The 121,896-nt window shown below is 47.2% G+C and overlaps 1 protein-coding gene across 2 annotated transcripts; it reads left to right on the top strand.

Annotated features, from left to right (window-relative positions):
• Nucleotides 5,690-89,401, top strand: MAP3K9 (mitogen-activated protein kinase kinase kinase 9). Of its 2 annotated transcripts, XM_021099417.1 has the most exons (12): nucleotides 5,690-6,089; nucleotides 13,544-13,957; nucleotides 55,950-56,130; nucleotides 63,745-63,893; nucleotides 65,057-65,232; nucleotides 70,574-70,814; nucleotides 72,517-72,639; nucleotides 74,205-74,358; nucleotides 77,079-77,147; nucleotides 78,570-78,682; nucleotides 79,612-80,415; nucleotides 81,486-89,401. In XM_021099417.1, the coding sequence occupies exons 1-12, from the start codon at nucleotides 5,690-5,692 to the stop codon at nucleotides 81,968-81,970; spliced, it is 3,309 nt and encodes a 1,102-aa protein (XP_020955076.1). In that variant the 3' UTR covers nucleotides 81,971-89,401. The 2 variants fall into 2 exon arrangements, with proteins under 2 accessions (XP_020955076.1, XP_020955077.1); XM_021099418.1 differs by lacking the exon at nucleotides 77,079-77,147 and having other exon boundaries at nucleotides 81,486-87,171.

Here is a 121,896-nt window from a genome sequence, read left to right as displayed (position 1 = left end):
AATTACAACAGATAGTTTTCTATCTTTTTTCTTTTTACTTTATGTGATCATTTTCCCATTCATTGCATGCTCTTCGAAAATCCCAATTGCATGGATAATTTTCCCTTTAATTCTCTTTTGATTGGACCTATTTGGGGTCTCTGACTAAAAGACTTAAATGAAGTCCTTGCAGACCCAGCATGGTCAAAAGAGGTGTAATTTCAAAGACAGCCATCTCAAGGGGCTAGCTCCACAAAGAAGCGAAATTCTGTTTGACCTTTATTTCTTGATTAAAAGGCTCTGATCATTGCTAAAATGATGCAATTTGGTCTCCAGAGATAAGACATTCTAAAAAGCTGCCATAATACAGTTATTTTCTAAACTGAGGTTTTCATAGGGGAAAGGAGGGAGAAGAAGGGAGGGAAGATTTCTTATCATTTTTGATGTTTCAAGCCCCATTAACTCTCAGAAGACAGGAATCAAAATACTATTGATTGCGATAAGAACATTTACAATTTATGGAGCATGGATTATGTATTAGATACTGCAAGGAGTATTTCCGACTTTATCTAATCTCACAACAACCTCATTTTGCAATGAAGGAAATGGAAGTTCAAAAGAATGAAGTGCCTTGTCCACAGTGACAATGACAGTGACTGTGACAATGATTTGGCCCTAACTTCTGCTCAATCTGCCCCACCTCACACAGTTCCCAAACATTTACCAAACGTCATGTTACTGCAAATGGAGTTTATGAATCAGAAACTAGGGCTCCTCTCCTGAACAGGGGTAACATGAGAGGTGAGAGGGGTGGACTGACCCTTGGAAAAGCTTACCATCTTCCTGAGGGATTTTAGCACCAAAGTACTCATTTAAAATACTTCCCAGAAGACTTGAGGAGAGGGATTATGTATTAGGCTCAAATAACAACAGCAACTACTACTACTACTACTACTACTTGACAGACTCTGTGCTAAGCACATAATATACATCTTGTCATTTAACCATTCCAGTAGCCTAGTGAGAGAGGTATTACCCCCAATTTCCAGATGTGGGATCTGAGGCACTGGGGGTTAACGTGCATAATGGCAAACAATGAGTACGGATTCCCATTCAGACAAAATCCAGGGCCCCAAACTTTAATCATCAGTCTGTGACATCTGTTTGGTTTTTGCTCCCTCCCTCCCTCCTTCTTTCTCCCCTTTATTTTTTTTTCCCCTTCCTTTTTCTGTTTTAAGGGAAAAACCCTGGTTCAACTCCCAATCAAGAAGCTTCTGCAGGAGTTCCTGTCATGGCACAGTGGAAACGAATCCGATTAGGAACCATCAGGTTGCAGGTTTGATCCCTGGCCTTGCTCAGTTGGTTAAGGATCTGGCATTGCCGTGAGCTGTGGTGTAGGTCACAGATGAGGCTTGGATCTGGCACTGCTGTGGCTGTGGCATAGGACGGCAGCTATAGCTCTGATTCGACCCCTAGCCTGGGAACCTCCATATGCTGTGGGTGTGGCCCTAAAAAAAAAATCAAAAAACAAAAAACAAAAACCACTAAAAAACCCTGTGCAGTTTCCTAGGGTGCAATTAATTAATCAGTCCCTCGAGTGCTTCTGAGGGTGATGGGCACAGGAAAAAAGGAAATAAATACATTGAATATCTAGTGGGTACTAAGTGGCATGCTAAGAGTTTTTGTATGACTTTTTCATTTAATCCTATAATCCTCTATAAAAATCAGGTCTGGAATTCCCCAGTGGCTCCGGGGGTTAAGGATCTAGCGTTGTCACTGTTGTGACTTGGGATGCTGCTGTGGCATGGGTTGATACCTGGCCTGGGAACCACTTCTGCATACCTTGGGCATGGCCAAAAAATTTTTTTAAAAATCAGGTTCTATTTTTACAACTCTTTAAAAATAAGGACACTGAGGTTCAAACAGGTACGCTGCCCAAAGTCAAAAGGAGCTCAAAGGACAGAGCCAGGAGAAATCATCATGATCTTCTGACCTAAGTCCACTGCCATGATGCATCATTGGTTGCTATTATTTTCTCCCTGTCTCATGTTATACCTTCCAGTGTGGTACAGAAAATGGTTCTATTAGGGGTGACATTTGTCACCCCCTGCTTAATAATGGTGGAATCTCAGTAATTCCACTTGACTTTCAAAGTTTTCTGCAATCTGCTCTTTTTTTATTTAGTAAATTTTATTTTTTTAACCACTCCCTTTTTGCTTTCTTACCCCTTCTCAGGATAGTATTTCCATTATTTCCATCTGTTGCATTAAGTTCCATTTCCATACTTCCTATTCTCCACTAATCAAGCCACATACATCCTTTGATGTCCAAGTTAAGTGCCTCGTCATCCATTCCTCCCTCATCTGTTCTCCTCCTCAGAGATGGTAACATCTGATCACCTCCCAGCCCTGCTTAAAAGATTTCAGGGCAAACCTTATATCTACTAAACCAAGCCCAGGCTTTTTTCTCAACCTGGTATGCAAGTCAGCCATTCAGTCACAAACATGTACTGGGAACCAATTATGTGCCAGGCACTCTCTAGGTGCTGGGAAAACTGTGGAGAACCGGACAGATGGTTGCTGCCCTCATGGTGAACAAGCTAGGCATTAAATAATTACAAATAGCCAATTAAGTACTTACTCGTCTGAATCAAGTAATTACAAGGCCCTCAACAATCTGGTCTCATCCTATCTTTTCAGAGTTCTTTCTCATCCTTTTACTCCATCTATGGGCTCACTCAGGCTTCCCCAACTCTGTGGCTGTGTCCATGCTCAATCTCCATTCCTGAAAGCAGGTGCCTCTCCTCTCCAGGATGGGCTTTGGTTCTGCCTCTTCCATGAAACCCAGCCAGACAACTCCTGCTAGACAGCTTTAGCCTGAAGGATTTTCCCTCATTTGAATTCCTAGCACTTATCCATTCAACAAATATTTACTGAATGACTTCTTGAAATATTTGATGAATGACTCTTCATGAGGCCCTGAACACATGCTATGGTATTAAAGATTTAGTTACGTGGGGTGTTAGTCTTTTCCTACTGAGAAGGATCAAGAAATTTTTTCCCTCTTCTGGGTGGGGAAGGAATGGAGACCAATGGAGTAAAACAAAACTGTGCAGTAAAACAAACAAAATCATCCATAAGCAAAATAAAATACAAATTTCCCAGTTACTCTTAATCCTACCATTTGAAAGAGAGCCACCACTTACAATTATTTTCTTTCTTTTTTTTTTAGTTTTTTTCTTTTGCATGTTTTTCTCTGTGTATCTACACCATTTTGTAAAATTCCTTTTTCCTCCAAATTAAATTTTTATCAAGAAAATATTTTTTCTTATGGTATTTTTATATTTATTTGTTTATTTATTTATTTTTTTTAGGGCCACACCTGAGACATATGGAAGTTCCCAGGCTAGGGGTTGAATTGGAGCTGCAGCTGCTGGCCTGTGCCACAGCCACAGCCACAGAGGATCGGAACCACATCTGCAACCTACACCACAGCTCACAGCAATGCTGGATCCTTAATTCACTGAGCGAGGCCAGGGGTTGACCCTGCATCCTCATGGATACCAGTTGGGTTCTTAACCTACTGAGCCACAAGGGGAACTCCTCTTATGGTCTTTTTAAAAATGCGAGATACCTCTACCCCCTCCCTACTAGCTCTCTTCTATTTGGGAGTGGAACAGTTTTATGTTGAACAAAATTCAGAGATTTTATTCGAAGACATTCATATTTTTTCCAGTTCACTGATCCTATATATAGTAAGAATCTGAACACTGTTTCAGGGCATTTACTCAGAAGTCCTTTCTCAAGACCTACTCCAGATGCTCTTCAATACCACAATCCATCCTCCCTTCTTCAAGACATGGAACGGATGGGATACCTAGGTATACAGTGTAGCCATATTTGTATGCAAACCACAGAATGTTGGGCCTACAAAATCATAGGTGATCTTCCAGTCCACCCCTGGGGATAAGCAAACTCTTAGGTACCTGCAGCTGATGAGCAGGAGATGCCAGCCCTGGTTATCTTTCCAAATTGCCCCACTGTCTTCAGTTTGTCTAAAAATTAACCCCAAAATAAAATTAAAAAATACTCAGTGAGGCACTAACTCTTGCCAAATAAATTGCATCTATTCCTACCATGGAAGGGTAAAAAGGCAACACACTTTGGTAGGGATCAGGCTAAATCTTTCCGCACAGACTTGTCTTTGTCGGAGAATCTTTTCATGGGAAATCTATAATGCTATAAACAGATTAAAGCACAGAAGAAATACTAGACATCACCTCTTTCTTAATGTTTGAGAAGTGGAAGCTAACAAAAGGATGTAGGAAAAGGGCAGCTTTGCTCATAAACTGCAGTATTGTTTTGTATGTATATTCAGCTTTGGTTTTTAATTTGATTTCCATAGAGGTCACCATGATCCAAGGTGAAATTCCCCCAGATGAAAGAAATCCAAGATTTGCAGAAAAATTTAATCTCTTCAGAGAGACAAAGTCCACTTCACCGACAGCTTACCCAGACTGTTTGAGCCCCAGGAAAGTGGTCTTTGGTCTGAATTCTAAAAAATTGACGGTATTGGAATTTCTTCTAACAGGAACCCTGGAAAGGGGGAGTTTTATGCAGTTTCATAAAGGCGAGAACTATAGAGTTTTAAGAGTTCTTTTAAAGAACACAGCAGTGGGTCTGAAGGCCTTAATAGACAGGGGTGGAAGTTAATCCACCTGATAGGATGCACAGACCCAAGAGAAGGAAGAATCCAATTGTAAAGGGGAGCTGGAGAAGAAAGAGCTCTCCCAGGGCGCAACCTAGCTCAATTCCCCTCTGCTAACTCTCAGTAGCTCACTTTAGGATTTAGAACACAGGTGCTAGCCCTCCGCGTCAGACAAAGGGAGCGGTCTCCTACAGCCTCTTAGGGATGAATGAGGGTTCAGCTTACCTTTTAGGGTCCACCCATCCTTCCTCAGGCGCCCAATGAAGCCGCAGTCTCTTCCTGACGGGCGGTGTCGAACTCTCTCCGGAAACGGACAGGTACCTTGGACCAATGGTTGGAGCTGAGGCGGGCCAATGGGAGCGAGAAATGGGTCAACCTGGGGTTTGAGAATGAGAGAGCCCGCACAGGGGCGGGGGCGGGGGGCGGGCGACGTAGGCGCAGTGGGTGGAGCGGGGCGAGCGGGGCGACTGGCGGGACAGCCTCAACCGCGGCGGGAGGAACCTGCGGACGGGTTGGCGGCGGCCAATGGGAAGGCGGGTTGGCGCAGGGGCGGGCCTGGGCTCCGGGAAGCCCCGCCTCTTCGGGTCCGCAGGGCTGGGGCGGAGCCAGGTCCGCGTCAGGTGGTCCTGGGCGTGCGGGCGGAGCTGGGGGCGGCGCGCGGCGCGGAGCTGGGAGAGGCGGCCGGCTGGAGGCGGCGGGCACCGGCTGCTTGAGCAGGTACCCGTGGTGGAGGTGGTGAGGCCGCCCCAGCGGTCGAACGCGAAGGCGGGGGCTCCGGCCCGCCGCGCCCCCATGCTGCGCTGAGCACTCGCACTCCGCTCACTTGTCGCGGCGCCGCGCCAGCCACAGCGAGCCGGCTCTCCCCGCCCTGCCAGCCCCGGCCCTACCTGCGGCCGCCGTCGGGGGAGGGGGGTTCCCCCAGCTCTGCGGAGCCGCATGAACAATAGGCAGCGGCGGCTCCTGCGGGCGGCGGCAGCCCCGCACCCTATGGATCGGCCGCTCCATGGAGCCCTCCAGAGCGCTTCTCGGCTCCCTGGCGAGCGCCGCCGCTGCCGCCCAGCCGGGGGAGGATGGAGCGGGGGCCGGGGCCGAGGAGGAAGAGGAAGAGGAGGAGGAGGCGGCAGCGGCCCCCGGGGATCTGGGCTCCGACACGCCGATGCCCTACTGGACGGCGGTGTTCGAGTACGAGGCGGCGGGCGAGGACGAGCTGACCCTGCGGCTGGGCGACGTGGTGGAGGTGTTGTCCAAGGACTCGCAGGTGTCCGGCGATGAGGGCTGGTGGACCGGGCAGCTGAACCAGCGTGTGGGCATCTTCCCCAGCAACTACGTGACCCCGCGCAGCGCTTTTTCCAGCCGTTGCCAGCCTGGCGGCGAGGACCCCAGTTGCTACTCGCCCATTCAGTGTAAGGAGAAGGCGGGGCGCGGGAGCCTGGCGGGGGCTGTGGGGGGGGGGGGATGATGGAGCTTGGGGTGGTCGAGGAGGGAGAGGAGCCCTCCTTGAAGGTTAGGTTAAGGTGGTCAGTGATTGACCTGATGTGTGCAAGCGTCCTCGGGCTGCAGGGGCTTTGGCCGGTGCAATTGGTTAGACAGACTTGCCGCAGGCCGCGCCTGGAACCTCAGGCTCTTGGGCTTCTTCACCTTCGCCTGACCACCTCAGCAGCAGCTCCTGATTGTACATCCTGAAGCCCTAGCAAGAGAATCTCCCTCGCACTCCCCACCCCGCAAATCTGGAAGGATTTTAGGCCGGCTGGTGGTTTCTATTATAACCTTAGTCCCCCAGTCTGGGACCTTCCCGACCTTTTCTAGCGCCTTCCCCGCCCCTTATAGGTATTTGCTTTGAAGGAGACGGGGCGGGGGGGGGGGTGTTTCCCGCGGGGCTGGACTGGCGCACCGGTCCCGGAAGTCTGTGTGAACTTACGGCTGAAGTATCTTTCTTGGGTTGCTTTCTTGGATCCTAATCTTGTATCTTAAAAGTTGTACCTTTAGGAGTCTCAGTGAAGAATGTGCTAAGAAGGGTGTGTATTTGTGTGGGGGGGGGGCAGAAATGATTAGGGAGGGAAAAGTATGCCATTCCCCCCACGAGAGATCAGGAGCCCAGGCACAATGGCTAAATCCCAGTCCCTTGACACCTATACAGTGTATTTTCTCCTTTATTCTCACCCTAGATCCTTGCCTATATTTGGTCTTTGCCAAATCTCAGGGGGCCCATGCGCAGGGGTCCCTCCCAGGTCTTCCAGTGTCCTGGTTTTCACCAATTTCCCAGGAGCCCCCTGCTCCACACCCTGTAATGAAATTTTCTTTGTTTTTTCAAAGAAGTTGCCATTAGAATCCTTTAATCAGTGATGCTAGGTGGTTTTAGAAGAAAGATGTAAATATCTCCTGGGGCACTTTACACTATTTTGTATTTGAGGTTTTCCGTAATTTCTTTGCTGTTAAAAAAGTATTGTTAATACACGTGTATCATTATTTAGTCCATATGTTAATATACTTTGCATCTTAGTTGATTTTAAAAAATCATTACCAAGGGCCAACTTTCAACATTTAGTTTTAAAGTTTTATTTGTAATAGTTATCTTTATGGTCCTGTAACTTAATTTTCACCTTAACAATTGTATGATACCTTAAGATTTTTATTAAATGCCATTCATTAATATCAAAATCATAACTTCTTTCCTCGTTTTTCTACTTTTTTTTTTTTTAAGTTAATGTTTGGCCAATTGATGTTTAAATCTTTAGTTTGCTTTGTTTCTCTCTCCCTCTCATTCATTTAAAAACCTCCTGCCTCTACATTTTGATCTTTATAATTCCAGAGGTGACAAATTACTTTAGATTGTTTCTAGGTGTGCTACCTTTTTAGCACTAGTACTGAAAAAGATGAAGCTGTATAGTGTCTCAAGGAGTGTTGAAGATGAACTTGGTCACATGTGGGAAGAAATGTTGGCCTGCAATGTTAGAAAACAGTGTAGTTTTAAACATGTCAGGTTTTGAGGTTCTTTGTGGGTGAAGTTTTGTGATTTTTTTTCTTTTTTCTTTTTCTTTCTTTCTTTTTTTTTTTTTCCAGGGACAGCTAATGTCAGAGTAGAAGAGCTCTGTAAGTTTCCTGAGCAGGAACTGGATTTCTTTAATATGTTGCGCTCCCTGCTGTCAGAGCAGTCAGGAGCGAATGTGCCTTAGGCTGCAAGAACCCATGCACAGAAAGCCACACAGGTCCACTGTACCACATTAGAAGCTCCTTCTGCAGTGGGTGCCTGGGACTTCACCTTTTCTGTGACAAAAGTTACCTTGGATAGAGTAGATTCCTAGATCTAAAACTCAGATGATGAGAAAGTAGGAAGTACCTTGTACTTATTCAAAGAACTGACTTGAACAACAGAGCATTTGAAGGTCTCGGTAAGTTGTTTTATTTAGAGACTCTGGGAATTCTGATCTTGACTGGAATTAATTCTTGCTAGTTCAGAAAATTTCATTCTGGTCAAAAACTAGAGTGCCTAGTGAAAGAGAGATACTGTGTTAAATACCCAGGGAAAAAGAAATGATAAGAGGAAGAGGCACTTAGAATTCACACATGAAGGAAATTGGTGATGTAAATATGTAAGTTCAGTGCCGTGCTTTGCTGAAGAGGAGCACAGGGAGTTGCTGATGGTTGTGCCTCTGATTCGTATGCTGTGTCCTCCAGCCAGTTAGTGCCACTCAGAAAATAAAGGTGATTGACGACCTTGTCTTCAAAGACTTAGCATGAAATAGAGCAACTGTTGACTTTTACCAATTACTCTTGAACCTTCTCTCTGGGGCAGGAATTTTGACATTAGATTGTGAATAGAAGACACAGAGGGAAGTAAAAATATTGGGTTTTACTTTCAAGTATTGTTTTTCGAAGTGAAACTTTTGTTTCCAACTTTAATCAAACTAGAAGAGGGGGAACTTATTAAATCTTGTGACAAAGAAAGCATATAAGGGGGATATTATAAATCATCTAACATTTACAGAGTGTTTTTATCCCTCCCCTCCAGTGTAGGTACTAGAGTTTAGTTCTCCATGGGGCTGACAAATAATGAATAACCCAGGAGTTTGCTCATCTTCTTTATTTTAGTGAAAAATGGAAAATGTACAGTTCTAAACTGATCTTCAGAAATATGTAACCCTAGGTATTAAAAAAAAAGTTTCTGTTATAGGAGAGTTGTGTCTGTTTTTAAAGGGGGCATAAAATAAAGTTATTATGAATTTACATTTCTTTTTCTTGCATTTTATCTGCATAGAAATATAAGGATGTGTGTTCAGATGTACTTAAAATTTTTAAATGAGAAAGATACATACCATTTACTTGCCCCAAATGCACCAGCGTGTGCCTATATATTTAGTTTCCAAGGATGCAGTTAAGAGGGAATAATAATAATGTCTTGACTCCAAAAATGAAAGAAATAAGGTTTTGTTGCTGATATTCCTGGAAGTATTCTGCCGCAGAAACTGAAAAATGTGCTGTACAAGGCTTGACCTGATTCTTACTTAAAACCAGGTCTTGATGGGAGCAGGGAAGGGAAGGAGAGCCCCACATCCTCTCAGCCGTAGCTGAAGGTCTGGTTTCTATCCAAAGGGACTTCTTAGCAGGAAAGGGAAACCAAAGGACCCTCTCGCCTCCCCACATCCCCCACTGTTCTGTCTTCTGTCTGCTTGTAAGCTGTGTTCTGTACTTTTTTTGAAAGTCAGTCATGTTTCCTTGACTAAATAGCAAGACTGAGAGTTTGTGTTCAACCCAGAGAGAGATTATTACTTTGCCTTCCTTCCTTTCTGTCTTCTGTGAAATGCCATCAGAGGAGCTGTCCTTTCAGCACTCTAGTTCAGACTCATATCTTTTGAAGTCCTTGTATGTTTAAATAAATATCTAACACTTCCTGTGTGTTCACAATTATACTTCAGACCAGAGGAAAGAAGGGGGTTGGGTACAAGAGAAAATATAACAGTTAATTCCCTTCAGGAGAATTCAGATACTCAGTCAAGGAATTGAGGTGTATAAATGCACACATTAAATAGGCACATATCTTTTCCTCAGTGAAAAATCTGGTGGAAAAAAGAATGTTCCTTCCCTCTATGACCAAGGGCACTCCTAACATAACTTACATTTTTCTCCAAGACGGTTTCTAATCCCTCTTTGACGTGGGCATGTTTTTCTCGTTCATATAGAGGCGATAAGGCAAGAACTAGTAAAATCAGTCAGGATTCATTTTAGGACCCAGAAACACTCACACTACTTTAAGCAGAAAATGGTTTAGTGCAAGAAACTAGGTGCTTATAGATTGTTGGAAGGGCAGGGAGAAGGGGCGCTCAACTGGACTTAGGGGACCAACTCCCAGAACATTGCAGACCCGACCCACCAGGCAAGCTGCTGCTTCTTTAACTGAGAAGATTCAGGGTCAGGAGTTGCTATTGAAGCTGTTGACTTTGAGAACACCCTGTCGTAGTTGCTGTCTAGTTACTGGGTGACCACTTGCCCTTGCAACATTCCTTCCACAGCCACAGAGCTAATGACTGGACACTGACATGCTGTTGCAGAAAACTCCAACTTCTCCATAGCCATGCTTGCCTGGAGAAGCAAGGTCTGTCTTCCAAATCTTGGGCATCTCACTGGCTGAACCAGAATTCTCTCAGGGAGTCTGGGAAACATAATTTTTAGCCTTCTGGAAAGGTATGCTGGAGGATTGTAGAGTGGACTTTTTTTTTTTTTTTTAAATGACCACACCAGCATATGGAAGTTTTCAGGCTAGGAGTTGAATCCAAGCTACAGTTGAGGCCTTCGCCACAGCCACAGCCACAGCAGCGCCAGATCCGAGCCACATCTGCGACCTACACCATGGCTTGTGGCAGTGCTGGATCCTTAACCCACAGAGTGAGCCCAGGAATTGAACCCGCATCCTCACAGACACTATGTTGGGTTCTTAACCCACTGAGCCACAACAGGAACTCCTATAGAATGGGATGTTGATTGCTAGTTTTCAGGACCTGTCACACCATTTACTCTTCAAAAATAGTGCTAGATGAGGTGATAATCTTGAACAGTTGGAACTGTTAAGGTGAAGACGGGCTATGTATTTTGTATACCTTAAGGTAATCCTGCTAATTTTTCTTAAGAGTTTTCTTTGTGCAGACTGCCAGGTGCTTTACAAAATACAAAGGAATATTAGCTCTAGATAGGATAGAAATGTTACAACTAGGCAGGAGCAGCGTTTTGAGCACCACCAGCATCTGCATGGAGAATGGATGTGTCGTGACGCCGGCCGAGAAAGGAAGGAAATAGTCAGCAGTGAGCAGTTCCTCTCTGGTCTTGCCAAGAGTTTGGAAATATATCTTTGTGTTCTTAGTTTTTTTAGCAGAGTGTGATAGTTCTCTGTATGTGTTTCGGGAGGAACAATTCAATTTTTCCCCCCCAGATCTGAGTCTGGTTTGTTTCATACTGAGGTAGATTTTTTCCCCCTTATTTTACTTTACATTCTGTTGGTCACCAACTAAATATTTGGTGCGATGTGGACAGTGGTGAGTAAGGCAAACAGAATCCACTCATGTGCTTCTTACAGTCCAGCAGGATCATAGGTGCTGGACACATGATGATAAGCTTGTTGAGTCATGCAATAGAGACTGCAGTGGAAGTGCTTGATGGGGTCCTGACCGCATTTAGTTAGGGCTTAGGAAAAGTTCCTCTAGGAAATTGATAGTTAAGGTGAGACCTGAGAGTGAATATGTGTCAGCCAGTTAAAAGACGAGAGAGACTCAGAAGACAGAGAACAGAAAACATGAAAGAAACATGAAATAGCACCTTGCTTGTGTAGTAACACCATATCTGGCCCAAGATATATCATCACGGGTGGCTGTTATCACCTATCCAAGGAAACCTTTCCAGACAGAGCCAAAAATAGAATCAAGTATTGTCAGTTCAAACTCTGCCTTTGGGAAGGAGAATGAGTGGTTGGGTGTGATACTGGGAATCTCAGGGATGAAGCTGTGGCCCCGGTGACTGCTGGAGTAAGAGGTCGCCCAGGAGACTCCTTTCTTGCACATCTCTGTCACCAGGTCCTGGTAGAACTGAATTTTGAAGGCCTCCCAATTTCCTCTGTACTCTGGTCTTCACGGCTGGTAAGGTTCAGGCCCTTGGGCTCCTGTGCCTGGGTTACTGCGGTGGCCTCCGTAGTGGTTCCTATTGCTGTTATAGTCCACGTGGTTGCCAGAGTTGGTTTCCTTTCTTTCTTTCTTTCCTTTTTTTTTTTTTTTTTTTTTGTCTTTTTGCTTTTTCTAGGGCCACTCCTACGGCAAATGGAGGTTCCCAGGCTAGGGGTCTAATCGGAGCTGTAGCCGCTGGCCTACACCACAGCCACAGCAGTGCAGGATCCGAGCCGTGTCTGCGACCTACACCACAGCTCGCAGCAACACCGGATCGTTAACCCACTGAGCAAGGCAGGGATGGAACCCGCAACCTCATGGTTCCTAGTTGGATTCGTTAACCATTGCGCCACAATGGGAACTCCGAGTTGGTTTCCTTTCTTAGTTACAAGTCTGACAACACCACCTTTCTTAAAGATGCACGACTCCTATATCATCTGCAGTGTGACATTTCAGCTCCTCAGACTGGTTTTAAAAACATTTCCCGACCTGGCTGACCCCAGCAAGGCTTTGAGCCTCATCTACCCTAATGCAGATAATTCAGCTGCCCCAGCCTCCCTGAAGTTCCTGATAGGCCATCTACTCTCATGCCCCAGGTTCTTGCTCTTGACCTTCCTTCCCTCTGCCTGGACTCTCCTCCTCCACCCTGAGCTGCATTGCCTGATGAGACCCCTCCCCCTCATTTTTCAGGACCCATTTTAAATGTTGCCTTCCCTGAGAATCCTTTCCCCGCTCAACTTCTGAATCCCTGTCCTGCAGTTAGAGTTAGTGATTTTCCTCATCTTTGAATCGTATTGCTGCAAAAGCTCTTTTACACTACAGTTTGGTGGGGTGTGTATTTGCCTTGGCACTAGATTGTGTATTTCTCACTCCGTGGTATGTACACAGTAAAATCTGAATAAGTCCGTAGAAATGATCTCCCTCAGGAGTTCCTGTTATGGCTCAGTGGGTTACGAGCCCAACTGGTATCCGTGGGGACTCAGGTTTGATCCCTGGCGCTGCTCAGTGGGTTAAGGATCCAACGTTTTTATGATCAGACAAGGCTCAGATCTGGTGTTGGTGTGGCTGTGGCTCAGGTCAGCAGCTACAGCTCTGATTTGACCCTGGGAACTTCCATATATCGTGGGTGCGGCCCTAAAAAAAAAAAAAACTCCCTCAATTTCCATTTTAGATAAAATGGTTGATCTTGGTACAAGATCTGAAAGTGGAAGTTTTTGTTTTTGTTTTTGTTTTTATCTTTTTGCCTTTTCTAGGGCTGCTCCCACGGCATATGGAGGTTCCCAGGCTAGGGGTCTAATCAGAGCTGTAGCCACCCGCCTACGCCAGAGCCACAGCAATGCTGGATCTGAGCCGCATCTGCGACTTACACCACAGCTCACGGCAACGCGGGATCGTTAACCCACTGAGCAAGGCCAGGGATCGAACCGGCAACCTCATGGTTCCTAGTCAGATTCGTTAACCACTGCACCACGATGGGAACTCCTGAAAGGGGATGTTTTTCTCTATTTATTGAATGCCTACTATGTGCAGGTCACTAAGGATAATGCAACAGAAAACAAGGTTAATCACATTTCCTGTCCTCGGGGAATTTATAGCAGGGAGAGAGAAAAGCAAAGCGAATAGGCACCTTGCTGTGTTTACAAGTAAGTGGGTGATTAAACAGTGTTTTCATAATGTTATTGACTTACTTGTTTTTTTCTTTTCTTTCCCAGTGTTAGAGATTGATTTTGCGGAGCTAACCCTGGAAGAGATTATTGGCATCGGAGGCTTTGGGAAGGTCTATCGTGCTTTCTGGATAGGGGATGAGGTCGCCGTGAAAGCAGCCCGCCATGACCCCGATGAGGACATCAGCCAGACAATAGAGAACGTTCGCCAGGAGGCCAAGCTCTTTGCCATGCTGAGGCACCCCAACATCATTGCCCTTAGAGGGGTGTGTCTGAAGGAACCCAACCTCTGCCTGGTCATGGAGTTTGCTCGTGGAGGGCCTTTGAATAGAGTGTTATCTGGGAAAAGGATTCCTCCAGACATCCTGGTGAACTGGGCCGTGCAAATTGCCAGAGGGATGAACTACTTACACGATGAGGCAATTGTCCCCATCATCCACCGCGACCTTAAATCCAGCAACAGTGAGTACGGAGAGATGGGGCCAGAGGGCTTAAGAGCACTTGCAGACTCAGTCCAAGGCTTTGGTTGGAGGGGATTCCTAAGGGATCTTAATAGGAGCGAAACTCCTGGCTTAAAAACAGTCTGTCCTTGAGCTGCGATGTAGAGGGTGAAATGAGTGCCAGGAAATAAATGTTTTCGGAAGAGAAGAATGAGGCACCTGAGGAATTGGGGATAATTTTGAGCTGTTGTTAGTAGGCAGGGTTGGCGGTGTGTACCGTGCAAACAAAACATAAAGATTTATTTTACCACTTGAGGAAAGGGTGCCTGTGGTCCTAAAAGGGATTTTTCTCTTTGGTGGAACAACGGGTAAAGTTGCTACCTAAACACCCCCACCTGTGGTCCCCACCAAGGAAGAGGGTATGAGGAAGAGGCCCATTTGGGTGATGCTGTCACCTTGGAGAGCATGACCTGTCAGGTAGGACTAGAGCCCTTCTGCCAGCCTTAGGGTGGTATCAATTATTTTTCATAACTACCTAGTGTTTAATAGAAGGGAACTGAGAAGTAACTGTGTGTTAAATATCTAGAACCCATAAACTGGATTGTAAAGCAAATGTTAGACGTAATTAAACGGTGAGTTGGTAGAAACTTCAGTCTCTCTCCTTGGCTGAATCAGCAGGCGCTGGAAGTGTGCTTCTCTTGTGGTAATTGGACTTTCCCTTGCCTAAACTGCACGCTAGAGAGCATACACTTTGCTCAGTGGTATATGCTTACAGTCACTCTAAGCATCCTGTCCAGAGAGGAGGGCGTTAGGACTTTGGGGCCTCAGGAACTTTACTCTCTGCATCCTTCAGCTTTGAGCCCAGAAATCCTTCAGACTTTGTTTTGCTCCAGGCTGTTCCAAATGTGGCTTATATTTTGTTGATGCTGTTGTGAATTTTTTAGCTTTTAAAAGTGTGAGGTTTTTGTTTTTGTTTTTTGCTTTTTGCTTTTTAGGGCCACACGTGCAGCATATGGAGGTTCCCAGGCTAGGGGTTGAATCCAAGCTGCAGCTGCAGGCCTACACCGCAGCCACAGCAACTAGGGATCCAAGCCACGTCTGTGACCTACACCACAGTTCGTGGCAACGCTGGATCCTTGAACCACTGAGTGAGGCCAGGGATGGAATGCACATCCTCATGGATACTAGTCGGGTTCATTTCCGCTGTGCCACAATGGGAACTCCTAAAAAGTATGTTTTAAAATTACTTAGTAAGTTTTTTTTTTGGTACAAAAATTGGGAAGTGTAGGTAAACGAAAAAATAGATCACTCATCATGTCTTCCTTCAGGGAATAGGAGTTTGGCATTTCACATGTTTTTCCAGACATTTTATTTTTGGCTTTTTGGGGGGTTTTTTTGGTATTGTTTTGTTTTGTTTTTGGTCTTTTTTTAGGGCTGTACCCATGGCATATGGAAATTCACAGGCTAGGAGTCCAACTGGAGCTGTAGCCGCCAGCCTACACCACAGCCACAGCAACACCAGATCCAAGCCGAGTCTTCGACTTACACCATAGCTCACGGCAGCGCTGGATCCTTAACCCACTGAGTGAGGCCAGGGATCAAACCCGCATCCTCATGGTTATTAGTCAGATTCCATTCTGCTGAGCCACAACAGGAACTCCTCCAGACATTTTAAAAGCATATGTGGCCGTTTACTTTAAAATAGCCTATATTGCCCTTCCCTCTTCTATCTGGATCATCTTCCCCCTTAATAAAAGCAGAATTCATCCTTGTGAGAATATGGAACATTAGCTATACGTATTTTAGATTTAAGTTCCATACAATAAAATATGATTTCTCAATTATTCTCATCCTCCTCCAAAATTGTTAACTATATTAAATAAGTGAAAACAATCTGGTGACCCCCTTTTCAAAATAATTTCTACCTAGAGCTTGCTTTGGATGAGGGGGTAAGAGTAGCAGATGTGTTGGTAGAAAATGCCGTATAGAAACTGAATTAAAAATTGTTTTTTTTATATCCTTACGCTGGGAAAACTTGGCAAAATGCACTCACCTTACATAACTGAGCCCATTTAGAAAGTTGGGTAGGGTGATGGAATTGTAAAAGTTAATAATTTCCTCTGAAGCTTTAAATCTGGGTATAATTTCAAGCTGTAAATACAAAGTTTTGTCTTTATGATTTGTGTTTGGACATCTAGGCTCTTGGGAAGGAAACCTTAATTTGCCAAGGCTCTGCTGTTTGCAGGAGATGGCAGAGGACCTGAATGTCATTCTCTCCCCGAGAAGACAAAGCCCTGGTTCCTCTTTGACCTTAAATGGGTTTTAAGATGGCTGAGAGGGAGGAGTTCCCCTCATGGCTCAGTGGTAATGAACCTGACTAGTTCCCACAAGAACGCAGGTTTGATCCCTGGCCTTACTCAGTGGGTTAAGGATCTGGCGTTGCTGTGAGCTGTGGTGTAGGTCATAGACAAGTCTAGATCCTGCATTGCTGTCGTGTAGGCTAGCAGCTGTAGCTGTAATTCGACCCACAACCTGGGAACTAGATTGCCGAGAGGGGCCTTCAGGGACAGTGCATGGTGGCAGGAGCTGAACTTACATATCGGACAGTATTTTAAAGGACCTCATCAAGACAGTTGATGCCTTGAAATGTGCATGGTCTGTTGGGCAGCTTGGTTGGTGCTAACATTGATGCCTGCTATAAATCTCACATGTGGGTTGGGGTAGCTCCTTGCCATCTGTCTGTGGGTAACTGTTTGCCTGGGACTGAATTTATCCCATATAGCCTGGATGGCACTGTTGTTCTTATTCCATTGCCAAGTGTGCATGACCTGAAAGTCATTTTAGAAATGTTATGCCACTTCTTTGCCTCCAGTTGGAAAGTCATCACTTCTTTGTGTTTTGCAGACCTGGGGATACTGGCCTATTTTTCTTAGTTTTTATTAGAGGTTCCAGAGAGTTGGATTTTGGTCACAGAAACATGAGGGCAGAATTCTATAAATTATATGTGTTAGTTGACTTTGAGCCACTAGAGAAGAAAGTATATACGGGGGGTGTCTTTGTGGAAAAAGGGAAGTAGTTGGTGGTAAACATCTAGGTGTTGCAAAAGGTTCAATTAAAAAAAAAAAGGATTTATTAAAATGTTTTATTATCCTGATCACCCACTTTAAAAAGTCAGTGCTGTTTACTGAGATGTGTACAGCTTATAACATCCTACGTACGTTCATATTATCATTTACAATAAGGTTTTTTTTTTTTTTTTTTTTTTTTTTGTCTTTTCTTTTCAGGGTTGCACCTGCAGCATATGGAGGTTCCCAGGCTAGGTGTCTAATCGGCGCTGTAGCTGCCAGCCACAGCCACACCAGATCTGAGCCGCATCTGTGACCTATACCACTGAGCGAGGCCAGGGATTGAACCCGCAACCTCATGGTTCCTAGTCGGATTCGTTTCCGCTGCACTGCGACAGGAGCTCCTACAATAAGTTTTAAGTTTGACACATGTAACCTAAACAAACAAAAGAAAATAGCAGTGACTGAGACAAGTATACATTCCATTGTATTTGAAATGGAATACATTTCAATTGAAATGGAGGATTTTAGGGTGTTTCTATATATCATCAATTATAGGCTCCTGTTTTTCACCCCAACATCCCAGTAAATGGCTTGCATCTGTCCAAGATAGCTGCAGAAATGTCAGTTATTTGGTCCAAGTGACAAGTCTGAAGGAGCAGGAAAAGCAGAAGAAAAGTCTGCTCCTGTGGCTGAGTTGACTCCCATTAACTTCCCAGGAGTCTAGCGCATCACACCTGCATGTATGCAGTGGCCAGGATGGAGTCACTTAGTTATGACGAGTGCAGGGGAGGCTGGAAGATGGAGGATTTTATTCTGGGGGCGTTGAGCCTGGCTAATAATGTCTCCTAACCAAGAAAGAGAGAACATGGCTGGTGGGGGAAGCAGCTGGTGGTCGTACCACAGAATCTTGGGAGATGCATTGGGAAGAACTACTAGCTACTTAGCATCATACAGCCCAAGAAGCAAGGTTATCCAGGCCCTGGGACATGTGCTCAGGCTTAACTGATGGTTTCTACGGCTTTACTACAGTGCATCAATAACTTAAACATCTCTTAAAACTACTTGCTAAAGGCCCTGGCTATAAAAGTGGATTTATGTGTCTCTGCTCCTCAGATTGGGGAAATCCAGTTCCTGGATCGTTAGCAAAGGTGTTAGTGAAAGATGGACTTTTAGGAAAAAATTGTCCTTTTGGTGGCAGGAAAGGATATTTCAGGATTTGGGTTTAAAGGCGTTTGGCAGAATAGCAGTTTAATAGGAGCCATTAAAGGTTAAGCTAGGGTTGGAATTCCCGTCGTGGCTCAGTGGTTAACGAATACAACTAGGAACCATGAGGTTGCGGGTTCCATCCCTGGCCTTACTCAGTGGGTTAAGGATCTAGTGTTGCTGTGAGCTGTGGTGTAGGTTACAGACGCGGCTTGGATCCCGCATCGCTGTGGCTCTGGCGTAGGCCAGTGGCTACAGCTCCAATTAGACCCCTAGCCTGGGAACCTCCATATGCCGCAGGAGCCTCCCAAGAAATGGCAAAAAGACCAAAAAAAAAAAAAAGGTTAAACTAGGGTAAAAATGAGATCATGTAAAAAAGCCTTGGAAAATGAAAAGCCTTATTCAAAGTGAAGGTTGTGTTACTACTTTTATTTTATTATTAAATAACATCTTCCTCTCCTTAGAAAACATAGAAGAAAATAGAGCTAAAACGCAGTGTGTTTTTCCACTGTTTTGCATTTATGCATATTTGTTTTCAGCCCTGAATTGTACACAGGAAATCCTTAGTAGCTTGCTTGTGTCATGCTTTCCTCCCCCCAACTTGACCATGTACTGTGACCACTTTCTTATTAAGTAAGTGTTCTTCTACCATAAGATATTAAAAGGTACTACAGTATTCCACTGTTTATAGTATATTAACTAAAACAAACCTCTACATCATCATCATCATCACCAAACCCCTACATATGATAATAATAATCAAATCCCTATATAAGTAATAACAACAACAACAAACTAATGTTTATTTAGTGCTCTCTTCGGGTCAGGCACTGTCTAAGCATTTTATGTGGCTTCTCATCTAATTCTCACAGCAGCCTGCAGAGTAAAGGCTGTGATTTTCTTTATTTTGTTTTTTAGGATTTTATTGGGATGTAATTGACTTAGAGTGTTATATTAATTTCAGGCATAGAGCAAAGTGAATCAGTTATACATATATCCATTCCTCTTCAGATTCTTTTCCCATACAGGTTGTTACACAGTATTGAGTAGAGTTCCCTGTACTATACAGTAGATCCTTGTAACGTATCTGTTTTATTTTACTTTTATCTTAACTTATCTATATTGTGTATAGTAGTGTGTACATGTCAATCCCAACTTCCTAATTTATCCCTTCCCCCAACGTGTTTATAACCGACGGTAAGTGTTTGGTTTCGAAATCTTTGGGTCTGTCTCTGTTTTGTGAATAAGTTCCTTTGTATTGAATGTCTTTATTTTACAAACGAGGAAGCTGAGGCTCAGCCGGGCAGCCATTTCTCTAGGGTCTCACTGCCCAGCCTAAGACCAGACTCTTGGCGTGGGTCTCACTCCTCAGCTTGTGATCCTAAGCGCTGCTCCACCTTTGCCAGTGGGGCGGCTGGGCTCTTTCACGGCCCACTGTTTATTTCCTGTGACCCTGTGGTGCTTTAGTTTTCTATAATTAGGAATAATGTTCCTCTGCTCACAGACCCTCAGCGTCCACGTTTCATTAATGTTTGATGATGTCTTCCTTGATTTCATAGCTGAAAGAGCAGAGGGGAGCCGTGAACAGTGTTTGGTTTGGGACTAGCCACTGTCTGCCTTCCTCTTTTCAGATGTCAGCTTAAACGTCTCATGAGGTCTGTGCTGCCTTATCTCCGTCTTCTTCTTCTGAGGCCATTTCCCCCTCATGCCGAGCTGATTTCCTCTTCTGCTAGAATACACCATGTACTTCTCAGTCCTGGGCCCTCATCACACTCACCCTTGCTATGGGAATAACCTTGCTTTCTGGGTATCCTGGCCTCACCTCTCCAAACCCTGCTCATTTTCCCGTGCCCAACCCAAACCTGGCCACTTCTCCCCTCCGGCCTGTCACTGGAGTGGGTGGGTGCCAAACACAGATGACCTGATAGCATGTAGAAGAGTATTAGGGTGACAAGGCACCAGAGCTGCTGGTCCAGGGGTGGCAGGCCCAGACACTGTGCAGCTGGTGTAAAGCCATAGGGCTTAATAGGCACAATGGTGAGGTGACTGCAGGGTCCGCCCAGCACAGACCATTGAAGGACAGAAGGAAACACTGCTGGCCTGCAGGCTGCTGCCCTGTCTCATCCCTGGGCTGCCCCTCTCTCCTGGCTCTGATTTCAGGAGCATCCACTGCATCTCCAAATAGATGTTGTGTCTTTAGCTTCCAAATGAATGAATGAATGAATGAATGAGTGGCGAAAGTATCACTGGGACTGGTCTACCTGGAGGATCTCGAAATGTAAAAAAAAAATCTCCTTCTGTCAGAGGACGTCCCTCATGCTTCGCTTGCGCGGAAGTGGCTCGTCATCCTCGTAATCTCCAGGTCCTCGATCCTTCCTAATGTCAGGCTGTTTTGGGTGCCGAGTGTGGCATTTTTTACAGTGCATTCGTTTCCAGCCTCCAAGGCCTCTGCCCTCAGCTTTCCTGGATGCCAGGGCCTCAATTACCCTCACTGGCCAATGACTCCCTTGCAGCCTGCAGGCTGTCAGGTGCTGCTAGAGCAGCAACCCCCCAACCCCCGCTACCCCTCAACCTCGGCGCTCCTTATGTTCCCAGCTGTGAACTCCCCGTTGTGCTCTTCCCCAGGTCCAGTCCAGTTTTGTCGACTTGTTCAATTTGGCTGCTCCTCCTGAAGGCCCAGGAAGCACCCCCCAGCCCCACACCCGACAATCCTGTGCTCACATGTTTTTCTCCAGCCTTCTCTCATGCTTCAGAAGGTTAGGAAGTGGAAGACCTGCTTTCCTGAAGACGGACACCAGGAGGAGAGCGTGTCCCTTTCGCCCTTGGCCTCAGGCTAGCTGTCACACACGTAGCCCCAGAGTGTGCTCTGACTGCGTTTCCCATGCAGGATTGCCCCGGGCTGGGAGCTTGCCTGCTGAGAGGCATGGAGCTCCGGGACCCATCATTCCGGCCCTAGTGTCCTCGTTCCTGGACGCTGAGGTGGAGACCACCCCACCCTGGGGATTAAGCCACCAGCGCACGGGCGTCCTGGCCAGGAGCAATATGACTTGGCTAGAAGAGGGTGAGGAGTGGCCATTATTTTCCTATGGGAGACTAGATAAACTCTAAAACATTCCCACGGTGGGTCTGGCAGGCAGTGAAATATCGGCCAGAGCACCCAATTCCCCATCCATTCTGAGAGGTGCCTTTTCTCTGCCTCATAAGTACGTCACCCAGTGAGACACTCCCAGCAGTACTCAGCTCAGGTACTGCTGGGTCTCTCTCCCCATTATTCTCCCCATTTCTGCTCTTGGTGGCTCTTTGCTCCAAGTTCCCTCTCGCAGAGAGTTGGGGGATGTCAGATGTGTTTTGAGGGTTTTTCCCGGCAAAAGCGCCTAAGTACTCGACAAATTGGATTTATCCCTTGGTTGCAGGTGGCTATACCTAAGGTTAGCCAGCAGCCACCAGGCGTATCCCAGAGTATCATGTTCAATTGATGCATAGCATTTTCCATGAATACTGAGACAAGTTCTGCATGTCAGAATAAATATGGAAGTGAGTAGAGCTGAAACGAGGCAGGTACCAGCCAGGTGAACGTGCCTCAGCAGGAGAACCTACGAGGCCAGGGAGGCTGACCTATGCCTCTCACCTCTTTGACTTAGCCCAGGAGCCTTGCTTTTCCTCTTTCGCCTGGGCGTGGCCATCTCCTGCACAAAGAGTGTTCTCATTTGTGTGTCATTTTGAGCGCTCGGTGTTGGGACTGTAACAGGAAGCAAAACCAGACACAGGCCCTGTCCTCAAGGAGCTCCCTGTGGGGTCACAGAGAAGGACCTAAAGCCAGCACATAAATGCCCAGTGCAGGCGTGGTCCCCCGGGAGGCAGTGGTGCCCTTGAAATTCCCCATGGGTTCTCTTGCCTCAACCCTTTCCTGAAGTTGGAGTGTCTGAGGGCCTCTTGTAAGGATGCATGAGGGTTCATGCCCTCTTCTTGGGACATTTGCCCTCATTCCCCCAGTTTGCTCAGGGGAGCTGCCTTCTTTTTCTTCTTCTGATGACTCTGGGGACTTCTTTGCCCATTATTCAGGGGCAGGGAGAAACTTGGGGCCCTGGGCAACATTTAGGCCCCTATAAAGCCTGTGTGGGACTTGGAGCAGCAGATTGTGTTGTGGAGTTCCTGCTGTGGTGCAGCAGGTTAAGGATCTGGCATTGTACCTGCAGTGGCGCGGGTTCAGTCCCCAGCCTGGTGCAGTGGGTTAAGGATCCTGTGTTGCTGAAGTTGTGGCTGAGACTCAGTTCCTGGCCTAACAACTTGCGTATGCTGCAGGTTCGGCCAAAAGAGAAGATTGCGCCGTGTGAAGGATCTTGATAGGTATTTCTGGACAGTGATTGAGCCCTGAGCTTGGAGAAGTAGCTACCACAAGGGCAGTAAGAGTTTTGCAAGGTGTGACGGCTCTGATTTCCACATGATTCTTTCATCTCTTCCCCTTTGCCTCTGTTTCCTCTGATTCAAGCCACTGTTGCCTTGCGAGTCAAGTAAATTATTATGTCTTCTCTTTCTTCCCCATCCCAAGCCTATGTGGTAACAGTTAAGTAGTGATCTCCCCTTTTCTCTTTTTCTTTCTTTTCTTTTTCTTTTGCTTTTTAGGGCTGCACTTGTGGCATACAGAAGTTCCCAGACTAGGGGTCTAATTGGAGCTACAGCTGCTGGCCTACGCCACAGACACAGCAACTCGGGATCCAGGCCGCATCTGTGACCTACACCACAGCTCACGGCATTGCCGGCTCCTTAACCCACTGAGTGAGGCCAGGGATTGAACCAGCATCCTCATGAATACTAGTTGGGTTCATTACCGCTGAGCCACAGTGGGAACTCCCATGATCTCCCCTTTTCAGAGGTGGCACTGTTACTCCTCAGGGTGAAGATTTGAGCTTCAGGATCTTGAAGGAAACAAGACAGGAGCCTGCCTGTGTCTCTCTTCCTCCACGTCTCTTGGAAAATTTTCCATTCCTGACTTGTGGCTTTCCTTCATTCCCACGAGGTAGCTCAGGGTCACCTACAGATGGGGAAACTGGGACACAAAGTGCTGACAGTGGTTTGGTTGAGGAGAGACAAAAATGTAGCTTCTTGCCCAGGTCACCCATCTCTTTACCTTAGAGTCCCTGTCAGGACCTGCCTCGGCTTCCTGTAGAACCTCACTTGCTCTTGCTCAGGAAGGATTGTTAACAAGAGCACTCATATAAAATTTGGTTGTGATGATCATTGCACAACTGTAAGTGTAATAAAATTCATTGAAAAAAAAAAAAACTTAGAATCATACAGTCAAAAAAAAAGAAAAAAAACATTCCAGAGGGAGGGTAGAAAAACCAGATCTGAGAAACCTGAGAGTCCTGAATGACTGTAGAGGAGGGTAGTCTTCCTACCTGCCCTGGATTGTTACCTGAGATAGAAATAAACCTACCGTTTAAGTCAAAAAAAAAAAAAAAAAAAGGCTCTCAGACCCCTTGGAATCTATGCAGAATGTGTGTAGGGGAGAGGATTATAGCTTTTAACTAATCTGAGACTCAGGACGGTTATGAATCAACACTGCTGGGGAGAACAGGTTTTTTTTTGTGGGGGGGCCGTGCCCGCACCACAGCCACGACAAGGCTGAGTCGTTAACCACCAGGCCACCAGGGAACTCCAAGAACTTATTAATTGGGCATCTGGGTAAGAGGAGGACTGGGGCAGAGGAAGGAACACTGGCGGGGTGGCCCTGGGCACATCTCAAGATCTCTCCAGGCCTCAGAGTCCTTTTCTATGAAACGAGCATTTTGGACGAGATGGTCCCTGAGGTCCCTCCCAGGACTGACCTTCTGTGACTTGAAGCGTGAATGTGTGTTTGGGGGGGCGGGGGGGCTGAGTCTGTGTGTTGGGCTACAGCACACCCCAGCTTCCTGTTCCCAGCTTCACTGAGGGGGTCAAAGCTCCTGCTCAGGAGTCTTCGCCAAGGGGTTCAGTGGGAAAACAGCTGATAGGAGCCCACAGGTGCTCCCTTCCCCCTCTGCTGCCCGGGGCATGACAGATGGCCTTGCCGAGACAAGATGCTCTGGTCACGTGAGTCACGACGGGGACTCACAGTACACCAAGGGCAGCCTTCATCCTGGAAGCAGGACACAGTCGTCAGATGCCACTTCTGTCCTTGGAGCTGAGCGAGGGGCAACCTGGTGTCTCAGAGCTTTGCTGGCCGCTGCCCACTCACTTCTCGAATCACCACAAGGCTTTTTCAGACAGGGCTCAAGACCCCTTAGGGAGTTTTAATTGTGTGCCTCTGTGCCCACTCCGCAGCAGAACTGTGGGAGACTGTGCCTGGGCCATGCACCAGACTTGACCATGAGATGTTGAGGCTATGGCTCACGCAGCCCTTTCCCTCCTAACGTCCCTGGGATTTTTGCTCTCCGTAGGAAACTCGGAGGTTTGGATTTGAGAAGAAAGCATTTACCCCTTTAGCTTGGCATTGGGAGCCTGGTGATTCAATGGGGGGGACACTGGCTTGGGACTCAGAGAGATTTGGATTTAAGCTACTTCTTGAGCCCCTGAGGTTGGGCACACCTCTTGGAGTGCCAGGACTGTCATCTGTAAAATGTGGACAGGGCAGGAGAGAGCGGTGCTGTTTTAGGATGGCATGAAATGATGCATGTGAGGTGTTACAGGGGAACCACATTCAGTAAAGGGGCTGCCCCTTTCCCCCTCTTTGCAAGAGTGGAGACACATCTCTGTATCCCTGTTATTTTAGGTGTATGCAGGGTATGGTCGGTTTCCCTTTTTAAAGTGGTATGGGGATTTTAGGCAGCCCCAAGCTGCCTTCTCTGAGTCACCAGGGGTAGTTTCATCGCGCCCACTAACATGGGCAGATTTGTTTCAGCTAAAGCTGCAGAAGGGTGTGGATCCCCACCAGCTCCTTCCTGCTGCGTGTGGGCCTCTTATGGGAAAGGCCCATGCCTCTCGCTCTCTCTGGATGCAGCCTTAACTTGCAGCACTTGGCCCCCTGAGAATTGCTGCCTTGTCTCGTTATGGCCTTTGGCTTGATTGAATGGGACAGCTGGCCAGTTTTATGGCTCTGATGGCCTCTCAGCTGATAATTAAAATGCTTTTGCCCCAGGAGGAAGGCAGTATATTTCTCTTGCTCCCTTGCCTGCTGCCAAGGTCAAAGGGAATGCCCTTTCTCACATCCCCTCCTGACTTCCCCAAATCAACTTAGCCTTCTTTTTTTTTGCCTTTTTTTTTTTTTAATTTTAAGGGCCGCACCCTCGGCATATGGAGGTTCCCAGGCTAGGGGTCGAATTGGAGCTATAGCTGCCAGCCTACACCACAGCCACAGCAACACCAGATCTGAGCCATGTCTGCGACCTGCACCACAGCTCATGGCAACGCCAGATCCTTAACCCGCTGAGTGAGGCCAGGGATCAAACCCTCAACCTCATGGTTCCTAGTCTGATTCATGTCCGCTACACCATGATGGGAATTCCCAATTTAGCAATCTTGTTGCACAGTCTTTTGTAAGACTCTGGAATAGTTGGGGTGGGCTAAAGACATTTTAAGTATTGTAGTCTTTTGGAAGGAGAATGGAGTGTGACTCCACATATTAAGTGAGATCATACGGTATTTATCTCTCTCTGACTTATTTCATGTAGTGTAATGCCCTCTCGGTTCATCCATGTTGTCACAAATGGCAGAATTTCCTTTCATTTTATTGCTCAATAATAATCTATAGTGTATATATGCGTTTGTACACCCTATCTTCTTTATCCATCCATCCAGAGGCAGGACTCTTAGGGTTTTGCATACCTTGGCTATTGTCAATCATGCTGCAGTGATCATGGGGGTGCAGATAGCTCTTAGCGATTTCATTTCCTTTGAATATATACCCGGAAGCGGGACTGCTGGATTGTATGGTGGTTCTACTTTTTAATGTGTTGAGGAACTTCCATAGTGTATTCCACAGTGGGTGCACCAATTTACGTTCTAACAGTGCCCAAGGGTTCCCTTTTCCGCACAGCCTCTCCAACACTTGTTGTTTCTGGTCTTTTTGTGTGTAACCATTCTAACAGCTTGAGGTGATATCATTATGGTTTTAATTTGCATTTTCCTGACAGTAGTGGTGTTGAACACCTTTTCATGTGCCTGTATATTTTAGGGAAAATTTCTGTTCATGTCCTCTGCCCATTTTAAAGTCAGAATGAAAAGCATTTTTATATCTTAGGCAGTCAACTCCTGGCTACTTGAGCTTCGGGATAGGAATCCTGGGGTGGGGGTTGTCAGTAACAGTCCACCACTGGGAGTTCTCCCCCACCCCCAGGAAACCTCCTCTTTCTAATTATTTGGGTTAAATTATTTGTCCCAAGTGCATGTTAGCTAGTGACAGGGTAGGATGCCCCATCAAGTCCCATGGATGGTAATGGAAAATAAACTTTGATTTGTCCCATTAAAGCTTCTCTTGGGTGATTTAAGATTATTAGTGTAGTGTGCCATTATCTGATTTTTTTCTCTTAGCGTATTATTCATGGTGAAGCAATAAATGGCCCTTTACTCTTCCCTGCCCCTCCCCCCTGTATTGCTAGAGATGGGATGAAGAATAACCACATTTCGTATTTTGTGCTGTAGAATTTTATTTGGAATGTTATCTAAAGTGCTCTGGGCAGAGATGGAGAGAATTCCCATTTTACAGGAGAGGAAACTGAGGCTCAGAGAAGTTAAATGCCTTCCTTACCCAAGAATAGAGCTAGAGAATGTGGTGCCTTTGCTCGATCTCAGGCCCTTGTGGGGCAGATCTTCCCCACAACTGGGACTGCAGGGAGGGCATCCTTCACTGCACCTGCCCAGGGGCCTCTGAAACCTCTAGACCCGAGGTCCTAGAACTCACAGGAACTGAGAGCTAGTTTCTCATCTCCCCTTTCTCCAGGGCCCCTTCAGAAGCACAGCATGAACCTTAGTCGTCATTCTGAGGCCTCAGCTTAGCTTCTTGTTAGTGTTGATCCTGAACCAAAATTACGCTTACATACAGCTGTCCAAAGTTGGGCCATAACAGAGTTTCCACTTTACTGACTCTTGTGTTTGCCTGTGTTTGTGTTGTAGTTTTGTTTTTGGTTAAACAAGAGACACATAGACTTTAGATAAATTCAGATGCTTGTTTACAGAATTAAATTTCTAATCAGAAGGATAATGTAAACATTCAGAAGGGGTTTGGATACACGGGTTAATGGCAGGGCCCCATATTGTTGTTCAGGTGCCATGGTGCTCACCTCCGTGGCATCTGGGAGGTGAGCAGGCCTTCTTGGGGTGTTGCTTTTGCAGCTGAGTTTGTAACCAGATGGACCATGTCGGACCACGGCGGCTATTCTTGGAGGACAGACAGCTAGGCGTGATACGCCTTTATATTTTTTGATTAATACTATGAAAGAGAAATTTGACTTTTCACTATTCGTTCACTAGTGCTCTGACTTGATGGATTGATTGCTGGGGGGAATAGCACCCAAACCATTATGGGTGAAGCTCCCCAGCTGTGCCCGTCTCCTGCTTCACCAAGAGAATTTTGACTTTGTTGCTACTAGTACTTTTGAGCTTTTGTGATGGAAGGAAAGGAAAGGGGATGAGGACTAGAGAAATAGCCCAACAGAAACACTTTTTTTTTTTTTTTTTTTTTGGTCTTTTTTAGGGCCGTACCTGTGGCATATGGAGGTTCCCAGGCTAGGGGTCGAATCAGAGTTGTAGCTGCTGGTCTATACCACAGCCACAGCAACATGGGATCCAAGCCACATCTGCAACCTGTCCCACAGATCACGGCAGCACTGGATCCTTAACCCACTGAGCAAGGCAGGAATCGAACTTGCAACCTCATGGTTCCTGGTCAGATTCGTTAACCACTGAGCCACGACGGGAACTCCCAGAAATACTTTTTTAAAAGGAACTTTAAGCGGGAAATGTGTGAGCTTTGTGTCAGGGCAATGAGAGGGAGCAAAGAAGATTTAAGAAGTGCTGATGTGGACCATATGAGCCCTCTGATGCCTGACAAAATAAGGCAAGTCTACCTGATTTTATTTTACAATCCTTTCCCCTCTCCTCCCATTAAACACATCTCCACCCTGTGATTCTAACATGTGAGTCTGACTTTATCTGTATGGCTCTAAGTTGGATGGACCATGAATCTGGCCACTTTTAGGCCCCTCATTAGCTGTTTGGTCCTTGATTTGATATATAATTTATAGGAGGAGAGGGGGAATGGGAAGGTCACCAATAATGACCTTCCAGGAAGAGTGAGAATGTCCCTGCTGAGGAAAAAGGAAGGAGGTTCCATGAGGACAGGAAATAAGGCATTTGAGCAGTTTCCCAGCAGTTTCTGGCTGTGCCCAATATACTCGCCTCCCCAAGTAGCAGGGAAGGAAGGAACAGACTGGCTTTTTCCTGGAAACCGAGCTGTACCACCTTGAAAATCTGTGTGGTCTTGAGTTTTCCCAGCCAGAGTAAGAGCCTCAGCTCTGTCACACAGGGAGTAGGGCTAGCAGGCTAAGGAAGGCACCTGTAGCAGAGACAGGAAGACCATGAGTCAGAACAAAGGTAGTCTTACCTGAGGGGGTCTGGAGCTTGTTCCCTCCTTACTCCTGGGCAGAGAGGTTGAAGAATGACTCACAGGAAACTTTAATCTGTGTTTCTTAGCTTTCCAGGACAGTCGAGGATTTGTACCTCAAAATGGCAACTCCCATTGTTTTGCACTTTTGTGGTTGGGCTTCCTTGCTTGCAAAGTGGTGGTGACGGGTCTCTGTGGTGGGTCGGGCTGTTTCCTCCTCCACCCTCAAATCCTTTTCCCCCTTTGATGCCCTGGTGAAGCACAGGTCACAGAGCCAGGAGGGTTGTACCTGGGTTATGATTCTCAACCCAGCAGGTCCTAGTGAGAAACCGATGTGCCTGCTATTGTGAAGATGCTATAGGCAATATGACAGGTCACTTTATCGTACACCTGGCCTAGATGTCCCTTCTGCCACATTCTCCCCATCCTCAGGAGCCAAACAACCAGGACAGTGTGAAGCAGTATGGAATAGCATGCCAAGGGGACATGAGATGATGTCTGGAGAAGGCAGAATTCTCTGCAAGGCCTCGATGGGGGACTTAGGCCTTAAAGAAGGGGTAGGATCCAGGGGGAGTTGGTAACAGGGCAGTGGGCCATAGCCATGGCTTTCCAGGGAAGGAGGCCTGGCCCGCTCAGAAAAGGCCACGTATTGATGCTGTGCCCCTGTTGCCTGAAGTCTTCAGGAAATTCCCAGACCTGGGCTATGACCAGGAAAGCAAGCTCCCAAGGAGTTGTGTCTGCCCTGTAGAAACAGCTCCTCTCTCTACATGGCTGGAGAGCAGAGTGTAGGACAGTATCCGGGCCTTTGAGTCAGGCAGATCTGGCTTTGGGCAAGGTCCTCAACAACCGAGCCCATTTCCTCTTCTGTGAAATGGGGATAATCGCAGTATTTAGTCATAGCCCTGTAATGAGCATTAAATGAACTCAGGCATATAAGCCCTTAAGCACCATGCCTGGTACAGAGTAAATGCTCAGTAAAAAGGAGCTTTTCCTTTTCTTAAAATACTGTTTCTAAGAGCATCTCCTTCTTTGGTAGCAGCAGATATGCGAATAGATTGACAAGTGTGTCACCAACTGTTTGCATTCACACTGCTTGGGAACAGATCACCGCAAAAAAAAAAAAAAAAAAAAAAAAAAGCCATTTCATTGTGCTCTTGGAGATTTGGGGTCAGGAATGTGGAAAGGGGCTCAACAGGAAAGGTTGTGTCTGCTTCTCACTGTCTGAAGCTCAGCTGGGAAGATTGGAAGGCCCTGGGTGAGGCTGCAGATGGAGGCAGGACTCCTCTGAAGGCTTGTCCATGTACCCGTCTGGTGCCTGGGAGGACTTGAAGGCTAGGAAGGCTGGTGGGGTTACCCCTGTGTCACTCCTCCACGGGCGTGGCTGTCTCAGGGCTCCTGGCCTTCTTACGTGGTGGCTTAAGACTTCAAGCTGCCTCATCTTCTCTGGTCTGGCCAGGAAGTCATGCATGCAGCATCACTTCCCCTGCATCCGCAGTTAAAGTGAATCTCAGCCCCTCCCCCGAAAAAGCACACAAGAGGGGTTGCCGACCCACCTTTCAGTGGGAGGAGTGTCAGGATCCCACTGGAGGAAGCACATAGGGCGGGAGATGTTGCATTATTTTGAAAATGCAGCCTGCCATGCCAGCCCTGGAAACTGGTGACAGAGCTGGGGAGACGAGGTTCTAGGGAGCGTGTGGTGCAGTGGCACCCCACACCCACTGCCGAGAAGGAAGAATGACTGTTAACAAAATCATCAACGTTCCAATGCGCTGGTTCTTTTGGGGTTTTTTTGGTTTTCTTAGAGCCACACCGTGGCATATGGAAGTTCCCAGGCCAGGGGTCCAATCAGAGCTCTAGCTGCCAGCCTACACCACAGCAACACGGGATCCGAGCCATGTCTTCCACCTACACCACAGCTCATGGAAGCACTGGATCCTTAACCTACTGAGCAAGGCCAGGGATTGAACCTGTGTCCTCATGGATACCAGTCAAGTTCGTTACTGCGGGAACTCCTGATTTGCTGACTCTTTTTTGATTATTTTTATCTAGTTTGTAGCTGAGTGCTTCTGAGACATGACAGAGATCTGGTAGCTGTTCTCAGTTGCTTTTTTTTTTTTAATTTAATTTAATTTTTGATTTACAACATCATGTTTCAGGTGCACAACGATTCAATTATGCATACATACATACATTCGTACATACATATGTATGTGTATATACATATATATACATATTTATAATTCTCTTCTCTTATAGGTTATTTAAAAAAAAATTTTTTTAAATGGCTGCAAACAGAGCATATGGAAGTTCCTGGGCCAGGGATTGAATCCAAGTCACAGCTTCAACCTACGCCACGGCTGTGGCAATGCTGGATCCTTTAACCCACTGTACCAGGCTGGGGATTGAACTCATGGCTACACAGTGACCTGAACTACTGCAGTCATATTCTTAACCCACTGTGGTGCCACAGCAAAAACTCCACCAAATATTGAATAGAATATCCTGTGCTATACAGTAGGGCCTTGTTGGTTATCTGTTTTATATATAGTATTGTGTATATTAACCCCAAACTCCTAATTTTTCTCACCAACTCCCCACTATCCCCTTTGGTAACCATAAATTGGTTTTCTATGTCCGTGAGTCTATTTCTGTCCTATAAGTAAGTTCATTTGTATCTTTTTTTAGATTCTACATATAATTAATTATATAGTATTTGTCTTTCTTTGTCTGACTGACTTCATTTAGTATGATAATCTAAGTCCATCCATGTTGCTGCATATGGCATTATTTCATCCTTTTTTATGGCTGGGTTTTGTGTGTGTGTACACACACATATACATATGGCATCTTCTCAGTCATTCATCTGTCATGGACACTTAGGTAGCTTCCATATCTTGACTATTGTAAATAGTGCTGCAGTGAACATTGGGGTGCATGTATCTTTTTGAATTATAGTTTTGTTCAGATATATGCCCAGGAGTGGGATTGCAGAATCATATGGTAATTCTATTTTTCTTTTTTTAAGGAACCTCCATACTGTTCTCCATAGTAGTTGTACCAATTTACATTCCCACCAGCAGTGTAGGAAGGTTCCTTTTTCTCCACACTCCCTCCAGCATTATTGTTTGTAGACTTTTCTTTTTGTGGCCGCATGCATAGCATGTAGAAGTTCCCAGGCCAGGGATTAAACTTGCACCGTAGCAGTGACCAGAGCCGCTGTGGTGACAATGCCAGATCTGTAACCCGCTGCATGACAAGAGAACTTCTCTTTGTAGACTTTTTGATGAGGGCCATTTTGACTTGTGTGAGGTAATACCTCACTATAGTTTTGATTTTCATTGCTTTAATAATTGGCGATGTTGAGCATCTTTTCATGAGTCTTTTGTTCATCTGTATGTCTTTGGAGAAATGTCTATTTAGATCATCTGCCCTTTTTTTTTTTTTTTTTTTTTTTTTTAACAGTTTTTTTTTTTTTTTTTTTTTTTTTTTTTTTTTTTTTTTTTTTTTTTTTTTTTTTTGTTTTTTGTTTTTTTTTTTTTTTTTTTTTTTTTTGTTGTTGTTGCTATTTCTTGGGCCGCTCCCGCGGCATATGGAGGTTCCCAGGCTAGGGGTTGATTCGGAGCTGTAGCCACTGGCCTACGCCAGAGCCACAGCAACGCGGGATCCGAGCCGCATCTGCAACCTACACCGCAGCTCACGGCAACGCCGGATCGTTAACCCACTGAGCAAGGGCAGGGACCGAACCCGCAACCTCATGGTTCCTAGTTGGATTCGTTAACCACTGCGCCACGACGGGAACTCCAATCTGCCCTTTTTTTATTGGTTTTTTTTTTTATATAGAGCTACATGAACTATCTATATATTTTGGAGATTAATCCCTTCTCAGTCACATCATTTGCAAATATTTTCTCCCATTCTGTGGGGTGTCTTTTCATTTTGTTGATGGTTTCCTTTACTGTGCAGAGATTTTTAAGTTTAATGGAGTCCCATTTATTTATTTTCGCTTTTATTTCTTTTGCCGTAGGAGACAGATCCAAAAGAATAGTGCTACAATTTATCTCAAAGAGTGTCCTGCCTCTGTTTTCCTCTAGGAGTTTTATAGTATCCAGTCTTACATTTAGGTCCTTAATCCATCTTGAGTTTATTTTGGTGTATGCTGTTAGAGAATTTTCTGATTTCATTCTTTTACATGTATCTGCCCTGTATTCCCAGCACCTCAGCCGCTCTGAGCCAGGATGGTGGGACTATTCAAGGCAGGTGGGTGATGGAGGAGGTGTTCTTTAATAAGGAAAGTGGCTCGCAAGAGCTCTGCTGCTGGCTGGCTGTCTCCTGCTGCTGCCATCTGTGTCCGGACAAGCTCCGGGATGGAGGCCCAGCTGTGTTATCTGGGCTTAATTTACCCAAGGTGGCAATGGCTGTAGGTGCATGAGTGGAGGATGTCTTTTGAAGTAGTCATATTTTAGGATGTTGGTGAGAGCACGGGATCCTGCAAACACATGCTGAGGTGGGGGTTGGCCAGAGAGGTTTTTCTGTTTCAATCACAGGAACCTTGGCTGTAAGAAAACTCAACAGCATGAGAGGGGTTGGAGGGGATACAGCATCCAAAGGAGAGATGAAAGGGAAGCTCCTGTGGAAAGCTGGGACTGGTCAAGGGGTCATTGAAAAATAGCTTGAAACCGGCTGGTGAATTGCTGTGCCTCCTTGAGACCAGCCATTGTTAGTCTCTAAATAGAGTAGTTCCCAACCATGTCCCCTTCCCTCCTCCAGCCCCAAAGGCAGCAGAAGTCCACCCCCTTGCTGCTGAATCGAGCAGCAAGCACAGACATGGGCACATTATGAAGAAGGCTGGTGCTTGGAGCGGCTTCTCAAGTGCTGGTCCACACATGTGCATGTGATGTCCCGTCCTTCCTGGAGCATAGAGTCATGACCCGGACAGCCAGAGTGGTCCACAACCCGGGACCCTTCTGGGGTTGGAACCAAGGCCTCCGTGTCGCAGTCCTGTCAGCTCTCCAGCCTGTCTGAAATTTGCTTAAGGCTCAGGTCTGAGGACTGGCTCCCCAGAGCAACACAGTAGCCAGCCCTGGGGAGCTCATCTACCAAATCCATCCCCCCGGGGCTGATTCTTAACCCAGGCTGCATTGTGTGCCCTTGGCTGACACCAGGAAACAAGGGACCCTGGCGTCTGGGGCTTGCCCATTGTGCCACATTAGTGCAGGACGGAGTGGCTCTGGGAGATCACATCTGGTCCCAGCATGTCAGGACTCTGGAGCTGCATGTGGTCCAGACAGTGGCGGTTAGTAACGTGTGAGCTGGTGGCTACAACTAGAAACAAAGGAACCATGTGGTTGTGGAGAGGCTTGTGGGAAGGGAAGAGTGGGTGGGTGGATGTTGGCGCACAGGTCGGGGGAATGGACCTCTGGAAGCCGCCCCCCCGTCCTCCCTGAATGCATGTACGTTCCCGTGAGACTGATGGCAGGCAGGTTCCCAGCCAGACAAGCTACTGATGAGAAGCCAGGGGGTTTTCCTAGAACTCACGGGCCACTCCGTCTCCCTGTGTGTGTAACTAACGGCTCCATCTGTGCCCCACCATCTCTGGTGTCTAGTTCATTCTTCACCGCCTTCCTCTGGACAGTTATAACAGCTTACTTACTGTGTCCTTGCTGCCAGCCTGCTGCTTTTTCAGTTCCGTTGTCTCACCACAACTTTGGTTGTTTCGCAAAAATGCAGATCTGATCACACCACTTCCCTGCTGAAGAACTGCCTGTGACCCCAGGGCAGGCTCCAAGCTCCTCCGCCTTCCCATCCTGCCCCAGCCCAGTGCTCCAGCTCCATCTTTCCTTTTTCCCCTCATGAAGGATCTGCTCCAGCTGCAAGGAACTATTTCATACTCTTTCTTAGATGCCACAAGGTTCTTTTCCGCTTTGGGCCTGGAATCACCTTACTCCACCTACTGAGAGTGGCCTTCTGATCCTCTCCCTCAGACTAAGCCTTCTTTCCAGCTCTGAGAGCAGATGTCTATTTTTGATCTTCTCTCGAGGAGTTTCTTCCTTTCTCTACCTGTTATTTCCAGAGTCCGTAGCAGGTGCTCCGGTAAGATGGGGTAGAATCAGATCACACTGAAGCCAGTGATCCCGGCTCTGCCACTTCCTGGCTGTGTACGTTGGAGGCAGGTCCTCACATGGTTTGGCCATAACTGCTTTGTCTGGACGTAGAGATGAAAACGCTACCCTTCTCCTGAGGGTTTTAATGAGATAGTGCGAGTAAAATGCTTCACAGAGTGCCTGGCATGTGGGACGTGCTCTATAAATCCTAGTGATGAGGGGGGTGGTTACAGGGGTAGAGCCCTGTGGCCAGAATAGATGGGCATAGAGATGTGAGAATGAGGGAAATGCCATCCTCTTTTCCTCTCTAGGATCATCTCTCCATCCTTCTCGCTTCCTCTCCCCTTTATCTAAGTGTCTGCTGACTTTTTCCAACAACCAAAGCGGTTGATGTCTTTCACTGGCCACGTGCACTGGATTCTCAGGCAGGAACATTAGTGAGAACAGGTCCTGATCTCTTGGAGTAGCAACCTGGATGCTCTCTTGGTTCCATTTGTGATCCTGGATGTGAGAGGCTTTATCTAACCCCAAGTCCCTTCCCACCCATGGTGGTGGTGCCCCCTGACTAGAGAGGAGGGTGGAAGCTGCAGTTAGTCAGGGTGGGGCCCTGCGGTCTCTGGACAAATCCCAACATCTCAAGAGTTGACTTGCTAGAGCAGGTGACTCTCTGGTGAGGGGCTGCTCCTTGTGCTTCACAACTCCACCCAGTGTGCCCTGACCACTTTTTCTTCCCCTCCTTTTCTTTTTATGGATGCACCTGTGCCATATAGAAGTTCCCGGGCTAGGGGTCAAATCGGAGCTGCAGATCAGGCCTGTGTGACAGCCACAGCACTGCTAGATCCTTAAGCCACTGAGTGAGGCCAGGGAACAAACCCTCATCCTCCCAGACACTATGTTGGGTTCCTAACCTGCTGAGTCGCAATAGGAACTCCCTGACCACTTTTAATGGCACCAGGCTGGTCTTACAGGGGAGGCTTTCTGACCCCTGGGCTGTGATGGAGCAAGAGAATGTTCCTTTCTAAAATAACCTTTCCCTCCATTTCTGAATGTGAATCCCTGGGGTGAATGAGCAGTGAGTAGTGTTTCTCTCTTGGTGGACACTGATTCGCGGACAGTGGAGCTCAGGTTCAGAGTTTCGGGGTTGACAACTTATTCTTTGCCTTTCTTTTTTTTTTTTTGTCTTTTTGCTATTTCTTGGGCCGCTCTCGCGGCATATGGAGGTTCCCAGGCTAGGGGTCGAATCGGAGCCGTAGCTACCGGCCTACGCCAGAGCCACAGCAACGTGGGATCCGAGCCGTGTCTGCAACCTACACCACAGCTCACGGCAACGCCGGATCATTAACCCACTGAGCAAGGGCAGGGACCGAACCCTCAACCTCATGGTTCCTAGTCGGATTCGCTAACCACTGCGCCACGACGGGAACTCCCTTCTTTGCCTTTCTGATATAAGAGCCTCAGCCTTTCTTCCCACTCTCTGGAGGGTCTTTCTGCTGGTCCAGGGATGAGTCATGGGTAGGGTGCTCATTTTTAGAAGAGGAAAAAGAGCCATGGATGGTGACATGGTGTGGGTGGGGATGGGAACTAAAGATTCCCTGTGCAAAGGGACAGTGAGATAGGCTCTGGGCCAGGCAACAGGGCGCTAGAGACAAGTGGAAAGTAGGAGATGGGTTGGCCAGGGTGTTTCATAGTTCCTACAGCCTAGGGACTGAAGTGCCGGTGGGAGAGGATTTTGTGATTGAAGTGGAGATCCTGGATTGAGAACATTTGTTTGGGGCTCCTCTGAAAGCTGTATTGGCCTACCTGCTGCTGCTCAGCCCTAGGTGCATACCTGTCTTGGGAATGAAAAGCCAGAGATCTTAGCAGAACTTGAGGATCCTAGGATTTCTCTGCCTTGTTAGTTTTTATCCTCATACTTTTCAACACCTGATTTTTCTCTCCCCAGCTCCCCCACTGACCTTACTCCTGGTTTGCCTAGGGGTACGATCTAGAGGGCGGTGGCCGAAAGATGGTCAGTGGTATTGTGTTTGCAACCCAAAGTCAAGCTCACAGCTTCTAAAATGGTATAAGACCTGGTGCAGGAGGGTTACTTGTCCTGCCTCTCGAAACCTTCCCCCCAACCCTCAAGCTAAGGGACTGTCTTGGCCGTGGTGCCCCTAGTGCACATCTGTCCTGAGTTAGGGTGTGAGAAGCTGCCCACTGGCAAGCTTTTGCCACCACACCTCGCCAAAACTGTCCTAGTTTGAGTGTTTTCTAGCTTCTCAAATATTTGCCGTCTTCCCTTCTAAAGCACTCCCTTTTAAATATGGAAGAGCTGCTTCCCTACCCTAGAAGGATCTAAAGCAATACTCACATGGTTTGGTCAGAGACCCCCAGAGTTCTAGTGGGAGGGACAGTGGACTTAGAGGGAGAATTAGGATTGACTTCCTGGCTTCCATGACTTCTCTCCCGGTTCTCTTCTGCTCTAAACAGTCCCTCCTTGTCCCTGCCAGTGGGAAGTGGCCACCAGCTTGGCAGAGAAAACCACACTTAACAGTGGCTCTGTCCATAGGACATAAAATTAGGTGAGGGCCCTTCCCAAGTAATTTATGATATGAGCCTACCCCAAGACACATCAGGTATAGATGCGGGTTGTGCACTGGGGTACAGGAGCACCCCGCAGGTAGAGATGCAGGGTGTTGTAGAGGTGTAACTATTAGACATTGGACCCCAAGTGACAGGGCAATGTGGTGCAGGGGAGGGAGCACGAGCACAGAAGCCAGAGCGGAATTCAAATCCTGCCTCTCTCTCTCTGCCTACATGTCAGAAGGTTACTTAACCTTCAAGCCCAGCTTTCTCATCTATAAAAATGAAGATGCCACCTGCCTTGCAGGGTTGCATGAGGACTGAATAAGGTGGCACATGCGAAGGTCACAGTACTGTACCTGGGACATAGCAGGCATGAAATGGTCGCCTCTACTATTTTTAAATGACTTTTTTTATTTTTACAAAAAAGTACATGTTTATTTTTAGACGATTTCAACAATATATAGATGAACATAAAAACTTGTCACCCCAAATCCCAGTACCCAGAGATAACTACTGATAGAATTTGGATGTGTCTTCTTCAGGTGTTTTCCTTTTTTCTTTCTTTCTTTTTTTTTTTTTTTTCCGGGCTGCATCTTTGGCATAGGAAGGTTTGCAGGCTAGGGGTCGAATTGGAGCTGCAGATGCCAGTCTACACCACAGCCACAGCAATGCCAGATCTGAGCTGCGTCTGTGACCTACACCATAGCTCATGGCACCGCCGGATCCTTAACCCACTGAGCGAGGCCAGGGATCAGACTCGCATCTGCATGGATACCAGTCAGGTTCATTACCACAGAACCACAACAGGAACTCCCTTCAGTGTTTTTCTATGTGACAGACAGATAGCCAACATATCCTTAACAAAAAGAAGTTTGATCAAACTATGTATTTTTGTCTACTAATACTATATTAAATATAGTTTCATGTATTGTTAAATGGCCTGCTACATCTTTTTGATATGTGTTTTTCAGGTAACGCATGTACAGTATCTAGTTTTAAGAAGCAAGAAGGCTTATGCTAAAAAAAACAAAGATCTCCTGCTCTATCTTTTCTTACTCCCTGAATCTTCCTGCTGGCTAGTGATCTTCTTGAGGGGAGGTACTGGTTTAATTTATATTTGAACACCCTGTACTTAGCGCAATACATATGGGTCCTCTATCCATGTGGGCTTTTTTGGGGGAATGATTTAAGTCAACACTTATTATAGAACATGACATTCTACTTTAAAAAAAATATGCAGCTGAAACACGTTTCAAGTTGATTCATTTTGTAGCAGCTTGGAGAGGCTGTCTAAATCTTGGCTATATCATATGGAGATTCTATTGCCTGGAATGTGGCTTTTGGTTTAGATTTTCAATTTGCATATGCCTCTTTCTATTTGCTATAGAGAGATTTTGTAGGAGTGGGATTGAACTTTGTGTTAGATTAGGTCGGCTCTGAGAAGCAGACACCCAGAGAAATAGTGGCTGAAATACGTCCGTCTGTCTTGTATGTAGAAACATGACAGGAGATAGTCCATGGTTGGCATGGCATCTCTGTTCCACGAGCCCTAGACTCTGCCCACAGCTCTGCCAGCTTTGAGGCATGATCTTCTCCTTATGGCCCAAGATGGTAGCTCGATCTCCAGCTATCACACCCATGGTCCAGCACAGTGCAGGAAGGATGAAGAAGAAAGGCCAAAGCTCCTGAGCTGATGTCTCTTAAGACAGGGTGCAGGAGGCATCCATGTGATACTTTTTAGTTACCTGGCTATACCTTGGGAAAAGGAGCCTAGGCAATGTTAGTTAATGTTATCCGTGGCCAGGTGCCCATCTTGAAACGGAGACTCAGTTACGATGGGAGGAGGGAGGGTAACCCCAGAAGGGCGACCAGCAGTCTGGGTCACAGATTTAGCCTCTCTTCCTATCATTAATCCCTTCTTAGTCCTTTCATGATATGTTGCCAGGATGGCTACTGTAGCAGTTCGTTTCTGCTGTGTGTTCAGTTTGTTTTCTCTTTCTCACAAATGCTGTTGACTGTGTCCTTATTTTTTAACCCTTCCTTGGAGATGTTTGTCCATCCGTTCCTCTGGAGTCAGAGGCTTTGGGACACCTGCCTAGATGCAAGGTGATGGCAGGCAGGTAGACCCCTTCCTCTCGGGCAGTAACTGGCTGCTTTCTGCATAGCAGGCTTGCAGTGGCAGTGTTGAGGTCAGCACTTCCCAATGGTGGGCTGCAGACCCCTGGGAAGGGGGCTGCTGCTAGGTATCTTTGAATCTAAATGCATGTAGAAAGTGTAAATGTTAATAGTTCTGTTTTCAAAGGTGTGTAGGTGTTGTTGTATTGATAGAATACAAATTCATTTAAAAGCATTTTTCTTTTTATGACCATACCTGCAGCATATGGAAGTTCCCAGGCAAGGGGTCAAATTGGAGCTGTAGCTACCAGCCTACGCCATAGCCACAGTAACACCAGATCTAAGCCATGTATATGACCTACACCACAGCTCACCGTAAAGCCAGATCCTTAACCCACTGAGCAAGGCCAGGGATTGAACCAACATCTTCTTGGACACCATATCGGGTTTTAACCCGCTGAGCCACAATGGCAACTCCTCAGAGCATTTTCTATTGGGGTGTTTGATATGGCAGGGTAGTCTGGGGCCCTCATTGCAATTTCACACAGAACTGGGTTATGTTCTGATTCTGCACTTACCACCCATGGACCAGCCTCTCTGAATGTCACTCTCCACCTGTGAAGTGCCTTCCAGAATTGCTGGGAGAATTGAATAAGATTATGGATATAAATCACTTAGCTCAGTACACAGCACACACCAGGGCCCCTGTGAACATTAGCTCTGGTTATTGTTTTCTCTTAATACACACTAAAAAGTACGTCTACATCATAAGAATATTTTTTTCGAAGCTGAAAGGAGATATTTTAAAAGACTAAGAATCATTGCTGAAGATTCTTTGGTGAATCCAATGTAGCCAGCCCTTAGATGGGTATTTGGGGACCATTATCTTTTTTTTTTTTTAATAAGTGTTTATTTATTCATTTATTTTGTCTTTTTAGGGCTGCACCAAGACATATGGAGGTTCCCAGGCTAGTGGTTGAATGGCAGCTGTAGCTGCTGGTCTATGCCACAGCCACAGCAACGCCAGATCTGAGCCAAGCTGCGTCTGCTACCTATACCACAGCTCATGGCAATGCTGGATCCTTAGCCCACTGAGTGAGGCCAGGGATCAAACCTCCATCCTTATGGATCCTAGTCAGATTCATTTCTGCTGAGCCACAACAGGAACTCCTTGGGACCATTATCTTGACTGACTTCATTAGAAACCTTTGGGATGGTTTGCATTCATTCAGTCATTCATTCATTCAAGACAAATGCTTACTGAGCACCTATTAGGCCTCTTCATTTACATGTGTCAAGGGGAGGCCACTATAGTTCCTGCTTTGCTCAAGCCCTGGGTCACAGGAAAAGGTCACTCATCATACTGAATGTTCTCTGGCTTTGCCAGGAGTGCATTGCACCCATCCATTCAGTTTGGTTTCCTGTTCTGTCACAAGAGGGTGGATCCTAAAAATCCCCAAGGACTCCTTTCTCTCCCCTTTTCGGTCATTCTTCTATGGCGATTTCTGGCTGCCTGTGACTGTCCCTGAATGGTGGGAAGCCCAATTTCCTGTGCTGGTCGTGCCAGTGGAGCTTGGTACAGCTCTGCTGACAGTGCTGAACCCGGCGGCCGCCTCGGCTGCTGCTGGCATCTCCTACCATCTCCAAGCAGCACCACACCTCTGCTGAGGCGGAGAGTCGAGAAGTCTAGGTGGTGAATCATTTGTCTTGATAAGCAAGTCTGTCTGGCCTCTCTTGCCTTCACCTGGAGGGACAGAGTGGGCCAGGGGACAGAAGAGGTGGTACTTAGATGCCAGCAGTGCCCTCACTGCATGCTGGTGGCCCTGAGTGAAGCTCTTCCACATGCTCTTGCTGATGCAGCACCGCAGGGAGCCTGCTGTGACATCACTGCTGGCCTGTGGGTACCCTAGGCTGCTGGGTGTGTCTGGACCTGAGTTCTGCTTCCTTCCTCCCCTGGAGACACTGGGCTGCAAGAAGCAAACATCTCCAGTGCTGACTCAGGCGCCCTAAGCCTGGCTGTGTCTGGTAAATGGAGCTTTTCTCCTGGCTGGAATCATCTGGCCTGACTCCTCTTTGCCCTTGAGTGTAGCTGTTCTTCAGCTCAGATGGGTGGGGGAGCTTGGCTGGACCCAGGAGAGACCAGCACTGCTTTCTGGAAATTATAGGCTCTGAGCATGTCAGGGGTGGGTACAAGGGGGTCTGGTGAAGATTATTACACAGTGGTGAGACCAGAAGCCTGGCATGCTGGGTCTTCATCTGCTTTCTTTCTGTCTCGGACAGCTCTGAGATTGTTCTGGTTAAGAAGGGAGAGGATGCTCTGACACATCTGGTGGTTGAACTCAACTTTGGAAGCAACAGGCAGGAGGACAGACTTTGCATTTGGGAGAGATGGAAGAACCAAGCCAAGGAAAGCTGGAAGCCCCTGCAGGATCCCTTTGGATACAGACTAGACCAGTTTCCTTCTCTCGGCCCCAAGAAACAAACAAAACCAAAGGCAGAATCTGGGCTGAGGGGGTGGCAAGATTGAACACATACGAATACATCTGCTTGTGCTTTCTGTTAAAACCCAGCTGAAACTACAGGAACTCACAAGGCCTATGTGAGAGGAGATAACCACAGCAAAGTTTTGAAAGCTGGAAAACAGGTGGATAAGTGATAACTGGCTTAGAAAGATGATTTAAGCTGACGGTGGGGAAAGCGAAGAATGAATCGATTTATATCACTGAATCCTTAAAAGTCTAGGAACTGCAGCACGAGGTACCTTTGGTACTGGAGTGAGGAGGTGCTGAAGTAAAACAGGTCAGATGTGGAGTTCCCATCGTGGCGCAGTGGAAACGAATCTGACTAGCATCCACGGGACTCGGGTTTGATCCCTGGCCTCATTCAGGGGGTTAAGGATTCAGTGTTGCCATGAGCTGTGCTGTGGCTGTGCAGACATGGCTGCTGTGGCTGTGGTGTAGGCTGGCGGCTACATCTCTCATTCAACTCCTAGCCTGGGAACCTCCATATGCCTTGGGTGCGGCCCTAAAAAGAAAAAAAAAAAAAGGTCAGATGTAATTATATGAAATGCACTGGTCCCACTGATGTCCTCTTCCTCCGCTCCATGCAGTCACATGACTGCCTTTCCTTTTGAAAGGGGGACACAGTTTCTGGACTGGGGACACTAAGCACAGGGTGTGGCTCTGGGGATTTTGTTTAAAAAATGGAGACATTCCTTGGAGGCTCAGTGGGTTAAGAATCCAGTGTTCTCACTGCTGTGGCTTGGGTCGATGCTGTGGCTCGGGTTCAGTCCCAGGCCTGGGAAACTTCGCATGCTGCAGGCACAACCAAAAAACTGAAGAGATGAAATAACACACGGAAGCGTGCACTCCGAGGCCACTGTGGCCTGCCCCCGACTTGATTCCCAGCACACTGGCAGCCAGACCTTAATTTTCCTGCAGTTTGGAAGAGTATGGCTCCCTGGGAGCTGACCAGCTCAAGAAAATGACCTCAGATATTCTTGGCTGGGCTTACTTGTCTCTCTCTACTGGGAAGCTCAAAGTCAACAGATTCCTCCTGTGTGCCTTGAGGTTCTAGTCAGCTTTTGATCCCTCACTCCTTACTGCCTCCGGCTTATTAGTATGGAAGCATACACACAAGGAAGGAGAAATGATATCATGAACTCACATGTACTCGTCCAGTTTCAACAGTGACCAACTCGTGGGTGATCATGTTTCTTCTGTCACCCCCACTCATTTCCCATCCTTGGTTATTTTGAAGGAAATCAGCAACATTATATTTCTTGGTAAATATTTCAGTATGCACCTTAAAACATAAGGACTTCCTTTTTAAAACGTAAGTACAATTTGTTCTTAGTCATGAACAGACAGTCAAGGATTGCTATAACTCTGGGCAAAAGTGCACCAGAAACCAAAGCACAAATAGAAAAGCAGCTGAGACCAACTACCCTAGGAGAAACAAACAAATAAAAAGTAAAAACCATTGGTAGTATGGTCCAGTAAAGGAAAGGATATGCTGCCCATATTGCAAAAACAGGTGTTATAGAGCTATATGTATGCTTGCTACTCAGTTTTTTGTTTTGTTTGTGTTTTTAAATTCAGAGAACAGAAAAGAGCTCCCAGAGTTCCTGTTGTGGCTCAGTGGGTTAAGGACCTGGTATTGTCTCTGTGAAGATTCGAGTTCTGTCCCTGGCCTCACTCAGTAGGTTAAGGATCCAGAGTTGCTGCAAGCATAGGTTGCTGATGCAGCTTGGATCCGGTGTTGCCATGGCTCTGGCCACAGCTGAAGTTCCGATTTGACCCTGGCCCAGGAACTTCCATATGCTGCAGGTGCAGCCATAAATAGAAAGAAAGGAAAAAAAAAAAAAAAAGGGAAGAAGAAGAAAAAGTACTCTCTAAAAATTAAAACCATGACAGGGAAATGAGAAACATTAGAAGATAAAGTAATGACATCTCAGAAAGAAAATTAAGAAGAAATAGAAGTTGGAAGAGTAGAGGAGAAAAGTTAAGACTATCACGGGACCAGTAAAGAAAGCCTAATACCTGAATAATAGAGGTTCTAGAGAGAGAAAACAGAAATAAAGGAAAGGACATTACCCGTCAAATACTTGAAGAAATTCTCTGTAACTGAAGAACATGAGAGTTCAGATTTGAAAGTACTTGCTAGGTTCCCACTGAAGGCACATTCCCCTGATGTTTCAGAACCCTGGGGAGTAAGAGGAGGCTAAAAATTTTCCCAAAAGAAAAAGACACATCACATACAGAGCATCGGGAAGCAGAGTGGTTCAAGGCTTCTTAACAGCAGTGCTCAAAGCAGGAAAGTCATGCACGATGCTCCAAGATGATGAAGGAAAATCTGTATAATCATTTTTCTGTCAGGAGCGTAGACCTGCTCTAACATCAACAGCAACAAAAATTTCACTTCCATGCATTCTTTCTAAGAGCTCTTGGAGAATGTCTATCACCAAAGTAAGTGAAGGAAGCATCGAAGAGAGAAGGTAGGGTACAGGATAGAGGAGGGATGAAGGAACCTCCTGAGGACTGTGAAAGGAGATCCCAGACGGCAGCTGCGTATCGGACAGAGAGGTGGGCAGTTACCGGCAGAGTAACGCGGGGCCGTCATCATCATCAGCTCACCTGCTGCCAGGGTCCGTCAGTTTAACCTGGGGAGCCTGGCCAGGATTCCTCTCTGTCCTCGGCTGTCTTGCTTATGTGCTAATGGAGCTCCTTGTCCTGTTGACCTCATAGGCAGGAGTGTTTTCTTTGCCCAGCCCTGAGAACCAGAGGTGGGCCTCAGTGAACTTAGAAAAGTTGGGCACCCACCCCAGCCATACTCCTGATGGATGTCCAGTAACTCTACCTCTCCCCCCAGTTCCCTGCTGCCAGATGTCCTCGCTGTGGTCACCTATCCAGTTTTTCTAGCACTCATGTCTTGCGTACAGGCTTTCCTAGAAAGGGCTCCTGTCTGTTCTCTAGGACGAACACCAGGCACCGTGTCTAGTTTATTTCCTGGAGAGCCTTCGTCTAGCAAAGGCAGTGTTTTTACTCTTTTGCAATATCGTGGGTAGAACTGTGTCCCCTAAAAGAGACATGTTGAAGTTGAAGTTGAAGTTCTAACCTGTGGCGGTGACCTTCTTTGGATATAGGGTGACCTTCTTTGGATATAGGGTGACCTTCTTTGGATATAGGGTGACCTTCTTTGGATATAGGGTGACCTTCTTTGGATATAGGGTGACCTTCTTTGGATATAGGTCTTTGTAATCAAGTGACAATGAGGTCCTGCAGTACGAGGACTGGCTCTCATCCGGTGACTGGTGTCTTTATGGAAGAGGGAAGTTTGGATACAGACACACAGGGATGGAAATGCCACGTGAAGCTCAGAGACAGAGCCTGAGGGCAGGAAGCTGAGGAGGAGATTGGAGTTATGCTGCCCGAGGCTGGGGAAGCCCAAGCAATGCCAGTGGCCACCAAGAGCTGGGAGAGGCAGGAAGGATGCATCCCTCTGGCCTGGAGAGCTAGCACGGCTGTGGTGGACCCCTTGCTTTGGCGCTAGAATCCTTGCCTTCAGATCTGAGAGACAGTAAATGTCTGGTGTTTTAAGCCACCCCAGTTAGGTGAATCTGCTAGGCAGCCCTGGGGAATGAGGACACAAACAGCTACACTTGTGCTTGTCACTCACTTGTTCAAAACTAAACAGTATACTTCAGTTTGGGGTGAATACACAGGTTGTAGATGATAGAGCCAAGTAAAGGGGTGAATAACAGAAGTCAAGTTGTGAGATGTCGGGAGAGGGAAGGGGTGTGATGGGGAGGAATGCGGAGCTCCTAAAGGACTGGATGGAGTCAGATGGGGATTCATCCGATTTTCTTTCAGTCATACATACGTGTTTTATACACCCTGTGTGTATACATTTGACAGTAAACCTTTTAGGAGTTTCCATTGTGGCTCAGTTGTAACGAACCTGACAAGTATCCATGAGGACATGGGTTTGATCCCTGACCTCACTCAGTGGGTTAAGGATCTGGTGTTGCTGTGAGCTGTGGTGTAGATCACAGCTAGAGATGCGGCTTGTGGCTGTGTCTGTGGGGAAGGCCAGCAGCTGCAGCTCCGATTTGGACTCCTAGCCTGGGAACTTCCATATGCCGTGGGTACAGCCCTAAAAAAGCAAAAAAAAAAAAGACAATAAACTTTAAAAAAAAGACTAAATCAAGCAAATCACAGTCCTCAAAACAGACCAATTGCTTAACCTGGGAGAGGTGAATCACTTGGGCCAAATGAAGGTCTGGGGATCTGGGAGCCTTGGCGCCAAGGTAAGCATTTAGCAAATCAGAGCCCCCTGTGCTAATGGAGATGAATAATTAATAAGAAATCCCAAAGTGATAAGTCATCAACCCAAGCTAAATTTACTGTTAGGACATACGGAAAGAGTCTCCTCAGTTATGCCAAGTTTTGAGAGCCTGGGATCCAGCTAATGACATTATGTCAGACTTACAAAGTCCTTTGAGCCCCACTCCCCTCCCTCACCCCCGCCTGACTCATGTCTCCCTCCATTGTCCTAGTACGGCATGACCTTGAGATCTTTCTAGGTGATCTCTATGTTTTATTATTTTTTTTCTTTTTTGGCCACCCCTGTTGCAAATGAAAGTTTCCGGGCCAGGGATCGAATCTGAGCTGTAGCTGCAACATGCCCCACAGCTGCAGCAATGGGATTCCCAACCCACTGCACTAGGCTGGGAATCGAACTGGTGCCTATGCAGAGACAAGCTGGATCATTAACCCGCTTTGCCAGAGTGGGAACTCCAAGGTGATCCATATTAAATAACATCAAATGCTATAGAAAGTCATTCTGCCTCTATATCCAAGGGTCAAGAGTCATTTTGGTGCTGGTTTGCCTTTATTTCTCTCTAACCCTGTACTCTTCTTTCTAACAAAGGCAGATGGCCATAGACTCAGAACTTTGACCAGAAACAGGATCTATTGAAATAATAACCTTTATTTACTTCATGATTTAAAAAGAAAACTGAAGTATACTGGAGTTCCTGTCATGGCTCAGCAGAAACAATTCCAACTAGGAACCATGAGGTTGCCGGTTCGAGCCCTGGCCTCGCTCAGTGGGTTAAAAATGTGGTGTTGCTGTGAGCTGTGGTATAGGTCGCAAATGCAACTCTGATCTGGCATTGCTGTGGCTCTGGCGTAGCAATTAGACCAATTGCACAGCTCCAATTAGACCCCTAGCCTGGAAATCTCCATATGCTGCAGGTGCGGCCCTCAAAAGACAAAAGCCAAAAAAAAGAAGTATACTGATTGCAATATTATGTCAATTTCTGCTCTACAGTGAAGTTACACATACATACGCATTCTTCTTTATGTTGTTTTCCATTATGGTTTATCTGAGATATTGAACATAGTTCCTGTGCTATACAGTAAGACCTTGTTATTTATCCATTCTATATATACTAGTTTGTATCTTCGAACCCCAAACTCCCAGCGCATCCCTCCCTATCACCTCTCTTCCTTGGCAACCACAAGTCTGTTCTCTATGTCCGTGAATTTGGTTCTGTTCATAATTAGTGATATATATGGTATTTGTCTTTTTTTTCCTGACTTCACGTAGTATGATAATCTCTAATTCCATCCATATTGCTGCAGATGTCATTATTTCTTTCTTATGGCTGAGTAGTATTTCATCGTGTGTATATACCACATCTTATTTAGCCATTTATCTGGCAGTGGACATTAGGTTGTTTCCATGTCTTGGCTTTTGTGAATAATGCTGCTGTAAATATAGGAGTGGGTGTGTCTTTTTGAATTATAGTTTTGTCCAGATATATGCCCAGGAGTGGAATTGCAGGATCACATGGTAATTCTATTTTTAACTTTTCGAGGAACCTCCATGCTATTTTCCATAGCGTCTGCAGGCAACTTACATTCCCATCAACAGTATAGGAGGGTTCTCTTCTCTCCACACCCTCTCCAGTATTTTAATTTGTAGACTTTTTAATGATGGCCATTTTGATCAGTGTGAGGTGATACCTCATTGTAGTTTGGATTTGAATTTTTTTTTTTTTTTTCTTTTTAGGGCTGCACCTGTTTCCCAAGCTAGGGGTTGAATCAGAGCTGTAGCTGCTGGCCTACACACAGCCACAGCTACGAGGGATCTGAGTCACATCTGTGGCCTCCACTGCAGCTCACGGTACACCAGATCCTTAACCCACAGAGCAAGGCCAGGGATCAAACCTGCATCCTCATGAATACAAATCAGATTTGTTTCTGCTGAGCCATAACAGGAACTCCTGAATTTTTAATAATTAGCAATGTTGAGCACCTTTTCATGTGTTTATTGGCCATCTGTATGTCTTCTTTGGAGACTTTTTTTTTTTTTTTTTTAAGTCTTCTGCCCATTTTTTCAATGGGGTTATTGTGTTTTTGTTGTTGAGTTGTATGAGCTCTTTGTATATTTGGAAATTAAGCCCTTGTCAGTCACATTGTTTGAAAATATTTTCTCCCATTCCATAGGGTTTTTTTTTTCATTTGTTTATGGTTTCCAGTGTTTATTTTATTTTCATTTTATTTATTTGTACAGGTTACTTGATATTAGCAGAGTATTTGTTTTTCCATTTATTTTATTTTATTTTTGCTTTGCCTTTTTTTTTTTTTTTTTTTTTAAGGCTGCACCTGTGGCATATGGATGTTCCCAGGCTAGGGGTCAAATATGAGCTGCAGCTGCCAGGCTATGCCCGGAGCCACAGCAACGCAGGATCTGAGATGTGTCTGAGACCTACACCACAGCTCATGGCAATGCTGGATCCTAACCCACTGAGCGAGGCCAGGGATCAAACCTGTGTCCTCATGGATACTAGTTGGATTTGCTTCTGCTGCACCACAATGGGAACTTCCTTTAATAATTCTTAAGGGCCTAGGATTTTTGTAAATGAACATTGGCTTCAACTTGTAGTCAACCAGCTTCACTAAGCCCCAAAAGAGAATCAGCCTGTCCTTGGAAGCTTTGAGGCTGGACGTGACTTCTCCTCTCCAGCTATGAAAATCCTAAATGGCATCTTCTTCCACATGAAGCTGTTTTGTCTACATTGAAATCTGTGGGTTAGTGTAGTCGCCTTTGTTAATGGTTTTAGCTAGATCCTCGGATAACTTACTGCAGCTCCTGCATCAGCACCTGCTGCTCCACCTGCACTTTGATGATGATGTCATCCCTTAAACCTCTTGAACCAACCTCTGCCAGCTTCTAGCCTTTCTTCTACAGCTTCCTCACATCTCCCAGCCTTCATAAATTTGAAACAGAGTCAGAACCTTGCTCTGGATTAGGCTTTGGCTTGAGGGAATGTTGTGACTGGTCTGATCTATCCAGACCCCTGGAACTTTCTCCATATCAGCAGTAAGGCTGTTTCGCCTTCTTATCATTTGTGTGTTCACCAGAGCAGCACTTTAAATTTCCTTCAAGAGCTTTTCATTTGCATTCAGAACTTGACTAACTGGTACAAGGGACCTAGCTTTTGGCCTTTCTTGGCTTTTGACATGCCTTCCTCATTAAGCGTCATCATTTCTAGCTTTTCATTTAAAGTGAGAGTTTCACCTTAAAGGTCGTTTAGGGTTATTAAATGGCCTCATTTCCATATTGTTGTGTCTCCAGGTATAGCAGGGCCCCAGGAGAATCTGAGAGGTGGGAGAACAGCTGATCTGTGGAACGGTGACAACACACACAACATTTACTAAGTTTACCATCTCATGGTTCCTGGTGCCCCCAAACAATTACAGCAGGAACAGCAGAGATCACAGATCACCATAACAAGCATAATAATAATAATAATAATAATAATAATGAAACATAAGTTTGAAATATTGCGAGAATTACCAAACGTGACACAGGGACATGAGGTGAGCAAACACAGCAGAGAAATGGCACCAGTAGACTTGCTCAGAGCAGGGTTACCGCAAACCTTCAATTTGTTAAAAAAAAAAAAAAAAAGCAGGAGTTCCATTGTGGCTCAGTGGAAACGAATCTGATTAGTATCCATGAGGCCTCAGGTTTGATCCCTGGCCTCGCTCAGTGGGTTAAGGTATCTGAAGTGGCTGGGGCTGGGGCATAGGCCAGCAGCTCTAGCTTGGCTTCTACTCCTAGCCTGGGAACTATCTGTGCCTCAGGTGTGGCTCTGGAAAGAAAAAAGCAGAGTTCCCACTGTGGCCCAGCGGTAATGAACCCAACCAGTATCCATGAGGACACAGGTTCCATCCCTGGCTTTGCTTAGTGGTTTAAGGATCTGGTGTTGCTGTGAGCTGTGGTGTAGGCCAGCAGCTATAGCTCCAATTTGACCCCATATGCCGAAGGTGTGGCCCTAAAAAGAACAAAGGGAAAAAAAAAAAAAACAGTATCTGCGAAGCACAGTAAGGTGAAGTTCAGTAACGAGGTATGCCTGTACATACTCAGTGATCAATAATGCATGGCTATTGTTGCTATTTAATCAACTGTTTCATTTATCTATACTTTCATTTATTTATACAGTAAACATTTATTGCGTAGCTATTGTCTATCAGGGCTTACCAGGCAAACCACTAGGGGTCTTAATACCTTGAACTCAGAGTCCCATGGTTTTCTGCGTGCATATGAGACACTTAGAGTAGTGATGACAGCTGTAATGTCCTGAGTGCCTAATTATGTGTCAGGCACTCTGCCAGGTGCTACATTACTGTGTTACCTTTCATCTCTGTCCCCATTTTATAGAAGTCGGAACAGAGATGCAGAATTTTGAAATTTCACATGAAAAATGTCAAGACTGGGATTGAGATTGTCTGCCTTTTTTTTTTTTTTTCCTTGTTCCATCCTGACTTGTTACTGTCACCCTAAACCCATTATATCCCACACTGAACTTGGTTTCCTCAAATGGCTCTGTCTCTCAACTGCTCAGTCGGGGACACCACTGTTTCTACTTGTCATCCGTATCTAAAAGGTGGGATATGTCTCCCTTCTCCATCAAGCCTCTATATCTAGTTAATCACTTGGATTTTAGTTTAAATACATATTTTCCTCTCTATTCTTGTCCTGGCCAGGCTCCCCCAGCCCTGCCACCTTGACTTGGATTTGTTGGTTTTCAGCATTTGTTCCACCCCCCCTCCCCCGCCACACACATGAGAGGGGAGGTTGACATAAAACACTTTCATGGACTCAGTCAGATTTTGATAAAACGTCCTTAAGTTTTCCAAGAAGTGAAGCACCTGTTTGTCACTGCTAGAAGCTTAGAATAGGCTCAGGGCAATGGTAGAGATAAGTAAGCTGCTGTGAATATAACCTTTCTCTCCTACCTGGGAAAACGTGTTTGGAGAGAACTATGATGTTTTCAGTTGTAAAAAATAGAGATTTCCCCTTTAACAAACAGTACTGGGAAAATTGGATATCCACATGGAAAAGAATGGCGTTGGACCCCTCTCTCTTATGATATTCAAAAATTAACTAAGAATGGATCAATGACCTAAGTGTATGAGCTGAAACCATGAAACTCTTAGAAGAAAACACAGAGGCAAATCTTCATGAACTTGGATTCGGCAGTTCTTTAGTATGACATCAAAAGCATGAGCATCAGAAGGAAAAATAAAGTGAACTTCGTCTAAATTAACAACTTTTGTACACCAGGGGACACTATCAGGTAAGTGAAAAGACAGGCTATAGAAAGAGATAAATATTGCCAATCACATATTTGATAACGGATTAGTATCCAGAGTATACAAAGAACTCATAACTCAACAACAAAACAACAGACATTTCTCCAAAGAAGACATGCAAATGGCCAGCAAGCACATGAAAGGATGCTCTGTATCATTAGTCATTAGAGAAATGCGAATCAAAACCACAGTGAGTCGGAAACCACAAAACCACTAGAATGGCTAGACTAAGAAGGAAGAAAAGAAAAAGGAAAATAGCCAGTATAAGGCAGATATGGAGAAATTGGAACCCTCATACATTGCTAATGGGAATGGAAAATGCTTCAGCTACTGTGGAAAATAGTTTGGTGATTCTTCGAAACGTTCACCGTGGAATTACTATGTAACCTAGTAATTCCACTCCTTGATACACACCCCAAAGAAGTGGAAACAAGTACTCCAACAATTATATGTGCACACGTGTTCACAGCAGCTGATTCATAATAATCAACAGGTGCAAACAATCCAGATGTCTTGTCTTCTTTGCATTCTTTTTTCTTTTCTTTTTTTTTTTGTCTTTTTGCCATTTCTTGGGCCGCTCCTGCGGCATATGGAGGTTTCCAGGCTAGGGGTCCAATTGGAGCTGTAGCACTGGCCTATGCCAGAGCCACAGCAACGTGGGATCTGAGCCATGTCTGCGACCTACACCACAGCTCACGGTAACTCCGGATCATTAACCCACTGAGCAAGGGCAGGGATCGAACCCGCAACCTCATGGTTCCTAATCGGATTCGTTAGCCACTGAGCCACGACGGGAACTCCTTCTTTGCATTCTTAAGGCCACTTGCTACATATGGAGATTCCTGGGCTAGGGGGTTTAATCGGAGCTACAGCTGCTGGCCTACGCCACAGCCACAGCAACACAGGATCCACCCTGCATCTGTGACCTACACCACAGCTCACGGCAATGCCAGATCCTTAACACACTGAGTGAGGCCAGGGATCGAACCCAAAACCTCACGGTTAATAGTCAGATTTGTTTCTGTTGTGCCACAACGGGAACTCCCAATCCAGATGTCTTATCAGCAGACAGGAGAAACAAATTGTGGAATATAATACAATGGAATATTATTGAGTCACAAAGAGGAGTAAAGTACTGGTATGAACTACTGTGTGGATGAACCTTGAAAATATTGTGCTGAGTGGCATAACCAGATGTGTCACATGGTATGATTCCATTTATATGAAAATTTTCAGAATAGGTAAATCAATAAAGAGCAGGCTGTTGGTTGCTAGAGGCTGGGAAGAGGGGGAGAATAGGGAATAATTGCTTAATGTGCGTGAGATTTCCTTTTGGGGGTGGTGAAAATGTTTTGGCGCTAGATAAAGGTGGTGTTTGTGCAGCATTGTAAATGCAGTAATGCTACTGAATTGTTCACTTTAAAATAGCTAATTTTGGAGTTCCTGTCATGGCTCAGTGGAAACGAATCTGACTAGCATCCATGAGGAGTCAGGTTCAATCCCTGACCTCACTCGGTGGGTTAAGGAGCCAGCGTTGCCATCACAGAGGTGGCTTGGATCCCGGGTTGCTGTGGCTGTAGCGTAGGCCAGCACCTGCAGCAGCTCTGATTCAACCCCTAGCCTGGGAATCTCCATATGCTGCAGGTACGGCCCTTTAAAACAAACAGAAAAAAAAAAGCAAAGCTTTCACAAACTCTGTTGCTTTCATTGTTACTAGTAATACATGGGAGATCCTAGTGTTTTAGGACACTGGTTCTTGAGAATCATTGGCTGAAACCATCCGTGGGATAAATTTGCCTCTCCCCTTTGCTGAGGGCAGAACCCTAGGCCAGGGGTTTCTAACTCAGATGGCTTCCGAGGCCCAGCCTGTTGGGATGAGTTATTTGAGGTCAGCTGGGTGTAAGGCAGCAGGGAGGAGAGGAGATTAGGAGGAGCTGGGCTGGACCTGTACCATCTAAAGGCATTCCGCTTTAGACAGACTGCCCTGGGCTGGTTCTTGCCTCATCTCCATCTTTCTGCCATCCCTCTTAAGCCGTCTGACACACTAAGATATTTTTAAAAATCATCTTTCATATGCCAGTCTGCTTCTAAAAATCAACTACCTGTAACGGAATATCAACTTCTTCCCTTTCTGGGATAGACCCTGAGAAGGCTCAGCTGGATCCAAACAGCATCATGAATCTGTTATCCTCCTCCCCCTGTACCCTGTCCCACGCCACCTGGAGGTCTGGGATGACAGGGCTGAACCCCATTGGATGTGGCAGGGGAAGGGGCTCTCTGAATCTTGGGCGTAAGGGGGGCTCAGAGAAATGTTCGGCAGCTGGGTGCCACCACTGCACAAGGAATGATAGGTTTCTGTGCTGCCACTTCCCAGCAGGCTGAGTGCTTATTGGTCTGTATCTCTGCCTGCAGAGAAGGGGAGAGAGGCACAGAAGAATCTGGAAAGGTTTTTGTGATTAGGTAAGATGTAGAAAGTTGGTTTTTTGTTTGCTTGCTTGCTTGTTTGTTTTAATCTGCCCAAGCATTCAGGGGCTTGGACCCAGTCAGGATGCTGGAAGCTTGGAGTGGGCAGGTGAGGGAAGGGGCCTTACACCATTAGACCCAAGGAGTGGCGTATTGTTTTCTTTTGTTTCCAGACCTGTGCTTCTGGTAATCCCTCTTTACTGCTGATTTTCTAAAAGTACGTTGGACATAAAGAGCTTTGGCCCATGTCCTTTCATTATGTAACAATTCAGTGGACATTTGGGGGGGGACAGGTAAAGAGAAGTCAGTCGCGGGACTTGAGGGACCTGCCTGAGGCTCTTGCCCTAAAATCAGCCCCCCTTCTCCACTCTCCCTGTTGAGACTTGAACGGCAAGACTTTGTGGTTCAGGTTCTGACCCACAGAGGCTGTGCCCACCCAGGGCCTTTGGAACCATCCCACTTGCGAGAATGGAGGCCAGGCTTCTGCATATCCCGGAGCTTACTAGCCGCCCACTCAGACGGCGTTCCTTGGCTTTGCTTACTTTAGGCAGTGAGCATTTTTGTTCTCCTGAGAGAGATTGGCTCCCACAGGGGCACACTTGCTGCTGGAACCATCACTGGGTCAGGGGCTGCCTTAGCTACTGTCCTAGGAGAGCCACAGTGCAGTGGCTTTGGCATTAGAACCCAGGACACAGGGCCCAGGGTGTGATTGGGTCACTGCCCTAGTTCCTCCTTTCGGCGCCGTGTTCACAGAAAACATTATGACTGTCGGCATGTGTGCCATCTGACCTTCCGGCCATCGGCCACTTGACAGTGGGTGGAGGTGTGTTCCTAGATGAAAAGGAAACCTCTGTGCCCAAAAGACATGTTTCTTTCTTTCTTTTTTTTTTTTTTTTTTTTTTTTTTTTTTTGCTTTTTAGGGCCGCACCCGTGGCATATGGAGGTTCCCAGGCTAGGGATTGAATCAGAGCTACAGCTACTGGCCTACACCACAGCCACAGCAACACCAGATCGATCCGAGCCACGTCTGTGACCTACAGCACATCTCACAGCAACGGCAGATCCCTAACCCACTGAGCAAGGCCAGGGATCGAACCTGCGTCCTCATGGATACTAGTCGGGTTCCTTTCCGCTGCCCCATGAGAGGAACTCCAAGACATGCTTTCTTAAGACGTGAAGTAAAGTAACTTGGAGAGGCTCATGGATACTGTCCTGACACTGTCAAAGCTGGCAAGTCCAACATGCATCTCTGTTCTTTGTGATCTGAGGGTGGTTGAAACCCAGGGAGGCCCCTGGAATACAGGAAGCCTAAGTAGCAGCTCCTAGAAGGGTCAGCTGTGACCTCACCGCTCCTCTTTCCCAGGGTGTGAAGGGGCCATATGGTGCAATGTTAACTCAGAAAGCTCTTGAGGCAAGCTGCCTGGATTTCAGCCCTGGCTCATTGGTTGAATGGCCTTGGAAATTTTATTCAGTGGTGCTGTGTCTCCATTTCCTCATCTGTAGAGCAGAGATGGCAGTAGCATCTACTTCATAAGGTTGGTGTGAGGGTTAAACTAGTGCCTGTAAACTACTTGACGCAAAAGTGGATGCATCATAGGTGTTAAAGGGTGGTGGCTCCCCTCGCCCACCTGTGGCAGCCACAGCCACATGATGGAGCCCACAGGAGAGGACAAAAGGATGGCAGGAGGGCTGTGTACTCGGTGTCTAATGCAGACTCTCTGGTTTCTCCTGTATTCCTTTCCTTGCCCAGTATTGATCCTCCAGAAGGTGGAGAACGGAGACCTGAGCAACAAGATTCTGAAGATCACTGATTTTGGCCTGGCTCGGGAATGGCACCGAACCACCAAGATGAGCGCAGCAGGGACGTATGCCTGGATGGCACCCGAAGTCATTCGTGCCTCCATGTTTTCCAAAGGCAGCGACGTGTGGAGGTAAGGTCCAGAGGTGCAGGGCCAGCGTCTCCTGGGTCTCTTTCGGCTGCACAAATGCCACAGGACTTGGAGAACTGAGCTTGCATAGAATCCCGGGTGCACTGTGCCCAAGTAGGTCTATGTTATCCCTTGCAAGCAGTCTATCCCAATTCCCTCATTGCCAAAGGGCACTTTCTAATGCCTTCATCTTTTAAGAAGTTCCTCCAGTGCTGTGGCAAGGACCACCTCTATGTCGGCCTCTTTGTGTTGGTGGCTGCTCCCTAGGAAAGACTAGCAGATTCTCGGGGGCAGTGTGTACTGAGCTGTAGGGTGGAGTGCACCCAGTCCCTCGTGGAGACCTTCCCTAGGGTCTCCTGGCTTGCTTTTTTTTTTTTCTTAGGGTCGCACCTGTGGCATAGGGAGGTTCCCAGGCTAGGGGTCGAATCGGAGCTACAGCTGCCATCCTACGCCACAGCCACAGCAACTTGGGGATCTAAGCTGTGTCTGCAACCTACACCACAGCTCATAGCAATGCTGGATCCTTAACACACTGAATGAGGCCAGGGATCAAACCCGAGTCTTCATAGACACCAGTCAGTTTCGTTTCTGCTGTGCCACAATGGGAAGTCCCATGTGTATGTATTTTAAATGGCAGCTTTACTGAAATATTATTCACATACTATAAAGCTCACCTTTTAAAATATATAAGCCAATGGTTTTAAATTGACAATGTTTTACACTAATCATTATTGTTATTTTCATAGAGCTGCTGTAAAAAAATTATCACATACCAGGTGGCTTAAAACAATAGAAATTTATAGTCTAGAGGCCAAAAGTCTGAAATCAGTGTCAGCAGGACCATACTTTCTCCAGAAATCCTAGGGCAACTTCTGTTCTAAATAAAGATTCTGAGTATTAGAAAATGAAGTTATTTTTGCAGGGCCACCATTTAACCCATGACAACCACTAACTATTTCCAGAATATTTTTTATCGCTCAGAAAAAAAAACCCAGTACCTATTAACAGTCATTCCTCAAGACCCACTATCTGCTCCCTGGCAGCCACTAATTTACTCTATGTCTCTATGGATTTGCCTATTCTGGACGTTTCATGTAAATGGAATCCTACAGTATATTTTTGGTAACTGGCTACTTTCATTTGCATAATGTTTTCAGGATTCATGTGTGTTGTAGCATGCGTCAGAACTTCCTTTTTTTAAATAGCTCGGTAATACTCCATTGTATGGGTATACCAGTTTGTTCAGCCATTCATTAGTTGATGGATGTTGGGTTGTTTCACTTTTTCACTAATGTGAAAATAATGCTGCTGTGGGCATTTGGTACAAGCTTTTATGAGAGCATATTTTTTCAGTTCTCTGGGACATATACCTAGGAGTGAAATTTTTGAGTCATGTGGTAATTGTATGTTCAGCTCTCTGAAGAACTGCCAAACAGTTTTCACCAGGGCTCTGCCGTTTCGCATTACTGTTAGTGGTGCATGAGGTTCCTGTTTCTCCACAGCCTCTCAACATTTATTGTTTCTGATTATTAGCCATCCTAGTATGAGGGGGTATCTCGTGGTTTTGATTTGTATTTCCCTAATGACTAATGATGTTGAGCATCTTTTCATGTGCTTATTGTCCATTTGTTGATCCTCTCTGAATAAATGTCTGTTCAAATCTGTTGCCATTTTAAAAATTAGGTTATATGTCCCTCCCTTTTCATGTTGAAAGAGTTCTTTCTGTATTCTGGATACAAGCCCTTTATCCGATGTATGCTTTTCAAATATTTTCATTCATTCTGTGGGTTTTCTTTTTACTTTCTTGATGGTGTCCTTTTTTTTTTTTTTTTTTTTAAATTTTTTTTTTTTTTTTGTTTTTAGAGCCGCATCTTCAGCGTATGGAAGTTCCTGGGCTGGGGGTCAAATCAGTGCTGCAGGCCTACCCCACAGCCACAGCAACACAGAATCCAAGCCGAGACTACAACCTACACCACAGCTCATGGCAACGTCAGACCCTTAACCCACTGAGCAAGGCCAGGGATTGAACCTGCATCCTCATGGATACCAGTCAGTTTCATTTCTGCTGAGCCATGATGGGAACTCCAGTGGTATCCTTAGAAACACAAGCATCTTTAATTTTGATAAAAGTCTGATTTATCAATTTTTTCTTTCATTGCCTGTGCTTTTGGTGTCATATCTAAGAAACCAAGGCTTGGTAATCCTTTGAAACACAAGAATCTTTAATTTTGATAAAGTCCAGTTTATCATTTTTTTTTTCCTTTGATTGCCTCTGCTTGTGGTATCATATCTAAGAAACCCAAGTCATGACGTTTTTTTTGTTTTGTTTTGTTTTCTTTTTTCCTTTTTACGGTTACACCCACGGCATATGGAATTTCCCAGGCTAGGGCTTGAATTGGAGCTGCAGCTGCCAGCTTATGCCACAGCCATGGCAACATCAGATCCGAGGTACATCTGCAACCTGTGCCACAGCTTGCAATGATACTGGATCCTTTAACCCCCTGATCGAGGCCAGGGATTGAACCTTTACCCTCATGGAGATATGTGGGGTCCTTAACTTGCTGAGCCACATAGGGAACTCCAAGTCATGAAGTTTCAAATCTATGTCTTCTAAGAGTTTGTAATTTTATCTCTTACATATATAGGTCTCTGTTTCATTTTGACTTAATTTTTCTATGCAGTGTGAGGTAGAAATCTCACTTCATTCTTTTACATGTGGCTCTCGAGTTATTCCAGTGCTATTTGTTTAAAAGGTTGTTTTTTTTTCTTGTTCATTTGTATAGGCACCCTTGTCAAAAAGCAGTTAACCACAAACCTAAGAGTTTATTTCTGGACTCTCAGTTCTACCCCATTGATCTATGTGTCTACTCTTATGCCAGCCCCACCTATTTTAACTACTGATGCTTTGAAGTAAGTTTTGAAATTAGGAAGTGTGAGTCTTCCAATTTTCTTCTTTTTCAAGATTATTTTAGCTGTTCCAAGTCTCTTCAATTTCCATTTGAATTTTAGGATCATTTTGTCAATTTCTGAAAAATAGGCAGCGGGGCTTTTAAGAGGGATTGTGTTAAGTCTGTAGATCACTTTGGGGAGTCTGGCCATCTAAATAATACTGTTTTCTAATCCATGAAACGGGATATCTTTCTGTGTAGTTAGACCTCCTTTAATTTCTTTCAGTGATGCTTTATAGCTTCTGTCTATTGATGTTAGCTATGGTGTATCAGACCTGAGTTCATTAAGTAGTGGACTAATCAAAAGGAAAAAAAAAAAAACAAGGTCCCTCAGTGTATTGTTCTTGTCTGAATAGTTACATCTGAGTGACAGTTAGTTCTGCAAAGGTACTGTAATTATATTCTGGGCCTCCTCCATGCTGCGATGGAGGGTAGGGTGAGAATGGCCCGGATCCTCAACAACCAACTACACAGCTGCCCAGTCCATTTGGACTCCAACTTCCCTTCAAGAAGAGCAGTTCTTTCCCTTTGGTTGTGCTGTGCTAAGTTTTTTTGAATCACAGAAGTAAAACATGTTCACTCTAGGGAAAAAAATAGAAAATACAGATAAACAAAAGAAAAAGAAAATCACCCGCTTCTAAAGATAATCTGTGTTGGCATTTGGTGTGCTTACTCATGTTCACACCATTACCCACTCATCCGTTAAAATGGGATCTTTCTCTTTTATAAGCTGCTTTTTGAATGTAATATGTAGCATGAGCATATTCCTGTGTTACTAAGTATGTATTGTATCGATAAATATAGTAATGTATATATTTATAGATAAATTAATACACATCATCGTCTTGCATGAGGATCTGGGTAACAGGAATGATGGTTACCCAACAGTTTACAAAGTGCTTTCACGTATGGAAGTTCAGCTGTCTTTGCCAAAGATTATTAAACAGTCAGTGTAGTTCCTGGAACATGGGGTCAGAGCTGAAGAGCAAGTAGAGGAGCCCATTCAAGGGATACCCTCTTTTTGGGGTGAGTTGACCATCTTAAAGACCAAGCAGGTTAATAAGAAACAGTCCTGGTGCAGCACAGGTGCAGAATTGCTGTGCCTTGGGTTGGGAAGGGTTGCTATTCGCTCTCTTGCTTTTCTTCACTTTGAACAAACATAAAGCATCCCTCCCCCACGTGTGACATTACCAAAGGGTGGAAAGGATTAGGGCACTGCTGGAGGGGGTTAATTATGGACAACAGGGTGCATTCCCCAGGGTGGGCGGTTAGGCTGAGAAGACGGGAAATTGCAGGCAGCAGTGTGGGAGCTGGCCGTTCTCTGGGGGCAGGGAACTCCCAGGCAGGGTTCTGGCTGAGCTGGTACTTTCAGGCCACTTGTAAATGGTCTTGCATAGACCTCCTGACCTTCTTTCAACCCCAGAGGACAAGAAAGCAGGCTAACCCTGAGGTAAATCACTCAGACGTCTCTGGTCCGCCTCTCGCTGGGGCTCACATCCCACCAACGTGTACTCTCCCCTCCCCTTTTTGGACTCTCTTCCTGCCAAAGGAACACCAAGCCTTCATGTATATCACCCACCTTCTGTCACAAAAGTGCGGAGGAACATTGGCAGAGGAGGTCTCTGGTTTTGTCACCCCCTGGAAGGCTTCTTCCCGGAATGGCGGTGTCCCTGGGCAGGTCCCTCTCTAGAGACTTTCTCATTCAGGCTCTTCCCGAGGGCAAGTGCAGTGTTTACCAGCTACTGATGGTGATTTCAGCCTGAGGAGTAGTTACTTTTATTCACCTCTTGCACCTGTTATGTGTCGCATAGAGGAGGAAACTTAACCTTGGAGCAACGTGCTTACTGCCTCCAGGTCAAGGGCTCTGGTGGTAAAGCAGTCATCTGACTCCAGTCTGCCTCAGTCTTTCCCACCTCTTAGTTGTTGAGCCCTTCAGACGGAATGGAGTGCCCTGAACAAAGGACCAAGCTGCCCTCCCTGAAGCTGGGAGGGGAGGGTCCCTGGTCCCTCCCGCTTCCAGGTGGCCTGAAACATCTGAGTAGAGCTCAGGGTGAAACCATCACAGAGGGTAAATGGGGACACAAATAGGACATGTTTTTCGATCTTTGAAAACACCCAGGTAGTTAGGGTTGGGACACCGGTTGTCTTTGCCTGGTTGGAAGAAAGGAGTTTAGGGGACCTCAGGTTTTTCTTCCTCTGGGTGGAGGTGGGCAGTAATGCCGAGAGCAGGCCACTAAAGGTGAGAGTGGTGCTAACCTGGAATCTAGTTAGCATTCCAGCACTGGGGGCTCTTTGAGGTCACTTGGTGGGAGCTACCCAGCATTACCACTGTCTGGATGCTCACATGAAAGTTTTAGCCGAAAGTCCCAGTGCAGTTCCTGATGATATTTGGGACTTCTTCTGGGCCACCCAGTGCACCTGCAGGACCATCTGACCGTGCAGGGACACCTACACTCACCCACTGACTCATTCACGCATGAGGACCAAAGCATACCAGAGCCTGGGCAAGGCCCTGAGAATGCAAAGATTAGAAGCTACTCTTCCTGCCTTTAGGATTCCATAGGCTGGTAAACAAATAATTAAAATACTCAGCAGACAAATGAGGGCTGAGTAACTCTTGGGGGTGCTAGGGAAGGCCTCCTAAAGTGTCCAGTTGTCCCCATCAGCCTCAGACTAAAATCCAGCTTCTTGTCAGGACAAGACAAGACCTGCAGCTACCAGTCTACCAGTTGTTGTTGTTTTTTTTTTCTTTTCTTTTTTTTTTTTCTGTCAAAAAGCTTAAAGAAAATAATAGTATTTTGAGCTCACTGGGAGAATGCCATTGTCCAAGGAGACTGGCCAGTCCACTCTGAGGGCCCATCTGTAGAGACCCCTAGAGGCACACGTGTGGGCACATTGCTCCTCTTTGGCCACTTGGGATCCTTTGAGGGCAGGTCCACACCTTTGTGCACCCTGATCCCTGTGTCTGGAGCCCTGGCTCTTCCCTCACTTAGCAAAGTTTTGCTCAGGGTTTCCCGCCTTCTCTCACCTTGGTCTGGTGTAGGTGACCCTCCTCTGTCCCCTCTCAATACCTCTCTTGTGACTCCTCTCTCCGTATTCTATTGATGCTTTTTTTATTCTTCTCACTAATCTCTTGGGGATAAGATCTGTTTTTATGATCCTGTATCCCAGTACTTGGTATTGAGTTGGCATAAATATATAGTAGATGTTTAAAAAATGAATGAATAAATAGTGATGCATTTGAATCAGATCTTGAAAGATGATTAGTAGAGTTTACCGAGGAGAGAAATTGTAGAAGGGCATTCTAGGGGGAAAGAATTGAAAACGGGTCCAGGTCCACCACGACTTACTCTGTACATGCCCTTCATATGTGCTGCTAAACCTGTCTAAAACTTGCCTTCCTCGTCTGCAAATGATGATAATTCTTACCTTGCAGGTTGGTTGTAGGGATTCAAGCTGATGAGTATAAATATCTTAGCATGCTGCTTGTACAAGGGAGGGACCATGATAAAATAGTTACTGGGTTTATTATTATTTTTTAAATTAACACGTCTCCTTTTGGTTGTCAGAGAACCCCTCTTCCAACTGTTTCTGGTCCTGACTTATTCCTGAAAGGATTAAAGGCTCCGTGAGTTTGCCTGGTTCTCATTGCGAATTCATAGAATAATGATGCCGCGAAGCTTTGTACTCCCTATTCTCTAAGCTCACAGGACCTGTGGAAAGAAACTTCTCCTGTGGATTTGAAAGGCAGGGAGGGAGCTGGGAGGCCTCACAGATGATGTGCTGCTCTGCTCCACCCATGGGGTCCACCTTTGTGAAAATTTCCCCTTTGAATTAGATGGAGGTCACCCTTAAGGACACATTCACACTGATGAGGGGCAGGAATCTATCCACCCTAGTGGGCATTGAAAAAAATCTTTCACAGGAGCAAAACCTGTGTGTTTTGTGTGGTCATCGCTCTGCTTTTCTAATGCTTAAAAAAAAAATGTGTCTGTGACTAAAGCTGAAGTTTTCTTTTTTTGTTTTTTTAAGGGCCACAGGTGTGGCATATGGAAGCTCCCAGGCTAGGGGTCAAATCGGAGCTGTAGCTGCCGGCCTATGCCATGGCCACAGCAATGCGGGATCCAAGCTGCATCTGCGACCTACACCACAGCTCACAGCCATCCTGGATCCTTAACCCACTGAGTGAGGCCAGGGATTGAACATGCATCCTCATGGATACCAGTTGGGTTCATTTCCACTGAGCTACAGCAGAAACTCCACTGAAGTTTTCTTAAAGCAGAAAAAAAATGTATTCCTGGGAGGCTGTTTCTTCTCCCAGTTTATCATATTCGAAGTAGCAGGGACCAGATAGCTGTGCCCATTGAGCACTGATTTAGCACTAGAGTAGCACATTTCATTTCATGACAGCCTTGTGGGACTATTATTTGCACTTTCTAGGTGGGAAACTTGAGCAACGAGACTTTGAAACCAAGTGTGCTTGACTCCAGAGTTTTTGTTGATAACCAGTAGGCGTTATGGTCTCCCTTTGTATTATGTCACTGTGTCCGTTCGTTAGTCCCCCTGTGTGTTGGAGAGGATGAGGGATGCTCGTCAAAGCCGCACGAGCTGTTCCGGTGAAGGTGCACCTGGGGCTCATGGGTGGCTGCTGTCTCTGTCCTTTCTTCAGCTACGGGGTGCTGCTCTGGGAGCTGCTGACCGGTGAGGTCCCCTTCCGAGGAATCGATGGCTTAGCAGTCGCTTATGGAGTGGCCATGAACAAGCTTGCCCTTCCCATTCCTTCCACGTGCCCAGAACCCTTTGCCAAACTCATGGAAGGTGAGTGACCCCTGACTAGAACAAACCTGGAGGCCATTTACCTGTTCATCAGCACTCGATGGATTGTGGCCAATTCTACAGGATTAATCCCTGACAGAGGAGGTGAAGTGTTAGTCCCCCAAGGAGGACTCCAGTGGGTGGTTGGAAGAGTTACTTCAAGATGATGGCAGGACCCGGCTACGCTGGTGTCCCCGATGTCCTTCTGTCCATCTACAGGGACTGTAGAACTGAACTTAGTAACGAAAGCCTGCTCTCCAGTACTCCGGATGTCAATATTTAATGCAAAGTGAGAAGGTATAGCAGCTTTTATTTCAGGACCTCTGAGTGTCTTCCATGTGGAAACAAAAACATCTGAGAAGAAAGGAATTCTAAAAGTCAGTCAAGCCCTGTCATTTTGAAAGTGAGAAATACTAAGCTGAGAAAGGTTAAATGGATAGGTGGTCCCTCCAGTGGGTAGTGGCTGAGCGGAGAGTAGATAGAGCTCACCTTTCCTGACTCCCACACCAGGGCTTTTCATCCTTTGCCTCCTCATCTGTGCACTGAGGCAGAGAAGGGTGGCTCATTTATGGCAAGTTGAGGCCCATTTATGGCAAGTTGAGGCCCATTCTCAGGACTGGAATCAGGTAGTAACCTGATAACTGTGGTAGTTGTACTCTAGCCAAGAAAACTCTTTGGACTTGCCTTTCTTATACTAAATCAGAGGAATGGAATGGATGTGGTACAGCGTCATTCTTTTTTTTTTGGTCTTTTAAGGGCCCGCAGCACATGGAGGTTCCCAGGCTAGGGGGTCCAATTGGAACCATAGCCACCGGCCCACGCCACAGCCACAGCAACTCGGGATCCTAGCCGCGTCTGCAACCTACACCACAGCTGACGGAAACGCCAGATCCTTAACCCACTGAGCAAGGCCAGGGATCAAACCCGCATCCTCATGGATGCTAGTTGGGTTTGCTAACCGCTGAGCCACAACAGGAACTTCCAGAGTCATTCTTGATGGTTGAGATGTTGGTCAGCTTGCTTTACTTCCTGTCTGGGATTCGCTAAACCCCAGTCTCTGTTTCTGGAAGGAGAGATGAGAGGTCAAATGAGGTCACGTGATATCCTAAGTCTTGCATTTGCCTTTGTCCATTCCTGCTCTCTCTTGACTCCCGTGTTCCATGCAGATTGCTGGAATCCCGACCCCCATTCGCGTCCATCTTTCACAAATATCCTGGACCAGCTGACCACCATAGAGGAGTCTGGTTTCTTTGAAATGCCCAAGGACTCCTTCCACTGCCTGCAGGATGACTGGAAACATGAGATTCAGGAGATGTTTGACCAACTCAGGGCCAAAGAAAAGGTAAGAAAGAGAAGCAGAAGGCATGCATTGAATCAGTGGACCTTCCTCACTGGGGTCTCTGCACAGACTCTGACACAACCATCTTCCTGCTTGGTTTGTAATAATAGAGAAGCTTTTTCCTTCCTGGCTTTACGTGAAGAGAGTTCTTCAGGCCTCAGGTGTGCCCTGAAGTGATACAGAATTGCTTTCTTTTTGGGCTATGGCCGGAGTAAGTAGGGAGAGTCAGGAGTCCACAGCTCTCCTTGCAGAATATCTACTTCATTGTCTTCACTGGAGGAAGAGAACCACTGGGCAAGTGCCAGCAGAATGGCTCATCCTGCCAGCTAAAAGCAGGAGAAGGTTCTAGGACAGTTTCTTGGTTCTGCAATGGACTGATAAAAGGCCGTTAACTGGGTATAGGGATAGGTTAGCATGGAGAAAAGTTATCAGAACATCCTGCCGGTGTCATTTGGGATCAGAAACAGCATATGGGTTAAAAATACCATGAGTCTGAAATTGTTTGGCATTTTTCAGAGTTTTAGGAAAAGAGCTCAAAGGCTAAAAACTGAGGAGTTCAGAGACTCCTAGCTCATTGGAGATCCACCTTTTTGTTTTGGTGACCTTTCCCTAAATGGCCCCTCTCTATGCCTGGGGCGTCCAGCTCGCAGTCAGTGTCCACAAAGATGAAGCTAATCAAAGCACTTCTGTTGCTCACACTGCAGAGCCCTCGCCCAGAGGCACGAGGGATGTCCATAGATAGACTGGGTTGATTTCTTCTTTCCCTTCTCACTGCCCATTGTGGGAATTTGGGAAGCAGTATAATAATAGCAGCATCTAAACTTGCCTTTATGGCTTCCCAGCCCTTTCACTTGAAAGGTCTGATGAGACTTTTCATACATTTTATCCAGGAGTCTCATGGCCCCTAGAAATGTTACTATTGCCGGAACTCGGCCTCTGCTCACGGGTGCCAAATAGAAAAGTGGAGACAGGGTTTTGGGTGGATAAAAAAAATAGCTCTATTGCTTTGCCAGGCAAAGGAGGGTCACAGCAGGCTAATGCCCGCCTTAGGAGAGATTGGTAGGTGGTTTTAAAGTATTGGGAGTGAAGAATAGGGCCGCAGAGAAGGGTCAGGGTAGAGGCAAGCTTGCATCGTTTTCAAAGCTGGTGTTCGGTGGTCTGGTGGTCGTCTTTCCAGAATAAAGAATGCTTCATTAACATCTTACATTTATTGGGGGGTTTTAGTTCTGCAGAAGAACTCAAAGACAATGCTATCCATATTCCTTAGGGAAGACCAGGACCCTACCCCCAAAGCTGCACTATTGTTTCTTGATCGCTCCTGTCTGATCTCTGCATCCGCTCCCTTCCCTGATTAGCCACCTGCCCTTTGGGACCCAGGGAAGGTCATGGAGGCTGAAGTTTATTCCCTAAAAATAAGAATTGGGAGACACAGACAGCTTGTGTTCCCAGGAGCCCACAGGGCCCTGCTTGGTTTCGGTCCTAACTTCTTCATCTCAGAACTGATGTCAGTGACTTGCCTAAGTCAAGAGGCAGACTAATTTTTTTTTTTATTACAGTATAGTTGATTTACAATGTCATGCCAATTTCCGCTGTACAGCAAAGTGACCCAGTTTATATATATATATATATATATATATATATATATATATACACATTTTTTTCTCTCATTATCTTCTCTCATGTTCTAGCACAAGAGATTGAACATAGTTCCCTGTGCTGTACAGTAGGACCTCATTGCTTATTCATTCTAAATGTAATAATTTGCATCTACTAACCTGAAATTCTCAGTCCACTCCTCTCCCTCCCCCCTCCCAAGAGGTAGAATCTTGAACCAGTGTCTTCTGATTTCAGGGTCTTCTGAAAACCATCTTCTCTCCCATATCATTGTGGTTTCCCTAAACAAATGACTTAAGAATCATTTCTGGAGCTAATTTGAAGATATAACTTTTTTTTTTTTTTTTTTTTGTCTTTTTGCCTTGTCTAGGGCTGCTCCTGCAGCATATGGAGGTTCCCATGCTAGGGGTCCAATCGGAACTGTAGCCACTGGCCTACGCCAGAGCCACAGCAACGCAGGATCCGAGCCGTGTCTGCAACCTACCCCACAGCTCACAGCAACGCCAGATCCTTAACCCACTGAGCAAGGCCAGGGATCAAACCCTCAGCCTCATGGTTCCTAGTTGGATTCGTAACCACTGCGCCACGACGGCAACTCCAAGATATAACTTTTTTTTTGGCCACGCCTATGGAGGGTGGAAGTTCCCAGATCAGGGATTGAACCCTTGCCACAGCTTCGACCTACACGACAGCTAAGGCAATGCCAGGTCCTTAACCTGTGGCACAGCAGGGAAACTTCCAAGATACAACTTTTTTGATGCAACATAGCAATCGTAAACCTGGTACTGTTTGGGAAGTCAAGGAGCATTCTTCAGGGGAATGGAATGAGCTTATAATAATTCTCTAGGAACCCAGGGAAGGGGGGGGGAGGTGAATCTGCACTGATCATTGAGCAGAATGATTAAAAGAGACTTCCTATTACAAATTTCTATTCCAACTAGAAGAACTAATTCTATTCCTGACCTTTTTTTTAAGATTGCTGAATCGTTGACTCTCGGTTACTTCTTTTGATCAATGAAATTATAAGGGTACCAGCCAGTAAGAAAAATGAAAGTTGGATTTTGTCAGTTAAGTATTTACTAGGAAAGGTCAAACCGGTTCTCATAGTAGCTAACATTAGTAGAGCATGTACTATGTGCCATGCTCTAAATAATTTGTATGAAATCTTGCATAATAAGAAAATTGTCTTATGTCCTAGAACCCTGTGATGTTGGTGCTATTAACTCCATATTACGGTGATGCCCATTTTAACTTGCCCAAGGCCACACATCAGGTACTTTGTTCCAGGGTCCTTGCTCTTACCGCCAGCGCTGTGTGGTTCTCCACTGTAAGGCTCAGAGTTGGGAAGTGAGGGTGAGATGGATAATGAGCGTTCTCTCTGGAGAGATTCCTCTTAAACCCTTGTATGAGGAAGATGCGCTCTGCATACTGTGAAGTGGCTCCCCACATAGGTGCTTCACAGGAAGGGGATTTGCTGTGCTGGAGGGTCTTCCAGGTGTATGGTGCCATAGGCAAATACTCCATAAATGTCCTGGTTTCCCATGTGATTCATTCTTCAGATTGGTTCAACCCACTGCTTCTGTGTATGTGATGATGGATGGATTGGTCTCTGGGCTGAGGTTTGAGCTCCCTTTCTCCCTTTAAGGAAGGGGCTTAGGACAAGAGCATGGAGGAGAGAGGACTCAGAAGGCTGAGATTAGCTTGAGCTTTTCAACTTTCCCGTTTAGCAGCAAAATAACCAGCCAGGAATAATTTTTCTGACTCTTCCATGTGTTTTTGTTCTCCCGATGGTGAAAACAAAGCAGTGGGACAAGGAAGCCAAGGCCTTGGGGGCAGCAATTAATCTGTTTGGTGCTTATTTCATCAAAGAAGAAGTTCAAAAGTTCAGGCTCATTTCTTAGGCACTTTTGGTAAATCTCTCTTCCCATAAAGAAGGATTGTGTTTATAAAACTGTACTCAATCTCCTTCTTAGTTCTTTCATTCATTAACTCAGTAGTTATTCAGCAACTCTCATGTACCAGACAACTTTCAGGGTGCTAATCCTTTTTTCACCTCTGTCCTTTTTATCACTTTCATGGTTTGTTTTTTTGGACCACACCTGTGGCATACGAAGTTCCCAGGCCAGGGATCAAACTTACATCACAGCAGTGACCTGAGCCACAGCAGTGACAACTCTGGATCCTTAACCTGCCAAGCCAGCGGGGGACACCCTTTATGGTCATTTTGATACCCTCTTGAGCATGGAGGGCAAGTTGAATGAAAAACTCCTTTCATCATAGTATTTTATGCCCATTTTGTCTCTGTTCTCTTCTGCTCTCTACCTGCTGCTGCTCTGCTTCCCTAATATGTGTTCACCTATTACTTTTTTCCTAGCTCTAGGTTCCGTTTCCATAATATTTTGTTTCAGTCCAGAATGACTTCTTTTCTTTTTTTTTTTTTTTTTTCTTTCTTTTTGCTTTTTAGGGCCGCACCCATAGCATATGGAGGTTCCTAGGCTAGGGGTCAAATCGGAGCTACAGCCACGTGGGATCCAAGTCGCATCACGGCAACGCTGGATCCTTAACCCACTGAGTGAGGCCAGGGATCAAACCCTAATCCTCATGGATCCCAGTCGGGTTGGTTAACCACTGAGCCAAGAAGGGAACTTCCCAGAATGACTTCTTATAGTAGAGTATTTCATTGAGAATTTTAAGTTTCAACCGCAGAAATGTTGCTCTGGTTACTTTATTGAAAAAAGACTTCCCACTTTTTAGATATGCCTCTCTCAGATTATTGACACGGAAGCTTCTCAAGTTTTAGACCTCTGCTCCCACCCCACCTCAATCCTAGGCCTGGCGTGGCCGGTGTAACAGTTTATAGGGTCCAGGTTTTCGAATTTTATACGCGTACTTTGTTTTCTTTCCTGGGTTCTCTTCCGATGCCATATCCACCAATCTCTTCCCAGGAACTCTGTGCTGAGTTTGTTTATGAATTCATGCCGAAGGGAAAGGGGGAGCAGAGAAGAGGTGCTGCCCACCCTAAGGTGGTGGTGCTTCTAGAACAAGTGCCTGGCAAAGATGCCAGGAAATGTTTTCTCTTCTCTTTGCTGTGCTTTTTTGATCTTTCCAGAGCAAATGGTTGTCCTTAAAGATAAGCTGCCTCGGTGAATTCACTTCCCAAGTAAACAAAGATTTCGATGACGTGTCTCCCAAACCTTTTGAACGGCCACCCTGGGAATATATTTATTTTTATTTGAACGTTAGGTGATGCCCGTTGGGTGATTCATTTCCAGCAGGCACATTTTAAGCTTGATCACAAGAAGTTGGCTCTGTTTTGTTTTGTTTTTAATCTCCTTTATATAACAGGAAAAAAAATCAAAATAGAGCCAAGTCTGTAATATTTAAGTACATAATTATATTTTTGACCCAAACTACGTTTTTCCCCCTGGTCATGAGTAACTTTAATGAATCCAGGGGAACTGGGAACCCTCAGCCTGTCTCCAGGGCTTGGCCTGTGGCAACTCTAGCTCTGTCCTCAGGATGGGTCTTCTGAGCCTTCCTTTCCTTACTGTTTGGGGTGGTCAGCTAACCACTGAGTGCCCCATCTCCTCTGGGGGCTGAAGTGTGGGGCATTAGAGGAGAGCTGTCCAGGCTGCCGTGAGCACTGCCCGCCGCCCCCAGGGCCAAGCCCCCCCACCCGCCCCCTTGCATGGAGCCCCCTCCCCTTCCTGATGATAATACCTGTCGGCAGGAGCTCCGCACCTGGGAGGAGGAGCTGACTCGGGCTGCACTGCAGCAGAAGAACCAGGAGGAGCTTCTGCGGCGCCGGGAGCAGGAGCTGGCCGAGCGGGAGATCGACATCCTGGAGCGGGAGCTCAACATCATCATCCACCAGCTGTGCCAGGAGAAGCCCCGGGTCAAGAAGCGCAAGGGCAAGTTCAGGAAGAGCCGGCTGAAGCTCAAGGACGGAAACCGCATCAGCCTCCCTTCCGGTCGGTGGCCGGGGACCTGCTAAGAAGTGGGAGCGGGAACAGGTCAAGGGACTAATGTGGCAGGGAGTCAGTGGGAACCGGGGACCGAGCTCGGAGAAGGGAGCTGCTGGGATTCAACCCGGAGCGGGTTTGAAATGGGCCATCCTGTTCCTCAGAAAGCCTGGCCCCATTCCAGGGGGATTTGGGAGTTGTGACGACACACAGAATACGAAGGGAAGGCCCTGACTGTGATGGACCTGACAGGCAAGCAGGGTTGCTCACACAGGCGCGTCTCACTTTAGGCAAACCTGGAGAAGGAAGCATATAACTGGGAAAAAAAATCTAGGGTGTGTGTTTATGTGCGTGAGAGACAAGAGAACTCTTGGCTCCACAAAATAACTCATCTCCAGGTTTCTGTAAATAATTAGTTCTCCGTGCAGTTGAGGTTAAGATGAATGTTTAAGAATTTGATTTACACATAACCTTTCAGAAACACATCAGCTGAACCAAAGGCACGTTTGCAGTATCTACAGGCAGCCTTGGAGAAAATGCAAAGAAATAAGAAACTGAATTAGAATCTCTGCAGGGTGTAACATACCCCTGGAGGGCAGTGAGTACTCAGTGTGTGTTTATGTAGATGAAAAAGTTTGTTGTATTTTGAGTCTGTGAGGCCCCAGGACACGAGCTTATTATAAGTGTAAGGAACCAAGGGATGGTGGCGTCATAGGACCGGTGATGGATGCATTTACACATTGGAACGGTGGCTTAGGCACAGACGAGGGGATCTATTTAGTGAAATTCAGTGAATATGTTCATGTTGTTGCGCATTTTTTTCTTTAGGCACCTCTGGAGCACCTAGCACATGCCAGCATCTTGCTGTGTGCTGGGGAAGTGGATAGAAATGCCATCCTGCCCACCTGCAGGGAGCTCAGTCTAGTAGGGAGACCTGGTTGCAGACATGCAACTATTTAGTGTACAGCCTTTTGATGGATGAGGAGAAGGAAGCTCAGAAACTCAGAGCTGTATATTTTACGTTCTTTGTGCTATGGTGTAAGCGCCTTTGGAATAGAATTTGGACCATTAACCGCATCTTCCTCACTTCCCCAGGTTCCCGAGTTGAGTCCTCTTACCCTGCACTTAACGAGGAGCATCAGTCTCCCTGCTTTGGTCTCTAGGAAAAGGAGGACCAAAACGCATAGATTATCTGAGTTGGAGAATTTTGTTAGATTTCCTAGAATAACTGACAGTAATATTAAAAAAAAAAAAAACTGCTCCAAATATGTACCCTGTGCAGTATAGACAGCTTTATGAAAACCATCTAAAGAAGTTCACTCAGGTGATGAATTTAACTTCTCTTCATACAACCATCTTGCCACTTACCAACGGGAAAAAGAAATGATTCTGGAAGAGAACATCTCTCAAGTGAGAAGGAGCTCCTCCGGAAATGGGGCCTGCCCTCAGGCTGGCCAGGGAGTTTTATTGAGGTGTAGCTGATGAACGATGTTATGTTAAGTTTCAGGTGTACAAGAAAGTGATTCACAGTTTTCAAAGGTTATGTTGCATTAATAGTTATTGTAACATATTGGCTTTATTCCTTGTGTCGGACTCTATGTCCTCGGGGGTGTATACGCACACATATATAGGATATATGTATATATATCTCCTTGGAATTTTATTATGGGAAAATTCTAACACACACACGTGTTTGTCTTTCCCCAAGTAGATTTCCAGCACAAGTTCACGGTACAAGCCTCCCCGACCATGGATAAAAGGAAGAGTCTGATCAACAGCCGCTCCAGCCCACCTGCAAGCCCCACCATCATTCCTCGCCTTCGAGCCATCCAGTGTGAGACTCTTTCCCAAATTAGTTGGGGCCAGAACACACCAGGGGCACCTGTCCTCCGCTCTGTCCACTCACCAGCTAGCACAGGCTTGCTCCATCCATAACTTGCGCCACGTCTTCTTGACAATGTGTATATCCGTAGACCCTTACCCCACCTGTCTCTCTCCTTGCGCTTGACCCTGCCACCTCTCCTTTGCATTCTTAGATACCAGCACAGAGGCTGTGGGCATCTACGGGATCTATAGTGAGTTACAGAGCAGCATGGTGAATGACATAGGTACCCCGGCCTAGGGACCTGGTGCACTTGCTGCCATATTTGGAGCATCATGGTTTTCCTTTTATCTGTGCTTCCCAGGAAAGGGCTTTGTCAAAGTGTAGGTTCTAAGGTAAACTTGACAGATACTTTACGATAGGCCACATCTGAATCGATTTCATTTTATTAGTGTTTATTAAAAAGAACTTATGTAAACACAAACACACATGTATACATGTATGTAGTGTGTGTGTGTGCGTGCGCACGCATGTGTGCACTTGGGTGTGTGCCCTAATTTTTTATTTTTATTTTTTTGCTTTTTAGGGCCGCACCAGTGGTGTATGGAAGTTCCCAGGCTAGGGATTGCTTCACATGGGATCCGAGCCACATCTGCAACCTATACCACAGCTCATGGCAATGCCAGATCCCTGACCCACTGAGCAAGGCCAGGGATCAAACCCACATCCTCATGGAAACTAGTTCGCTTCGTTTCCACTGTGCCACACAGAAATTCATGCGTGCGCCCTAATTCAAAGATAGAGGGATTTCATTCCCAGAAAGTCTCCCAAACATGGTTTTCTGGCTTTCTTAAAAAAATCCCATCAAATCAGTGGATGGCTTTTAAACCCATCAAATCAGTGGATTGCTTTTTTCATGTGGTCCACATTTTGCCTCAGTTCCCTCAACTCCCTGTTTTGCTGACTGGCCCATTCCACTCACAGATGATAAAAGCTCAGTTGCAGAAGCTTTTGGGTCTCAGCCCTGGTTCTCAAGTATCAGGGAGGGCCGGAAGAAGGTCCCTCCTATCTGAGCTGTTCCATTTCTCCAGGCCTGTTCCTCCCCCCACTCCTCCCACCCTGACTTCCTTCTCCCTAGTCTTAAAATCCTCATTTTCTTCCTGTCTGGCACTTTCTTACCAAAATGTTTTGCACTTCTGCATCTTCCTCACCCCTTATCTTTTCTCTCTCCCACCTACTTCCTCACCGCCCACCTCTGAGGCAGTTCCACCTAACAAAACACGTTCCTTAAGTCAGGCCTGTCTGGAGCTCCGGTGACTGGCCAGCCTGAGCGCCCGCTTTATGCCAGGCTTGGGAGAGTCTGGGAGGTGTTCCCAGCTTCGAGGGTGTGGAGTGAGTGGTGGCTGAGAACTCCCTTACTTGGCAGGCCCCACTCAGGCACAGAGTTTTTGACAAGGTCTAACTTCTGCCCTGCAGCTCCAGATATGCAAGTGTGTGTGCATCTGGTCGGGGAGAGGCTAGTTTGGGGGGAACCTCTGCCCGTTTTCCAGATCCCATCTGACCTTTGTTATTCGCAGTGACACCAGGGGAAAGCAGCAAAACCTGGGGCCGAAGCTCTGTCGTCCCAAAGGAGGAAGGAGAGGAGGAGGAGAAGAGGGCCCCCAAGAAGAAGGGACGGACGTGGGGGCCAAGCACCCTTGGTCAGAAGGAGTTTGCCTCGGGAGATGAAGGGTAAGAGCCAGGTAGTGGGCACCTCTTTAAAAAGATGTGGAATACCTGTTTCTCTGTTGCGTTTCACTGCTTTCTCAGAAATTACAAAGCTTCTTGATCTTTACGATCGGGGTTTTCCGATCTCCTCATTCCCTGGAACCCTGAGGACAGGGTCGGCATCCTTTTCCCATTTAGGGCCGGATAATAAATATTTTCGGCCACGTGTTCTCTGTAGTAACTACCAGCCCCACTGCGGCAGTGCGGCAGCAGCCGCAGACCGTGGACAAAACGTAAATGAATGAGCGTGGCTGCGTTCCAGTCAAACTGTCCAAAAACGAGTGATGGGGAGGATTTAGCCGATGCGTTCCAGTTTGCCGGCCCCTGGAGGCGTCCTGTTCAGAGGAGCAAGTAGCCGAGGCGTTGACCCCATGTGAGGAGTTCTCTCTGAGTGTCCTGTTAACACCTGGCTCTTCCCCTTAAAACCGCCATCAGAGGAAAGAGAAGGAAGGGCAGCGGTCACAGGCCTCTTGGCCGGAGGCTCATTCTGAAGGGGGGCAGGCGGCATAGTCCAGTCCCCGTGGTGAGGTTGGAGGTGATTCCAGGGCCACAGGAACGTCTTGTAGGCCCCCGTCTGGAGCCTCGCTGATGTGCACCAGTGCCCTCTCTGGACAAAGCACACTTTGTTGCCTTGGGTGTGCTGGTGTTCTCACGGCGGGCTTGTGGCCTGGGGGCCCTGGTCCTTCATAGACCAGTTGCTTGTAGTGTGATAGTGCAGAGTCGGGCGCTGCCCGGGCTGCCTGGGTGTGAACTCCGGCCCCACCATGCCCAGCTGTGGGACTTCATGTTTCCTCATCTGTAAAATGGGGGTGCGTTAGCGCCACTCCTTGCTCATGGAGTTGATCGTGAACAAGCTCATTTTTTCAAATATGAGCTTGGAGGCAGCATATGTCAACACTTGCTGTGCTGATTCATCCATGTTTCTCATGCAATTCTACTTAAAGGCAGAAGGCGCATAAAGGGGTATATTTCTTATTCTTGGTGTTCGAATCTAGAACCATGTTTCTTGGCTTTTCCAAGGGTGTGGATAAGCAGCAGCCCCCTTCATCCTTTTTGGGTGACTTTCCAAAGTGCTTCTAAGGCGGACTATTAGACTTAGAGGTGCTCTGAACCTCCAGCCAGTCTTGGTATTTTTCTGAACACTAAGATTTCATGTCCGCAGTCTATTTCCCCATGTCAGATCTGAGCTGAAGGTGTGAAAAGAAAGTAAGTTTGGTTGATGAAGGGTGGACTTTCTGAAGCCAGGCTTTAATCATCACTAGCTGCCTTGGAATGGCAATTAGATACATAAGGCTGACTGCTAAGCCATGTAAGAATTCAGGGATTGGATCCTCTGGGGATGGCAGGTCGCTCCGCTCTCGTACGTTTTGTAGGTGCAGGACCTCCTCTGTGTGTCATTGGAGCCTTGGGCTAGAGTTGAGCTGGGGCTGAGGAACTCAGTCACCCTGAGTCCCTTGGTATTTCTGAGATTAATGTGATTCCAAATAGGCTTTACCAGGTTGGCTACGGATCTCTGTCGCATCTATGGTTCTGCTTCATTTGAAGGTTTTTTTTTTTCTCTTGCTTGTTAGTTAACTATATGTCACATTGCACAAAGCATTAACTTTGGACTTTTCTTCCTCCTTACATACATTGGCCCTCAAAACCTTTGAAGCAGTTCAAGATGTCATGTGACTTAATTTTTCATAATTCTCCATTCCTATTGAAGAAATAAAGAAGAATCCATCCAGTGTCAAGAAAAGTCCTCTTTTGGTCTTTTCATCAGCTTTTTTTTTTTTTTTTTTTTTTTTGTCTTTTGTCTTTTTAGGGAGGTTCCCAGGCTAGGGGTCTAATCGGAGCTGTAGCTGCCAGCCTACACCACAGCCACAGCAACACCAGATCCTTAACCCTTAAGCGAGGCCAGGGGTTGAACCCGCAACTTCATGGTTCCTAGTCAGATTCGTTTCTCCTGTGCCACCATGGGAACTCCTTTTTGTCAGAAATTTTTGAGAGCCTCTCTGAGCAACTATTTCTAATTTTTTTTTTTTTTTTTTTTTTTTTTTGTCTCTTTTTTTAGGGCCACACCTGCAGCGTGTGGAGATTCCCAGGCTAGGGGTCAAATCTGAGCTGCAGCTGCTGGCTTACACCACAACCACAGCAACACCAGATTTGAACTGCGTCTGTGACCTACACCACAGCTCACGACAACACCAGATCTTTAACCCACTGAGTGAGTCCAGGAATCAAACCTCGTATCCTTATGGATACGAGTTGGGTTTGTTAACCACTGAGCCACAACAGGAACTCCTGTTTCTAATTTTAATCCCTGCTGACTGAAGAAAATATGGAATGATGAAAAGCTGTACTGAATTCAGTAATGTTAAGAGAATTTGCATCTCCATCCTTTTAAAGAATAATACCTGTCTGTAGGAAACATACACACTGTTTGTAGATTCACAGGCCCCTGAAATTAACCTGTGGCTGCCCAGGGATGTTGGTCCCACAGATGGGGAGGTCCTGGGCCTATGGCAGTTCCATCAGAGCCATCTTATTAAGATTCCTCTGTGGCGTGGGCTTTGCTGACCAGACAAGGGGAGGGCAGCTGGCGATATAGCTGGAGCCCAGCCTTGAGGGGTCTCTCGTGGGAGCGGCTGAGGTACCTGTGACCACTGTTGCCTGCTACTGATTCTCTTTGTTCATTGAAGATCCCCTCAGAGACGTGAGAGAGCTAATGGTTTAAGTACCCCATCAGAATCTCCACATTTCCACTTGGGGTGAGTCTCTTCTTCACCCGCTCGTCACATGTACCGGTAATAACCCTCCTTCCGTTTCCTCGTCCTCACAGCACACCCCGTAGAATCAAGCTTCATCATTACCAGGGCTGTGCTGACTTTGTTTTTGGAGGCAGTCCTATCGTGCACCTTGGGAGAATGCCTGTGTTGGTCTGACTTTATGTTTCCTCGCTTCCCCAACCACGCCTGAGGTTGGGCTCCTCCCGGCGCCCTTAGTTTTAGGGAGACAGTACATGGCTGTCTATCCTCTGGTCTTCAGCACTGGCTTTGACTTTGCTGATCTGGATTCCTTGGGCCCAGAGCTGGAGGCGACATTGTAAGATTTGCAGTCAGAAGTGTCAGGCTGTGGGTTTGACAGCGTGCTTATCTCTGTATTTTGGTTGAAACCACTGGTGGCTGGAACGTCCTTTAATTCGTTGGCCTTTCTGATAGCACTTGAAACAGAGATCTGAAGTCGGGGGGAAAGTTGGTCCTTCTCCCTCCCTCACAGTAGGCTGGGAAGGGTGGGCTCTGGGAGAACGGCTCTCTCTAGCCCTAAGAGGAGAGCCACCTCTGGTTATAACCCTGGTATCTCCTCAGCAGTCCTGGCCCAGAGTCCTCTATCCCCCCTCTTTATTGTCTTTTATGAAAAAGACCAGTGCTTCTGGGCCTCTGATGCCCCTCTCTTGTAAAAGCTGGTGGGATGCCCCAGCTGTGTCCTTCGAGTTACTGGCTTGCCACTGTGAGCCAGTACAGGGATTTGAAAGCGAGCTCCTGTCCTTTCTCTCCATTCCCCGACAAATCGAAGGTTCAAATCCAGCACTTTATAATGCCCGCATAGGTCTGTTCCCAAAGTGCACTGGGCTGGTGCAGCTTTGTTGGGTGATTTTTGTTTTTGAAAAGTGATGGCTGTGAACGTTGCCTCAGCATGTCATACGCTTGGAAGGAGAACTTGAGACATGGTGTGAGTGGAGTGGCCTGGTCCATCTCTGCCAGCTCATTGCCCTATGCCTGCTTTGCATGGCAGAGCTCAGCATTGCAGTATTTCTGAGGTCACCAGTGTGTTGTGGTCAGGGTCTGGGGCTTGATGGCCTCTCTCTTAAGTTGGGATTAGATGAGACCCTGGCTGGGGCTGGGCAACCCTTATTCGTTCTGTCCTTTTGCCAGCCTGCCCAGCAGATCTTTGCACAGCCCTGTAGCAGCGCGTGAAGGGGTGGGCCATGCCACTGCTCTTCATTCCCTAGAGCATGTGCACTTTTGTCAGTGAAGCACGTGGGCTCAGTAAGTTTTGTTGCCCGCACCCCAGGCTCTTGGGCTTTGGTGTAATCAGACAGACAGACAGAGGCATTTCCAGAGGCCCGTGGAGCGGGGGGTGGAGTAGAGGAAGTAACCAGTTCTGACAGTTCCTTGTTTCCTCTCATTCAGCCTCAAGTCCCTGGTAGATGGATACAAACAGTGGTCGTCCAGTGCCCCCAACCTAGGGAAGGGCCCGAGGAGTAGTCCTGCCCTTCCAGGGTTCACCAGCCTTATGGAGATGGGTAAGCACTGCCTTGGTCTTGGCTCTCCCCTGTTCCCTCAGGGAATTCTCGACCAAGCTTCTAGGACTCTTTAAGGACCCCTAGTACCTTCCTCCTCTCCTCAACTCCCACTCCCCTCCCCTGCTCCATCTCCACCCTTTTCCAGTGGATCTTCCCAAGTCAGTACAGATGCCAGGGAACCTGCCCTTGGCCTCTAGTCCCAAGGGGCAGTGCAGAAGGGGGAGGCCTGGAATCAGGCACTTTCCTTTCCTGGGTCTGTTTCCATGTAATGTGGGGAGTCCGCCAAATGGGACAGGGTGATAGAAGACACCAGTCTGCCTCCAATGAAGCCTTTCTAAGGTTGCCCCGAATGGGTAAGGCCTTCTCCAAGCTCTCTCTTAGGAAGTACTCTTCTCTATACAATTCTAGGGTCAGTCCAGAGAGTAGATTGGCCTTCACCCCTATAGGGAATTCTGATCCTTTACAGGAGATTAGTCTTAATTAAGTGTGTAGGCCATCATTCTAAGAGTCTCGTGCTCTACCAACTGAGCTAGCCAGGCGGACGCTAGGCCATCATTCTAGAAACTCAATGTCCCTTCCAATTTCAAGTTGTAAAATAATTAGGGATCTCTCTGTTCTAGGAAACTCATACTGCTCTTCTGCTATTAAGGGTCCCTGAGACCGAAGGAGCAAATTAGCAAAGCCCCCTTTCTGCACATAGGAAAATAAGGCTCTGGAATCCAGTGATTTCCCCATGTTGGGTGTTGGTCCCAGTTGAGCCTGGAGGGGGAAGTCTGATTAGATTGGTTCTGGTCCTGCCCCTCGGACTGTTCAACCTCTGCACCCCTGGCACCAAGCCAGGGGGTCGGGGCTGGGCAAAGGACCAGATTCTTACTCTTGCCACTTCCTTCCCATTTCCTGCTTCCCCTTCACTCCTACCATCTGCGCAGAGGACGAGGACAGCGAAGGCCCACAAAGTGGGGAGAGTCGTCTCCAGCAGTCGCCCAACCAGTCCTACCTCTGTATCCCATTCCCTCGCGGAGAGGATGGGGATGGCCCCTCCAGCGACGGCGTCCACGAGGATCCCACCCCTGTCAACTCAGCCACCAGTACCCCTCAGCTGACGCCGACCAACAGCCTCAAGCGGGGCGGCCCCAACCACCGCCGCTGCGAGGTGGCCCTGCTCGGCTGTGGAGCTGTCCTTGCAGCCACAGGCCTCGGGTTTGACCTGCTGGAAGCCGGCAAGTGCCAGCTGCTGCCCCCAGAGGAGCCCGAGCCACCGGCCCGGGAAGAGAAGAAGAGGCGGGAGGGTCTCTTCCAGAGAGCCAGCCGTCCTCGTCGCAGCACCAGCCCCCCGTCCCGGAAGCTCTTCAAGAAGGAGGAGCCCCTGCTGTTGCTAGGAGACCCCTCCGCCTCCCTGACGCTGCTTTCTCTGTCCTCCATCTCCGAGTGCAACTCCACCCGCTCCCTGCTGCGGTCCGACAGCGATGAGATTGTGGTGTATGAGATGCCCGTCAGCCCCGTGGAGGCCCCGCCCCTGAGCCCCTGCACCCACAACCCCCTGGTCAACATCCGAGTGGAGCGCTTCAAGCGGGATCCGAAGCAGTCCCTGACCCCCACCCATGTCACCCTCACGGCCCCAGCACAGCCCAGTGCTCACCGGCGGACTCCTTCGGATGGGGCCCTCAAGCCCGTGGCCTCTCGAGACAGCAGGAGCCCCTCCAGCAACGGGCTGAGCCCCAGCGCTGGCGCAGGTGAGACCCGCCCTCCTTCCCACCTTCGTGTCCCCCCAGCAGCGGAGACGTCGGGGTAAACGCCAGTTCCCCTCTGACTCAGCCAGGCAGGACAGGCCGCTCTGCACTGCAGGAGGGGCTGACGTCTCTCATCCTGCCTTGGGGCGATGTCCCTGAGGAGAGAAAGAAGATAGACAGGTTCTAGGAAGCATCTGACCCAGGCCTCCTGGGTCTGGGAGTGCCAGGTGTGGTGCTTGCAGGGCACAGGAAGGGCAGGAGTCCAGCTCTGCTCCTCCCCGAAGAGGAGACCGCAGCTGCCAGAAGGAAGCCTGCCCTGTGCCAGGGAGGGTATTTCCTGCCCCGTAGCCGGAACCTGGCCTCTCGTCCCAGCGTGAGTATAGATACACTCATCAGGCACACTTCCGCCCAGGCCTTGCACCCTCCGTCACTCAGGCCTTACTCACGCCGGTTGCTCACACGCAGAGGTGTGTCCAGGTGAACCGCCGTGTCTGTGCACACGCTCGCCTCTCCGGCTGACGTCTCAGACACCTGCACGTACACTCTGAGTCTTCCCACCACCGCCCCTCACTCCCTAGAAGACCCCAGCCTCACTTAGAAACCTCCTCGACTCCTGTAGGGGAAGAGGGCATCAGTACCTCAGTGAGGTTTGAGTGTGAAAGATGTTGTATTTTACCATTCAGCTCGCCCTTCCCCTCCTGAGGTTTTTTGGTTATAATCAGGTAGGTGACCTCTTTGGGAAAAGAGACCTCTGGATTACTCGTCCTCAGGTTTCTGACACCTTGCGTTGTTCTCGTCACATGTTTATTAAACGGGTGAACTGGGAATGAACAGACATTTCCTTAAGTTGATTCATTGCGGATGCGACCCCCGTATGTCCCATTATTATCAGATACAGGGACAGTGGCCTTGGAGTTCACTGTTAGATCCCCAGTGCCTCCCAGCACACTGCATGACACGTGGTAGGGGCTCATTGTTCGTGTCATCCCCGGTGAACAGGGAGATGGCCGTGGCGGAGGAACGGCGCGTGTGCTGTCATCATCTGATGCCTCTCCCTTTGTCTCTTTGACCAGGAATGTTGAAAACCCCCAGCCCCAGCCGAGACCCAGGTGAATTCCCCCGTCTCCCTGACCCCAACGTGGTCTTTCCCCCGACCCCAAGGCGCTGGAACACACAGCAGGACTCCACCTTGGAGAGACCCAAGACCCTGGAGTTTCTGCCGCGGCCACGTCCTTCTGCCAACCGGCAACGGCTGGACCCTTGGTGGTTTGTGTCCCCCAGCCATGCCCGTAGCGCCTCCCCGGCCAACAGCTCCAGCACGGAGACGCCCAGCAACCTGGACTCCTGCTTTGCCAGTAGCAGCAGCACCGTAGAGGAGCGGCCTGGGCTGCCAGCCCTGCTCCCATTCCAGGCAGGGCCGCTGCCCCCTGCCGAGCGGACGCTTCTGGACCTGGATGCAGAGGGCCAGAGTCAGGACAGCACCGTGCCGCTGTGCAGAGCTGAACTGAACACACACAGGCCTGCCCCTTATGAGATCCAGCAGGAGTTCTGGTCTTAGCATGGAAAGGGTCAGGGGTGGGCAAGGGGGAAGCAGGAGGAGATGGGGTAGCTGGCTGGCACAGCCCTTTCTCAGAGTTGGACCCCCTGAGCTCCCGCCCTACTTCTTGCACTGATAATGCACTTTGAAGATGGAAGGGATGGAAGCAGGGCCACTTCAGAGGGTCTCTTGCCTTGCAGGACCCTTCTCCCCAGGTCCCCTGGAGGGGCTGTGGCCGTCAGCTCTGGCTGTGTAGGGGAGGGAGGGGCGCGTGCATGTCCCCCACCCTCCACAGTCTTCCTCGCCTTCAGGGTGACCCTGCAGAGTCACTCAGCCGAATCTGTCTGCTGCTTCCCCTCCTCAGCCCCTGGGTGTGCCCTCCTGGTTAGTCCTGAGTTCAGCCTTCCCAAACACCAGGCTTGGGTGTCCTGTGATTGATTTTGCTCCTCTTCCACATTCTTCCCCCATACTCATGGATCAGAATTTGATTCAGTGCAAGACGTGAGCTTGTCTGTGTCCTGCGCCCTTTGGTGCCGGCAGAGGGCAAGGTGCTCCGGCCTCGGGCACAGGAGTTGATGGAGCTGGCACCACCTACTGCACTGTCAGGCGCCCCACTTATGTATTTGAGCCTCCTGGGGTGGGGTCCTGCCTCTGTGAGAACGGGGGGAGAAACAGGAGTTAGGAAATACAGTCGAGTGGCGTAAAGAGGGTAGCAGTCTCTCTGTCCTCGTTTCTTTTGCAAACACTTGGAGAAAGGGCAGAACCGGCACCTGTTGACGGCATCCATCTCCTACCTGGAGTCTAGTCGTGGTCTGAGCAGGTGGTGATGCAAACACATGCACCTCCCAGAAGGAGTTTCTAGGGAGACTCACTCATCGGCGCCAGTTCTGAAGCCGGAGACAAAGTTCCTGTGTTTGTCCCGTTTGTCATCTGATCTAAATGAGTTCTTCTCTTCTCTTGATCATTCCTCCACTCTCTGGAATCAGTGGACTTCAGGTTATGTGTTTGATGGGGAGATATTTCTGCACTGCACCAGAACAGCAGTGGGGGTGGGTCCGGGACCCTGGGAGTTGGAGCTGTGGGGAGTCCTTCCCGTCCATTCATTGTTCTGTGATGCCCCCGAGGTAACTGGGAGCCCTCAGCTCCTTGTGTAGATGGCTGTGGTGAGGTGATGATGTTTGTAAGGCGCTCAGTGGGCTTCCAATGGACAGCAACCTTCAAGTCCCAACTGGGGCCTCTTGTCTCCGTGCACAGATGGCCCCTCATGCTGGGCTCTGGGCTGTGAGCTTTGTAGGAAGGACAACAAGGTCAACCCCGTCTTTGCTGGAAAGTTTCCTTAACTTGAATGTTGAGCTTCTTCTAGAGCCTTCTCACGTGTCTTCACTATTCCTCTTACTCAGAGGCTCCTGCGTCAAGGGTGCGCCGTTATCTTTGCGTGGGAATAACAACCTAACTGGGAGCAGAGTCCTTAAGTCATGCTCTCCTCCCTCGAGATGCTCTGCGTGTCCCTCCCCTGTCTCTCGGCCTGGACCACTTCTCTGCAGGCCCAGGTGCAGGTTCTGTGCGTTTGCTGCCTGGATGCCAGGACAGGAGAGGGGCAAAGCGGGCATGGGTGATGGATTTGGTCACTGTTCTCTCTGTAACTATGACAGAAGTCCTGCCCTGGGGGGTGTCCTTGATTTTCAGATTGTTTTACCTGCCCACCGACAGGCACTTTGGTTCAAGGGCCCCACCTAGTCTTGAGGGGGGAGGCACTGTTGGTTTCGTTGCCCGGGGTACCAGTAATACATCTCACCCCTCTCTGGCTCTCTCTTCACTAAGACGGTGCGTGAGAGAGTACTTTTGCCTCATGCCCACTCCTCAGCTGGGAGGAGGGAAGGTGTGAGTCTGGTCAGCAGTTCCAGCCAACCGAGTAGCTCCTCTTCATCCTTGATGGGATGGTCTGTGTCCTTTCCCAGGTCTCTCCTCAGCCCCAGGCCCTTAGCCACGCTCGCATCTGTCCACCCTTGGCCCCACTAAATGGTCTTCTGGTGGGTGCAGCCTACACTGTAATCCGGCCGTGCTGGCCCTGGCAGTGCTCTGTGCTGTGGGGCAGGGATTCCTTCTTTGTCTATTTTCTACTTGTCATTTTGTCAGACTGCAGCCACCCCTCTTGGGAGTGGTGTGTAACTGATGGAGTGAGTGTAAGCTGAGTTATGGCTGCTTGCTGTCAGGGGAGAGGTTGAACCCAGTTCTGCCGCATCCATCCAGCCAAGGGGACGCTGGGTCTCTGTGTGGGGCAGGGCTGTGGTGGGGTACAGATCCCATATGGTCACAGGTTTGGGCTGCCTTCTATCCACTCAGCTTCTCTTATCCCCACGGTCATGGGCAGGGACAGGCCTGGACGCCACGGCTCAAGCCCCCGCTGCAGCATTATGTGGTCCCCCTCTCACAGACACAGAGTTCCTCAGACACTTTCCCACCACTCTTGGTGGGTGCTGGCTGCATGGAAGATGGTGATGGGAGACAGATACCGGTCTGCCCCCTTCTCCTTGGCTCCTTCAGCTCCTACTGCAGATTCTGCATGGAACTATCCTCTGTTCACCCCCTTGGGAGCCCAGGCCACTTCCAGGAGCTGAGTAGATGTCCCAGGTATCTTCGTGTGTTGTGTCTAAGAGGCTGTGACTGATGCTCTTAGCTTCACATTCTTTAGCATCCCAAGGCTCTGGTGGTGGGGGTTGGGGGTGTGGTTCTGGGTGACTCGGGAGTGCTAACCTTTCCTCCTGACCCTTACAAGGTCACATCATTTTCCTTCTGCATTTAATATACTTGCTGGTGGAGAAGGGGACATGCTTAAAGACAAAGATTCAAATGAAGGGAAGGGAAAAGCTGCTTGGACCGATTGCCGAGTCAGACATCAAGCTCTGAGATCTGAACAAGTCGGCTCTCTTCTCCATTCTGCTTTTGCCATCTGACCTCAGGTTTGTCTCTTAGTCCTTCTCAAATTTCCTTCTGGTAAAAGCCACCATCACCTGCTTCCCTCCCAAGGACAAGAAAGTGTGTATCAGAGCAGGTCGGTGAAGCCGATGGCTCCCTGCCAGCGACGGGGACGGAACTGCTGAGGTTGACAGTGTAGTTCTTACCACCTTTGCCCCAAGGGGACTTTTCGAACTCTAGCTTCTGGAAGAGGAGTGATTTGGAGTTGGCTGATGTGACCAATGGGGCCCCTGGTCAGGCACATGCTCTTCTCCTGCATTTATGTAGCACCTGGTGTTTAAGCATCCTTCCTGATTCCCCCCATTTAACTGGTCAGGCTGGTCATCCCTACCATTAGTGTCTTACAGAGGAGGAAATGGGAGATGGGGAGCTGGAGGCAGCCTCAGAATGACAGTTCCAAATCTCATGTCTTGGAGTCATTCTGAGAGTCTGACTTGTTTAGGGACTGGAATCAGGCAGGTTCCTGGAAGGATCTTTGGGAAAGGGTCTGCTGGCCCTGGGGACCCATGTCATGGTGTGGGTTCCTCACCAGGCCCTCAGGCCACAGTTGCTTAGACATACAGGACACTTCAGGGCATCATGGCCTGAGCTGGTGTCAATGCCCTTGCTCCATAGCCCCATCGGAGGCTCCTCCCCCACGAAGAGGGAGGCCACCCCAGAGTATTCCTAACTCTGCAAGCTCACTTTGAACAAAGCACAAAAGTGCGGGTACTGAAGACTGGGTGGCTGTGAGTGGTGCACTTCAGGATTGAAATGTCCATGAGGTACCTCCCCACCCCGTGAATGCAGAACCTGACCTTTCCTACAAGCGTTTCATTAAGCCTGTGCCTTTGATTCAGATGTCTGAGGGCCCCGTCGGGCAGGTCAGACACACTATTGCCTCTTAAAGAATTTTGGCGAAGAAGCAGGTGCTGCCACTTCAGCAGTGCCAGGCTTTTCCTGAGGGCTCTGCCAGAGATGGTGGACCCGGGTCAAGGGGAGGTTGTAAGTGAACCTGGGAGGTGGGAGCAGCAGGAGTCTGGTCATCTGAGCTGCCTGCCTGCTAGTGGTATGACATTGCACAGGTGTCTCCCCCTCTCTGGACCTCTGAGCCCAGCTGTGAACCAAGGCATGAAGCTTCTCCAACTTGAAAATGTGGTCCTGGGTCCCTCATCCAGCACTGATAAGCCTCCCCTTGCTAGGTTGCTTCCCTTTGTAGAGAACTCTGTGTGTGCGTGCATGTGTGTGTGTGTGTGGTTGGAGGTCACCACAGTCGAGTATTGGCAGTTCTGTGTTGGCTGGACCCACTGGACCACCTGCCACTCTGCTGGCTTCAGGCCTGGGAAGACTTCTTGTCCAGCTACAGCTACGCTGAGGAACACATTCCCACGTGTCACTCTTGGTTCAGGCAGATCACAGTTTTCTTAGGTCAGAAATTCAAAAATGACTAAAAATCCACATCAGAAGGGAAACCCACTGCTGCTTCCCAGGAGGCCTCAGTCCCTGGTTTCTCCCTGGCCTTACCGCCTGGGTAGGAGCCACCCCCAGGCACTGGCGTTGGAAGGCAGGAGGCAGAAACTGGAGTCCTGGCTGAGGGAGGCTAATTACCAGGGCTTGGGCTTCTGGTTGGCTGTGCCAGGTGAGCCTCTCCTCCGCTTCTCAGACTTTTCCATCTGTCCTGATGCGCTATTGACAGGCCCCTCCTCTTCCTTTGACCATTTCAGGTCTTGGGCCCTGGGAGTGCCCTGGCCTCCCTGGGCTGCTCCTTGATCTGGAGCCAGTAGGACTGGTCCTTCCTGATTCTTCCTGGCTGTGTTCCCTGCATCCTCTGCCCGTGGCCTTGCTTTAGGTCTTTTGCTCATGACTACAGCCAGAAATAGAGAAGAGCCTTGGGGCCCAGCTGGTCACGGAGCCAGGAGCTTTTCTCCTCTCTTCGTTTCTCTTGGAAACAGACTTTCCACTGACCCATCCTGCCTCCTGATGGGTCTGACCCACCCTCCCTTTAAACACCCACAGCCTAGTTTTACCAGGCTGATTGGCAAGCATGGACCTGGCAATTGCACAGGTATCTTGGGCCAGAAAGTCAGAGTACATCCAATCCCAGATGTTCGGAGACAGGCCCTTCTTACTGGGATGTGTGGAGTGGACATCCAGGAAATCCGAAGCCAGAGGTCAGGCTGGCTCATCAAGAGGGGTCCTGGGGAGTGGTGCCCCCATGGGTATGATGGCCTTGCTCTGCGCTTGCTGAGCTCCAAGACTGAGTTTCAGAAGCAATATGTTGTCCATGTTCCTAAAATCCTTCCTACCCAGGTACCTGCTTTGGCAGATCCTGACTTTCTTTAAAATTTTGATACTGTGGTCACCATCAGGGTTTTTTTCATTAATTTTAATTTTTAAAAGTATTGCACTGAAACGTGATGTGTCCCCATAACAGGGTTTTTGGTGCCCTCTTACAGTTTACATCCAAGGCAAGTGCCATTCTCATCTTATCCTAGTCTCAGCCCTGCCTGGCCCTCACCTGAATCTGTGAGCAAGCTCAGGCAGAATTGTCAAGTAGGTTTTAGGTTTTTTTTCCAGTTGCCCTTCTTCCCTTCAGGTCCTGAGTTTGGTGGTATCTCTCTGGAAGTGTCTGTGTTCAACTAGGAATGTGTTCCCTTAACAGTGAAACACCTGGGGCCACTTTCAACCTTGGACTTCGTTGCAAGGTTGCAAGGGTGACTTTTCCTTGATGGCCCCCATCTTCCTTTCAGGCTCTCTGAAACCCTAAGGCCAGGTACACGTGTGTATGTGTCTTAAGGGAAAAGGAAGTGATTACGTGGAGAGGATTCTTTCTCCCCTGAGACCCCTTTGGGACCTCTTGGAGTTTGCAGAGATGTGAATGAATCATTCTTCCTCCCAGGTTGAGAAAGGACGGAGGGAACGGGGGCGTTTTCCCTCCGCTGCATCCCTAGCACTGTGCCTGGTCCACAGTGACCTTCGGAATGCCAGCCGTCCCACCACCTCCACCAGTAAGGTTTTCATTACCATTATTCTCTGTCATCTTTATTTTCCTCGTCATTTATCTTTCCCTCCAGTTCTGGAAGCCATGCTGGCTGTGGCTCTTTTCTTCATCACTGTTAGAATGAGGCATGGGTTTATCCTGGCCTGGATATGGGGACTAACAATATATTATGTGAAACCATTACATTTCTTCTAGGCAGAAGAGATTTATATTCTTTTTTCTCTTTTTGGGGACTCAACAATAATCCTGGGGGGTGGGGCATAAGGTATTACCTCCATCTAGGATGTGGAAACCAAGGCTCAGATAGTTATGTTACATGCCTAAGATCACGTGGCTAGGAAGCCGTGGTGCTGCTCTCCTTGGTTCCAGAGCCATCTCTCTTTTGCTTCCGAGCATGTTTTAGACCACGGTTTAGAAACTCTGGGAGAAGATCCGCCTGGCTTAGGTGTGCTGAGGCTCTGAGATGGCTCTTTGTCCAAGGAGTTGTCCTGCGGCTAACCCATCATCTGCCTTCACGACCAGAGACACCCAGCGGGACCTGCAACCTCCCTGGAGCTCAGCCGAGCCCCCTCTGCTTCTGGCTGCTCCCTCCTCCACCATTTCCTCTCCACGATTGTTCAGGGACCGTTCCACGTTGGGGTTGAACGTGTGGATCCTCTGGGTCTCCTCCAAGGACCACTGAAGCCCCGTGGGCCTCTCTCCGGTTTCCAGCCCACCCTTGCCCCGTTACTGCTCTTTGCTGCAGCTTCAACCCAGTCTCTCCCAGCCTCTCGAGTTTGGAAGCCTTAGTGTGGCTCCTCATGAAAACTTGAAATCAGGCTTTTGCCTTTTTATTGTATCAAAACAAACAAACAAAAAAAACATGCCCTTGGTACCCAGTTGTAGCCAAGAAGGGAGGTGATGAACTTGACAACTTTCTCCTAATTTCCCCCACTACCCATCCTGAACACACACATGCACATATGCTCACGCTCACAGGCATGCTCACACACTCACCCAGGTTTAGTCTGAGACTGTGTCTGTATCTCCTAGAGGATTAAGGAAAGGAGCTGGAAATGGGTTTTATTTAATTCACAGAAAAGCTTTCTTTGGGATTCTCCTCCCCATTGGAGCCTCTGGGTCCCAGTAAAGAGGAAGTTCACCTACACGTTGGTTTTGTTCCTCCTACTTTGCATCTCTAGGCCTTCCCCGCTCTGGCGTCTTGTCCATGTGTGCTCACCCTGTGTCCTTGAATGCCCATTTTGCTTTGGGATTTAAGTTATTGTAATTTGTCAACAATATTTAAAAATAGAAAAGTCCTGAAGGAAATGTATCAGGTTCTTTTCTTCGGCTTTTTTTTTTTTTTTTTTCAAGGTACTGTAAATTGTTAACTAGGGTTGCCAAGCAGGCTTGGTTCAATGGCTAAACCTCTTAGCGTATTACAGTGTCATGCTGATCTCAGCCTGGTCTCACCACCAGAACACACACAGACTTGAATAAAACTGTTATAACAATGACTCCCCATTTGCCGTGGTGCTTTGTAAACTGGTCCTCCCTCCTCTTTCCTTTGTAGGTATACAAGATGTCCGAGTAACCGGCCGTTTCTAGGGAATTTCCATATGTAGGGATTAAATAACGAGGGAGGGAGGGATACGGTGTGGGAAAGAGGAGGTGGGTGACCACACTCCCTGAAGGTCCTAGAGCCCCCCAGCTGAACCCCCGGGGCCTTTCTGAAGCATGGCACTGACCGGTCCCTGCCCAGGTGGTTCAGGGTCCTCTCACAACTGACTTTTGCTCAGGCAGGTCATGGCTTTTGGCTTTCAGAGCTCTTAGCAAGCGTGTGCTGTCTCCCAGCCCATAGCAGTGTCCACCCTGACGTTCCTGGTGAAGCTGTGAAGGCGCCTAAGAGGACAAACGCCAATGGAGCTGTACACATGTGGACAGGATTCGCCAGCTGTGAGTCGTGGGTTCCCTGTGGTCTGGATACTCTTGATGGCACTGGCCAGCTGTGTGACCTTGGGCAAGCCACTTAATCTCTCTGGGTCTCTTTTGGAGCAAGCTGGTCACAAAGCAGCCGTTGTGCTCTCATTTTCTGTGATTGTGCGCTGGGTGGTGTTGACAGGGAAATCAGACAGAAGAATCCTGTTTGGGGCCATTCTTCATCACTTCAGTCCATTGTTTCAGCATTCAGCTGCATGTGGAAAAGTGGCTTTTGAACTTCTCTATCAACCTCCTCGTGCTTCATGCTGTGACCTTTCACTCACGCCAGACCTCTTAGCCCCCTCCTCGGCAACCCAGGGAGGGTGGCTGTGGGCTGGGTGCTGGATGCTCAGCCTGTGGGGCAAAAGATGACCTTGTGCTGAACTTCAAAGTAGGTTTGACGGGGGCCGCATAACCTTTGTCAGATTGATTGGGCAGAGATGCACACTTGACCCAATTCCTTGCAGAGAAGATGCCATGAGAGACGTATGTGTACAAATTGCTCCATGTTCCTGCAAAGCAGTTTGGTCATGTGGCATTCATCCTATAACATGGGCCCAGAAATGTCATTTGCCAGTAACAACCAGCCTCAATGCACCAAACACTGCACTAAGTTTTGACCTGCATGATCTCGTTTATAGCATCTCAACATCCTTAGAGTAGATCCCATTATTCTTTCCATTTTATACCAAAGAAAATGAACATCAGAGTCAAGTGACGGGCCCAAGGCCACAGAACTATCAAGCAGTGCAGCTGGGATTTGTCTGAGTCTAGCATCTGCCCTCATATCATAAGAATGAGTCAGATGCAGACAAAGACTTATTTATAAGTCACCCCAGCATGATTTACAGGAGGGCACTAGTAACTCCCAATGACCCAAACCAGATGTCTTGAGTCCACCTCTGCCCGCTTCCTCAGTCAGCATGGAATCTGAGAACACAAGAGCACATTGCTAATTACAAATTAGAAGCAGTTCAAATGCCTGGCCACAGGGAGTTGCTCAAACTTTGCGTCTTTGCAAAGCACTTGTTTGAATGTCTTCTATGGGCCAGTGCCAGCTGGACCCTGGAGATTTACTGCTTGTTCAGATAGAGCCCAGGTCTCTAAGACTTTTATCAGCATGTGCTGGAGAGGCTGAAATGAACAGAAATCTCCTTAGTGCTCAGTGCTGTGATGGTGCTACGGGAGTGCTGTGGTTTGACGTCAGCCAGAGCTGCGGCTTCACAGACCTCATGCAGGCAGCTACACCTGACCCCTGATGTCAGTCCTAAGGGATGGAGAAGCCCAAAGGCAGGAGGTGGTTTCCTTTCACAGGAAGCAGCAGAAGTCTGCTTCTTCCTGGTGTGAAAGATATCCTAGAGATAACCTCACCCCAGCTTCCTGTCTTTGGGTTTGGTTTTGTTTTCTTTCTTTTTTTTTTTTTTTTTTTTTTGTCTCTTTGTCTTTTTAGAGCCACATCCATGGCATAGGTACGTTCCCAGGCTAGAGGCTGAATCATAGCTATAGCTGCCGGCCTACGCCACAGCCAGAGCAATGCGAGATTCAAGCCTTGTCTACAACCTACACCACAGCTCATGGCAACACTGGATCTTTAACCCACTGAGCAAGGCCAGGGATCAAACCTGCAACCTCATGGTTCCTGGGCAGATTTGTTTCTGCTGCACCACGATGGGAACTCCTGGTTTTGTTTTCTTTTTATGGCTGCATCTGTGGCATGTGGTAGTCCCAGCCTAGGGGTCAAATCGGAGCTGCAGCTGCTGGCCTATGCTACAGCAACGCAGGATCTGAGCTGCATCTGTGACCCAGCCACAGCTTGTGGCAACACTGGATTCTTAACCCACTGAGCGAAACCAGGGATTGAACCCACATCCTCACTGAGACAACATCAGGTCCTTAACCTGCTGAGCCACCATGGGAACTCCCTGTCTCTGTTTTTAATGATATAACCACATGTGATGTTCTATAGCCATTAAAATTAGATTGTTCAACAATAATTAAGGAAATGGGGACAGGTGCAGAGGTTAAAAGGCAGGATACAAAAAACTGCAAAAATAACTTGATCTCAGTTACAGACAGAAAATATGCTTGATAGGCATAAGAAAGATATGGAAGGGTAGTCAATCACTGATATCTTTATGGAGCAGTCTTATGGATGATCTAAAACGTCCTTTACTTTGGGAAGTTTTAGGACTTTTTTTTTTTTTTTTAAGGGCTGCACCCATGGCATATGGAAGTTCCCAGGGTAGGGGTCCAATCAGAGCTGCAGCTGCCAGCCTACACCACAGCAATGTGGGGTCTGAACTGTGTCTGTGACCTACACTGCAGCTCATGGCGATGCTGGATCCCTGACCCACTGAGCGAGGCCAGGGATCGAACCCGCATCCTCATGGATACTAGTTGGGTTTGTTTCCACTGCGCCACAACGGGAACTCCAGGACTTTTTTTTAAAAACTGTGACTGTATGTTACTTTTACAGTCAGCAAAACAATGGTGAATACAGTAGGTTGGGGATACTTTCTCATGATACCAGGTTTCTCTGCAGATGCTCCAGAGGCCACTTGCTTTGAGGCTGGCCTACCCCTCCACCTCCCACCCCAAGTCATACCGCAAGATAACACCAGAAGCCCTGATCTTGAAAGGTAGAATTGGAGCCAGAGCCAGGACCAGCTTCCCAACCCTAATGGAATCTCTTTTTTACCACTTTCCTCCTCTCTTCCTCCCAGTTGAGAGATGGTGCTGGCATGGTGAGTCACCTGCAGAAGGCAAGCAGAACCTGGTGAAGATGCACGAACAGAGAAAGTTCGGAGTGGAAGTACATGGAGGTCTCTGAGAGGGCAGAGTGGTTCGGAATATCAGGTCCCAGACAGGCTTGCAAAGTGCTCTTAGGTTTGCAACACATGCACACACACCCCTCCATGAGAGGCGCCGGGCCGGGCCAAGGGACACCGCGCCCTGTGTACTTGATGATGGAATGCGCCTCATTCAAGGTTGGGACGACTGTGCTAATCCTCTGAGCCCTCTGGTCCCCACCCGATCCAGTCCAACCAGCTCAAGCTGGAGAACACGTTTGGTTTTTTTGGGCTTGGGTTGGGGGCGGGGGTGAAGGGTGGGCATCTGAGCTCTGCCCTGCCCCTCCTCTTGGACACTGGTCACTCTACATCCACCAGTCAGGAGGGCCTCTTGCGCAGTCTCAGTGGCGGGCACTGGAGACTTCTTTGTGATAAGGGGAGAAGGGGAGGGTTGGGGTGGAAGATCAGCCCTAGGAAACATGCTTGTGGAGCACAGGTCTGATCATGTCGCATCCCAGTGTCGGTAGGAGAAGATCCACATTCTTCAGCAAGGCTTTGGGGGCCCCTTATGATCTGGTCCCAACCTACCTTCCCAAACTCTTTCCACAGTTTCCCTGCCCCCAGCCCTTTCCACACCTAAGACACACCTTTCCCTATTTCCTCCAAGACTCCGTCTTCCAGGAACAGAGACTTCCTGCTTGAAAGGCATGATCTTCTTTGTGAGCAGACTCTCTGTCCCCCACCCAGATGTCAAGGTTGACTGTAACCTAATTAAGTGGTCAAATTTGGGGTGGGGTGGCAAGGAAGAATTGGCCGAGAAAAGAAAGGAAGAGAGGCTGGATTCTGCCCTAGGTCACAGTCTCCCTAGTGAGATGCCAGCATGCTCAGAAGAAGCTTACAATGGGCCTCCTGCAGATAAGGGCAGTCCAGTCCTGAGGGCCATGGCTGGTGAGCTGTGGGGGCGGGGGGGACAAATCGGGGCGAGTGATGTCAAAGAAACACTGACTTCCAACTGGTTCTGTGCTTTACCCAACCTGAAAAGAAAAGAATCACCCCTCTGATAAATACTTACTGAAGGCCTGCTCTGGTCTGGGATGCAGGATAACTGGAAAATTCCAATTCTGTTCGGGGCCAGGCAGGTCAATGAGTGACAAAAACGTGCAGCTGGGGTGGGGGTGGGGAAAAGTGGCAAATGAGAGGCCTGCCCCATCTAAAGGCATTCACTTAAAAAAGAATGTAAACATGTCCCTTCTGTGTTTTACACCCTCTGAGACTGAATGACTGCTCCCTTTCTGAGTTTACCATCTAGTGGGGAAAATCATGTAAGGCTAGAGACAACTGAGGCACTGTGAGAATACAGAATACGTATACTGCTTCTCTCTCTCCACACACACACACATATGGGTGTATATATGTGTATATATATGTATATATGTAAAATGTATATGTAAATGTGTGTGTGTGTATACATACATATATGGAGAGGGAGAGGAGCTAGGGTGAGGGGAGGGAGAGAGAGAAGCAGAGGTGGGGAGTGATGGCTAAATCAAGACCTGAAAGATCAGGAAGGCCGAAACAGTCACTGGGTGGTGAAAGTAACAGAGATTCCAAGATTGCAAGCAGCCTGTGTCACGGCGATGTTTATCCTCTGCCAGATCGCCTGCCTTGCATTCTTCACCTGAACAAAGCACCCTTCCCCTGAAGCCCCCAGAGTGCCTGTGTGTGCGTGCATTCTATCTCATTGGAAAATAAAACCAAGGAGTTTTAAAACTTTACTTTGACAGGGTACTTTGTTCTTGTCCCCTTTTCTTTATCACAGTGTTAAGGTTAAGTGATAACTGGGAGAGAAAAAGAAAAGGTACATTTTAGCCTGGAGGTGGGTAGACTGGGTGTTTCTGGCCGGTTCCGCCTGTGCTATTTAATCTCCCCTGGGGTGAGGAAAAAAATGTGTCTCCAAGGAGGGTTCCCACGGGGAACCTGAAAAGGGCATGAGCAGTGGGAATCATGTGTGGGGTGAGGGGTTTAGGAGATGGGTTCTGGGTGCGAGGATCTTATTCATGACCGGTCTCTGAGCAAATGATATTAAGAGCCCTCCCTTCCTTCCCCCAATGGCCCATAGAGCAATGGTTTTCAAAATGTGGTCCATAGACCCCTGGGGGTCTGGAAGATCAAAACTATGTTGCCAATAATATTAAACTGTTGTGCTGTGTTGATATCTGTACCACGGGTGCAAAGACAATGATGGGTAAAAACTCCTGGCACCTTAGCACCTGCCAAGCAGTGACTCCAAACTGGACAGAACTCCCTGTTATTCCTCACTGCCAGGCACCCACAGAGGTGCCAGTTCCACTCAAGAACATCCTTGATAAAAACATGAATGTTACTAACGTAATGACATCTTGACTCATGAGGTCATCTTTTTAACATTCTGTGTAATGAAATGTGAACGTCACGCATAAAGCACATCTACAGCCCATGGAAGTACAAGGGTTGACTTGAGGAAAAGCACAGCTGTGATCGAGTTGCTGGCTGAACTCCTTGCTTTTTTCCCATAGGACACCATTTTCACTCCAGAGAATGATTATCGAGCCAGCTATGATTATTCAGGCTTGAGTGCTGGGTGGATATTTTCTTGAAAATGAATGAAGTGACACTGTTACTTCAAGGAGAACAACTGACAGCATTTGTTCCCAATGATAAAATTTTAAGTAAAAAATTAGGATTTTGGAAAACTGGAGTCTGTCAGGAGCTTGACCACCTGCCAATACGTAATAATTTTTGTGATAAGATTTTAGCAATATTAATGAGTATATTTTTTAATGTGTCAACATTTAGAAGTTCTGCATAAGAGTTCCCGTTGTGGCTCAGTGGTTAATGAATCCAACTAGGAACCATGAGGTTGCGGGTTCGATCCCTGGCCTTGCTCAGTGGGTTAAGGATCCAGCGTTGCCGTGAGCTGTGGTGTAGGTCGCAGATGCAGCTCGGATCCCAAGTTGCTGTGGCTCTAGTGTAGGCCAGCGGCTGTGGTTCCAATTCGACCCCTAGCCTGGGAACCTTCATATGCCACGGGAGCGGCCCAAGAAATGGCAAAAAGACGAAAAAGAAAAGAAGTTCTGCATAACTCAGTGAATCAATATTTTCCATATGACAACATATGAACTTACAAAATTTAGCATTCAAAAATTCACTCAAAGTCCAAGATAGACCAATGGATTTTAATACAGCAGAGGACAAAAAGTTCATGGATATGGTTTCAGATTCCACATTCCAACTCACCTTTAAGAAACTCCAACTTGTTGAGTTTTGGTATAGTATCAAAAAGGAATACTCACGACTATTTGATAAGGCTAATAAAATATGCCTCTTTTCCACTACACATGAGGTTGACGCCAGATTTTCTTCATGTTTCAACTAAAGCAAGATGCTGAAACAGATTGAATGCAGAATCGGATGTGCGTTTGGCTTCCTTTCATTAAGCCACATATTAGATGTGCAAAAATGTAAAATAATGACTTACTTTTCATAGGATTTTTTAAAAATTTTTTTATTAAAGTGTTATTTAGGTTTAAAATTTAATGAGTTTGTTATTGTTATTTTTAAATGAATCAATACATTTTTTTAATTCCTTGGTTTTATTTTCCAATGTGATAGAATGCACACACACACACACACACACACACACTCACAGGCACTCTGGGGTCTTCAGTGATTTTTTTTTAAAAAAGTCCTAGAGGGTGCGAGTGACCGCCAGATGGCGCTGATGAGAATAAAGAACAGATTTGGTGGGTGTGAGAGAGAGGCAGAGGGAGGGAGGGAATCAAAGTGGAATTTGCAGGGATGAGTTTTATGGTATAGATTTCCTAATAGCAATGATATTTGTAGACTCCGTAGGAAGAAAGTGACAAGACCAGGACTTAATCAGTGGGTTTTCACAATCTAAATTAGACAGGCAAATTTATGCCAAATAGTATGTTGGATTTTTTTTTTTTTTTTACTTCCTCTAACAAAAGCCAAGCACATTCCTTGGAGAAGGTCCCCGTAGCCTCGGAAACTAAGCAGATTAAACTGAAAGAGCCCAGTCTTTTCCATTTTGTGTTGCTAATAAGATAACATTAATCTCTGGGGTTTAAGAGTGAAATTTAGGCAGATTCATCCCAGTAAGGAGTGCATTGTAGTAACCTCACAGCCTGCAGCTCCTTCCCACAGGTCCTGGGAAGCCCTGAGTTGGGGAGCACATGACTGGGTTGGGGGTCGTGAGGGTGGGGGTGGAGAGAAGCTCACCTTTGAGAGACTTAGCTGGTCTCTGGATGACAAAATAGTATAAATGTCTGGGCTTTGTGTGAGGAACCCTAAATGGGCGTTGGGAAAACTTGAAGCCAAATTTATTTTGCCTTCAAGGGCACTCTGAAATAACTGTCAAAGGACAGAATTCTCTTCCAGAGGTGAAGTGCTTCTTGGCAATGCTCTTTTAAGGGTCACCAATTAAAGGAACCAGAGTCTGAACTGGGGGCCAGCTCTCTGAGTGGGTCTGTGAGCTGCTAGGGAAGTGGGTCTGACACGGAGTTGATCCTCCCTCCCCTCTAGGCTGGGGGTTTCTGTGGGCCCTCCTCTGATACTCACTCATTTGTTCACTCATTCATAAACACCCCTTGGAACCTACCATCCATGCGCTAGGCTCTGGGTCGACAGTGGAGCCTGAAATAGATGTGGTTCCTAACCTCAGGTGGACTTTTTGGAAAACAACAAAGTCAATACTAAAGAAGTCTGGACATCGTCATGCCACTACCCACCACAGACTTTTCAAAATGTTTCAAAGTCCACTGAGCTTATTCCCTAGAAAATCCATCAATGCCATTGGCCAAGTCGAATGGAAGATTTTCCACATGAAGATGAAGGTGGCATGACACCCCAAGAGGCTCAGAAAGAGTAGGCAGGGATGCTGTTTAATCTTGGCTGCCCTTTCTCCTTCCCTTCTGCCTTCCTTCCTGTCCTTCCTCCCACAAATATTTATTGAGCATCTACCAAGCGATGGGTGCGGAGGCAATAAGGCTGAGCACACTTGGTCTCTAACCTGGTGGATCATCCAAGGATGTAGACAACAACAGAAACATAGGGAAAGATCCTGGTTGGTGGTGTGAAGGACAACGGGGATGGGAGCCAACATGAGATAAAGATGGTCAGGGAAGGTCTCTCTGAGAAAGTGAATTTAAGCCACGGTTTCTTAGCCTCGGCACTCTTGACCTCTTAGGCCAGACATTTCTTTGTTCTGGTGACCATCCTGCACATTGCAGGATGTTGGGCATTCTCCCTAGTCTCTGCCACTAGAAGCAGCACCCTCCACCCTAAGGTGTAAGAACCCCTGCCTCCAGACATTGTCCGATGTCCCTGGTGACCAAAATTGCTCCTGATTGAGAACTACTGATTTAAGCTGAGACCATCAAGAAAGGATTGCTTTGGGGGAGAGGGGGTCTCTTAGGCCATAGGAAGGAATTTGCATTTTCTTCCAAGTAGAAAGAAATCAGTGTTTTCAAACATGGGCAACAGCGTCGACTTTGAATTTTGAAAAATCCTTCAGGCTGTGGAGCAGAGGATGGGTTAACAGAGAAAGTCACAGCTGTCAACAGAGGCCATTGCCATTGTCCACCGGACACCCAGGAAGGGATGGTAGCCGGCACTGGGGTGGTGGCACCAGAGGTGAAGGGGACGGAGAGCACCCGGGTCTTGCTGGTGGATTTGATGTACAGAGTCCATCCCTAAGAAGGGCCTCCTTTGCTCCCTGGCAGCATTTGCTGGGGTGGGAGTGGGGAGGAGTTCATTAAACTTCAACCCCAACCAAATAGCCACTGGTTCGTAGCTCTCATAAGACGATGTAGTTGGGAAGTTCCTGGGTGGTACAGTGGGTTAAGGATCCGGCATTGTCACTGCAATGGTCCTGGCCATGGGCCCAACAAAAAAAAAAAAAAAAAAAAAAAAAAAAAAAAGGGAATACGTAGTTGGTGTTAACTTTTGGTTGGTACGATGTCTGGAAGTGTGTGTGTGCTGGGTTTGGTGTTCTCTGTCCTGTGCTCTCTGTCCTCTGTGGTTCTGGCTGATGGAGAGCATCTCTTAGGCACCCCTTTCCTCTCCGAAACCTAGAAAGGCAGAAAAAGCAGAGCTGGTTAATGAATGGAGGCTAATGAAGGCAGGATGCTCAGGTCTTCCTTTCAAAGCCAGTGATGCTGCCAAATCCACTAGGCATAGCCAATTCAGCCCTCCAATCTTTCTCCTTATTCAGGAAAAATGAAAGCACAGTGATCTGGAAGCTTGAGCTGGGAGTAAGCAAAGCAATGGTTTGAATGGCAGCCGACCATGGGCCTCTTGTCTAGCATCAGAGGGTGATGGACAGGTGAGAGGGGACCAGGGAGGGAGGCTGTTTGGTGAAAAGCATTAAGTATTACCAGGAAAGTGAGAAGGGCAGGAGCAAACTTACAAAATCCTAGGGCGCAAGGAAGGCCTGTTTGTTAGTTTGTTTTTAATTGCATAGAACTCGATGCCAGGATTTTAAATTATAGCGCTCGGGGCATGTCATTAAGCGAGAGGGCTTAGTTGGCACCCACTGGGATACCAAGTTGTTGACGCAGCTTATGATCTTCTGATATTAAAATTTCAGGGGCTGAGTGTATGTGTGTCCCTCTCCTATTGGTATGTTTTTCCTCTGGGCCTCCAAGCTCCACAGGAAAATGACCAGCATCCCCTCTTCATGGGTTTCATTTTGCTGCCGGGGTGAAAGCCCTATGTAGGGTGTCTGTCCTGTGGCCATGACGTTCAGCTGAGGGGGTTTCTGGATGGGAAACAAAGACGTCTTCTCAGCTCAACCATGACCCATCGCAGCCCTTACAAACACCCTCACGCCGTTTCTTCCGCCCAGCATCACAGAGTCTTAGAGCTGAATGTTGAATTGGGCAATCATATTCTCATTTTATATATGAGACATCTGAGGGCCAGAGTGCTGAACTGACTTCCTGCCGGTGGCTCAGCCGATGGGTGGTATCAGGAACTGCCTGAGACTGGAAAGCGGGCTCAGGTCCTCTCTGGCATCACCCTGAGGCCGCTCCAGAGCTGTCTCTTCTCCACCACCCCCCGCCCCAACCTCCTTCCACAAGAATTCCCACCCTCTTGACATGACTGCTCTTCTCCTTTTTGCCAGAAGGATGGCAGCCCTGCTGCAGGTGTTTCGCGGAGAGAGAAGAGGATGCTCGGAGCCCAGGGAACTGAAGTGCCGTGTGAAGCGGTGGCCCACGGTTCACTTTGCAGGTCACGAGGGAACTCTTTCACCTTGGCAAAGGCAACTTACTTAGTGGATCGTGATGGCCTGGAAGATTCCTGCCCCTCCCCAGAGTGAGCAATTTCCTCCGTTCAGCTCTGCCCGCACAGGCTCATTACATCACCAAGACACCGTGTTTACCTGGCACTTTGAGAGCCAGCCCTTTCGAAAGGGTGGTTCTCTTTGATCCTTCCTAGCGACACCCTCAGAGGTTGGGTGTGGGGGGTGGGTCCAAATGGAGGTCCTCTCCCTGGAGGACAAAAAGGAAGGTACCCGGAGGGTCCTGAGAGTGACGGGAAGTCAGGACTGGGTCTCCAGTCCTCCTGGCACCCCTCCCCCCACGCTTGCTCTCTGGACCTTGCTGCTCTGCCATGGATAGAAGATTGGCAAGAGTCCCAGGGTGCCCTTCCCTGGCCAGCAAAGGGGGTGTTTCTCAGCTGCTCCTTTTTAGGGATGGATCAAGGCGAAATAGCTGAGGATCTTTAGGACTGAAAAGCACTTGGGCTTGTTTAAGGCAACCGTGTCTTGGATGTCCTGAAACGCTGTCTTTCTATAAGTCCACGTACTTACCAAAAATTTCTGTTCTGACTTTTGGTTCTGAAGGTGGAAACATTACACTTATTTGGGATTGGAATCCTTTACTTCCTTCCTGGTGTCTGACTTTGAATCCCACAAAGAGCTTTGAATCACCCCTACTCCCCACCCCCAATCACACCAGCTAATCACCTAGGGAGACCGAGATGGGGCCGAGCAAGGTTGGGTGTGTATATCAGCCTGGGTTTGGGAATAAGTTCTGGGTTCAAACCCCAGCTTCCAGCATCATGATTGACATTTTTCTAGGGCTGTTTCATTAGGGTTGTCCCTCTAACCCCGGGTGCCTGCCTCAGGGCCTTGGCACATGCGCTTTCCTTTCTCTGGAATGCTCTTTTCTTAGAGATCCACATGCCTACACTCCTGCCTCCTGCAAGCCTTTGCTCAATGTGGTCAGATGGAGGCCAGTCATGGCCACTCTCCAAAACTGCAGTCCCCCTCGCCCTCACTCCTCCTTCCTAGTTTTGATTCTCCATAAAGAAACGTATGGAGAATTCATACATATATATGTGTGTGTGTATATATATATGTGTGTATATATATGTGTGTGTGTGTATATAGTGTGTGTGTGCATTTCTTTTTAGGGCCACACCTGCATTATAAGGAAGTTCCCAGGCTGGAGGTCTAGTGGAAGCTGCAGCTGCTGGCCCACACCACAGCCACAGCAAAGCCAGATCTGAGCTTCCTCTGTGACCCACACCACAACTAGCAGCATCCTCATAGATACCAATCCTGTTCTTAACCTGCTGAGCCGCAACAGAAACTCCACAATTCGCTAATACTCCTTTTTTCAGTTCTTAATTTTAATTTTTAAATTTATTTTTATTTTCACTTCATATATATATATATATATATATATATATATAATTGTCTCTCTTCCCAAGTTCAATGTAAGCTCCATGAAGGAAGGGATTTTCCTCAGCTTCATTCACTGCTGCATCCCCAGTGTCCAGAATAGCATCTGACCCTTGGTAGGAGTTTAATGAATATAAATATATATATAAATTTGAGCAAGTAACTTAACTTTCTGAGCCTCTCTTAAAGGATGGTGTGATAATCTTTTTCTATTTTTTTTTTTTTTTTTTGTCCTTTGTATTTTTAGGGCTGCACTCACGGTGTTATGGAGGTTCCCAGGCTAGGGGTCTAATCAGAGCTGTAGCCACTGGTCTACACCACAGCCACAGCAACGCCAGATCCGAGCCACATCTGCAACCTACACCACAGCTCATGGCAACGCCAGATCTTTAGCCCACTGAGCAAGGCCAGGGATCGAACCCGCGTCCTCATGGATATTAGTCGGGTTCGTTAACCACTGAGCCACGATGGGAACTCCAGGATGGTATGAGAAATAAGTAAGAGAACTGCTGAAGATAAAACTAATGGCCAACATACACTGAATGCTTGCTTATTCCGTGCCAGTTTTCAAATGTGCTAAGTGCTTCACGCTGCTTTCACTTAATCCTCTCCCAGATCCTATGAGGTATTCTTTTTATCTTCATTTTACAGAAGAGGAACCTGAGGTTTAGAGACGTTGAGTCACCTACCCCCAGGTTCACATACAATTCAGTCCATATTTGTTTGAGCCCGGAGCCAGTACTTCTAACCTTGGCACAGGGCCCGGGGTGTAACCGTGACTCAGCCAGAGCTAATTCTCTTCTCCGAGTCACACTGAGTAGGACCCTTGTGGCCCATCTGCCCCTCTTCTTCTTCTTTTTTTTTAATTTTTAAAAATTATGGTTGATTTACAGTGTTCTGTCAATTTCTGCTGTCCAGAAAAGTGATCCAGTCATATATATATATATATTCTTTTTCTCTACTGTCTTCCATCATGTACTATCGCAAGTGACTGGATATAGTTCCCTGTGCTATACAGTAGGACCTCATTGCTTATCCATTCTTGGTTTTTTTTTTTTTTATGGTTTGGTTTGCGGGTTTTTTGTTGTTTTTTTTTTTGCTTTTTTAGGGCCGCACCCATGGCATATGGAGGTTCCCAGGCTAGGGGTCAAATCCCAGCTACAGCTGCCAGCCTATGCCACAGCCACAGCAATGCAGGATCTGAGCCGTGTCTGCAGCCTACACAACAGCTCACAGCAATGCCAGATCCTTAACCCACTGAGCAAGGCCAGGGTTCAAACCTGAAACCTTGTGATTACTAGTCAGATTTTTTCCACTGTGCCAGAAGGGGAACTCCCGCTTATCCATTCTGAATACAATAGTTTGCATCTCTTGGCTGTGCCCATGGCATATGGAAGGGCCAGGGCCAGGGAATCAAACCTGAGCCACTGCAGGGAACTCTCGAATCTGCCCCTCTTCTGTTATGAACTTGCCCCTCCCGCTGAGACCTGATATCCAGGGGAGGCAGTGTGGTTTATGCAGCAATGAGATGATAGGTTTGTTCACCGGGAAACCTAGACTCTGGCCCCTCCCTTACCACTAATTTACCATATAATTTTGCATTTCCCCTCCCTGGGCCCCAGGTTCTACCGGTTTGCTGAGCACCGAGGTCTGAGAGCCGGTGAGAAGATACGTCAGGGTTGTAGGGCATATGAATCAACACAGAGGGATCCTGCCCCCAGGCTATGGCCTTAACCCCACTCTCCTCCATAATACAGTCTATCCTGTTTTGACAACTGCTGGCCTTTCCCCTCCCACACCTCTGGAGCCTGAATTTCTGGCTCCTGGATTTGAGTAGGGGGATGGAGGAAGAAATATACCTACTTTTCTAAGCACTTCTCTGGAGGGGAGACCAAGGGAAAGAAAAGGAAGTTTTGAGCGTGCTTCCCACCAGAGTCACTACCTGGGACAGTCACGGCAGAAGTGGAGTCCCCTGGGCTCCCAGGGGCGATATGGCCGGCCCGCTGGAGGTGCTTGGGGACTGCTTGTATTAAGGGCACATCTGCCCAACAGCCCCCTCTGATTCCCCACCACAATTCCTGCCAGAATAGCCCCCAGGAGCCGCTTCTTTGCCAATCCCTAAAACTGTCTCACTTTAGTTCAAGTTCTAAACTGGGATGTTTTCCCCCTTCTTCGTGAAATGTAGGTGAGAGGGAAGTTGATAAAAGTTGAGCTGGCCTGTGGCTTGGGTTGTTTTCCTCATTTCATTCATTCATGTAGTCGCTCAACATTTACGTGCTAGATTCTTCGCAAGGGATTCAAGGAGGAAATTAGTCATGTCCTGGCAACCTTAAATTGGGTAATTGGTAACTTGAGGAGCATTAATAGAGAGACTATTTTCTTCTTCTTCTTCTTTTTTTTGGGGGGGCCATGCCCATGGCATGCGGAAGCTCCAGAGAGGGATAGAACCCACGTCACAGCAGTAACTGGAGCCACAGTGGTGACAATGCCAGGTCCTTAACCTTCTGAGCCACCAGGGAACTCCGAGAGAGACTATTTTCAAAAGTGGACAGAGTATAGGAAAACAAAGAACCACGTAGTACCCTGAAGGGAGGAACATCAGGAAGGTATTATTAAGCCTAGGCTGAAGAGATGAAAGGAGAGAACATTCCCAGAGTCCAGAAGGAGAGAGCCCTGCAGAGAGGGCCACCTGGCAGGGGCTGTGTGTGACCTTGGGGTGAAGGACTCAGCTAGTTGGTGAAATGAGAACCTTGACCTCCCTCCCTTCCCTCCATTGGCTGCGCTCCGTTGATGCAGTTGTTATGAGTCAGCCTCTTGGGGTTCACAGCAGGGCAGGGAAGAGCAGAGTGGGGATCTGGAAGGACAAGCAGATTTCTAGCCTAGAAGTCAGACACAGCCACTGTCCTTGACGCTTGCACATGAGAAGGGGAGACAGGAGGACAAAAGCAAATTACAGTGTGATAAATGCTTTAATAAAGACACGAACAAAGGACAAGAGGAACTCAGGGGCTAGGAAATGAAATCCACCAGGGAGGGTGTTCACATGTGCGCAGGTTGGGGGCAGAGGTTGGATCCTGGAAAAGGGGTGCCGACGAGTTGTTTCTCAAAGGATGATTGGGCTTCTTGGAGGAAGTAATGTCTGGACTGAGCCCTGAAATATGAATAAGAATTGGCCAGGAGAAGACGAGAAAGAAAAGGAGCCCAGGCAGAGGGAAAAACATATATAAAAGCTGAAGGCTGAAGGACAGTGTAGAACTCTTAGGGAAACTGTAAGGAATGCAATACGATCATGTAATGTAATAAAGCAGTGCAACAGAATAGTGTGGGGGGGGTGAGGCAGGGGTGATTAGAGATGGAGCTGAACAGAGAAAGACCCAGGACATGAAGGAGTCTTTTGCCAGACTAAGGAATTTGGAATTTTGTCCCAGGCCAGTGGCTAGGTCCCTAAAAGTCTTAATCAGGAGAGTGATATCATTGTATTTACATTTTAGAAAATTGCGTTGGTTGCAGAGGAGAAAGTGGGTTAAAGCCAAGGAGATTGGAAAGAAGGCTGTTTTCATAATTGAAGAGAAAGATGTCACATGGCCTAAAATCGACTGGGAGAAAAGGAGATGAAAAGAAGTATTAAGAAGGTTGGCGTTCCTGTCATGGCTCAATGGTTAACGAATCCGACTAGGAACCATGAGGTTGCAGGTTCAATCCCTGGCCTGGCTCAGTGGGTGAAGAACCCAGCATTGCCATGAGCTGTGGTGAAGGTCATGGGCGCTGCTTGGATCCCTCATTGCTGTGGCTGTGCCATAGGCCGGCAGCTGCAGCTCCGATTAGACCCATAGCCTGGGAACCTCCATATGCCACAGGAGCAGCCCTAGAAAATGCAAAAAGACAAAAAAAAAGTATTAAGAAGGTAAAACTAGATGGGATTTTGGGATTGGATGTAGGAATGAGGAAGAGTTTAGCCCTGGAATAAGGATTTTTAGAGAAGGAAGAATGTGTGTGGTGTGTGTGTGTGTGTGTGTGTGTTTGTTGGGGAAGATAATGTATTGTGGTGGAGAAGATGAAGGGGTTTGATCCGTAATCCAGTTTGGGGCATATTAAGGTGATGGCACCAGAAGGATGGCCAGATACAACTTGGTGCTTGAATGAATTGTTCAGGAGAGGTCTTGAGGAACCATCCGAAGGAACAGGAGGACTGCAGCAATGCAGGCAGTACACGAGGTCACCACGCAAAAAGATTAGAGTTAGGGGAAAAGAACACCAACAAGCACTGACTTTTTTTTTTTTTTTTTCTTTTTTCTTTTTTTCCTTTTAGGGCCATACCCGAGGCATGTGGAAGTTCCCATAGCTCCCTGAAACACCAGATCCTTAACCCACTGATTGAGGCCTGGGATTGAACCTGTGTCCCCATGGATGCTCGTCGGGTTCATTAACCACGGAGCCATGATGAAATCCAACACTGACTTTTTAGAGGATGGTAGAGGTAGAGGAATTCACAAAGGAGATGAAAGGGTGCCCTGGGAAGAAGAACTAGTGGAGTCATAGAAGCCAAAGAAAATACTGAATTCTATGAGGAGGCAAGAAGAGTAACCATTCAGATCATAAGGACACAGGAGTCAGTTGTCAGCATAATTGTTCTTTCTCCTTCTGTGTCTTTCAAGCAGATAAATATTTCCTGAGCATCTATAGTATGATTGTTATGGGCTGACTTGTGTCCCCTCCCCCATAATATATATTAGAGCCCTAACTCCTAGGACCTCAGAACACGACTGTATTTGGACACAGGGCATTAAAGGGGCAATTAGGGCAAAATGAGGACATGTCGGTGGGCTCTCACCCAATAGGACTGAGGTTCTTATAAGAAGAGATGATAAAGACACAGACAGGCCCAGAGAGAAGACCAAGTGAAGTCAACAGAAGATGGCCATCTGCCAAAGAGAGAGGCCCCAGAAGAAACCAATGCTGCCTACACCTTCATCTCCAACACTGAACCTCCAAAACAGCCCTAGCAAATTCATATAATGCTCTACATAGGGATTTGAGAAAGCAAACGGCATGGGCTAGGGCTCTCAAAGAACTTGGAACTCTTTTAGGAAGAGAAGAAGCACTTAGAGGAGCAACTGGCTCTTCTAGCCAGTATGATTCAGGTTTGGCAATTTTTTTTCTGGCTCTTTAGGGCCGCACTCACGGCATATGAAAGTTCCCAGGCTAGGGGTTGAATTAGAGCTGCAGCTGCCAGCCTAAAGCACAGCCACAGCAACATAGGATCCAAGCTACATCTGCAACCTACACCACAGCTCATGGCAGCGCCCGATCCCTGACCCACTGATCAAAAGCCAGGGATTGAACCCACATCCTCATGGATAGGAGTCAGATTCTTTTCCGCTGGGCCACGACAGGAACTCCCTGAGTAATTATTCATAAACCCTGTTGGAGGTCGGAGAAGCAAGCACCTGCTCTGGACAGGGGTCATCTGGGGAGGTTTCCAGGAGGAGGTGGGATTGGACTCAGCCCTGGAGGGATGTACAGGATTGGGGTTGGCAGGGAAAGGGGGAAGGGAAGCTCCTGTGCGGGGACAAGGAGAGCAAACGGGTGGCGAGGAGAAGTGGGAGGCATTGAGGGAGGCAGTCAGGAGTCCAGGCTGGCCGATGGGGCAGCTCCTCCAGCAGAACTGTGGATGGTGGGCTACATACAGAGCCCAACGCTACTTTGGGTTCTCCCAGGCTGTTAGAAGGCCTCGCTGAGCACCTGGCTGCCTAGCCAGACCTTTCCTTTGCAGTTAGGTGTGGTCATGTGAGTGGGTTCTGACCACTAGCACATGAGTGAAAGACACGATGCAGCCGGCCCCCTACCCCAATTGTATAATTGTCTAAACCAAGGAAAGAAGGACACGCTCTCTTTTCACCCTTCTTTCCTCAGCTGTGGCTGCAAGTGCACATGTGTGCTGGTGGAAATTTCCACAGCTTCTTAAACCATGAGATGTTGAAGAGGGTGGGAACAGGAGGATGGACAGAGCCCGGATGCTGACAACATGTGGCCCCTGTAGCATCCCTGGGCTGCTCTCACTTAGACTGTTATTTGAGAGAGACGCTCTTACAGTGTTTAATCTACTGTTATTTTGCCCCTTATAATAACAGACAAATGGATATTCTGGCTAATACACACAGAAAGGGCCAAATGGTGGTGGAACCTCTGGTTTATACTGTATATGACAGTAACCACTAAAGTCTTTTGGGTGAGAGAATGGAGATTAGGGAAAGAAACAAATGTTTGCTGAGTGCTTATTGGGCCCTGGGCATTGTGTTAGGCTTAGGTGTGTGTTATGTGTTAGAATCATTTTATTTAATTCTCACAGTGGCTCGGTAAGGTCGTTATAATGAGCCCTGCGTTAAGGTCAAGGAAACAAAGGTTCAGATAAGCTATGTCTCTTCATGTGCTTCTCCATTCATCCCATCACCAAGGGAACCTAGTTAGTAGGCGACAGAGTGAGAACTAGAATCTAGGTCAGTGGTTCGTAACTGGAGGCAATTTTGTCCCCCAGGAGATGCTTGGCAATGTCTGGAGAAATTTCGTGTTGTCCAAAGTTGGGGATGTGCTACTGGGTAAGAGAAATATGCTAAACATTCAACCACACACAAGGCAGACCCCCGACCCCCCCAACACACAATAAAGAATTACCAGGCCCTGAACGTCAATGGTGCTGATATTGCCAAGCCCTGAGGCCTGCTCTACACAAAAGCCCATGTTCGGAGTTCCCGTCATGGCGCAGTGGTTAACGAATCCGACTAGGAACCATGAGGTTGCGGGTTCGATCCCTGCCCTTGCTCAGTGGGTTAAGGATCCGGCGTTGCCGTGAGCTGTGGTGTAGGTTGCAGACGCGGCTCAAATCCCGCGTTGCTGTGGCTCTGGCGTAGGCTGGCAGGTACAGCTCCAATTAGACCCCTAGCCTGGGAACCTCCATATGCCACAGGAGCGGCCCAAGAAATGGCAAAAAGACAAAAAAAAAAAAAAAAAAAAAAAAAAAGTTAAAAAAAAAAAAAAAGCCCATGTTCTTTCATTACACCAAATTGGGTGGTGGGCATTGAAGAGGGGGTTATAAGAAATGATATGTAGGATAAGAAAGTTGTGAAAAAATTAGTTTAGGAAGGGAAATATAGAGTGGTGAAAACATAAGCTGGAGAAGGGAGAAATTTAAAGACTAGTGGAAACCACTGACAAGGTCCAGGTGAGAGGCAGGAAGGACCTGGAGGGGTGGATGGCCAAGCGTTTACATGTCAGTGACAAGAACTTGTTGACCAAGACGGACCCAAGGTGGGAGGGGCAGGGAGAAGCGAAGACAGACCCATCAATGAGAATTCTACCTCTACCGCGCCTCTCCCCACCTCTCCCCCTTCCTCTCCCTCCCTCCCCCTTCCTCTCCCCCTTCCTCTCCCTCCTTCCTCTCCCCCACCACTCCCCCTCCCCTCCCCGCCTCTCCCCCTTCCTCTCCCATACCTCCCTTTTCCCTCCAGCATCCCCCCCACCTGCCTCTGTTTCTGTCTTCTTTCCTACTAACCCCTTTCTGTAGAGGTGTGCTCTGTACCCCCCGCCCCCTGCCCCACTCCCCTCCACCCCACACACACTTTTAAGTTGTGGGTCTCTGCTTCCAACCCCATCAAGTGCAACTTGGAAAAATCTGTGTTTCCTCGGCTTTATCCCCTGTGACAAGAACCAGCAACAGCGACAGACTCTGCTGCGTCTTCTCCTTCTTGCTTCCTTCTCCATTTCCTGTTTGCAGGGTGGATTTAAAACTTTGACTAGCGTCTGGGATTGTTATAAAGACAACGCATGGCTCTTGGGAGAAGCCCGAGGGAATTTCTGACATGCCAGAGGAGGAAGGAAGGGAGCTCTGACATTCATTCATTTATGTGTTTGTTTAATTTTTTTTTTAAGGCCATACCTGTGGTATATGGAAGTTCCCGGGCCATGGATCAAATCTGAGCTGCAGCTGAGGCCTACGCCACAGCCATGGCCACATCAGATCCCAGCCACATCTGCAACCTATTCCGCAGCTTGTCACAATGCCAGATCCTGAACCCACTGAGCGAGGCCAGGGATGGAACCTGCAGCCTCACAAAGACAACGTTGGGTCCTTAGCCCACTGAGCCACAGGGGGAACTCCTGACTTTTATTAAAGAAACAATATCTCCATCCAGCAGCAGGGTGGCTGTTGGAGGTCTAGGTGTCTTCCTACTGCTCCCTGGCTCAAGGGTGGGGCCGTCTTCCCAAGTGAAGAGCAGACCGAGGCATGCAGAGCCCCCGGAAATCAGGGCTTGGAGGCGCCGCCCACCCTGGAGCACCACTCACATCTGAGGCCCTAGTCTGGTCAGGAACAATCTCAGGATCCCTTCCTCCCTGTTTGTGGTTCTCTTTAAGGTTGAAGGGCTGGGGGTTGGCAGGAGGCGACTGTGGGAAGTAGAGAAGTCAGATTGAAAAACAGGCCTGAGGAGTTCCCGTCATAGCTCAGTGGTTAACGAATCCAACCAGGAACCGTGAGGCTGCAGGTTGGATTCCTGGCCTTGCCCAGTGGGTTAAGGATCTGGTGTTGCCGTGAGCTGTGGTATAGATCACAGATGCAGCTCAGATCCCATGTTGCTGTGACTGTGGCGTAGGCCGGTGGCTACAGCTCCAATTCGACCCCCTAGCCTGGGAACCTCCACATGCCGTGGGTGGGGCCCTAGAAAAGACACAAAGACCAAAAAAAAAAAGAAAAGAAAGAAAGAAAAGCAGGCCTGAGAGAGGCATTGCTTGGGGCAGGAGGAGGAAGGTTGCAGCAGAGGCCAGAGCAGGCCTTGAGTTTCCACCTCCCCTGCCCTCCTGACCTGCCTGGGAAATGATGAACTGGGAGCTGGGTAAGGAGCCACGATGCACCCACAGATCCAGCTCTCCACTGGTTCTGTAGAAGGAGAAATGACTGAGCCAAATCTTCCAAGAACCAAATCTTTAGGACTGTTTTTTTCTGGCACCTTCCGCAGCATTGCCAAGCTAATGGAGGGGTCAGGGGTATCTGATGCTGGGAGCAAAGGCAAAACTAGATGCCTACCAGGTGAACAGTCAGGTGTGTGCCCAGCAGAGTAGAAAACCCAGTGTCCTCATATGGTCCTTGTGGTTATGCTGGGCTCAAGAAGGAAACTTCTCAGGGTCTGTACCAAGACTCCCAAAGAATACAGTGGCATGGCTGGGCAGGGCTGCTGCCCCAGTGACTCAGCAGAAAGAGGGTTCCAGGCAATGCTTTCTCTCTTGCAGGGATTCTGCCTGAAGAATATTCGAGGCCAGATCTCAGTGGTTGGGTCTGTTTGCTCTCAACACTCTTCGCCAGGGACCCTGCACTCTTTGCCTGCCTCCCCCATACACTGATATAATTGTTGTGTTTTTCCATCTGAAGAAAAATGCAGCCCCAAGCATCTTTAAGCCAAGTCCCCTAGCCCCAGGGGTGATTTTCAAAATAGTGCCAGATATGAATCCTTTTATAGCAGGATGTCAGGGAGGTCCAAGTGTCCAGGGGAAGGGGCCCTGGGTGGCTCAGGGCAGTGCCATTTAGTATCTGAAAGGAAAACACATTAATGTATTCAGGGTCGTCAATTTTTTTTCTTTATTGTCAAAACCACATAATGTTAAATTTACCACCTTAACCATCTTTAAAAGGCAGTTCAGTAGTGTTAAGTGTATTTACATTGTTGTGCAACAGATCTCTCGAATATTTTCATCTTGCGAAACTGAAACTCAATACCCACCTAACACAAATTCGGCCCCCTAACCACCCCCTCCACCCCCCGCCACCCCTCAGCCCTTGGCAACCATCTTTCCATTTTCTATGTCCATGATTTTCATGACTTTAAATACTTCATAGGAGTGGAATCGTGCAGTATTTGTCCTGTTGTGACCGGCTGATTTCACTTAGACTGAGGTCCTCAAAGTTTGAAGCCCATGAATATTTTAACAACCCGTATTTATGCACATATGTTGGCTGAATGTCAGCTCTGCCCAGCCCCCACCTCAAACTTAAGCCCTGTTGTGCAGCAGTTCTGGAAACTACTCTTGCCTGAGTATTAAAGAAATCCCATTCCTCGTCCCCCAATCCCTACTATGGTTTCTTTCCCAGGGTGAGTTCCAGGAGACTCTTGGAATGTGAGAATCTCTGCTTTGTCTGGTTTTTTGGCCAAGGCTTCATTTCTTTAACACTGATGTGGTTTTTTTATTTTCCTTTCTAGCTCATTTGCAAGGATTTCCTTTCAAGTACCCCATGCTATCTGAATGGGACTCCTTGAGTTGAGTTCCATTGAACAAGGAGTTCCACACCCTAACACACCCTAAACATCCCTCCTCGTCTTGCCTCGGTTCATCCAGTTTCCTTTACACAGGAACCATTTTCTCTTTTCTCGTTGTGTCCAACTCCTATTCATCTGCTAAACTGTCCTCAGATGCTGCAATCTCCGTGGAAGTATCTGATTATCGCCCCCCCCCCGCCCCCCATCCCCGCTACCAGCCAGCAAAGGTCTCCCTTTCCTCTGACGCCCTAGAACCCTTTCTTCTAAAACTTCAGTGGGCCGCTGACATCACCACCCTCATCATCCCTTGGTGATCGAGTCTCGATTGTGTGTCATGCAAATTGTGCATTAACAGCCTCGTTAGGTTTTCCATCGTGCTGAATAGTTATTGATGCATGTTTTCTTCCTTTCTAGGTTATAATAATAAAGCAAATGGGGATTTGGCATCAAATTATTATGTGCTCAGCTGTGCTCCAAACGCCTGTTCTCTCTTACCTTATTTAATAATTTAAATCCTTATAACAACCCTCTTTAGTAAGTTTACAGAAGGAGAATCTAAGATTAAGAAGGTTTAAGCCAGTAAGTGGAAGAGCCAGAATAAAAATTTTGACTTCAGAATCCCTGCTCTTTCATTATTTTCATTTTTTAAAATTGAAGTATAGGCGATTGACAATATTGTGTTAGTTTCAGGTGTACAGCACAGTGATTCAGTTACACACACACACACACACACTCATTATTTTTCAGATTCTTTTCCATTATGGGCTATTACAAGATTAGAATCTTTACTCTTTTTTTATTTTTATTTTTTTTAATTTTTTGCCTTTTGTCCCTTTAGGGCCGCACCTGCGGCATATGGAGGTTCCCAGGCTAGGGGTCTAATCGGAGCAGTAGCCGCCAGCCTATGCCAGAGCCACAGCAACGTGGGATCTGAGCCCTGTCTGCGACCTACACCACAGCTCACGGCAACATCGGATCTGGAACCCACTGAGTGAGGCTAGGGATCGAATCCGCAACCTCATGGTTCCTAGTCAGACTCGTTTCTGCTGCGCCAAATGGGAACTCCATAATCTTTACTCTTATTCGTTACCAACAACTGCTTCCCTAGGATAGATAACGTCCAGCACAGGCTCGATAACACCTGTGTAATACTTAGCCCAGCACCAGTAAGTGGCAGCTCTTAGTCTTATTCCCATTCTTATTATTGAGGGCTGGGGTCTGTCCTCCGCATCTTTGTGTCCCCCCTCACCTCATAGCAATAACTCGTATTTGTTCAGCATTTTCCACAGATTTGCATTTTCCAGAAATTGTGAGACGTCTCTAGCCCTATGACCATGAATGAATGAGTAACCGAATACATGATTGAGCAAAGAGAGGAGCCCCAAACTCTAAGCAATGGGCAAAGCCTGTCTGAAAAGTGGGACCGTCCCTGCCCGGTTATGAGCCAGGCAAGAAGACACGGCAGCTGAGGAGCAGCCTCCCAGGGATCTGACTTATGCCCAATATTCATCAGTGTTTTCATTAATGACTCAAAAGATGGAGTGCGGAGTTTGCTAATCAAATTGGAGAAGCCTGGGAGGCGGGATAGAAGCTGAGCACTTAGGAAGCAAGCTCAAGCTTGCAGACAGTACTTGACAAATTAGAGAAATAAACAGAGTCAATAAACGGAGCTCCAGGAGCTGCAAACTTCAAGTGGCTCCGAGGGAGCAACTGCCTCTAATAGATCTGCCCAGAGAAGCCTTTGGCCCACTTTTCTTTGGGCCTTCACCTGGCTGGATTGCATATGTAGGGCACTCTGAATGCAGCTCTCTTAATGGGGAAGCTGGGCCTGGAGGCCTCCTGGACAAAAATCCTCGATCCAAAGACCAAGCTGTCCCCTCCTTTCCTGACCTCTCCCCTCCTCACCCTGGCCATCTGCTGAGCTGGTCCTGTGGATGGAAGGAGATGGTTCCACCCGCTCCCTAGAGATCTGAGTCTTAGTAAACACATCAACTTACCCCATGACGCCTCCTCCCTGCACACCCCAATGGTGCTCCCCTTCTCTCCTTCCTGTAGAATTGGCGTGGCTGTGAACTGTGGTGTAGGTTGCAGACATGACTTGGATCTGGCGTTGCTGTGGCTCTGGCGTAGGCTGGCAGCTATAGCTCCAATTAGACCTGGGAGCCTGGGAACTTTCATATGCCGCAGGTGCGGCCCTTAAAAAAAAAAAAAAGCAGGATGGAGCTCGACTCCAAAAATGGATTGGAGTCTTAGCCCTGTCACCCTGGGCCTCGTTCTCTTTGTAAAGGGTTCAATGAGATGAGCTCCTTTTAAGTTCTAAAGGCCTGTGAAGTTTATGCAATGAAAGCATTTGGTTATCGGAGATATTTACTTCTCTGGCTTCTTCAGAGTGCTCATCCTTTTAGGATTAGCCTCCTACAAATCAGGAAAGCTAGGTGCATTACATTTTTCCAAAATGGCCTGATGACAGAGAGGATGCCTTCAAGCTAGACTTCCAAGCGAAGGCTTGGAAAGCTCATTGCCCTTCTGTCAACAGGCCTCATTTGGCAGGAGGGAGATGCTCGTCTCTGAGGCAAGAAGGAGTGAGTCAGCAGCAAGGGGGGCAGGGAAGCGATGCCTGCAGAGCTTAGTCTTCCTGCTTCCAGTTGTCTTTATTCTCATGTTTCCTCTGAGTTGTCTTTCAAAAAGCAAATGAACCTTCTCCATCAGCTCCAGGGCTATATGCATGACAAGGCATGAAGCCATGAAGAAGCGACCCATCATTTCTTGGGTGTCCCCAGGTCACCCTTCCCTCCCTGTTTCTGTCTGGGGTCCTCTGCCTAGTAAAAGGGGCTATAGAGAAACAATGGGGGCTCTCCTAGCTTTGGACAGGGACACGCTCTGTTTTGTGGCCACACAGAGCCTGCCCACTGTCTTGAAGCCAGCCTGGGAGCTACTACTTCGAGCCAATGCTGGGAAAGCCACAATTCTCCCTCTGATCTTCCTGAACTGGTCAGGATCACTCTGAAGACTCCGTTTCCTAGAAGTTCCCTTGCAGATCAGAGGGTTAAGTATCCAATGTTATCACTGCTGTAGCTTGGGTTGTAGCTGTGGCACGTGTTTGATCCCTGGCCTGGGAATTTCCACATGCTCAGACATGCCCCAGCCCCACCCGTCCCCGCCAAAGAATCCAGCATTATTCTTGCTGTGGCTCTAACGACTGCTGTGGCATGGATTCAATCTCTAGCCCAGGAATTTCGGCGTGCCACGGGCACAGCCAAAAAAAGAAAAGGCTGTGTTTCCCCAAAGATCCTTGAACAAGTGACACTGGTTTGCTGGTTACTCTGCACAAGGTTATTGTAAAAGAAGTCACACACCATATAGTTGGTTTTTCCCAACTGAGACTCAGTGGCCAAAATGGTCAGAATCACAGCTCACTTAGGAATTTTTGCTTTGAGTGGGAAAAGCTGTAGTGCTTAGGCAACCATGAGGTGGGTGAAAGGCAACATAAGAGCAGTAGAGGCTGCGGGAAGGTTACATTTTCATTAGGGAAACTTCAGGGCCTAGGCCTTCCCTTGCCTGAAGCCTGGTAGAGAAGCTGGTGATGTCGAAGTAGTTCTAGCTGCTCAACTTCTTTTTCTTGCCCTTGAACTCTACTGTGACCTTTCCCCCCTGGCTATTGTTGCTGAAAGGCCAGTGGAGTGCCCACATTATTCATGTCTGTCACCAGGATGCCAAAGGGAGGGAGACACCTGGGCTTTGCCCTTGAAGAACTTGTGTCCAACAGGGGACAGAAACATGGAGACTAATAACTAATGATCAGCCTCTCTGAATAGCTAGAGATTGCTTTAAAAAATTTCAACCTGGCTGATCCTAGAATAAGCTAACTCTTTTCCAGGTCACTGCCCGAATGTTCTGTGGATGGGAATCTTTTGATTTTCAAGCAAGGTGCTCTACTGGTTAGGATTTGGTTCAAACACTTATCATACTCTTATCTCACACTTGACAATATAAAAGCTCCGAATTTTCCTTCTGAATGTCTGTGCTCACACATTTGTCTTGCTCTTTGTTCTTATAAATAGGCCCTTCCTAGTCAAGTGTTCCTTATTCCCAACACAAGAGGCAATGGCGAGATGAGACAATGGGGAGATGTTTCAGCAGATGCTAGGAAACTGTCTGGACCCTTATTCCTTGGTCCATACCAAAAACCCCATTGCATCCTTAAGTTCCCACTCCTCATACTTCTATCCTCCATTCTCATTGGTCTAATTTACTTGCAGATGTGTAAAATCACCAACCAATTGTAGAGCCCTCCAGCTGCCTGTAATTGACCCTAACTCTTCTTTTGCTCCTGTCTTCTTGCTGGCTCCTCCTTTAGAGGAGGAGCAACCACAGGGCCTTATAACTCAGACAAGCCAAGGGGTTGGAGGGTGAGGGCAAGAAAAACAAAAACAAACCACACAGAGAAAATGGGTGGAGTGCAATTTTACAAGGTACTGTATTTTTGTATTCCTTTTCTAATATTTCATTGTTTGTATATAGAAATGCAACTGATTTTTGAATGTTAATCCTGCTACTTTGCTGAATTTGTTGATCAGTTCAAGCAGATTTTGGGTTGAGTTCTTAGGTTTTTCTATGTATAGTATCATGTCATCTGCATACAGTGACAGTTTTACCTCTTCCCTTCCCATATTTGGATGCCTTTTATTTCTTTTGTTTGTCTGATTGCTGTGACTAGGACTCCCAGTACTATGTTGAATAAGAGTGGTGAGAGTGGGTATCCTTGTCTGGTTCCAGATTTTAGTGGGAAGGCTTTCAGCTTTTCTCCATTGAGTATTATATTAAAAAAAAAAAAAATTGAAAAAAAAAAAAAAAAGAGCAGTTCCTATCGTGGCTCAGTGGTTAAAAAATCCAACTAGGAACAAGGAGGTTGTGGGTTTGATCCCTGGCCTCGCTCAGTGGGTTAAGGATCCGGCGTTGCTGTGAGCTGTGTTGTAGGCTGCAGATGTGGCTCAGATCCCACATTGCTGTGGCCCTGGCGTAGGCCAGCAGCTACAGCTCTGATTAGACCCCTAGCCTGGGAACCTCCATATGCTGCAAGTATGGCCCTAGAAAAAGACAAAAAAAAAAAAAAAAATAGGGAAGAAAGAAACTGGGTGAACTGCCAGATCATGCCCTGGGCTGATGTGTGGCCTTCCCAGCAAAGGTCTAGATTCTGGTTCATTCCTGACAAGGCTTTAGATCTCAGAGGCCAGACTATGCCACAATTCTAGAAGGAGAAACTGTATAGAGGCCTGAATAACCAAATGAGCTAGTGAGAGGGTGACAGAGGCAATTCCAGCTTGTTCCATCGTAACAAAAAAACTTTGGTTGAATGTCAGAGATTTCTCCTTCTTTAAGTGGTACCTGGTGGAATTATTATTTTTACTTTCAGAATATTCCAGTAAAGGAAAAATCAACCTCTATGGCCAAGAGAGGAGGGAAAACACTATGTATTGAGCATTTTTTTGTTCGATTATTTTCTCTTAGAGTTGGATCAAAGGCTTAGGAGGCGAGGCCAGGGTTTTTGCAAGGAGATCCCTCACCGGTGCCAGTGGACTTAAATATATTCCAGTGTTTTGTCAACAGGCATTTACTGAGTAACTATGATATGCAAGAATAGATCCTCCTGCATGCGATGCCCTTCCTTCACCCACTTCCTTTCCAGCCTGGCCCTAATCAACAGCCATTTACCTTTCAGACTTAAGCTTCATAGAACGTTTCTCCCTTAAATAATAAGGCTTAAGGAGTTCCTGGCGTGGGTCAGCACATGAAGAACCTGACATACTCTCCATGAGGGTGTGGGTTTATCCTTGGGCTCGATCAGTGAGTTAAGGATCCTGTGTTGCCATGAGCTGTGGTGTAGACTGGCAGCTCTAGCTCTGATTCAACCCCTAGCCTGGGAACTTCCATTATGCTGCAGGTGTGACCCTAAAAAGAAAAAAAAAAAGTAATAAGGCTTATAAAATGCAAACTGCCTCCAAAACTCAGGCATGTGGAGACACTAATAAATGCGTTCAAATCTTTCTCTAAAAGCCACCTTTGACGTGGATGGAAAGGAGAGTAGAGAACAAAGGAAGACAGAGGCTCCAGCAGTGAGAGGGAGGAGGGCTGTAAGGTGGTCCCATGGAGGAGGGCAGCAGGGAGGGTCAGGAAGGGGAGGCTAGGGACCTCAGACATCAGTCAATTGGCTAACTTCTCAAGTGAGAAGAGGCTTGAAGGCAAAGCCAGACTTAGGACATTCAGGGCCTAATTCAATTTTGTTGCAGGCTGAGGAGCGTGGGTTAGGACCAGATACAATTAGGCTGAAAGAAGGAGTAAGAGCCCTTGACATCCCAGGAAGAATGAATTGCTCACCCTCCCAGGACAACTTCCCACATCACAGAGGCCAAGAACTTGGGCTTTGGAGCCAGATGGCCTGGGTTCACATCGTGGTACCTCCACTTACTAACTGCATGATCTTGGGCAATTTATTTAACCTCTCCGCTTCTCAAGTTCCTCATCAGTAAAATGACCGTTATAATAATAACTGTCTCATAAAGTGACGTTTACAAACCCCATAGGACACAGTTCTAGCGCATAGAGCTCAACAGATGTTTCCTGTTACAGAAGCAAATTGTTTCAGAAGGAGGAAAATAGGGAAATAAAGTGGGTCTGGGAATACAGATTATAAGGTACCGATGTGGTTCACTGTGCAAAGGAGCCTTTAGAAGCTAGCAGAAGGGGCTGGAGGTAGAGGGGGCATGTGGAGTTCCCATCCTGATTCCCAAGATGTTTGGAGTGGTGGAATAAAGTCTCAGTGACACTTAAGAATGCAGTAATTTGGAGTTCCCATGGTGGCTCAGCAGTTAACAAATCTGACTAGTATCCATGAGGACACAGGTTTGATCCCTGGCCTTGCTCAGTGGGTTAAGGATCTGGCGTTGCCGTGAGCTGTGGTGTAGGTCGCAGATGTGGCTCGGATCCCGTGTTGCTGTGGCTCTGGCGTAGGCCAGTAGCCACAGCTCTGATTAGACCCCTAGCCTGGGAACCTCCACATGCCACGGGAGCAGCCTTAGAAAAGGCAAAAAGACAAAAAAAAAAAAAAGAAAAAGAAAAAAGAAAAAAAGAAAAGCAGAATCTTGGGCCTCTCACCAGACCTGCTGAATCCAACTCTGCATTTTTAAAAATCGAGGTATAGTTGATCTACAACATTGTATTAGCTTCAGTGTACAACATAGGGATTCAATTTTTAATAGATAATACTCCATTTAAAGTTATTACAAAATAATGGCTATATTTCCCTGTGCCACACAATATTTCCTTGTTGCTAATATATTTTATACATGGTAGTTCATGTTTATTAATCCCGTAGCCCTGTCTTGTGCCACCCTCCTGCATTCTCTCCACTGGTAACCACTAGTTTGTTTTTATATCTGTGAATCTGTTTCTGATTTGTTATTTATATTTATTTTCTTTTTTAGATTCCACATGTAAGTGATAACAGAATATTTGTCTTTCTCTGTCTGACTTATTGCACTTAGCATAATACTCTTTAGGTCCATCCACGTTGTTGCAAATGGCAGAATTTTATTCTTTTTTATGGCTAAGTAATATTGCTGTGTGTGTGTGTGTGTGTGTGTGTGTGTATGTGTGTGTTTGTGTAGAGACCAATAGCAAGAGGGAAGCATATCACCAATAGGCCTTTGCCATATCAAACATTCCTGCTTTGGGCATATATATACAATTTAACATCAGCAATATTCAGGATGAGTTTCTTTTTTCAATCACCAGACATAATTTCTCTATGAGTGGATTCACCAGACATTCCCTAAAGCGTAACTTCTAGTAATAGTCTTATTCAAAAGTTCCATATTGCCACCTGCCAGAGGATGCAGGAAATCAATTCAAGCCATCTCTAACAGTCCTGAAGAGAGACCTTGAGGTCTCTGTGCAGTGAATCCAGAAGGACTGAAGACCAGGCTAGCAATGTTCTTGCTGCGTATCAGTGCTCTGTACCGTTCGTTTCTCGAGCTTTCGTTTCTCAACTGCACAGTGAGCAACATGGTTGACAGAGGAGTTTTAGCCAATCAAACAGGCTCTCAGCTCCCTTTCCTCTGCTGTTTTACCCTTCCTTTTTCTGGATCTCGGAACGTACTCCCATGAAGACCTTGGCTTCTTTAACTAGAGGCTGGCACCAACCTGAACAGGAGTGAGATTAGTCCTGATTAGGATAGCTGGGCTTAATGACTCAAAAGGCAGCTGCGGTTGCAAGAAGTAGAAGGAGATGGAGGAAGTGAAATGATTTAGCACTTCTGTAAGCTCCGTGATGGCTCTGATGGTACCTAAGAGCTCTAAGTTAACCATGGGCAAAGGTTTCAGAGTTCAGTCCACTGGGGATGCTGCATTGTGTGCTAAATGGGATACTGGCATGCCTTTTTAATCTCTTCATTTCCTTATTATTAAAGTTTCCATCAAATGTCAGTCTACCATGACCGTGTAACCGTGCCTGAAGGTCAGACACTCCATCCCTGCTGTCTTTGTGTCTATCCCCGCATCTTCTTTAAAGCTCTAGAGAAAAAAGAAGCATTTCCCACCCACCTTTGACCAATATGCATATTGATTCATACAAAGAAGTGAAATAAATATATGGGCCAGAAAGGACAGGTTCTGTTTGGGGTCAGCTAGGATCGTGAATAATGTTCTATTGTAAGGATATATCACCTTTTTATTATCTGTTCATGAGTTGAGGAACATTTGCTTCCACATTTTAGCTATTTGGGGTACTACTGCTATGAATATTAGCGTGTAAGTTTTTGTGTGGATATATGTATTCAGTTCTTTTGGGTATACACCTAAGAGAGGAATTGCTGAGTTATGCAGTAACTTCATGTTTAACAATTGAAGAATTGCCAAATGGTTTTCCACAGCAGCTGCCATGTATACATTGTAATTCTATACATATTGTATACTGTATATATTGTAATGCTAATAGATTGCATAACTATAGCAGTGTATAAAAGTTCCAATTTCTCCACACTTGTTATCTTTTTAATGATAGCCATCCTAGTGGGTATGAATTAATATCTTATTGTGCTTTTGATTTGTATTTCTCTTGTAGCTAATGATGTATCTGTTAATGTGTTTAGTGGTTATTTGCATATCTTCTTTGGAGAAATGTCTATTCAAATACTTTGTCTATTATTAAACTGGGTTTTTTTTATTATTGAGTGGTAATAGTTCTTTAAATATTCTAGTTACAAGTATCTTTCCCAGGCTAGGGGTCTAATCAGAGCTACAGCTGTCAGCGTACGCCACAGCCACAGCAACTTGGGATCCGAGCTGCATCTGTGGCCTCCACCACAGCTCACAGCAACACAGATCCTTAACCCACTGAGCAAGGCCAGGCACCGAAACTTCATCCTCATGGATCCTAGTTGGCTTCATTAATCACTGAGCCACAAAGGGAACTCCCTCCTTTTGCTTTCTTTCTTTTTTTTTTTTTTTTTGTCTTTTTTTTTTTGCTATTTCTTTGGGCCGCTCCCGCGGCATATGGAGATTCCCAGGCTAGGGGTCCAATTGGAGCTGTAGCCACCGGCCTACACCAGAGCCACAGCAACGCGGGATCCGAGCCGCGTCTGCAACCTACACCACAGCTCACGGCAACGCCGGATCGTTAACCCACTGAGCAAGGGCAGGGACCGAACCCGCAACCTCATGGTTCCTAGTCGGATTCGTTAACCACTGCGCCACGACGGGAACTCCTCATTTTGCTTTCTTGATGGTGTCCTCTAAAGCACAAAAGTTTTTAATTTTAATAGATAAAATGTCCAGTTTATTTTTTCCTTCATTGCTTGTGCTTTTGGTGTCATAGCCAGGAAATCATCATGTAATCTAAAGTTGTAAGGATTTACACCAAAGTTCTTTTTTTTCTTTTCTCTTTTTTTTGGGAGAGGTCGGGGGCATTTGGCCACACCTGCAGCATGTGGAAGTTCCTGAGCCAGGAACTGAATCCTGGCCACAACAGTGACAATGCTGAATCCTTAACCAGTAGGCCACCAAAGAACTCCTACACCAAAGTTATTTTCTAAGAGTTTTATAGTTTCATTCCTTACACTTAGATTTTCAATCCATTTTGAGTAAATTGTTGTATATGATGTGAGGTAGGGGTCCAGCTTCACTCCTCAACATGCGGT

Source organism: Sus scrofa, chromosome 7, assembly GCF_000003025.6.
Source record: "Sus scrofa isolate TJ Tabasco breed Duroc chromosome 7, Sscrofa11.1, whole genome shotgun sequence".
Lineage (NCBI taxonomy): Eukaryota > Metazoa > Chordata > Mammalia > Artiodactyla > Suidae > Sus > Sus scrofa.
The sequence above is the reverse complement of the archived record's forward strand: the minus strand, read 5'-3'. Positions and strand labels throughout refer to the sequence as shown.

What these genes read in the sequence shown, in the direction of transcription:
- MAP3K9 (XM_021099417.1), top strand. Translation starts at nt 5,690, where the DNA reads ATGGAGCCCTCCAGAGCGCTTCTCGGCTCCCTGGCGAGCGCCGCCGCT. An exon ending in TTTGCCTCGGGAGATGAAGG is followed by an intron (nt 74,359 to 77,078) that starts GTAAGAGCCAGG and finishes TGTTCATTGAAG; the next exon opens with ATCCCCTCAGAGACGTGAGA. An exon ending in TCTCCACATTTCCACTTGGG is followed by an intron (nt 77,148 to 78,569) that starts GTGAGTCTCTTC and finishes CCTCTCATTCAG; the next exon opens with CCTCAAGTCCCTGGTAGATG.